Here is a 130,727-nt window from a genome sequence, read left to right as displayed (position 1 = left end):
TAAGGCACAATTCAGAACTGAGTTCTCTTGGAAGTTGCTGGATAAAATTTATGACAATAAAAAGCCAGTGGGAGTCAGTTCCTTGCTTATTTTTTTTTCTTTTGCAAATTAATCTTAATGCTTTAGTAACATCTGGATGATTGCTTGGTAATCTTTTTCTGGGAAGTGCTTTTGTGTGTGTGTGTACTTTGTTGTGGAGTGATAAATCACTGTAATTTACCAGCCTGGTTTTTAAAAATTTGGAAAGTCATACTGTGTGATGTGTTCCTTTGAGCTGTCATTCCTGGAGGCACCTGAATGAATCCATGACATTTCAGCTCCTGTTTACTGCTTCAAAGAGGTCTTTATGCTTGACATGGTTACCTGAGTGTACCTTTAAGTTTGGAGTTTATGAAGAGTTTTTTTAAAGGGAAATTGAAAGGAATGAGAGATTTTTGAGGAGGAACAAGATGCAGTCACTTATTTTAAGCCACCTGAAATTCATATAAGTGTCCAGACCTCCATAAAGGCTGGAGGGCCCATTGGGAAAATCCCTGGGAGCCCCTAGTCTTGAGCTGTCCATTCTCACCTGGCTCAGTCAGTGCCTGTGTCCTGAAATGTGCCCTCCAGCCTTGGTGCAGCAGGGGCTGAGGCAAGAGAAGGGCAGAGTTGCACATCCGTGTAGGTGCTCCAACAGCTGAGTCTGTATTTCCAAACCTCGTGAAGCAATGCAGGGAATAGGCAGTGACTATCTGGGGCCATGGGAAAATTGCAAAGCCCTTGGTCGGTGCTTCTGGGCACGTGCACAGAGAGAAGCCAAGGCTTTTTTGGGAGTGTGGCTTTGAGAGTAGATTCATCTGCAGGGTTTGGGCTGCTGGAGCTGCATCTTTGGGAAGAGGCGCTGGGTTGTTTGGAAATAGAGGCATTGCAGGGCAGGTGTGGTGGCAGCCTCGTGGGGCTTCACAGCTAAGGGAGAAACGTCATGTTTCCCAGTGCATTACAGCTGTCCTTGTTGGGAACTCTTTTCAGGCAGGGATTTGGTTAGGGAGCATGGTGAGGCTGGCACTGAACAGGGTAAAGATCTGGGCAGGATGGAGGTCAGATGGAGGGCCTGGTCTCTCTGAATGTGCTGCAGGGACTGGGATCTCAGCAGGTATGCATTGGTTAGTTCTGCTGGTGAACAGGAGGCTGACCCACTTAGTGCCTGCCTGAAACCTGGCTCCACTGTTGGGTGACACTGATCTCTGTACTGGTGGCCAATGACAGGACCCCAGTGAACAGCTGGAGCTGTGCCAGGGGAGGTTTAGGTCAGATATCAGGGAAAGGTTCTTCCCCCAGAGGGTGCTGGGCACCTCTCAGGCTCCCCAGGGAATGGGCACAGCCCCGAGGCTGCCAGAGCTCCAGGAGTGTTTGAACAGTGCTCTCAGGCACAGGGTGGGATTGTTGGCATGTCTAGTCAGGGGCAGGAACTGGACTGGATGATCCCTGTGAGTTCCTTCCAACTCAGGATATTCCATGGTTCTATGATTGTATTAATGCCATGGGAAATGGGAGCTGGGGCTGTTCTGCTGCCTGAGGCAGGACAGTAATTCCGCCACTAGCACCAGATAATTGCCAATCCCAAGTCTGTAAAGACAGAAAAACCAGCTCCAGCTTTGTGTGCACCCCTGGACCCAGGATCACATATCCTCAGTGTGACTGTGGAGCTCTGGTTTCAGCCCACGCTGGAGCTCTCCGGATAAATCCAGCAGGCCCCTGAGCAGCTCCCGAGGTGGTTGGGGTGGGTGGTGTCCCAAGAGGAAGACACTTGCAGACAACACAGCCCTCAAGTAAATACAGGTGCAAGGACTTAGACACCTGTGGGAAGGGTGTTAGTGGAGTGTGCTCTTCCTGCACGATTCAGCAACGCGGAGCATCGGTGAGATGTGTCTCGTGGAGTGCTGCAGTGAATGTTTGTCTGGTGCTGAGGAGAAATGCACAAGGTAAAAAAGGCTGAAGTCTTTGAAGGACCCCAGTAAGACTCTCAGCTCCTGGACAGCACATGGTTAAGCAGGCAAGTCAATATATTTAGAGGAAAAAATAACCCCTGCAGACCAAAACGTGCAGAGCTGTAGGGACAGCACGAGCAGTCTGGGATTCCAGGCTTTTCCTGTGGGTGCTTTTGGCTGGAGGTGAAGCTAGCTCCCTGCTTGTGTGGGGCACCAGCATGGGGAGGGCAGGAGTTTCCATGTTATCCCATGGGGCCTTTCCTCAGGATCAAAATCATGGATTCTCAGAATCACTGAGGCTGGAAAAGAACTCAGAGATCATCAGGTTGAAGCTGTTCCTAATGCCCACCTTGTCCCCAGGCCAGATCACTGTGTGGTGATGGCCATGTCCAGGCCATCCTTGGACACCTCCAGGGATGGGAATTCCAGACCTCCCTGAGCAGCCCCTGCCAGTGCTTAATCACTCTTTTCACGAAGGAATTCCTTCAGATGCCCAACCTGAGCGTCCCCTGAAGTCTGCGTGTTTCCAGTGCATTTTTGCCGAGAGCCATTGTCTACAAGGGGAACAAGAAGTCTGAGGGATTGCCTTTGGAGTCAGTTTGGGGTCCAGTCAGCCTCCTTTCTAGGACACAGACCTGCCATCCCTGTGACCACATTTTCCCTTGCACTGAGGTGGGGTTCTAGTCTGAGCTCCAGGGTTTCCTGGGTGGAGGAGCTTGTCCTGCTGGTCCCCAGAACCTGCTCAAGCTGTGCTGTGCTTATCCCAAGGTTTGATCATCGTGTGTGTGAAATGGCTGCCCAGCCCATGTTTCCTCAGTGGGTTTAGGAGGAGTACAGCTCACCTGGCATTCACACAAGATTGCAGATATTTAGCTCTTTGAGAGCAATCTTGATCCTGCTCATCAGAGTGTGCATCTCACTTGAAGCCACTCCAGCTGTGCAAAGCTATTTTTGTACAGGAATCTTTTGAAATTTTAATGCTCTTTTTGCTCGTTGAACCCCAAAATGAGTCACTTAAGGGAGCAGCAGCACTTTTTCAAAACCTCTGCCTACCTGTTGCTTCCACTGACTTTTCTGTAACCTGCTTTGGGCCTTGATTCTTCATGGAAAAAGTAAAACACATCCAAGAGAAGCCAGGTGTTTCTCAGGAGGGTGATGGGATTGTTGGGATGTCCAGTGCAACGTCAGGAGTTGGACTCCATCCTCGTGGGTTCCTTCCAGTTCAGGATATTCCGTGCATCTGTGGTTTGAGGATTTGGCAGGATGTAGAAGGAATCAAGGACCAGAACATTTTCAGCAGGTATATAAAATTACCCTTCTATCAAATTCTTAAAAGTAAAACCTGGTTTTGAATACAGGAAGATAAAACCTCACTGGGGTCGTATGGCTTGCAGAGCTCCTGATTCATTGTCTAAATGGCAATGAAATGTCTTGGCTGGCTCAGTCTGCAGGGAGCTGTGAGTCATGTCCCCACGTTGCTCAGAGTTGGGCACAGAAGGGACAGACTTCACGCCTCCCTGGCAGCTCCTGCTTCTCACAGCCCCGCTCGCACAGACGGCACCGCAACGTGTTGCCGTGAGGTTCGGAGCAAAATGCTCCTGAGGCCTCAGAAATTTCATCCATTTGTGTGGAAGCCTCTTTCTCAGCTCCCCATTCAAAGGGTTTCGAAAGTTCAGAGTTCTCAAACGCCTGGAGCTTGGTGAGGCTCCCAGCCGGAGCTCTTGGGAGTCTGGAAATGAAAATCACTTTTTATTGCTCAAGCTGGACTAAATTTCACATTTAGAGTCTCTGCTGGTAAAATTGACAGAGCAATAAGAGGATTATCTTTGTCCAACCTCTCTTTTTAAACCTAGTAGAGGAATGCCAGAGGCCAGGGATTCATATTCCACTATGCCTGACCTACAATTTATGGCAACATTATCCCGAAGTAATTGAGCGGGTCCCACAAGTCTGTGGAGCAGCCAAATTCTGGAGGTGCGTGTGTCTCCTTTCACTTGGTGTCAGAGGCCTTTTCAGTGGAGCAAAGTGAGTTTGAGTTCTGTGGTACTCTGAAGTTGCTCTGTGCTGAGCGCAGCCCCTGCTGTCTGAGGAGATATTTGTCACCACCATGTCCCCTGCACGGGCGCCTCACCTGGATGAAGGGATGATCTCGAAGGTCCCTTCCAGCCCAAACCATCCTGTGATTTATTCTGGCTTTATTTCAATGGTACAGCAGAGGAACTTCTCTTGTACAAGGGGCTTTGAGGCACAGGGAGATTTCAGGTCCTTGCCTGTGAATCCCTAGAATTAGGTTGAAAGTGGAGCCCATATCTAGCACCTTCTCTCTCAGACACAGCTTTTGCTTAAGCTTCACCACCGAATAACCCACTAAAGCTGTCAGGCAGCCGGGGTGCTGCATGCCGAAATTGTTGGCTTGCAATTGAACTGAATCCTCTAAAATTTAACAACTCCGTGGAAGGGAAAAAAAAAAAAAAGGACCCTCAGCATTAAATACCTCAGGCCTTCTGTGATAAACATCCCCGCACATCTGAGCTGAGCGTTCTCTGGAAACGTTGAATGCGTGGAAACGAGCAGCGGCACGGAGGGCAGGAAACCACCGGGGGCATGAGCCCACCCCATGTGAGTGCTGCGTGTTATTCCATAGGGATAATGCCAGAAAATGGGCTTCCCCAGGGACAGCTCTGTGTGAGCCTGGGCTCGTTCAGCAGGGCAGAACGGGTCTGAAATGCCACCTGTTGGCACCAGGAGCTGTTCCGCTGGGGACTGGGGATGGCAGCGCTGGGGCTTGCTGGTTCCTTCCTGGGCTGGCTGTGATTATCTCAATAGCTGCACTTGAAAGCTGTTATTTAATTTCCATTGTGACACTGTAATAGCGCTCAGAGGATTACGTGGAAATGGATGTGAGGAGCTTGATCCCTGAGAGCGGGAGGCTTTCAAACTGTGTGCCTGGGCCGGGTTATGGGGCTTTCTTACAGAAATTGAGCGGGGGTTTGCGCTGAATGACCATTTGTGCCTCAGCTTCTCACAGCCTGGTGCAGATAACCGTGTGCTGTGGCTCCCTCTGGTATCAGGGAGGCGGGTGCTGTTTTTAGTAAGAAAACGTTGAAAATATTCTGAATACAACTCTTTGTTAGTCCAATGCAAGACCATTTTAATTTTAAATCAGCACGTATTTCAGCTGGGCTTCCATAATGGGTATTAGTTTTTAATTATTTCTGGCATTTTCCCTGATTAAAAATAGAATTTATTATTCTTCTAGTTCTAATTTTGTTTACTGACTTGGCAGATAGCTCCTGGTTTCTTTCATGAAAGTCACTGTAATCTTGAAAAAGCTGGATGGCTCTTGCGTTGATGTTTTTTTCACCTGAATGGATTGGGAAAATATTGGCAGAATTATGACTTTTTAAGGTTGATGGAGCCAACAGTTTACTAATTGTTGTTATTTAAGCATCAGGTTAGCTTTGTGTGACATCAGTCAAAACTTCATGGTCAGTCTAGTCCAGGATGTCAATATTTGGTCTCCCTTCCAATATATTAAAACTTATCGTCAGCTGTCATGATAGTAAATGGGATTTATTTTGATTTATTTTGATTTATTCTTCTCTGTGTGCAAATTCCAACCCACTGTGGTGCATGTAACCTGTTGTGCATCATCGTCTGCTGAGTACATCCTAAAAATTGTCCCAGCAGAGGCATGCAAGGTCCTTATGAGTGATGTCCTTTCTGTGGGAATTTATCAACCTGTTACAACTGCACAGCAAAGGAACCAACAAAATTACACAGCGTTTGGGTTTTTTAATTTTCTGTTGCTGTTAAGAACTGTGTTCAGTGCTGTTATTTATTACTTGCCTTAAATACAGGCTAAGTTAGGAAACACGTAGAGTTGGACATGTTATTTATCTGCTCCCAGCATGTGGCTTTCTCCAGAATATTCCCCCCAAACTCCTTAATGAATTAATTGGGCAAAATCACCCTCGACAGATAAATAATTCTTTTCTGTTTCATATGGATGGATCGTGTTTATGCAGAGAAAAGTTCCAAACAGTGTTCCTGTGGGATTCCCAGCTCCTAATTCATTAGACTGAAGTCACTGGCTCGCAGGTTGGACTGGGAGCTGTCCTTCTGTCTTCATTAATGTCCATCTGAAAGTTCTCTGGAAAAAGCCTGAGCAGGGAGATCTTCACTGGGAATAGGTGATCTAACAACCCTTGCTTCACATCCATCCCTGCTCTAGGCTGGAGCCAGGGGGTGATTCTGCTGGAATTCTGCAGGGCTTTGGCTCTTGGTTAGTTCAGTGAAGGTGTGGGCAGCAGTGAGCTCAGCCCGGCACTATGGGACAGTGCAGAACTCCATCACAGGAGTGCTGAGATGGACACATCCCCAGAGTGTGCTGGGAGCCACTTCCCACTCCAGCAGTGCTCAGCTCTGCCCAGCTCTCACATGGTGACACTTCGATGCCTTCCTTCTGGCTCTACAGCACGTTTCTGGGGAAGGGAAGAAGATGGATTCTGGAAATCTTGCATAAACAAATTACTCTTGGCAGGCAGGCTGTTGCCGTGCTCTTCCTGGCTTGTTAAGAGTTCCAGTAAAACGGGCTCCCTGATACAGAAATATCCCAGAAAAGAGGCTGGGTCAGGAGGAACTGGAGCCAAAGCAGGGCTGCACTATCTCCCTTTGAAGCACCATCCTGCCTGTGTTTGCATTTTCTGCAGTTTTCCTGATGTATTGGCAAAGAAATGTCAGGCTAAGTTTCCTGAGAACAAAGGAGTGAATGAATGAAGTCTTTTTCTCTCTTATTCCTGAAGCTGGTTATGGGCTTTCCTTTTTTTTTCCCTAAGCCAGTTAGGTTGGGCTTTAAAGAACAAACCTCAAACCCCAGACAATGCAGTAAAGCCAAAAGCTTGGAGCAGGTGTTGCCCACTTGTTCAAACAAGTCCAGGACTTGTTTCCTTTTCAGAACGCAGTTGGAAGTCAGGCCTTAAGGAGGAAAACTAAAATGGAATTATTGAGCATGAAGTCACAGCAGCAGCCCTGTGCCCCAAAATTGTGTATTTACATGTGGAGCTGTGAGAGGAGCAGGTTATTAACCCCTGCTGAGCCCTGGGAGCAGAGACACATCCTCACAGTAAACCTTCCCAGAGTTCTCCAGCCTTTTTGTTTGTTGGGAAGATTAACTGCAATCCCTTTGCCCTGCTTGTGGCTGCCCTAGGATTGCTGGAAGGGCCCAAGGCCAGGCTGGACAGGGCTTGGAGCTGCCTGGGACAGTGGAAAGTGTCCCTGTGCTTGTTAGGGGGTGGCACTGGGTGAGCTTTAAGGTCCCTTCCAACCCAAACCATTCCATGATTCTGTGATTCCCGTATTCCAGGTCTTGTTGCTGCCTCAGAGGTTGGGCTTTTCGCAATGTTTCGTGCCTCAAATGAAGCTGCAGTTTTTGCGAGCAGCTCTGCGATTGTTTGAGTCGGCACTGTTGGCACAGCTTTCTGCCTGCCCACAGCTGGACTGTTCCTGGGAAGGCTTTTCCCCCTGGCATCTGCCCCCCTGTGCTGCAGGGCTGGGCACTGCCACCCAGGTGGGGTTTTGTGGTGCTGGAAGGATTCCTCCAGAGCCTGGGATGCCGTTTGGCTCCTCCATGAACAAACACTTGTTCCTCTGAATTTCACCTCCATGTCCAGATCCCATTGGGGCATATTTCCTTGTTAGGATCCCTCAGTGGGGCTGTCAGTGGGGCTGGGAAGTTGTTTCCCTTGTAAAGTTCGAGGTGCCCATTGTGAAAAATGTTTCACAAGTCACGCTGGCGGGGAAAAGAACATGGTGGGGCAAAACCTGCGAGCTGGAGCAGAAAGGTGCCTTGCCAGGTGATTATACATTCCTTTTCATGGCTTGTTTGGGTTTTTTTAAGAGGCAGAGAATAAGTTGAGGCATGTTAAAGCTTGTGTGAGGAGCGATAATGGAGTGCTTCTCTCCTTTCCCACAGCTGGGCGTAGGGAGGACGTGCCAAACCTTAATGCCTGGTTCCTCATGCTCTCTGCCCTGTCCTGTGGGTGCTGGTGGGAGATGGAGAGGGCTGGGGTCTTCCAGGGGCTCTTCTCTTCACCCTGGTGCTTGCTGTTGACCCCTCTCCCATTCCACCACCCCATCCAGGGAATGAGGTCTGCCCCGTCTTTCCGCTGTCCTGCTGCCCAGTGAGGTCATTCTGACCCCTCAGGTAAAGCAGAGCTCACGGGGGATGGGGGTGCTGGAAATGGGCCTCAAACCACGTTTCCAGCCGTCACTGAAGTTGTTTATTTGTCTCAATTCAAAGCCATTCCACGGCTGGTTTGAATTACTCCTCCCCCGTGACCTGCTGTGCTGGTAAATGGTCAGGCTAAACAATATCCTGATATTAATTGGTGCAGTGGGATTTCGGGTGATGCTTCGCTCCGCTTCTGAACATTCGGTTACTCTGCAAATGTTTTTATTGTCTTTAAATGAGGTTTACTGCCTGTTTACATAATTATTAATCTAATAATTATAGTGGAATTGAACCCTGAAAGTTGGTGGATCTTTGTGAAACACTGAACAAAGGGAGCCCATCGAGTTTTTGTATCTTTTATAAATAGAAGCCTCTAGAACAACCAAACCAACAGAAATTGCACAAAAATGTCCCAGTTACTGGATTTTCTGTTTGCTACACTATATAGAGTTACAGAAATACTGGTAGCTAATTGCAGCCTTACAGATGGCACCAGGAGGGATGGATTTCTCCAGCCTGTGCTGCCTTCCTTTGGCTCCCTGCAGTTCAGAGCAGTGAACACTCTTTACAGAGGGAGGAGACTATCTGGCTGTGTTTTGGGTGCTTTGCTGGGACAATTTCAGGTATTTTTAAAAAAACTATACGTAAGTTGTTAACATGGGTGTTTTCAGAACTTATTGTGAGTTTCTTTTGAAGGACACTTCTTTGTTTTAATGGGAAAATGAGATGGGGATTGGCACCTGGGATGGTGCTGGGAGATGGCACAGAACGGCCTTTGCTTCATTGTCACCCCTGTCATTGCCTCCTCCCTGGCACTACTGGGGCTCCTGGGGCAGAGCAGGGAAGGGAAGGAGGAGGAAGAAGAGAAGGAGTCTTCCCTGCAGCCAGGGACAACCCCTGAGAGGGGCGAGTGGAGCTGGCCCAGCTGCTGTGGGGGCTGTGAGCCAAAGAAAAGGTCCTAAAAATGACCCCTGAGGAAATGGTTTGTGGATAAGCCAGAGAAATGATATCTTGTTTCTCTGAGATTTTCTGCCTCTGTTCATTGCTCCCTTTGGCCTTTTCCTTCTCGGTGTGAAAGTTTTGTGCACGAGGCAAAGCAAGATTTCCTACTGCCATTCAGGGATGTCAGAAGCTGGGCTGAGCTTTTTGCTTCCGTGTGCCACTCTTCACACCTCATCCCTTCTTTAGTGGCCTGACCCAGAGCCCTGGAGTGAATTTCCCCTGATTTCAGGGTGTTGGAGTGGGTGGAAGCTGGCTGGGCTGCTCGTGTGGTGGCTTGTTCCCAGCTGCCCCATGTGCAGAGCCTTGGCAGCTCCTTTGGGAAGAAAAGGCTGCAGTCAGCACTCTCCAGGGAGGGAGCCACTTCTCCTTCCCCTGCCAGAGCTGAGGGCTCTGCCCAGCCCTGGTGCAGCCCTGGGAAGCCATCGGGAAAGCTGGGAGCGTTTCTGTGTCACGCCAGCAAAGCGGTGCTGCTGCTGCTGGAGGAGCTTATCTGGAGCTTGGTTCTCTTTGGGACTTAAAAAAAGATGTGTTAGTGTAAGTCACATCGTAATTTTGCTCCTGTAACTGTATTGCAGTGGCCTCTGCAGGCACAGTCAGAGGTCATATCCCATCACAGCTGTGCTGGCAAATATTTGTAATGTAGATCTGGCTCAGTGTCGAGGCTGTGCTTTGATTCTTGTGCTGTATAAAGCTGTCCTTCCTCCTTTAATGTACAGGGAATAACACATTGAGAAAGGTTTTGTAGGAGTTGATTGAAAACTGTCAGTAATAAAGTGCAAAATATGGATGTTTTTTACCTCTTCTCCCTCTTTTCATGTAGGTATGTCAGCTCTGAAAAGTGGTGGAAAAAAAACCTAGAAAACAAGTTAAGAAGGGAATTGCACTTGAAATATTTTGATATTGCTCATGGGTGACTTGAAAAGATGTACAGCCCATCAGTGATGTGTGATTAGGAGATCTTTTCAGACCAAGACTGTCTTTGATGGCAAAACATCCAGAGGTCTTCAGAGCACCTGTAGGGCAGACTCTGCAGAATGGAAAAGTTCAAGGTAAAACCACCTGAACTGGCTCAAAGGTTATTGCCTCCCAAACAGAGAAGCAAGGGCTGATGCAGAACTACAGAGTCTGTGTTTAGCTCTGTTGTAAAGGTGTCCTTTGCTTCTCTCTTTTGTCCCTTCTTTAAAGGGCTTCCCTTGAAAATGACAGCAGTCACTTTGTGTCTGGGGTGCATCCTCACTGCAAAAATAGTTGCTGCTTCTGGCCTGAATCTGTAGGATCGGTGTGGAGACGTGGCTGTGGCTGTTGGTGGAGTGGAAGGCACGGGAGAGTCACCTCTCCTGGTGGCTTTGACTCAGGAGGAGAGAAAGCCTCTTTCAAGAGGAATTTCCTGGTCCCTGATGTTATTTTTAACACCCCTTTGAGTAAAAGTTGCTTTAAGCAGTAGCGCAGTGGGGGCTGTGTGCATGCAGACAAAACCCCTGCTGGGAAGTTACTAGGAAAGGCTGGATGTCCCTGCAGCTTGGAGGTGGCTCTGTTGAGGGACAGAAGCCATTCAGATGAATTCAAGAGCTGTTGTGAGCTCAGGTGGGCTGAGAAATTGCCTTGTAGCACAGGCAAGGTGGCTCTGGTCAGTGTGTCCACAGATACACCAAATCTGTATCTACTGCAGGGTTTGTTTTCATTTGGCCTGGGAATGATGCCACAGAAAATACCAGTGGCTTTCACAGCCACTAAAATCATCAACTGCTCTTTAAATGTGAAGAGGAAACAGGTTATTTTCTTGCAGGCAATTTGAGCCAATGTGAAGCACTGAAATGATGGAATGGCACTTGCTGCTGCTGAAAATATCAATCACAGGATCACTGAGGTTGGAAAAGACCTCTAAGGTCTTTTGTGCCTGATGCCCACCATGTCACTGGCCCTGAGCACCGGGTGCCATGACCAGTCATTAAAGTGCTGAGGAGATTTACTGTGGTTTTGTTTGATGGTGTGGCTGATACCTCACCAACCTGGCATTTGGAGGAGGCATGGCTGTTGTTTCATGAGGAGTTTGCGTTTCTGACACATATTTTAGAAGGCCTAAGGAAAAATCCCACTTCTTTGTGCTTTAGCTCAGTGTTTTGTTTCTGTGACTATATCTGGGAGGAACTGCACGAAAAGGCAGCAAGAGCCTGGTGCTGAAATATTCCTGCTAGGATTTGGAACATCTCTCCCTGCTCCTTCTCTGGCACTACTTTTTGAGTCCTTTTCAAGAGAGAAATAAACTGAAGCTGGTTTTGGCAGTGTGCTGTGCAGGATGTCAGGAGCTCACAGGTACCAGCCCTGCAGCTGGTCACTTGGCACCACTCACAGGCCGCTCCTGTGTGCCAGCAACAACATTCTCCTCTTATTGACCACAGCTTGCAAAGCCAGAGGAGGACCAGGACCAACTGTGGTGCTGCCAAACTGCAGAGGATTTGTTGTTTTCTTCCTATTGCTCAGGAACAGCTTGAATTTGGGAAGGATGAGCTGTGTCCCTCTGTGCAGCTGTGATCCATGGGTCTCACTGAGGCTGCTCAGGAGTCCCAGGCAGTGTTCAGCCCCTGGACCCTCCAGCTGAATGCACTGGGGCTGCTCAGCTGCCTTTCTGCTTGTGCTCCATTTGGCAGCAGCTTTGTTGTCCTGAGCACCTCTCAGAGTGCAGCTTCACTTTGGCCTTGCTTTTGCTGAAGGTGTCTGGTGTGTGTTAACCTTGGCCACGATGAGGACTGCACGTGGTGTTCCGGATGAGGTCAGTGTCTTCTGCAGCATCAGTCACTGCTGCTTCTGCCAGGCAAGTCCTGCTTGGTGCATCCTTTGATTTACATTTGCTTTTCTTGGCATTTCTGTCACACTGGGAGCTCCTGGCCCTCTGGGATCAGTATGAGACAAAAGGTCTGTTCTGTGCTGTGACTTTTCCCAGCTTTGTGTCCTCAGCACAAGTCACAGGCACATTTCATTTTTATGTGTCGGCACTGAAAACATGAAAAAACTTGAATGAGGTAATTCTCTCCTCAGGATGACCTCCGTGCAAAGTTTCTTATGCAGATCGTGATTCCTGTGCCAGTTTTTGTCATCTTCAACTCCACTGGTAGTTTCCTGGAAAGGTATCTTCTGCCTTTCCTCCTCTGGAAAATGGGTCATCTTCTTGCAGGGAGTGATCGAGAGTAGCAGGCAGGAATTAATTCAGTTTCCCATTTCTTCCCGTGTCATTCCTGGTTCCATCTCTCAGCTGTGCTCTCCAGCCTTGCATTCCATTGACAGACAGATGGATACATCACTGCTGGGATCACTTGTTCTGCAGTCGCAGGCAGGATCCTGATCCACAGGTTTTAATATAAAAATTCTTGCCCATATCCCTGTGGTTGCTTCTCTCATAGTTTTGGGATGCAGATTGAAAGCTGCTGCTGACTGGCACATTTTAAACTCTAGATTTTGCTCCTGATAACCTCAGATGTGGTGATTCACATGCCTCTCTGCCCATGCACTCCCTGGAAAAGGAGGCAAAGCCTTCATTTTAGTTGGAGGCCACACTCAGAGCTGATGGGTATCGGCTTTCCACCCTGAGCCACCTTAGCCTGGCTTTGGTAGTTCTGACTTTTCCTCTCCAGAGCATGTGCTGATCCATCCTTTTTCTGGCTGTGCTCCCTTCCCACCTCTTCCCAGGGTGGGGGCTCACTCCCTGAGCCCCGAGGGTGTGTTCTCCTGGGATTTCCATCCCTCGTGGGTCTTGTCCCCTCTTAATTAAAGAAGCAACACCCAAACATGTGGCCCTGGGGTTGTGTGTTCCTCCCTTGGGGCAGAGCTGTGTCAGGAGATGTGATGGACGAGTCGTGACTGAAACCGGTCAGCCCAGATCAGCTGAAGCCATCAGGTTCTGTCAGGACGTGCAAGATAAACCCTGAATGCTTAATTTACTTGCTGCAGTGCCAAGCTGGTAGCCACCAGCCCAGCTTTGCATTGGTGCTTTCTCCATCTGTCTGCTGGAGGAGCGGGGCTGTGGATGGTGGTGCCTTTAGGGAGACCTGCCCTGCTGGGGCTGACGGCAGGAGCTGAACACACAGCCACTGGGACACTGCTGCCTGCCTCCTCCAGGCTCTGATCAAACAGGAGCCATCATTTCCAGTTGGAGTCGTGGGAAGCCTGGGCTCCTTTTGGTTGCTCCCATCCTCTCTGGTAGAGTTCAGAGTGGGCGGAGGATGGAAGTCCTGGCTTTGGCCGTGGCCAGTGGCTGTCTCAGCATCTTCACTTGTCTCTGCCCCACCGGGAGCCATGTCCGTACTGCCACTGGCATGTCAGGCCATGAATTCCTGGCTGGAGGAAGTTTGAGATGTTCAGTGCATGCTTTCTGCTGGTTGGACACAGCTCTCCTCCTTAGTCACCCTTTCCCATTGGGATGTGGCTGTGGTGGGTGTTTGTGCAGCTGATGAGAATGATGTTCACAGAGAGAAGGGAGCTCTGGGGAGCCTGGCAGCAGGAATCCTGCCCTGCCCTGCAGTGCTGCAGTTTCAGCCTCTCCATCCCTCCCAGTGCAGTTTCAGTGAAGGACAAGCAGTGCTGGTTTAAAAGTGTAAGCTCACAGAGAGATCTTGGTGCCAAAACTTGTGTAAGGCATGCTGTCATCTGCAAAGGGCATCCTTTGCTTCAATCCTTTTTCTTACTGTGATTCCTTTGTGGCCTCGGTGTGGAAGTTATGGTGCTGTCCTTTCTCCTGACTCTAAAGCAGTGATTGAGGAACCTTACACAGCTTTGGTGCTCAGCAAGGTTCCTCACACTCCCTCAGAGAGAGAGGGACCAGAAGGGGAAAGCTCTGCAGATGCTGCCTTCGCCTGAGTTGTATTTCACACCGGTTTTTCCGCAGACCTCTGGAATCCCTCCCTAGTACTTAAGTCAGGGTATCTAAAATTAGATACTTCATATCTCAGGCACCATCTTAATGATCTGTGTGAGGTCTTTGGCATTGCTTGAAAATCAGATTACTTACCTCAGTGCTTAAATGAGGAGATACACTAAGCACTTCCTCTCCAATTCCCCTTCCCACAATTATTGCCCTTAATTTTTTTCCACAACGTTGTAATCCTTTACCTCCTGTCTCGTGGGTCACTCTAGCCAAGGGTTTCAATTTTTATGGCTGGAGCCTGTGGTGCTGGGTGGTTCTTCTGTGCAGGCAATGTCCAAGTCCTTGGCTGTACAATGAGAGCTCCCACAGATCCATTTGGAGCTCTGTCTCCTGGCCTGAACATTTTCTTGTTACTTGTCCATTTTTTTAGTGCATTTGGCACGTCTCACCCTTGCTGCGTATCAGCAGCTCTCTGCTCATTTGGCACAAGCAGGAAGCCCTTTTTAAGCAAAGTGTAATAACAATAACATAGAACCTCAAGGTAAATAAACAAGCCACACCTTATTTTTTCATTTCAGCTGCATTTTGGGAATTTTTTTAGTTTTTCAAGTATGATGTAAATGTACATGCAGTCCTTGCAGCCTCCATGGAGGCCAAGTGGGCTCCTCCTTCTCTGCAGCCCTCGTGGCTGGGCTTAGTCTGCCCCACAGGCTCCAGGGAGTTGCCCTCGTGGCTTCCCATAGATTTGCTTATGTCTGATGAGCTGAAATTAGAATCCTTCCCCTGCTCTGCCCTTTGCTGGAAACGTGTAAAACCTTGCAGATTCCCCCCAGGGCAGAGAGGGGGATTTTCCCACCATTAAAAATAAAAGGGAAGGGAAGGAGAAAGAGTTAAGACATGCTCCCAGGTAGTTGTAAAAACGATTGAAAAACAAACAAACCCACAACCGTGTCAATTATTCACATCCCCTCTATAAATAGAGAACCCCTGGAGAGGGGGCTTTCCCTTGGGCTACCTGCTCTGCTCTTTCATTAATTTGTTGCCAGGCCCCCACAATGCTTTCTCAGTGCTGTGCTCCTGGTTTTGTTTCCTTTAGCTGGGATTCGGGCATGGCTGACAGTTGGCTCTGGGGAGGTTTAAGGCCTCTTGACAAACCTTTCCTCCCTCGCTCTCCTTTTTGCTTTTCCTTCCCTCCCTTGGCAATTGTCATTGGGGTGGTGCTGCAGCTGGAGGAGCAGGGCTTCCCACACCTTCCCCTTTAGGAGTTCTTCTCAAAGGGAATGTGGGTTTATTTTTCTTTGCCCTCCTCTTCATCTGGAGGATCACCAGCATTGTTCTCCCAGCCGTGACAGACACGGAGGTTGCGTGTTAGCGAGACGCTTGCGGAGAGGTTTTGCAATTGAGGCTCTACCAGCCCGTGCTTGGGGACTGATGGATGGATTCCTGACCTTTCTACATGGTCATTGTCATCAGACCCCTGTTTCAGGAGCAGCCACTCTCCTCAACAGCTAGTATAAGCCATGGTTGGTTTGAAATTAATTTTTCTCACAAACAAAAGACTTCTATGACATTTTAAGTGTCATAGAAGGAAAACACAGAGAGGAGGACGTTTGTCATTTATTTCTGCTGCTTCAAAAGTCAACCAGTTTCTGCAATCGTCTGAAGTTGGTCTTGGGGCTCAGTGTCAGATTGGGAGTGGGGAAGCTCAGAGCATTTCTGAATTGCATTTCTGAACAAAGGCCTGGGCACAGAGCAGTCTCTTCTCCATCCATCCATCCTTCCATGGATCCATCACTGGTGCAGCCTCACCTCGAGGTGTGAGGGCAGCTTTTGGCACCACAGTTTAAGAAGGATTTGAAGCTACTGAAGAGCATCCAAAGGAGGGAAAGGAGGATGATGAGGAGTCTGGAGGCTTGTTGGGGTGTCTGTGCAGGGCCAGGAGCTAGACTCTGATCCCTGAGGATCCCTTCCAGCTCAGGATATTTTATGCTCCCTGGCCCGTGGTTTTTATGTTGCGAAGGACAGCCCAGGGATATGGGATGGGGAGAGCCAGAACCCTGGAGCACAGGAGGGCATTTACCTCACACTCAGGGCAGGGCATTGGCTGGACTGATTTCAGCAGAAGTTCATATTAGCTAACTAGCTATTAACTAACAAAATGTGGCCTCCAGTCACAAATCAAGGACCTGATTGTCCATTTCAGGAGATGGGATCGAACATTGGAGTTACAATGGTGTGGAACTGGGATGGTGGGTGGGGAACACAGCCCAGAGCTGCTGATGAATATTGAATGGTTTCTGGATGGAGTGCCTACTGCTTCCTGTCTCTGTATGTGCATCCTGCTTGATGGTGGTGTTACTGAGGGCTTCTCCAAACTGGATGAAGATTTACCTAACAACCAAGTGATTGCATTTGAAGTCTGACAAAAATAATGCCTCATAAAATGAAAAAGTAAAAAGAGAATTGAAAGAGAGCTGTCGTCCTTCTCGCCAACTTTTCCTGTTCACTGGACAAGGGGATATACTTGCATACCGATTTTTTTCACTCTGGAAAGGAAGGGTTGTGCTTTGAAAAGGAGGCTTTTAGAAAGCTACAGCTTCCATATTTTTCATCCATTAGTGTTCCTGTCAAGCGTCCGCAAGCCAAAACAAAACAGCTGTGCTGGATTTTTCTCCAGACTCTTGTCATTGCAAACTACTCCGGCATGTGGAAGTCAGAGCTCTTTGCCGTACCTGGAATCTCAGGTAGCAGATGTGAGGAATAACGAGGTGCTCCTTTAATCTGTTCTGCTTCCTTGCTCTGTTGAATCCATCCGTGGAGGTTTCCTGCGCTCCCGTGGCCGGGATTGGCAGCGCGGTGAGCCCTGTGGGAACTCCTTGGCCTGGTTTTTGGAGGCGCTGTGTTGTGGCTGTGCAATAAATACAGCTGTGCTGCTGCTCTGTGCTGCTTGCAGACCTTCAAAGGACGCGGGGAGCTGCTCTGACGTGTGCAGGCGCTGGCTCGCACACACCAGGGATGGGTCTGAGTGTGTCGGGAGCAGTCCGTGCTGACGGGATATTCTGTCTCAAGTGTGGAAGTTTGAAAAACTTTATTTGTTTTTTTTGTTTTTTTTTTTTTTAAGATATCAGATCAATTGTTCAATGTGTCTATGTTTTCAACTGTCCCTCTCCCCTGAGAACAGACTGATGGGTCACTGCTCAGCTTCCTCCTTGGCCAGTCTCCACAGGAGCATCCAAGGGAGCAAACGTATCCAAAAAGGGCTCTGTGCTGGAAAGGAGGTGATGGGCCTGTGCTCGTGTTTGCTTCAGCTCTTCCTCCTGAGCGAGGAGCACGGGTATCACTTTTTGCCCTGTTGGACCTCCCAAGACCTTGCTGGAACGTGGAAGGCAGGCTTTGCTGGAGGCTGCTTCAGAATTCCAGAAATTCTGCTGGGGCAGAGCCTGGGGCTGTTGGAATGAACCAGGATGCTGAGGACTGTTCCAGTGCATATTGATGTCAAACAAATTATGAAAACCTGATATTTTTATTGAAACGTATGAACTGGTTTAATTTAGGAAAGGCTGTCCAAGTCATAAAAATTAAAGGGAGCAAAACTTTTCAGGGAAGAGTCGCTGGGTAAGGATAAATCCTTGTCTTCTGGAGAACTGTGCGTGCCCAGTACTCATCTGTTGTGGCACAGAATGTTGCCAGCCCCTCAGATGCACTGGAGCAGTGAGAGGATTTGGATAATGCAGGATCCAGGTGTAAACTTCCCCTTTTTAACAAAAGACTGCCAGGAGAGAAGGGGTTTTGCTGGAGCAGCACAGGTAGTGTGTGGAATGGGCTGCTTTGAAGCTGGTTTCTCAGGTGAGTGACTAGAGTTTGTGTCACTCTGGAGCAGATTTTACAGAGTCACCAAACTTCTCAAAAGCCATGTCAAGGTGGAAAGTCTGATAAAATGCTGGGCTGTGTTTGTTTTGTTCTTCTTTTGGTCAGATTTTCTTGGGGCAGTAGCAGGCAGATCTGAGCAGAGATGGTCACAATTCCCTTTCCTGGGAGGTGAGGAATGCTCGTGGCAGGGTTGCTCCCTGTGCAGTGGGTGCAGGTGGGGAGCCTCTTGCCTGTAGGACCTTTTGTGTCAGCAAGATTCCCCTCTTGGAGATTATTGGCAGCTGGCACGATAATGAGTCCATTTCAATATAAATGAGCTTCATTTTATTAATTTCTGCCAGCTCCTGAGCAATTCATGAACTGCTTTTCAGATCTCAACCAACAGCTTGGGGGAAGAGGGGGAGGTGGGGAGCAAAGAAGGAACGTGAAAGAAGAGAAAGAAAATGAGAATATTTTTAATTTTACAAAGAGCCAGTGACTCTCATCTCTTTTGAGAATCCAGCCAAGAGTGGATTCCCCACCAAGCAGCTCTTAAGAACATAAAGGGCAGCAGTAATCCCACCTCAGGTTTTTTTCCTTGAGACCATTGGGGAAGTTTATAACTCCGCCAAGTTTGTGTGCAGTGTTGAGGTGATGTTTTAGTGCTGGTGCTTGGCTGGGAGAAGGGGGAGTTGGGTGAGATCTGGATTGGGAATGCATTCAGCCTCTCCCAGGCCTGGACTAGAGCTGGGCACCTTGCAAGGGAGCTCACCAGCGGTGCCAGGGCTGGGATTTGGTACCCACAGGAGCTCAGTGTCTGACTTGAGGACTGTCCTAAGGGCTTGTCTCAGGTCTAGGTAAGCACAGACTGGTCTCTTGTCTCTGTGCCTTTGTGAGCACAATTAACCTGAGAATCCTTTCCTTACTCACAAAACCAGATGTGAATGCTCTGCCCCAATGTCTGATTCGCCCTTGGAAAATGGTAATGAAATTCCTGCCTGGAAAACCGCCCTTTCCATAAATGAGACAGTCTGCAGAGAAATCTCCTCTGAGGCCTCCCAGCTTCTCCTGGGCGGTTGGGTTCCCCTGGCTGCCAGAAATTCAGCCCTGCTTGTTGGAAGGTGCCTCTCTTGGTGGTCGTCTTCAGCTGCAGGTGTGGTTTTGGCCCCGAGCTCAGACAGAGAGGTCTCAGCAAGGGAATGGTAAAGTCTGGGGGGATTTTGGTTGTGTAGAGATGTGGGAAGAGGAACTCTCCACGTCCTGTGGTTGGAGCTGGCAGTGCTTGACTGGATTTTTCATTTATTCTGCCGCCATCAGCTTCCATCATCTGAATTTGAGCACAGCATTCCGTGCTGTAGTGCCCAGTGCTCCTTAGGTAAGTGCTGATGACAGGCCCCGGCAGAAGATGCTCCTGTAGAGCCCTCCCTGCTAACCCTTTGTCTGATTTGTTTTTCTCCCCTTTCTCCCCAGGTTTTTGGCATGTAGTCATAGACTCTGACGCGGGAGTAATGGAGTCGCTGAGTGGCAGGTGCTGACAGCTTCTGCAGTCCCAGTAACTGCTCACTTTGGGGTCATTTGCAATTCTGTGCCTCTAAATGCCACAGCTCTCTGGGGGAAGGTTGCGCTGGATACCGGGACTGCCTCGGAAGGTACATGTGCGTCTCTGTGTGTTTCTGTAGGGTTTTGCTGTGCGCGGGGATGCTCGGGGATGGGAAGGGCGTGAGCTGCATGTTCTGGGCACCCGGGTTTGGCAGCGCTGGGGCTTTTCAGCGGCTGTCGAGCAGCTCCTGGTGACATCCCTCCTCCTCTTGCTCCAGTTGCCTGCAGGGCCTTTCTGGAGTCCATCCCGTGCTTTAACACATGTGAGAGCGGCTCACAAAAAAGAAGTGGCTGGTTAAGAGGTTCTGATGTGAAAACAATGAAATACACCGCTGGAGTTTCTGAGAAACTCAAAGGCTTTCTGTGGAATTTTAGCCTCTCTATTGCCCTTTTGAAAAAGCGCATTTTAATGACAATAAAATGTGTGTGTTCACACTTGGTTATTAGTCTTGTACATTTTTCTATGTGGTTCTGGTGAGTTCAGTAAAAATCTTTGTTGTTGGCTGGCAGATTTTAGTAGAAGTTTATTTCTGTAGGCTCACTGCCCGCTGTGGATTTGATCATTGTTCTGGTTCTCACAGCCTTTGAGCTACGCTCCAGGAGAAAAATACAGATTTGTCACCAGGGCCTCCCACTAGAATCTAATTTTAAATTTGCAATCTGTTGTCTTGTGAGGTGCTTCAAATTTGGTTGAAAATTTAGTGTTTTTCAGATATGCTTCTGGAATCTAGTGGTCCTACCTTTTGCAGGTTTAAGAGTTAGTAACATAGGTTTAATTGAAATGAGTTTTCTGGTTTTGTAATTATTTTAAGAAATAATTTAATATCAGAGTAGGGGAAAAGGAAGGAAAATTACTGTTTCTAAAGGAAATTATGTTCTCTGAGTGGGCGGTCATCAGTGGTCATCTGAAATGTGATATAATTTATGTGTAACCATTTCATGGAAGAGTCATCCAGCAAAACCTCAGCAGTTCAGCCGGAGGTCAGTCTGCCTTTCCAGTGAACCCAGTGTAGGGAACACTGCTTTTCCAAATCTTTCCTGCAAAACTCATGTTCTCCCTGCTGGCACCCTAACCTTGATGTCAATCTGAAGTTAGAGCTTTCAAAAACACATCTCATCCCTCTTTCCTGTCTCTTGATGTGTAAGGTGGCTTAAAGGTGACTTCCTTGAAGTCACCACAGCTCTGGCATTTTCCCTGCGCTGAACCGGGAAGGAGCAGGTTTTCTGGGAGGGAGAGCCCTTTGCCAGCATGGAGGGTCAGGCCACCTCTGTGACAATGTGGGGGCAGAAGTTGCCACCCCTCGTTTGCTTGGCTTGGGCTGCAGATCCAAATCTGGATCTTCTGTGTCCTCGGCGAGCGCCTGAGTCAGGGCGCTGGTGCCTCTTCCAGGAGACATGCCTGTCTCCCTGCTTTGCTTCTCAAACCTCTCCCTCCCAGAGAGAGGGGGATGTCGTCAGAGGCCCTCTATTCCCACAAAAAGTTTGGGTTCTGATGAATCGACATTTTCTGCTGAAAGACGTCTAGGCAGTGCTGATCTCTGCGAGGTTCAGGGTAATTCACAGCAGATGCCCCACACCACCACAGACCTGTCCAAAGCATGGAGATGTGTCACACTTGATCCGTGTCATATCCTGATGCTACCTTGATGGGTCTTTAATGATGGCCTTTGCATTTGACGGCCCGAGCTAACAAGGAGAGCCTTTGTCCTACCAGCACTTGCATGCAGCTCCCATTAACATTACTCATTTTCTTAATTTGATACAGATTTTTTTCATTGAGTGTGCTAAATGCAGTTAAGCCACAGACAGGCAGCATCTGGCAGTCGTGGCTGAGCAGTTTGAGACGCTGTTGCCCCAGGGTGTCTGCTGTGGCCCGTGAGAGGCTGGGGCTCCCCTCCCCTGCCCAGCTCCGCTCGCTCGGGATGCCGGCGTCTGTAGCAGTGCCAGTTCCCCTCTCAGGCTGCTTTTCCACATCTGCCTGAACTCACCTCACGGCTCCCTGCTGCCAAAAACCCAGGAGGTGTCACTCGCTGTACCTCCTCCTGGCTGCTGCATCACCCTCCAAAGGCATTGTCTGGTCCTGTCCCCACTGTGTCCCCTTTGTGCTGCCCCGCCACGTGCGAGGCAAACTCGCTAGCTCAGCAAAAACTAACTAATAAGCTCTTCTTTTTGTTGGGGTTTTCCCCCCCCTCTGGATTTATTCTCTGCTATTTTAGTGGACTCTGCTGCACGAGTGCCTGATTTGGTTCAGGGTAGCTGGTGGAAAGGCTCAGCCAGCAATGGAGACGAGAGGCAGAAGTGGGGGTGAGAAGGTAGGATGGGGGTCCCTTTCAGAGGACACCCCTCAGCTTGACCTGGTGGGGTCGACTGTCCCACCCAAGCTGTGTCCTGAATCCCCCAGGGGAGATGGGCTCTGCCAGGACATGGTGACAAACTCGGGGGATGGCTCTGTCCTGCACAGCTGCAGCTGGGTCGGCTACACTGCCTTCAGCCCTCTTGCACCCACTGGACAGCGTTCCTGCAGCCTTGCAGCCGGGAATTCGGTGGGATTAGGTAGGGCCTTTCCAGGGTGCAGGAGTGAGGTGTGGGCTCACTGATGGCCGTTTGTGGATTTGCAAATGTCTTCACCCAAAGCGCCAATCCACGGAGTTAAAAAAGGTCGGCTCTTTGCTTTGAAGTCTGACACTTCTTGCCGGTCTCTAGCAGCTACTTCACTGTGTGAAATCACTCCCTGAACATTCCTTCTGTGGAGAGAAGACTTCCCTCCTTCCAGGAGACTGTTACTTCCTCACGGGATGCAGCCTGAGCTGCTGCTCCTTTCCTCACCAAGCCCATTTATGGTCCTGTTGCTCTTCTGGCTGGGGGGAATCTTGCCTGGTGCGGTTGGAAGGTAAAGAAGCATTCTAGGTTTCAAGAGGACTTTTAAAACTACTCGTTTTCCTTGGGGTGAGAAGGCATGGCTGGAGAGGGGATAGATGGCTGGAGACTGGGGATAAGTGGTGCAGGCTCTGCTGGGCTGTGCAGCCAGTGGAAATCCTGTTGGATGGAAGTGTGGTCAGCAAGAGCCAAAGCAGCAAAAGCTTTGCCCCGAGAGGGTTTCTTCTGCAGGACAAAAGCATTGAGATCTGGTTTTAGGTGTCTGCAGAAGAAAAGATGCAGGGTTTGTGCTTTAAAATGTTCTGTAGGTAAAAGCTGACTGTTTTTCAATCTGTATCAAGGAGCTGTAACTCTTAGGAGGTAATAAACCTTTGTCTAGGGATTGATAAAGCTGTCTTTTTCTTTTTTTGTTTTAAGATTTAAATCTGCCCTTTCTTCAGTGCATTTATTCTTCTAAGCAAGTCATGGCAGCAAAAGGGAGTTCTGCTATTCATTTCAGTAGATGTAGGGCATTTCTGCTGTAGTTTACTTCACGTGCAATTACATTTATGTTCAATACAGAAATGCCTAGATATTTATGGTGTTGTCTGTTGCTCCAGCACTGAACAGCAGTGAACTGATGTTTCTGTGCATGGAGATAGTGAGGGAAAATACATGGTTGCATTCATTCTGCCAGCATCTGGTTCAGTGCCAGTCAGCATCCTGGCAAAGGAGAGGAAATTGCCCCACAAAATTAAAAACTCCAGATCATTTTCCTATCAGGGCAGCTCTTTTATTCTCAACCAAAACTAATGGAAATACCTCAAAACAATGAAGTTTGTCTCGGAATTTATTTTCAAGATTGATGGACTATTTTTCTCTATATAATTGTCTTGTGTGTAATTCAGGGTCTCCTGTTTAATTTTGAACTTTGGCATTTACTTTTCTTATTCTTCTTCTTGCCGTTAGGCCAGGAGGAAGGACCCAGTGCTACTGATAAAATATTTCTGACATTTGTTGAGTGAGATCACAGACCTCAAGGTGTTTTCCAAGGTTGAATCAGATCATCACTCCCACCACCTGGATGGGAAACCTGTTCCATGGCGGGACGTGCACAGCTGAATAATGCAGGAGGCTGGGACTGGGGCTGGGGACACAAACCCCGTCCCTGTGTTCCAGCTCAGATCAAAGAGCTCAGATCTGCTTATCTGCTTCAGAGGGAGTGGGAAGGAGAGGTTATTTTTGTATAGTCTGAGTCACTCATGCTAATTTATTTTTCATAATATGGCTTTCTTGTGTGGGGCTCTCTGTACCTGCTTAATGTTGCACAGGTTTTTTTGTTCCAGAAATCAAACCTGTCATTTAGCTTGCTGCCAAATGGGTGGATTTGTGCTTTGCTATTTGATGCTTCACTTTGCAGTTCCTAGCCAAAAAAAGGTGAAATCTCAGCTAAAGGTGCATGTCCCTCTACTTTTCAGCAGCTGTTACCTGGAGATAAACAAGAGCTGTTGATTTTTTGAGTTAGTTGGCCGGGATGACGACGCTGATGCTGAGAGTCAGGTGAATGTGCACAGAGCTGGGGTGGCACTGCGGCGCCAAACTGGTTCCAGTTCTCACCGAGCTCCGGGGTTCACTCCTTCCTTCTTCAGCTGTCTGGCCATTTGCTCCATTCTGATGTAACTGTATTTCTAAGTTCCTCAGTGCAGCCCTGACTCCCGTAATTAATTCTGTGGGATTACTGCTGCAGTCACGGCAGTGCCTGCGAGAATCTGCGGTTTGGGACAGGTTTAGTAATTCATTAAATGAAAAAGCAGCTGTTGGCGTTTCGGGGTGTCCTTGTGTCTCGCTCCCCTAACGGTGCCCTCCGTGTCCCCCGCAGACCGTGACGCCATGGGGAACGCGGAGAGCCAGAGCGTGGAGCACGCCTTCTACGGGGACAAGCAGCCGGGGCTGGGCCGCAAGCACACGTCGCGCTCGCTGCGCCTGTCCGGCAAGGCCTCGCGCCGCGCCCGCCACGCCTCCTCGGGCAAGATCATCCACCGCAACTCCGAGGTGAGCACGCGCTCCAGCAGCACCCCCAGCATCCCGCAGTCGCTGGCCGAGAACGGCCTGGAGCCCTTCGCCCCCGAGGCCGCCCTGGAGGACTTCGGCAGCGCCATGTGGGTGGAGCGCATGGACATGGGGCTGCGGCCCGTGTCCTACCACACGGACTCGTCGGTGACGCCCAGCGTGGACAGCAGCACGGCGCTGACGGCCGCCTCGGTGCACAGCATGCCCGGCTCGGAGGAGAGCCGGCTCTACGGGGACGAGCCGCCCTTCCTGGCCGAGGGCGACGGGCGGGCGCTGCGCTACGCCGCCAATGGCGCTGCCTTCGCCGATGCGGCCGCCTTCAAGAAGAAGCGCTCCAAGTCGGCCGACATCTGGCGCGAGGACAGCCTGGAGTTCTCGCTGTCCGACCTCAGCCAGGAGCACCTGACCAGCAACGAGGAGATCCTGGGGCTGGCCGAGGAGAAGGACGCCGAGGCCGCGCAGGACCCACAGGCTGGCGGCAGCCCCCAGCCCCTGGTCGCCTGCCAGCGGGCCAACTCCATGAGTGACTTGTATTCCCCCAAAAGCCCCAGCGCCGCCATCAACGGGGGCCCCCGAAGCGCCTTCGGGGGCTACTGCCGGAACCTGGTGTCCGACATCCCCGAGCTCGGGAGCCATAAGATGGCCTCGGTCACCGCCGAGGACGCGCCAGCCTCCTACAGTAACTACAACACGCTCCCCTGCAGGAAGTCCCACTGCCTTTCCGAAGGGGCCACCAACCCCCAGATGAGCCATAGCAGCAGCATGCAAGGCAGGAGGGCCAAAACCACCCAGGTAAGACACTTTTTCTTCTGTGGTTTGGCATTTTCTGGGTCCTCCCAGGCTGTGTTTTCCTTTGACACCCCCTTCCCAAGCAGAGAGCTGTTTCCAGGAGAGAGCTGAACTAGCCAGTCTCTAGAGCAGGCTCAGTTCCATCACTGTCCCTTATCTGCAGCTCTCCTTGGACTTTTTCCACTCTTCACTGCCTCTGAGAAAGGGAAATCTGCATCTGCCAGCAGAAGATTTCCCTGTGTGTTTTGCAGTGCTGACGGCTCCTTTTTTTCCAGGGTAGCTGCCAAAACCTATCGCTCCTCTGCAGAGTTGTGTCCCCTCTTCTGCCCTCTCTGCCTTCTCACTGTCCCTGCCTGCACTCATGGCTGGAGGCAAAAAAACCCCTGTCAGTGTTTCCCCTCCGTGCTAGACACTCATTGGGCTGAAATTTCACTCTTCCAATTAGCTGATGTTTGTGTCTGTGCTAAACATCTCCCCAAAACAGCCCTGGCACTGCCAGGCCTGCTGTAAACTGGGAAATGATGGTGCATGGAGATGTGTGGAGGAGATGCTGCTCCTCTGAGCCAGGGATAGCACAGAGTCAAGAGCAGCTTGGCTATCAGGTGCCCCTCCTGCACTCCAGACACCAGGCCTGTGATCTTGGGCCTTTCCTACATGTTTTCCTGCTTTTCACTGTCCTGTCTGATGCCGTTCCTGCCTCAGGCTGCAGGCAGTGGTTCTGCTGGCAGTTCAGTGGCAGATGTCCTGTAGAGAGGGGCAGAAGGGAGTTCCAAACCCTGCCATGCCTGGCACACACTTTTGTGGGCAGATTGTGCTCTGTTTGAGTTTATTGGGATCTTTTGAGAGCAGAGGTCCAGCTGCCTGGTGGAAGAGCTGGCAGTGGTGTGTTTTACGTGCACCATTCTCTAGAAATGGCTCAGAAACGTGGCCTGGGGACACAGAGACAGGATGGGGCAGGACTGCTTCTCTAATGCCATTGCCCAGCTCATCCTGTGGGCTGTGCAATGCCTGACCCAGAAAAAGGGGAGAGGTGCACATTGGTGATTGCCAGAGGCTGGCCAGCACACATCCTGCTGCTCTCTGAGCTTCTGGCAAGACAGCGGGAAGAGATCCCAGAGATCCCAGCCTGGGTAGCAAACAGCAGGAGCCTGTGTGCCCCCATCTGCTGGCACTGACTCGTGGGAGCTGCTGGGATGGGGCTGCTCAGGGACCCCCTGCTTGTGCTTGATCTGTGGAGATGGGCTGCTGCTAAATGTAAAACCGACATGTTGGAACAGATGCTGCAGCATCCCACCACAGCAGCTTTGTTCTTCAGAATCAGCTCTTCGTGCTTGGAGGTGAAAAGCCTTTGGTGCACCAGTGCAGGCTAAAACCTAGAGAACAACAAGAAGAAAAAAAAACAAACCCATAAATGGGTTTTGGCAGCTTTGGACCTAACAGCTTTCCTGAAGATTGTTGGGTGCAACTGCTGCCTGCAGCCTGCTTTCAAGTGTATTTAAGGAAAAAGAGAATAGAGTGAGTGATGAACAGCCAAGCATTTGTTTTTCTTCTTGGTGCCTATCCTGGCATTCAGAAGATTCCTCTGAGGCATGTAGTGAAAGTCTGGAATTTAAGTAGTATTTTGTGAAGCCTCAGCCATACCCAGGGAAATTATTTAGTGGGGCTGGTTTCACTAGATGTGTCTCCCAAGACTGGAGATGATGGCTGTAAGGAGTCTTAGCAGTGATTATTACCATGGATAAATTCAACAAAATTAAAGCTTTGCAAAGGTCAAAATTCCTCCTCCCAAGTCTTTAATCCCAGCAGCATCCTGTAAGTATAAGATAGTTGTCAGAAATGAAGTCTTGTCAACCCTAGCCTAGCCTGAGCAAGCTTAGGGAAATGACTGTCATTATGTGTTTAAAAAGGCAGAAATGAAGTCCAAATTTGCACACAAAGTGAAAGGAGTTCCTTGGTGAGCCTGATGAGGTGGCTTTGGATGGGGTGAGGGGAGGGAAGTGACCAGACTGTGTCTGCAGCAGGTCCCCAGTCAGCAGTGTCTCACACTTTGCTCCTCTTTCCTTGACACTGCTGATGTGGAGTGTGCTGGGAGCTGGGGTTGTGTGGCTGTCCTGCTCCTCCTGTGCCCTTTGGCACTGTGCTGGCCTGTGCCAGCTGGCACTTGGGCACCTTTTGGGCAATTTTGTTTCCCTGTGCCCTCCCATTTTTTCAGCACTTTTGTCTTCATACTCTTGATGTCCCTTCTGTCCTGGAGGCTGCCATGTGTGTCCTCATGCTGGAAAACACTTCCCGCTCTAAATTTGTGTTTTGGCCAGCCTTTTAAACTGCTTCCCCCATTCCAATCCCACAGAATAATTGCTACATCTTAGGGCCATGAGGGCAGCACACAGAGGTGACCCAGGGCCAAGTGTGATGGGGCACTGGACAGTTTTCCCTTTTGGCCTCTGGGCCAGTGAGGTGTTACTGCTCTGTGGAGTCACCTAATGGATTCTCCTAGCCAGGAGTGAAGGTTCTGCCCAGATCCCTGTTGTCAGTCCTCACAAGACTTTGGGGTTGTGTTTGGTTTGGGGTTTTTTTCACCTTTTGGAAAGCTGTAGCTGGGGTATCTGCCTATTTCTTTAGTCTCAGCTGTCCTGGAAGAGCCTGATGATTACTGGTGGTGACTTTTGACTAGTTTAGTTCCTAAAGAGGTCACTGCCAGAAGGGTGAGCCTGAGACCACAGCAACGGCTCTTGTGCCCTGGTGTTTGGTTCCCAAATCCAGCCATCATTCCAGTGCATGCTCAGCTGCATTCATGAACAACACTGTCACTGTTTCTGGAAGTTAAATTTACTGCAGATTGTCACTAGCTGTACTTCCTGGGCTGTGCTAACCAGTGCTCCTGGACAAATCCATCCCACAAAGAAAGTGCCAGAATCATGGCTGCACATGTTTTGTTGCAATGCCTTATCCATGGGTTCTTTGCAAATACGGGGTCTCCATTTAAGGGAAAACCACCAATACACCAAAAACAGGGAAGAAAATCTCTCTCTGTCCAAATTTAAACCCTAAATTGAATGGTGGGAGTCACTCTCCACTTGAAGGGAGCTTTTTCCCATGGAGAGACAATTGCATTCAGTATGCACAAGTGATTAGTGCTCCCAGGGTGGCTCTGGGGCACCCACGCAGCAGTTCTGCTTTCCCCAACATTGTGCCATTCAGGGTTCAGCTCTGCCGAGCGAGACTTCCCGGGGAGCTCTGCTGGGATTGTGTTTGGCTTTTGGAGCTGATGTGGTGTAGGTGGGAAGGGCTCAATTGGCTGACATTTGCACCCATTTTTTCTGCAAGGGAAGAAAGCACTGCTTGGATACAGCTTGTTCTGACTGTGGGTTGTGAGATCCCCAGGATCCTGCAGCCTGTTTTGTGGGATCCAGATTTTGTTCAGAGGCCCTGTTGTGTCCTGTGGCAGCTAAACATCTGCCTGCAGGAGACTCCCTCCTCCTGGTAGACATTCAGGGAAAAATGTACCCTATGCTCACCTGCTGTTATGAGCCCTAATTGACATTTCAAGGAGGGAATTTGTCAGAGACGCTCTGGCTGCCCCTGGAAATTCCTGGAAATATCCAAGGCCAGGTTGGACGGGGCTTGGAGCAGCCTGGGATAGTGAAAGTGTCCCTGCCCATGGCAGGGGGTGGGATGAGATGGGATTGAACCTCTCTCCCAACCCAACCTTTCTGTCTCCCTCCCAACCCAACCCAACCCTTCTGTGATTCTATAAATTAAGGGATGAAAGCCTTGAGATGTGGTTTTGTGCCCCTTCCAATCCTGTCTTGCCACCTCCTTATTCCATATTCCTTGTGTAGCTGAGTGGGGGGAAAGGAACAAACTTCCTGCCTGACTCACTTGGAAGCTGTGCTGGCTTCAGCACCAGCCCCAGGCCATGTCCTTGGTGTGTTAAATCCTCTTTTGTCCAATTTTCAAATTAATTACTATTTTTAGGCCTCTCTAGGTAGCCTGCAGGAATTTGGGATCTCAAACCTTTAAAAAAAAATCCTACATAAAAATTTTTGCAGAATATGCAGGAGATGAAACCAAAGGGTTTTGTGGGAATTAGATCAGGATGTACAGAGAAACCAGTCTAAAATTAGACAATCTTTCCAGTTGATTTTATTTCTTTACTATCTCAGGGAAGTTTGTAACTGGTTATAGTGTTCCATCACGTTCTGTGGGATGGCTGAACTCCAGAGAGCTGATACTTGGTTTTAAGTTTTATAAAACTTTTTCACAAAATCGTTTTGTGGCTTAGAGGACGTAACCCCAAAATGGAAAAGGACTCCACTGGGTCAGTCCCATGGAAGCACCATCCAGCCCAGTACCTTGTTCCCCAGATACCAACTGCTCAGGAAAAGAAAGAGAGAGTATGGGCTGGGGGAATTTTCCTTCAGGGCATTTTCCCCTGAGCCACCAGGTTAGAGATTGGAGTGTTCTTGGGCAAGGAATGCTTCCAAGGCTCTCAGGTTGACCTGTTCCCCATGGATTCTCTTTTCTGAAATCCTTTTCTGCTTCTGCCTTCTACTGCATCCTGTTCACTCTCTGCAGAGCACCTGTGGCCTTCCAGGCTGCTCTTTCAGCCCTCCACAGGCATGGCTCTTCCAGGCAGAGCTGAAGCTCTGCTCCTCTAAAGGAATTCTGCCTGTCATCTGGAAAACATGGCTATTTCCAGCCTAGGTGTGATTCCTAATCAGATGGACACAGACCTTTAATCCGAGCTGTTTGACTCCACGTGGAATCAAGGAAGGAAATAAAGAGTTGCCAACATTCAGTGACAATTCCTGGCACAGGTTAGTGAGTGGCTAAAAGCAGGGTGTTACTGGTTGGCAGCTGCACCGTGGGCTCACTGATTCCAGCCCCTGTTCACCTAGTCCCTTTCAGACAGAGCTTGTTCCCAAGGTCTCAGATGTAGCCTGAGCCACATTCCCAATCCCCTGGAAACTCTGGGAATAGGATCCTCCTGAGGCTGGATCGCACTGAGGGGCATTGGTCAGCTGTCACCCTGCTCAGCCTCTAGGCAAACCATCCCCAAAAATCTGTGCCTTCAGCCCCAGGCCACAGGGCAGGGGTTGGGCAAGAAGGGGTGGGAAGGGGCTGGGGGAAACAGGAACTGCTCGTTTTTGTGGCAGCCCAGGCTTGCAGCAGGGCAAACTGCTTGGGAATCCACATCTTGGGTCTTGGTGTGGCAACTCAGAATGACCAGAGCCCTTGAATGTCTGGCCCAAATGAGCTGTTTATAGCCTGGCTGACTGGAAGTGGATTCAGTGAGGAAGGCTGGAATAGAGAGCTTCAGTTCCAGACTCAGAGGTCTGTCCTGCCCTGTCACCCAGATGGAGGAGATTAGATCAGGTATTTCCTCCTAGTCGGGATAGTTCAAAGCAAACAGCAGTCACTCCCTTCAGAGCACACAGCTCTGCCCCGATGTTGTCAGGGAAAGGAGCATGTGAAAATTGGTGTTTTGCTCTTTGCTGGCAAATATTTTGATATCCTTTCAAAGATCTTAATTTGTTTTTCTTTCTTAGCTCTCGGCCAGAGGCCAAGGGAAAGCAAATCACCAGTCCTGATATTTGATCTAACTCCACTCAGGGATGTTTTTTTAAACAGTAGGATTTTGTCATTTATACATCTGAAGTGTATGTAACAACATTGGCAATAGCTGTATTCTCTGTAAAGCTGCACACACTGCCTGGTCCTAGTTCCAAGTATTTTGCACTTAAAAAAAATCACAGACAGGTTGTCCCAGCTGTTTGTTTGCTGGGCTGTGCTTACTTACATGGACGCAGTTTGCAACAGTGCTCCTTCCCAGTGAAGTGCTCCATTGAAATGTCCCTTTTCAGAGAGCTTCAGCGTGTGGTGCTGTGCCTGGTTCTCATCCCTGATGACAGGCATTTCCCTGCTTCCTTGGGTGGGTGGTTGTTCAGGCAAACTCCTCCCAGATGGTGTGTTTGGATTTCAAGCTGCTGTTCTAGCAGCTGTCCCCCATTTCTACCCTCTCAGGAAGAATTGCCTCTTCTTGGCTTCAGCAAACAAAAAGTAACCCAACCCTGTATTTTAATTTAACTGGGAGGATTTTGATGGCACGTTGCCCTTGGTTAACTTGAGCACAGTTTGGCTGCTTTTATTAGTTTATGGTTAACTCAGCTCGTCTAGAAACTTCCTTCAGCTGGGTGGTCCACTGGGATGAAAGCAGGGTAAATTTGGGGGCTCCTCGGTGTATCCTTTGGGAGCAGAGGCATTAAACACTGCAGCACCCGAGAACTGAGGGGATGGAAAGTGGGAACTGGCCCTGGATCTGTGCAGGTGTCGGGAGCTGCAGGCAGGGACCACACTGTGAAAGGCTTTACTGGATTAGGGCTGGATTCTCCCTCATGGAATTATGGACTTTAGCACCCCTCGAAAGTCAGTGTGGGAGCCAGGGAGGAGCTGGTGGGGGCAATTCCATTTTCAGCATTTTATGTCTCACAGCTCCAGGGCTGTACTTTCCTGGCTGCTGCAGGACACACAGTCCCTGTGTGTGCATGATTTGCCTTTAGGGTATCTAAGGTAAGGAAGCCAGGTTCCCAGGGGAAGCACAGGGATGATCTTTCTGCAAGGGCCCACACATTGGCTGGAAAACATCTGGGGAATCAGTGAACCAAAAATGTTGGCCAGCCTCTGTGCCTAGAGCTGAGGTGACAGTTTAGTGACAGTGAAGGAGCCGAGGGCAATGCTGAGGTAACAGCCTGGGCTGCCTGCAGGTCTGGGGCATTCAGACCCCTGGCACAGGAGCTCAATGTATTTCACAGCTCCTTCCCTCATCCCAGGGTCTCCTGGGTGCCTTGTCTGTCCTTCCAGGGTGCCAAATTACACAAGGGTTCACCTCGATGAGCTCACAAAGGAATCCTGAGTCCACATCCACTGAAATCCGTGCCCTAAGACCTTCCCAGGGCTTGTTGCCCAGACACCTGTGACTGTGATTCATCCTTTCATAAAAAGACTGGATTATTTTGCCAGGAGAAGTATCTGGAGGTCTGGCCTAATCACTTTTTGGCAGGGGCAAATTTGCTTTCAGAGAACCATGACCCAAACCTGCTTGCCTATTATACTACCCTGAGCAGCTTTAATGACACGTGCAAGGGTTTGTTTATTTTGTTTTTTTTTTCCTAAATTTAATTTCTTAAAAATGTTGACTCTTTCAGGCATCTCAAGAGCTGCTACCCCAGTGCTGTGAGTGCACAGAAGTAGGAATCAAACCATTTCTCCCACTCAGGTTCCAGCTGCAGTTTATGATTTATCTTTGCTTCTTGACGTGACTGTGCAGGAAGGATTCAATTTGGATTTGCAGCAAGCCATGCCTTGACCGTCAAATGATGGCAGAGTCAGTCCTGAAAAGAAAGGAAAAACACTTATCAGGCCAATCTTTTTCCACACAGGAGCTTCAAAGTGACACCAGTCAGATAAAAGCATGCAAACCATCAGGCTGCTGGCCCATTTGAAATGTATTCTGTGGTGCTTGCCTCAGGAGCAGCCAGACAGGTTGTGTGAAATCACTCTTGCTGAGTGTGAGCATCTGATTGCTCTGTTGCTCAACAGGACAGGGAACAAAGAATATGCATTGGCTTGGAGAGAGCCCCTTCCAAGGAAAGCCCCCACTCAGCTGTACTTTTAATTTAATGGTTCGTTTAGAAAGGAGTTGTAACCATGAGGAATTGTTTATATTTATGGAAGTAAGACTTTTGCTACTAAACCAGCCCCCAAGTGCCCATGAATCAGTGCTCTTGGTGGAGCAGGAGAAGCTGATTCACCAAGGCCTGTCTCAGTGTCTGTGGCAGGGCTGGTGCTGGGAAGTGCAGCTCTTGCAGGCACTCAGAGTGTGCCCAGTCATGAGCCAGAGCTGGGCAAGGCTCGTCCCATCCTGTGGTTTCTTCCAGCAGAGACCAGTACCAGGTATGTTCAACATGAGGACACTTGGAACCTGCCCCAAAACTCCTCCCCTGATTTCGGCTAGCTGAATGTAGATGTTGTTCCTAAAGCAAGGGGTTTTTTTCTGTTTATCTTTTAAATTTAGCAAAAATGATTTAACAGCTGTGGCAGCTGCAGCAGGCATACAGAGGTATGAGTACCATGTGAGCATATGCAAAAGTTGCAGCACCAGGTACATTAGCCTGATGGAGCTTTTGCATTACAGTTTTATTCCCCGCTGCCTTGTTTTGCTTGTTTTGCCTGAAACCCAGTGTTCATGTGAAGAAAAAACCCTATATTTAAGTGGGTTACTAATGCTTCCAGTAGCACTTTACCCAGTTGGTCCAGCAGTTCAATTGCTCTCTGCACTTGATGGGGCTGTGATAACTCATTGCACTTCATTGCACTGGGATGCTGGTAGGGCTGCCCTGGCACGTGGCCTTGTGGGTGACAATGGCACCATTCAGCCCCTCTGTGGCACTGGGCATTCCACCTCTCCCTCCTCCTTCCCTGCAGGGCTGTCTGCTGAGCCTCCTTTCATCACCCCAGGGACACGGTAGCGCTGCCAGTGTAAGGAATGGTGCTGCTCCTCCAAGCCTCTCAGCAGTGCCAGGGATCCCAGATCCTGGGGGAAGCTCTGCTGCTGCTTCCCACATCTCCCCATGCCAGCACAGTCCCAGAGCCCATTCACTTCCCTACCTCAGCCCATGATCTCCACGTGCCTTTCTCCCTGCTTACCACAGAATGATCTTCAGCTGAGCAATGGGACCCCTGTGTTCACCAAGCCCTGCTGTGGTTTGTTCCTGGCCTGGGACTGTTTCCCCCTCAGCTCCTGCAGATTTGTGGGATCACAGCACTAAACCTCTGTCCTCTGTGCAGAACCCTCAGCTGAGCGTGTCCAGGGCAGCACTGCCAGGCTCCCGGAGCAGATGGCAGCAGCTGCCTGGGAGCTTTCCCTCTGCTGGGATGGGAAAGAGCTGACACTGCAGCAGCAGCTCAGGGCAGGGAGCTGTGCAGTGGATGCCCTGAACCCTCCTAACCCCAGTTAGGATTCCTCCCCGGGGCAGGCTTGGGGCACACCAGACTCTCTCAATGAGAGTTGGGTAACTCGGGAGCGGAGCAATCCTGGCTGTGAACTGCTCACACCCTGCTCCTGCCAGAGGCCTTGAATGAATGGGCTGCCCAGAAGTCCCTGATAAGGGGTGTTCAGGAGTGGAAAAGGGAGTGCAGGGAGCAGAGGGAGATTAGGAGCAGGGCTGTAGCATTACTCTGAAAAGATCTTTTGAGCAGGCCAGCCTGTCACTTGCATTGTGGTCAAGATTGTACAGATCTTTGCAAAATGTGCAACAATTTAACCTTGTGAGCAGGTGTAACAAATATATTTCCTCTGAGTTCTCCATCCTAGAGTTTTTTTATAATTTTTTTTAATAAGCTGATTTGCTCATATATTAGTTACAGAGTATAAGCCTCATTTATTGACAGAGAAACTGAGGGAATTAAAACAATGTCTCAACAAGGTCATCTGAAAAGGCTGTAACCTTACAAATCCTATCTCCCTCAAGCTGGTTGTCTGTTCTAGTAGTTCTTTGTTTTTTTAAATAATTTCATTTTAACTAGATCATGAGATATACTTCCTAAAAGTTACATCAGCTAAGATTTTGGAACTAACTGTGTACTTTTTGCATAGAGCAAAGAATCATGGAATCAAGAGCAAAGAATCATGGAATCACAGAATTGTTTGAGAGGAAGGGACCTTTAAATTCATCCATTGATGGGCAGAAACACCTTCCACTGCAGTAAGGCTGGAAGGGCTTGGACACTTCCAGGGATCCAGGGCAGCCACAGTTTCTCTGGGCACCCTGTGCCAGGACCTCACCTCCCTCACAGGGAGACTTCCTTCCCAATATCCCAGCTAAACCTGTTGTCTGTCAGTGTGAAGTTAGGGGTGAAGTCGGGCCCAGGAAACAGTGGTTCCATGGGAATGATGATGCCAGTGCTGGCAGGGGCTGGTTCAGCCCCACTTGCAGGTGTCTGTGGCTGTGCTGGCAGAGGGGCAGTGCCCTGGCACACGGGGCTCAGGGGGAGGCAGTGCTGGCACAGGAAGCTGAACCATCCAGCCTTTCACGGCACAGTGCAAAACCCTGCTTGTGGCAGTGTTTTGTAAACACGGGTCTCTGAGCAGCACCGCCTCTCTTGCCAGACATTCCTCCTTTGCACAGAATAAGGAAGTAATTGGCTTCCCAAAACCAGGAATATTGGAACAGCAGGATCCATGTGCGGCTGTGAAAGCTGCTCTGGGTGGGGACAAGGCTGTACTTCCAGGAAACCCGGCTCAGCAGCTCATTCACACGTGGAGGAGCAGAGCAGGATTGGCCTGGCCAGAGCAGCCTGTCTGTCACTGTGTGCTGCATGAAATAACCAGATGGACCAGCAGAACTGTGCTCATTGAGCGGGGAAGGAAGTGCTTATTCTTCCAGCTGGACTCCAAGAGTCCCTTGGGAAGCAGTGTTTATAAAGAACGGGCCCATCCATTGCAAATTAATGCCTTGAAAGTTAGTCAGCCCTTCCCCTGCCCCTAAGCTCTTGAGTCCAGCCCTTGCTCCACAGGAGGATGGTTTCACACAGAGCTGATGGAGGGTTTCTTTGTTTCCACAGAGCTGCTCTTGGATACAAAGAAAACTGGTGCTTGAACCAACATCTGGAAGCTTGTTTTCTCTCAAAACAAATACCCCATTCTGCTACCCCTTCTCAGAGACTCTTTTTAAACTTGTGAATCAAGACTGCCTACTCTTGCAGGAGAGGTAGAGGTTGAAATTCCTGTTGGTTTTGGCCATATTTCTCACTTCTTTGCATCCTCTTCACTCAAGTACCTAAAATGTTTGTTTCCATTTACAGGGTTTGGCCTTTTTTGTTTGTCCTCCAAAATCTGCCACAGATGTGCCTGTAGATACCGAGGTGGTGGTGGGCATCCCCCTGGGGGGGATTAGCCTTGTAGCAGGGGGCAGGCTGAGTCACAGCCTTCAAAAGCCCAATTCAGTAGGGTTTTCTCCTGTCTTGCTCAAACTGGCTGTATTCCTGTCTCTTTGGATCCTTGCACAACAAGTTCTAGGGGACCAGGAAGGGTCTGTGGGATTTGGTGGGGAATATCACATGGCCCATCATTACAGTTTGTGATGAGAACAGAAAAATAATCTCAACCACATTAACTTGTCAGGAAGGAAAAACACCCAAGAACCTTTGTGGTTACGTAATTTTCAAAGGTCTGCCTTGGGATGTCTGAAATGTGTCTTCAGCTGTAGGTGTGAATGCACAATATCAATGTTTTCTCCTCAAAATGCGTAGGTTGGGCGCTGCTTTTCCCGACACTGCCAGTTTTTGCTACCATATGTTCTCCTTTTGCAAAACCTTTAGCACTGTTAACTTGGCTTAATGTAAACAGATGATGCTGCATCTTATCCTCCAAATTGCCAAGGAGGCACCACCTGGAGCAGAGCACATGTTGGAGGCTCTGCCTTGACCCCACCTTTTCCTCCAGTTGTTTGTCTCCAGAAAGAAGGAATCTTGTCTTAGGTGCCCCAGAGGCAAAGGATGGACCCACAGGGACTCCTGCGGCAGTCGGGAAAGTAGAGCCCTGGAGCTGTGAGATGTTAAATGTTGAAAATGCAACTGTCCCCATGAAGCTGCAGGGAAGTGCCTGGGACAACTTCACCCTTCTCTCCAAGGTGGAGAGCTCTTCCCTGCCTCAGGACAGCCCGTTTGTCACCACCCCACCTTCTCCTCCAGTTTTGTCTTAGTGAGGAGAAGAGACGCGGGGTTCCCATTGCCAGAAGAACCAGAGGCGTGAAGAACCGCGGTGCCCACGCCTCTCGGCCAAGCTCTCCCCTGACCCCGTGTCTCTCTCCCAAGCAGGACGTGAACGCGGGCGAGGGTAGCGAGTTCACAGACAGCGGCATCGAGGCTGCGGCCACGGACACGGAGCTGCTGTCGCGGCGCTCCAACGCCACCACGGCCAGCTACTCGCCGCCGGCCGGCCGCGCCTTCATCGGCAGCGACAGCGGCAGCAGCTCGGCGGGCGACGGCCTGCGCCAGGGCGTCTACGAGAACTTCCGCCGCGAGCTGGAGATGAGCACGGCCAACAGCGAGCACCTGGAGGAGGCGGGCTCGGCCCTGAGCGACGAGCAGAGCAGCGGCACCCTCAGCTCCCCTGGCCAGTCCGACATCCTGCTGAGTGCCGCGCAGGGCACCGTGCGCAAGGCCGGCGCCCTGGCCGTCAAAAACTTCCTGGTGCACAAGAAGAACAAGAAGGTGGAGTCAGCCACACGCAGGAAGTGGAAGCACTACTGGGTGTCCCTGAAAGGTACGGAGAAATTGGGTAGGGCTGTGTCCAGATGGGCACACTGGGTGTCCCTGAAGGGACGGGGAAAGTGGGCAGGGGTGTGCCCAGATGGGTGCACTGGGTGTCCCTGAAGGGACGGGGAAAGCAGGCAGGGGTATGCCCAGGTGGGTGCCTGGGGTATGTCCTGTGAGGTGGCCAAACGAGGGGCCTGGACTTGTAGCAGAAGGTGCTGAGAACTTCAGTGTCATTCACGTGAAGTGTGGGTAAGTGGCCCTGCTGTTTTCTGGAGGTTTTACCTGGTGGTTGCTGATGTGCTCAGTGATGGCACGGGTGTAGTCCAAGGTGCAGCAGTGGGGTTCATGCCTTGCTTGGAGCCCTGCTGGCACCACCCAGGGAGGCTTCTCTGGGCACTGGGTGTTCCCTTGGAGAAGCTGATGGTTGATGACAGTGGCTGGCCTCTGCCGTGCTCTGCATCTCTCCTGTACCTCTCCTTCCCCAAGAGGCACTTCATGAGTATAAATACTCAGGGTTTGCAGCACATCTGCAGGGTGGATAGGAAGCTGACATGTGGCTCTGGCTGTGTCACCCTGTGGTGGGCACCCCGGGCCACAGACCCTCTTCTCCCCAGATTGTTGCAGTTGCTGCTAGGCACATGCTCATAAACTCATCCTCACGTGCTTCATCAGCAGGGAAACGGGAAGCCACAGTTTTGGGACAGGCCTCCCTCTCCTCTGTGGTGGCTGGAGCCAGCAGAGGCAGAGCCATGTCTCCTAGAGCATTTGGGGTCACCCAAAATGCTCAGCGTGGTCAAACCCTGCCGTCCCCACAGAGAGCTCTTCCTAGAGCATTTGTTTATTTTTAATTTGCAGCACTATTTTATAACCAACAGCAAAGCTCGGAGCCAGCTCTGTCTTGGGGTGGCTGGAGAGCTGGGGAAGTGGGGGAAGAGGGAGGTGAGGAGCAGCCCTGACCTCCTGGGAGGGGGCAGGAAGGTCTTGCCATGAGGAGCTGGCAAACAAAGGGCCATCTGAGAGAAGAAAGGGGAAGGATGAGCAGGGGAATGATGTTATTTTGAAGTGCTTTGGCTCAAGTGGAGTGTTAACTCCTTGGATTGCTGTGCCTTGATGCTGGCGGTGTTTAACGGAGGCTTTGAAGTGAACAGCTGCCATTGTTTGGCTGCAAATTGTTTTCTGAGAGGCTGGGTACCAGAGCGTCCCTTTGCAGTGACACAGCAACAATGTGCCAGCCTGTAAACAACTGGAGATAGTGTGGGAAGGTGGGAGAGGAGGAGACCCTTTTCTTTTTGGACTCTCCCAGATTGCACCCTTGCTCTATACTTTGTTTTCCTTCCCCGGGAGGATTGTACAGATTATTTTCTAACACCGAGCAGGTTGTTTGCTGTCCCCAGCTAAGTTTTTTTGTCCATCAGTCTTTCAGCAAGCACAGCTCATCCCAGCCCATTTTAATTCCAGTTACTGTCTGCATCCAGTAATTAAATGGCTTGATCTTTGCCTTGCAGGGTTGTAGCAGCAGCTGCAGAGGCTGAGGCTGGGCTGTGCCCAGGGGCCTGTCTGCTCCCAGGGCTGGTTGTCACCCTCAGGGGACCAGGACCTCATGCCTACATCTTCTCTGCGATGGGGTGACCATGGATGACCCCAGATTTCCGATTTCTTATGATGTTTCTTATCTGGGAGTGTATTTTACTGCCCATGACATTCAGTTTTGGCAATCTTAGGGAGAGCAAAACTCAGGGTGAAAAAGCAGCCCTGGGTCAGGGCTCACATGGCGTGCCCTGCAGCTCGTGGTGTGCCTGCCTGGCACTCAAACCAGCAGGACATTTTCATGTATTGCTTGCTGTCTCCTGCAGGCTGCACATTGTTCTTCTATGAGACGGATGGCAGGTCTGGCATTGACCACAACAGCATCCCCAAGCACGCAGTCTGGGTGGAGAACAGCATTGTGCAGGCCGTGCCGGAGCACCCCAAGAAGGACTTTGTCTTCTGCCTCAGCAACTCCCTCGGGGATGCTTTCCTCTTCCAGGTGGGTTTTTGCAAAGGTTTTTTCTGTCTTCCAGCACGGAGGGTGTCCTAGCTCTGGGTGAGATCAGTGGAGAGTCCTGCTGACTCCAGTAGGTTTGGGGTTTTCCTTTGGCAGCACTAGAGGAAGGACCTGGTCTGAGCATCATCAGTGTCAGATTTGCTTTGCTCCTCTGTCCTTCACGTCTTCCCTAGGAAAGGGATGTGTATTTTGGCACCTGGAGACCTTCCTTCAGTTGAGAGGGAATCACAGAGCCACAGAATGGTCTGGGTTGGAGAGGATCTTAAAGATCCTCTTGTTCCAACCCCTGCCATAGGCAGGGGCACCTTCCACTATCCTAAACTGCTCCAAGTCCCATTCATCCTGGCCTTGGGCACTTCCAGGGATGCAGGGGCGGCCACAGCTTCTCTGGTCACCCTGTGCCAGGGCCTTCCCACCCTCCCAGCCAGGAATTCCTTCCTACTTTCCCATCCATCCCTGCCCTCTGGCAGTGGGAAACCATTCCCTGTGTCCTGTCCCTCCATGTCCTTACAAAGAATCCCTCTCTATCTTTCTTGTGGGCTCCCAGACTGGAAAGTCCCAATGAGACCACCCCAAAGCTTCTCTTCCCTAAGAGCCCAGTTTCATTATGCCACAGGTAGGTTTTTGTGCGGGGGAGAAGCAAAACTGAGCCTTTTCAAGCAAAACCCAGTCATTTCTACTGGCAGAAATGTTCTGTGATGTGTCCCTCCCTTCTGCCATGGAAGCAGAGGAGAAGGAGGGGATGCCCTCAGAGCAGTGGCCCTTGGCTGCCTGTGCCCCACAGCCAGCACAGAGTTGCAGTAGCAGGTTTGGCAGGCAGGGACCCAGCCCTGCAGGCGGCTGTTTCTGTGCTGTAGGAGAGAAAGCAGGGCTGGTTGTGATCCCACACATCCTGGACTGCCCACTCCACTACAGCCAGAGCCATCCCATCCCTCCCACGAGGCTCAGGCTGTGCCCATACACACCCAGCCCTGGCACATGGCACATGTCACATGTGTGTGCCAGGAGCTCACAGCAATTTGTGACACCACGGGTGTGTGTCAGCTGTGTGCAGCTTGTTTGTGTGATCCTTTCCCTGAGAAGGGCAGTGATTCCCATCGCCTGCTCATCTGCCAGCTCCTAAAATCCACTCTTTTTTCCCTCCCTCTCCCCAAGAAACCAGAAAGAAAAATTAATCTAATGGTATACAGATAATACTTTGAAATTCAGTAAGATAACAAACACTGTTAGGATTTTGCTAGGAATTAACAAACCCATGATCTCATTCTAAGTCCAGTGCTGATCTCTTCTCTGCTGGGGATGAGGTTTCACCACCTGACTGTGGGGAAAGTGTCTCCTGTTCTGGCAGATCATTCCTGTATTTCCAGTGGACATTCTTTAGCAAGGGGGACTCACAACGTCTTCAGCAGAGGAATGAGAGCTTGCTAGTGGTACTGCCTGACAGAGAGCCTGACCAGTTTCAGCCATGCCCTGTGTCCAGTGCCAGCTGAAGGCAAGGGAATTGGGAAGAAGGAGGTCAGATCCTGTTTTTGCTTAGGGCTTTCAGAGTGAGGAAAGTGATGCCATTCTGGGACACGTGTGTCCCACTTGCTTCATACCACCAAAGTTTCGGGTGCATCAGTCTGAAGCCCAGCTGAGCTTCTCTGGGAAGCTCTCCTTAGCTTCAGCCTTGGCTGGTGGTTGTGACCTCAGCAAGGATGACCTTCCTCATCTTCTCTAGCACATGGAGAAGTCATGTTGGGCTGTCTATTAATAGATCAGGCATCATCCGAAAGTTTAATTAGAACAAGGTGGTTTGGCACCTTGCTACTTCTCCAGGCAGGAGCCAAATACCAGTGTGATTATTGCCACAGGCTGACATTCACAGAAAGTCCTCTGCAACCCTGAGCTGGCTGGAAAGTTTTATGATCTACTGTAAAAAGGAATAGAGTTTAGTAAATGGCCTAAAAAGACTGACTTTTTATTTTGAAAATCTGGATAGAAGAATCTGGAAGGATTCTTCTTTGTGTGTCAAAAGCCTCTAATCAGAATAGTTCTCTTCTGGAAAAAAGTTCTGGTGTCCCATGCTCCAGCCTGGTCTCACGGAGTGGTTTGGATGGGAAGGACATTAAAGATTATCCAGTTCCACGCCCTGCCATGGGCAAGGACACTTCCACTATTCCAGGTTGCACCGAGGTCTGTCCATCCTGCCCTTGGACACTTCCAGCAAGGAGAAATGTTCCCTTCTCCCAGACTGTCATATCCATGCTTGGGAAGGGACAATGCCAGAGCTGTGAAAATGAGGATGAGCCTGTCTTTAACAATGGTAACAGGGATGTCTTCAGAGTGTTTTGGGACCTTCAGAAACAGAAAGCTTGTTTGTCTGTGCTCCATCATAAAGCTACTCATATTTACCATGGTCACATTTTATGCCATTAATTTATTATTAACTGCTCCATGCCTGGGAAGAGCACAGCAGTGGGGCATTCCCTGCCTTAAGGAACTGGAGTTTAGAAATCATCATTAAATGCTAAGCTAAAAATGATGATAGCAGTGCACTGAGCCAGGGTGGTAATTCCTGAGGCCTTGCTGGGAAGCCCCCACAGCTGCAGAGCACAGATAGAGGTGTAATTCCAAGTGCTGAGTGCCTGGTGCTGAGTTAAAAATGGCCTGCTTAGGGATGATGGGGGGGTTATTACTTCGGCAGGAGTAAGTGGATTTAAGGCTTTGAATCTCAAGATCAAAGGGAGAGGAAACTCCCTGGAATTGCATTTGTTAATCTGCAATCAGTTTCAAAGAGGATCCTGGCTTCTCCCCTGTGTGCAGACGAGCAGCCAGACGGAGCTGGAGAACTGGATCACGGCGATCCACTCGGCCTGTGCCACCGCCGTGGCGCGGCAGCACCACAAGGAGGACACGGTCAAGCTGCTCAAAACTGAGATCAAAAAACTGGAGCAGAAGATCGACATGGATGAGAAGATGAAGAAAATGGGGGAAATGCAGCTGTCCTCTGTAACAGACTCCAAGAAGAAGAAGACCATACTGGATCAGGTAAACTCTTGCTCGTGTGAAGTAAGTCCCTAGCGAGTGTTTGACGCCTTTTAGAGGTTGGTTGGGAGCAGGAAAGCTGTGCTGGCTGCCTCAGCTGCACCATTTCTCCACTAAGGTCCAGCATGGGCTGTCTTCTGCTGGCCTCCAGGAGATGTGGAGAGCAGGAGGTTGGCTGAGGAGGCTGCCAGGCCATGGCTGGAGGATGCCTTGGGGAACAGCTGCTCACACACCAACAAACACTGCTGCTGCTGCTGCTGCTTTAAGCATGCCAGAGGCTGTTGCTTCTGCTGGCAGCTGGGCTGGAAGAGCCATGCCTGGTTTCTGCCTGTCACAAGGGCTTGCCTTGACCTTGTGGTGCATCCCTGGCTCCCCCTGGGCCCGCTCCTCCTGCATTCAAGTGGACAGCGTGGCTGGGTTTCAGCAGCAGAGAGCCTCGAGCAGATGTCTGTCCCGCTGCTGCAGCAGCACCTTATTTTGGGAAGCTTAACATATGGCTCCTGCTTCCCTCATTTGGAGCTCCCGTACCACGGCTGCCAAGTGTGCCTGTCATGCAAAGCATGGGAAGTAGCTGGGGCTGAGCTAAAGGGATTTGTACCCCCTGGAAGCCCATGAGAAGGGGAGAAAGGGGAGGGAGATGCTGAAGAGCTCCACTCAAGGCTGTCAGTCACAGTGAGAGGGCAGAGCAGTCTCCCTCTTTATGTAACTGAGTTTGGATGCTTTGAAACTGTTTCCTGTAAGCTATTTGAATTATTTAAATAAGTCCTTCCATAGGCTGATTACAGCACTCTTCCACTGATCAGATTAATTATCCCAGTGTATGGCACTTTTTCAAGCTTTGTTGTTGCTCGCAGTAAAGCTGCTGCTGCGGCTGCTGATTTGGGATGCCCTGTGCCTGGAGTTTGGTGTGGTTTGCTCTTCTGGTTCCGCAGATGCTCTTGATGCATGAAAGAAGCCTCTTAAGGGACTGCTGAGCAGAGAATCCTGGAAATACAAAGAAAATTAAAAATGAAATTTTAATCCTGTTAATTAGCATTGTATCAAAGGAGCAGTTGTCCCAGGAGGAGACTTCTGCCATGAATTTAGAAAAAGTTGTTTTCCATCTAATGAAAACTCTTTTGCTATTTGCATCCTTTGGGAGGGCAGGGGAATGTGGGAAAACCAGGAATCAGGGTTTGTTGGGTGAGATCAGCATCGGTGAGAAGGCTGTGTTACTGCAAATCTTTTCAAGGCATTTATTGACCTCTTCTCGCCTTCTCTCCCCTCACTCCTGAACCTTGTCTGCTGCAGATCTTCGTGTGGGAGCAGAACCTGGAGCAGTTCCAGATGGATCTGTTCCGGTACCGCTGTTACCTGGCCAGCCTGCAGGGCGGGGAGCTGCCCAACCCCAAGCGCCTGCTGGCCTTCGCCAGCCGCCCCACCAAGGTGGCCATGGGCCGCCTGGGCATCTTCTCCGTGTCCTCCTTCCATGCTCTGGTGAGTGCAGGGGCAGGGCTGGGCCTGCAGGAGAGCCTGCTCACACTGGGTGTGGCTGAGGTGCCTGCTGCCACGGCCTTGGCAAGAGCCATCTTTGTCCTACAGGTGTCATTTTGAATTTCCACCACAAACAGGTTCTCTTACAAGAGCAGGGTCACCTCAAAGTGTCCACGACCTTGGGCTTGATGCACACGTGCCGTGGAGTCAGTGGGTGCCGTTCTGAGGCCTTCAGTATGTGCTGGCTGAGACCTTCTTGGCCATATCTGACTTCATTCCACATGGCTGAAAATACTGACCAGTCATTCCAACTGGTCATCGACACCTGATGCTCCATGAGGGAGCAGAAATGTTCTTCTCTGCTACCCATGGTGTGGCAAATAATGGTTGTTTAAATTTAAGTACTGTAACAACCCAGCTCTTAAAAGTACAGGGAAATCTTTTTCAAAGTGGTGGGGTTTTAATGAATTTAAATCAAGCTCTTGTAGGTTCGGCTTGGACTCCTGGAGGTTCACAGAAATAGCTGAGCTCCACTGTTGTCTTGTAGATGTCAGCTGTACCCTTCAGTTGAATGCAGAGCTGTAATTCAGTTAGGGGCGTTTTTATTCTTTCCTATATGAAAAGATTAGCGTCATCATCCTGCTAATTGCTGGTAGATTTATTATATTTTTTAAGTGGCGGGATGTAATTTGCATTTATGCTGCCTTTTTTTTTTTTTTTTTTTTTGCATCAAGCAAAGCACTGAGCGTTAGCCGGAAAAACAGTCTGCCTCTTCATGCTGGTGTCTCTGGAGAGCCAAGGGAAAAAATATGTTTTGAAAATGTTGTGTTGGAAGAGACACGTGTTCTCTTCTCCTCTCAGCAAACTCTCATGTCCTCCTTTGCCCCCAGGAACATGGGGAAATGCAGCCTCATGTTAGGAGCCCAAACTCAATTTTCAGGAAGGGAATTTATCCAGAGCAGCTGTGGCTGCCCCTGGATCCCTGGCAGTGTCTGAGGCCAGGTTGGACAGGGCTTGGAGTAACCTGGGACAGTGGTAGGTGTCCCTGCCCATGGCAGGGGTGGCACTGGATGGGCTTTAAGGTCCCCTCCATCCCAAATCATTCTCTGATTCCATGGCCCAAGTCTCCTGAAGATACTCCTCAGTTCACTGATCCAAGCATGTGCTAAGTTATCCCGGGTGGCTCTGCATAAATGTCCCAGATCCAACTATGGAACCTCCCACAGTCCAGGCTGTGGAAATGGAGATGTTGCTGTGGTGGTCAAGTTCTCCTTTTCCTTGATATCCCCATGTTTCCCAAGGAGAGCCTCCATTGCTCACAGAGTTCCCTGTGTGCAGCAGCCAGCCTTCTATCCATCCCAGCTGTGGTTTTGGATGTGCTGCATCCAAGCAGGCAGTTCCTCAGCTGGGTAGCTGGGGGCATCACTCAGGGATGTGGCTGATCCCACATGTGTGGCAGTGTCATTCTGCTGGCCTGGGCTGTGGGAACACAGCACTGAGGTGTTGCAGGAAGTGCAGGGTGGGTCTGTCTGTCTGTCTGGCTGGCTGTGCCTTGCCTCCCTTTCATACCTGCTGTTCCCTACCACTCCCTTTTTAGCAGGAGAGGAGCTCCTCTCCTTAGGCCACCTCCACGTGGGAAATCTCCTTCGACTCTGGCCTGGACGCTTCAGCTCTGAGTAATGTCCCACTGATGTCCTCCAGAGCTTCCTGGCCTGGGAAATGCTGCCCACATAGCTGGGCTCAGGAAAAGCAAATGTCTCTCGTTGCCATGGGGCATTTTGCACAGTAGTTGACACTGCTCTGATGGAAAGGGTCATTTTAGCTCACTTTTTCCCTTCCTCTGCCTTGCTCAGTCCTTCAGATGTCACTTATCTTTGAAGAAGTGAGGTTTAAGTGCCATGAGCTCCCTGCCGTGAGTCAGCAGCAGGATGGCCAGGGTGTTTCCACAGGGAAGAACAAAGAGGAAGACAGAGTTTTTGGAAAGCAACAGATGAGTCTGGATATCTCAGGTTTTACATGTCCAGCTTTGAGACCTTGCTAGGAAAAGAAAAATAAAAGAAAAAACCCAAACCCTTAACTGGTGCTGGTTTTGCTCTCTGATGATTAGGCTCCTTTAAAATATCTCACATCCAATGTCCAAAAGCGATGTTGGTGATGTGTCCTGTCCATTCCAATGTTTGATCTTCGATGGTGAGACAAGTGAGTTAATTTGCAGCAAGAAGGCAGCGGCCTGGCAGCATCCCCACTGTCCCAGCAGTGAGAAAGAACCCTTTGTTGCCATAGGATTTGCCTTTTCCCTTCCCCCAGACACTGTTTGGTGTGGGATGTGCTGGGGCTGCTGCAGCTCCGGTGCTGAAGCCGTGTGGCATTGACAGGTGGCGGCTCGCACGGGGGAGTCGGGAGTGAGGAGAAGGACCCAGGCCATGTCCAGGTCTGCCAGCAAGCGCAGGAGCAGGTTCTCTTCTCTCTGGGGGCTGGACACTACCTCGAAGAAAAAGCAGGGGAGGCCGAGCATCAACCAGGTAAGCAGGTGGAAGTTTGGGGTGGTGGTGTTTGCGAGGTGGGTTTGCTAGAGGGCACAAAGAGCCACTGGCACAGAGTCATCACATTCCTCATCCCCTTCAGAAATCTGGGACTGGAGCTGCACATCAGGGCACAGCAGCTCCCAGCAAAGGTGTGGGATTTGCCCTTTCTTTAGCTTTTCTTTCTCTTGTTGCATTTCTGCAGCTTCTGCTTTTTCTGCAGGTGCCTTCCCCAATGTCAGGAGCAGTATAAAACAGGATACAACTTTGAAGAGAAAAAAAGCCCCAAACTATCCAGACTTGTTTGGTTATTTTTAATTTAAAATGATGAGTTTGTACAATGCTTTAAATGTAGCTGAGTTTGGGGAAAACTTCCTAAAGTGACAAGAAGCTTTGCATTTAGTTGGGACACTCTCTGTTTTGCTTCTGATTTATAAAAAACCAGAAGTTGTGCTGTTCCCACCCAGTCACTGCACAGATCTTTCTCTAGAAAATGTGTTCCACTGTGGTAGGAAGGTGCTTCTCTGTTGTTTTTTCCAAACAACACTAATTACAGCTTTCACTTTTTGAGAGGCATACCTCATCTAATTGCAGGAAATGTAGACTCTGCTTTTCTTTCTCTTCTCTCACTTCTTGTGGGGAGAAAAGCTGGGGACACGTGTTGTTCTGTGCCCTGTGATTTCTTGTGCTGTCTGTTGAAGCAGCACTGGGTGATTGTTTTGTTAGCAGAGGATGAATGCTGTGGAATTGTTCAGCTTGTTTGTAGCGAGACACTAAAAGTTCACCTGATATTTAGAGGCTGAGCAAAAGCCCAGGGCTTGGCTGGATTGCAGCTCCATGAGCACATTCCCAATTCCTTGTGCCCATGCTGCAGCATTGCTGTTGCTTCATATTTACTTGACCCAAATCCCTTGTCCTGAGTTGGGATCCTGCCTATGCTGTGTTTTCAAACCTGGTTATTTTCCCCCTGAGCTCCCCCTTTTGTTTTTCCTTTCAGTGGAGATAATTGCATTCTTCACGCTGCCTCCCCTGCTTCTGCCCCTCTCACTCCTCCACAGCACAGGCATGGAGAGGGGTTCTGTTCCAGGTTAAAGGAAAATCATTGTGGAGAGAGTTGTAGAAAGTGTGAAGTTTTGAGAAAGTAGCACGGTGTCTAAATGCAGTGCCTGAACACATTTCCCTCACTTGTGCAAAGTGGTGCCTGTTGGAAACAACCCAACTGTAAATCCCTGAAAGGCAGAGACCTTTTCCCATCCTGCCTGGTCCCTGCTTCATTTTAGCCAGGGAATAATTAACCAGCCCAGCAACGATCCTACAGCTGTGCTGATGTGGAGCTATAAAGCTGAACAACTTTTCAGTTTTCATGATTGGATTCTGCAGCAGCACAGACCATGCCTGCCCATCTGATGCAGTCCTGTGCTGATTTGGGGTGGGTGCTGCAAATATTCCTGTTGGGTCATTCCTCCTGCACAGGATCCTGTTGATTATGGCTCTCTGGCCAAAAGCTGGGTTACCAGCTCCTGTTTTATTGAAGAAGGGTTACACTGACTTGTGCTTGAATGTTTGCTGAGTACATTTTGGCAGCTGGGTCATTATAAAGCCAGCCAGAAGCAGATCCCTCCTGAGCTGTCAGTGTTGGCAGAGGTGGGGAAGTGTTCATTTCCCACTTTTACTGGTGTGGAAACCCAGCACAAAGAGAGATAAAATTAGTCCAGCTCTGCCCAGGAAGTCAGGACAGACCTCCAAGCAGAAGTGACCTCTAATCTTCCTGTACCACCCCATCACCAGCTTGTTTTTCACCTCACGTTCTCTTCCATCAAGCTGCTATTTTCCTTTTCTCCAGTGCATCTGCAGCAGAGAGGCAGGGAATGTTGGAGAGGTCCCCTAGTTCACTGCCCTGCAAACCTCGGTGGAGGGCCCAGGTCTGCACAGAGACTGCTGCAAAGGTGTGCCTGTGTCAGTAAAGCCACACCTGTGCTCAGGAGGAGTGGTCCTAGCAAGGAGCTGGGGTTGGGGGACACAGGACAGCACTTCCCTGTATTTATGGAATGGCACTTGGAGTGAGCTGACCTGATGTTTGGGATCCCCTCTCTGCTGAAAACACCTCTTTGTTCTTGTGTTGTTTCTTTTTGGATGACAGGCTCAAGCAGAAAGAGGTTAGAGGGGCTGCTGGATGTGACTTACTCACCCTGAAGAAGGTTTCCTCCATCCCAAATTTCTATAACAGTGAAAAATTTCTGCAGGCAGTGTGTTTGGAGATGGATGTTTGCATTTCTCAGTTTGAATTCCATGCTGGATGTTAGACTGTTCTGCCCGTGGCACGTGCTGCACACACATTCGTGTTTTAAAGTAGATTCCCTCTGTTGTTCCTCAGGTGTTTGGAGAAGGAGTTGATTCAGTGAAGAAATCTCTTGAAGGGATCTTTGATGACACAGTCCCGGATGGCAAGGTAAAACCCCAGCTCTCCAGCTGCCTCCTTCCCCCATGTTTGCAGCCAGTAAATTCAGAATAAGTACTAAGAATTGCTATTTTGCCATTTCTGAGCTTTGGAACAAGAGTTCTGTTTGCATTGATTTGCCCAGAAACACTGCACATTTCAGTCTTAAATTTAAATCTGCTTTCATCCCTACTATTTTTGTATTGCATTCCTAACATTCCCAGTAGCCATAGGGTGAAATCCCAGGAGAAGCACACTGCAGCAGTGCAGCTGTGTGGGTGGCACACTCTATCCTGCTCAGGGAAAACTGGTTCCTGTCCAGACAAGCCTTCACCCTAGGCTTAGGAGCAAAATAACTTCTTTTTCAGAGGGCTCTGAAATGCACTGGTGGATTACCAGCACATAATGCACTGGTTTTGATGGGAGAGGGAGCTGTGTTGGGCTGGGATGGTCATGATGGGTTTTGTCTCTTTAGAGGGAGAAAGAAGTGGCCCTGAGCAGTGTCCACCAGCACAACCCCGACTGTGATATTTGGGTCCACGAGTACTTCTCGCCCTCATGGTTCTGCCTGCCCAACAACCAGCCTGCCCTGACAGTCATCCAGCCTGGGGACACCTCCCGGGATGTGCTGGAAATGATCTGCAAGGTAAACGTGCCCTGGGGCAGCTGGGACAGCAGTGCAGCCTCCTGAGCCAGTGCCTGGGCTGCTCTGCGCTGGGACACCAGTTCTGTGTCAGGTGGAGAACACAAACTGCACTGCAGTGCTGAGGCCAGGAGCGCAGCAGAACATTCTCTGCAGCTGCTGTGGGTGCAGGGCCAGGCAACAGGCTTGGGTTTGCCTTCCCCACTCTGGCCTCTGTGCATGAGCCTGGAAGTGCCTTCACAGGCTGGTTGTGCCTCTGCTGCTGCCTTTCACAGAGCCACCATCCTCTGTCCCTCCAGTGGGACACCCTCCCAGCCCCTGGGTGCCCCACGTCGTGGTGATGCAGCCACCCTGGTGCCCCCAGCTCTGCGTCCCTCCTACAGCCCCTTCTCCCCTCTGCCAGGCAGGTGAGGTGATCCCAGGAGCCAAGGGGCTGTTTCTTTGTGCCATCCCTCCTTCCTTCCCCTCAGGTGGCACTGGGAGAACAGCAGCACCAGGAATGGGACAAGGTGCCTGTGTTTGCTGCCTGCACTGCAGAATCAGACCCAACCTCGTGTAGGTGGCAGGAGGGGACAGGGGAAAGCTTTTTTATCTACACTGGAGTTGGAGGGGAAGAAAAACCACCTGGATTTCTTTGCCAGATGAAGTATCAGAGGCACTGGGCCATGAAAAAGAGTTACATCTCTAAAGAGTTGGAAACTTTGACAAATTAAACACTGGCTTTCAGATCTGGCAGCTCCATAATGTGTGTTTTGTGAGCCAGCGAGATCCAACTCCTGTCACGTGCTGCTCTGAAAAGTGAGTCTGCTTTGTACAACAACAGCAGGAGAAAAGAAAACATTTATTACTATTGAGAGCTTAACTTTGGGGACTTTCAGAGCATGTTGCGTGTGCTTCTAAAGAGAGGGAAGGTGAGAGAAAGGCGTTTGTTTCCAGTAATTGTACGGTGTGCTCGTCTCTCTGCCAGGTGCACTGCAGCTTGTGAAAAGCTCTGCTTTGTGTTCAGCAGAAGATGACATTTTTGGAGAGAGACATAACAGGGAAGCTAGATGACACATTATTAGTAATGTTTTATTTTCAGGATTTATGTTTTCTTTTGGGGGAGGATGGTTACTCGTGGACTGAATCCTTGGCTGGAGTGAGCTGGTGTAGCTCTGTGGTTTCAGCAGGTGCCTGCTGAGGGTCTGGTCTCTCACTGTGCTTTTGCTGTGGAGGGTGGGCATGTTTAAGGAGAAGGGGAGGTTGCTGAGTGTTTTTTCAAGAGCTATTATTTGTTTCTTTCCTTTCTGTAAGAGTTTTCAGCCTGAAAAACACTTTTTTTCTGTATGCCTTTTTTTTCTGTAGCATTTAATAATCAATCTCTTTCTTCTGTCTCTTGCATTCAGCTCATTTTTCCCCCTTTAATATCTGATCCACATCATTTCACATCAGTTTGCCATCTGCCATCTGAGAACCAGTCAAGTTCTGGTACAGTAAACATTTCAAGCTCTACATTTCATATAAACCTCCTCATGTTTGTAGATGTGGTTAAATATGTGCTGCTAAACTGAGCTTCTGATTCTGCTGTTGAAGAACATTAAATGCACTAAAGTCATTGTGGAAAATGTGTTCTTATGCTAACACTGCTGCTTGTTATTGTACAGGGAGTTAGGCTTTGGAGGATGCTTTGTGACATTTTTATGATTCAAGATTGGTAGGAGGAGTGTTTAAAGCATTTTTAAAGTGGTTTCTCAAAGATTTCTCCTAAGATGTAACTAGCAACATCACTTGGAAGGCAGGAAAACTCAGTGAATATGCATTAAATTGCTTTCTATGGCTGATAGGAAATAGTTGGTCCCTTCCAATCTTAACCATCCTGTGATTCTGTGATGGCACTGCTCAGTGTGAACGAATGTATATGCATTACTGACATTTGCATAATGGTATGTCTTAAAATGGAGGAGAAAATCACACTGTGTATGGATTTAGGCAGAGCCAGTGTGGAAATAATAACACCAAAACTCAATATGGAGATAACAGCAGTAAAAAACAAGCCTAGATGACTACATGGCATTTTGTCTTTTGTCTGCATAAGAAGTGAGGTAAGAAAAGTTTGGGGTTTTTTTATCCCCTCAAAATTTACATTTTTCAAAGAGGCCTGCATGGGGGGCAAGAAGCTGATACCCCGAGGTCTCTGGCCTTGTGCTCAAAGCCTCAGAGAGAAGTTACTGAAGCCTGATGCTCTGGGGGCTTCCTTTGCTCTTTTGGGCTGGTGTTTTCCTGCTGGGAGAGCTGGGGCCACACAGGAACGCTGCCCTGGGCTGGTGACTGTGTTCCTGTGGTGGCGCTGCCACAGAGGTCCCCCCACCCAGCTGGGGAGATGTCCCAGGTCCTCTCCTTGGCCAGGAAGGAGCCAGGCTGGATGAAGAGCTGGCCTTGTGTGCCAGCCCACTGTGGCACCTGGAGCCTCTTGAATGGGAGCCCAGCCCGGCTGTGAATTCTTCTTCCTGAGCACCTTGGTGAAGCTGTTGGGTTGTGCTTTAAACGGGGCTAGCTGCTTAATTTAGTCCAGACACAGCCAGAGTTATTAGGAGAGAAGTAAATAAACCAAGAAGCTGCTTTGGACAGCTGAAAGGTATTTTGGGTGGTCTTGAAAGGATATTCGTATCATTAAAGCTGCCCTGCTTCTGCTCCCACCTTCCCACATATGGATGCAGCTCCCAGCAACAAAAAGTGGGTTAATGGTTTGGCTTTTAGGGCAGCCTGGCTGTGTCCACATTCAAGAGACCTTTTCCTTTCACTTCAGTAGAACATCATGGCCCCATTTGAAACACTTTAACCAGTGTCAGATTTGGAGGTAGACACAGCCTTGGGGCAATTGTAGGAAGTTAATTAACTAAATGGGGTGTCTGATGGGCTGCACCATGGCTGGGATTCTTCTTCCTGACCTGGATGGGATTGCAGTGTGCTGGATTGATGGCATCCACCTGGGCTGATGGGCTTTGTCGGTAGAATGTGTTTGTTGGGAGAAATCCTCTCCCGCTATTCCCTGGAGCAGAGCCTGACCACCCCAGCTGTCCCCTCCTGTCAGGGAGTCTTGCAGAGCTACAAAGCCCCCCCTGAGCTTCCTTTTCTCCAGGCTGAGCCCCTTTCCCAGCTCCCCCAGCCTCTCCTGGGGCTCCAACCCCTTCCACAGCTCTGTTCCCTGCCCTGGATACCCCCAGATGTGGGTGATGCACTCAATGGGTTTAGGTCTCCTCTCTGAGTTTTTGTTTAAGACACTTCTGTGCTAGGGACAGTAAACTAAGCTGACCAGAAAGTAACCCAGGACTCTTCTAAACCTTTAATGTCAATTCTGCTTCCCTTTATTTTCTGAGGTGTTTGTATGTGTGTGTCAGTAAAGAGAAAACTGAAAACAGCAGTAATCAGTGAGAAAAGCAAGCAAGAAGCTTTCCAAAAAAGAAAAAAATGAGGGGGCAAGGATCTCCTACATTCAGCTGTTTTTCTTTTGGCCCTTGATAGATTTCAGTCATTATTTAATTAACTAGGAATTTGCCTGGATTGTGGAGCTTATTCCATTTCAGGTACTTCATTTCATCCAATGATAATTTGATCTTTGGGTTGGGCATATTTGAAGAGAGCACTGTGCAGAGTGCACCAATAGATCTGGTTTGGTTTTCCTTCTCATTATTGGTAGTTTTTTTTCACTCCTGGGCTAATCCAGGCTTTCCAAAGCATTCCCTGTTCTCTGTGTGTTTGCTGGAGGGTCGGGGTAGGATGTTTTCCGCAGCTCCCTCAGTGTACATTGCTCATCACCTCGGTGTGCTGCTGTACCACGGCTGGAACTGGAAAAGCCAGGCTTTAAAAACCAGGACAAGCAGGCAGTAAAGATGCTCTTACATGAATTTTCAGATAAGCCATTGTTTTCAGCATAGCCTGAGAAGCCTGGGTAATTTGCTAGTGTAAAATGAAAAGGCTGAGGTATAAAAGCCTTTAATAGTGGGATTTTGGAAGTGAGAATTTACCTCCTGTATCTGTGAATCACTTTGGGGTTTCTCATTAGGTTTAGTTCAGGAACTTGGAAAGTAACTTCTGGATAATATCCTTTGTGTTTATCATACTTGTAATGTGTTTTGATTACACACTGCATTAACCTCTGCTTAAATCAACCTTATTTATCATGCTGAGAAAAGGTCATTAACATCTCCCAGACCAAATGCTGTATCTTCAGCTAATTATAACTAATTCATTAAAATGGTGTGACCTGTTTCCACTGGGATGCAATCCAGGATGCAACTCTTGGCTTCTTCTAGCCTCATAAAGCCAGTGTATCCTGAGCTGCTTTTTATTTAGAAGATAGACAGATTTTTTTTGTTTATTAACCTTGCTTGAAATCTGCTACATCATATTTACGTGCTAAGTGATGGAGATACTAAAAAAAACCCCAAACCAAACAGAAATCACTTCTCCTGCTACATTTTGCTCTGTTAGCAGAACATTTAGTTAAATATCCTTTTATATTTAATGCTGTGAGGTTTCTGTTCCAGCATGAGCTTATTTCTGGGATGGCTTGGGAGGGACAGAATGCCGGGGCAGCAGAGCCGAGGAGGCTGCTCCCAGGTAGGTACATGGATCCTTTTCCTGGGGGGGCAGCAGGAAGGGCAGGTTTTGGTCAGGTTCCAGGGCAGGAGATGGTGCTGGAAGTTGGTGCTGGGTTCCTGTGAGGATCAGAGATGAGGAAGAGGCTGCCTGTCTGTCTAAAGGCTCTCTGTCTCTTACAGACACACCAGCTGGACTACTCTGCTCACTACCTGCGCCTGAAGTTCCTCATTGAGAACCAGCTCCAGTTCTATGTACCAAAGCCAGATGAGGAGATCTATGAACTGGTAATGCTGCCCACTGGGCAAATGAAATGACTCTGGGCAGGACGCTGTTAATTAGTGTTTATCTGACATTCTGTAGCACAGAGTTGTGCTTTTTAGTTTGCAATTATGGTGCTTTGCAGACCATAGCAAATTGGCCTTCAGCAAAGGGATCTCTCCAAACATTTAATCCTGTGTTGGTGTTTAGCTCATGTTTGTGTGTGGATGTGTCTGGGGAGAGAGGAGGGACAGCCACAGGTAATGTGTGAAAATCACTCTAAGGTACATTTAAGCTTCACTTCCCTCCAAGTTGTCTTTTCCTGTTGTTCATGTTGTTCATGGAGGTTTTAAAGACATGGTGTGGAGGCCTGGGCACTTCTTGTTACGGGTCCCTTTAAAGTGGGGGGAAATACACAAGTTGGTGGGTGGTTTTTTAGTGTTTTTTTCCTAATGGTATGGTAAAGATGGAGGTCAAGAAGGTCTGGAGTTATGTGTGAGAATATATTTCCTTAATTGCCTCAGCTGGCTGTTTTCATCTCATTCATCTCCAAAACAGACTTCAAAGGAATTTTGCCATGAGAGATTAAAAAAAAAGACCAAACAGGATTAGTGTCATGCTTTAACTCTGTGATTTTACACAGGCATGCTGTAAACCTTATTAAAGCCCTTTTCATTGGTGACTGGCTTACTTATAAAAAGTAAAACTTTGCTAGTTATGGAGGTTTTTGCCCATTTAGCAAAGGACATCTGGGATTTTCCATTAATGCTGTCAACAACAACAACAGACATTGGTGAGAAAGTGCTAGAGGAGTGCTAGGACTGGGAAGTGTGATATAGCTGGGGAAAATTAACACTCAGAGGAGACAGCTTTTAGCTGTCGTTGTCTGGAAGGACTTTGGGACTTGTCTTGTGTTGAGAGGGTGTAGGATTGACAGAGTCATCACTCATTGTTTATTCTGAAAAGCTGTAATTACCCAAAAGCTCTGTCAGTGGGACTGTGCAGATGCTGGAAGGGAATGGGAGAGACTGGTGCTGCAGGATGATGTCTGATGTGTACATATTAAACCAACACACTTGGTGTGTTTGCTGCTCTGTGTGGGCTGTTTATTTGGGGAGAACACTGCAGTTACTTCCATGGGGCTGTAACTATTCTGATTTTTGATTACTGAAATACTGATTTTTGCAATCTGAACGCTGATTTTTGCAGTGCTGATAGAAGCAGGAGAGAAAATTATATTTTTATTAGGGAAACCTTTTGCAAATGAGTTCCTCTTCTTTTCTAAAGGAATAGTTCACATACTGCAGTCCAAACACTGAGTTTCAAAATGTTAATTATTGTGAATCGCATTTTTACACGCTCCCAGCAGCGTGTAAAGAGAATTAATACTCACCTGTGGGCTATGTTCACCTGGGGCTGTGATTTTTGCCGAAGACAAAGGGCTGGTTTATTATTCAGTGCTGAAAGGCAGGGGGACTTGCAGCTGGATGGAGGGACTTCTGGGCTATTGCCTAGGTGTGAATTTGTGCTGATCTCCAAGGAAGCATGTTAATGACCATTTCAAAGGCTTGGGGGCTTTCCTTGGCACAAATAAACATCAAGGTGTTAAAGGTGAAATGTCATGCTGAGGTACAGCAAATCTGACAGTCCGATAATGAAGAAATGTATTTAAGAAACAAAGCCACTCCTTGTGATTTTAATGCTGTTGAATAATTGAATTCCTGCAATGTGTTCATTAAAATAATATAAAAACGTGAAGCTATTACTACCTGTAAATGAGGAAAACAGGAAGAGAAGCTCTGTTTCTCGTGCACTCAAAATGGTGTTGACTGAGTGGAATAGATGCATGCTCTGTTTTGTGATGGGGGTGGGAAAACACAGTGTTTTCCCTGTCCTCTCTAACTGTGTTCTAACAGCAGAGCTGAGTGACAGTGCTAATGCCTCTCACACAGGTGGAGAGAAACTGTTTGATAAATAATGACCACAGTCCCTTTCTTCTGCCTGTAATTAAACCCCAAAAATCTGTTCCAAACGATTACAATTTGTGTGTCCTCCCACAGTAACATATTTCTGTGTTTGTTTTTTTCCCCTCTATTCAGCTGTACAAGGAAATAGAAATCTGTCAGAAAATTACCCAGCACATTGAGATGGAGAAGTCTGATGCATCCTCTGATATTTATGGTGAGTTTCTCCCTGACTTGTTTTGCTGTTTCTCCCCAGCCAGTTCTAGCAGGAGCAGGTTCTTGCGTGCTGTTTACTGAGGTACCTGAAAGGTCTCTTGAGCACAGTGAGAAAAGCAAAGCACTTCAGATTCCTGAGCCACCCACAGCAACATTCACCTGCCCCGGAGGAGGACAGCTTTGTTTGGAGTGCTCTGAACGTGGCTTTCCTGGAGCTGGAGGATGTGCAGGGAGGACAAATGTTTGCTTGTTGCTGTGCTTCCACCTACAGAGGCTGTGGGTGGGAGCAGCATCCTCTGCCAGCTGTCACATCTCACACAGAACCTTCACAGGCCCTGCTGGGGGCTGTGCTGGGGCTGCCACACTGCCCACAGCCTGCAGGGCTCTGCAGCTCCACTCCTTCCTCCTGTCCACTCTTTCCTCCTTGTCCCCCTCCTCACTCCTTCCTCCTTGTCCCCCTCCTCAGGAGCATCGCTGTGCCTATGAGGCGTCTCAAGTTGTGTGCCCAGGCAGCTCCAGAGGGGCTGTTTGGCTGGTTCTCACCTGCCAGGGGTCCCCAGGCTGGGTTCCTGCCTGGCCCCAACATTCCTGAGGCTGGGCATGCCCAGCTCCAGGACTCCAGGGTGTCCCAGGGATGCTCCAGCCCTCGAGGATGTCCCACCGACACCTGGAGCCAGGATGTGACACATGGCAGATCTGTGTGAAACATAAATCAGGGGAAGGCCTCCCTGTGTAATTTCAGCAGAATCTCTCATCTCTGTGTAGTTCCTACTTCTGAGCTTTCAGGTATTTCAGGTTACAGCCCTCCAACCTGGTGAGTTTGCTCCTTTGGCCTGGAAATTGCAGTTCTGGGGTGTATTTTAGAGTTATCTGTGCAACCTCCTGCACTGAAAGCCAATCTGCATCTTTTTGCTGTTCATCTAAATATTCTGTTTTAATGACTAGAATAATTCTGAATCCACAAACTGCTTATTATACAGCTGCAGGCCATTGCAATGTTGAGCTTTGCTACAAATCAGTGGGACTGACTGGGGCTTGAATATTGAAGGCCTAAGAAAGAAATATTCACCAGCCCAATGATGGTTCAGGGATCGTATTTATGCAGTGCCTAAAAGCACTGCAAGAGTTGGGGCTGTCATAGCATTTCCTGTTTATTTCTTTTCCTTCTTTTTTTCTAAGTGATAAATGGAAAAAGATGTTGAAATGCACAGTGGTGTCCTATGAGGTGAGATCAGCTGTGTGAGCTGTGGGATGCAGCAGGGAGGGAATGCTAAAAGCACCCCAAAAAAGCTGATTTTTCTCTCATTAAGGGAAAATAGCCAAATGTGGTTTGCCTCTAATTGGCAGAAGGATTTCAGTGGTCTGTATATGTGTCCTTGTGTGTTCACCCAGTGACAAGGGTGTGCTGGGATCACACAATCCTGGAGCAGTTTGGGCTGGACAGGGCCTTAAAGATCACCTCATTCCAACCCACATCTCAGGGAGAGCTCACCTGGGAGCACTCTGTGGTGGTTCTGCTCCCACCAGTGGGTCTGTGGGAGTGAGAGGCACTCTGGGAGGGTCTAGCTGGTGTTGGATCTCTCAGTGGGATGCTTTGCTGATGCCTGAGCACAGATGTTCTCACTTCTTTGGCTGGTACTCTTTCCCTCTTTGGCAGGGCTGTGAGGGCAGAAGTCAGTCAGAATCCTTGGATTCCAGCTCATGGATGTATCAGGAGGGTGCTGGCATGTTCACCAGCAGCTGGTTGTGCCAGGGGGCTGAGGGGATGATCTGGAGGTGGATTTGTTCAGCTATTGAGCTGGTTTGGTGAGGCCGTGTGCACTCAGAGATGCAGATTTTTATTCTCCTGTCATCAGAACTTTGCAGTGAAGAGAAGCTTTGCCTGGGTCAGCACCCATCTCTTCCCACCTGTGTTTCAGAGTCCGTGCACAGTTTGATGATAATGTTTTTGGCAGCAATGCCAGCTTATGCAATCACTGTGGCTTCCACCCACTGCTGCCCTTCCTCTCCTGCAATATTTGTGTGGAGCCCCTGTGGCACCCAGCCACATGGGAGCTGTGCATTCCTGCTGTCCTGTGTGTGGACAGGCTGCACACACTCTGGGATGAGGTGTTCTCACCTGAGTGCATGGCAGGGAAAGCAGTGGCACTGTTGCTGCAGGCGGTGTGAAGTGCAGCCACTGTCACAGCCGTGCAAATGAAACAGGGCAGGGTCACATTCTCTGTCTGTGGAGGGGTTAACTGTGTGTGTGAGATGACCATTCCCAAGCTGTTGCCAGCTGCTCATCTGTCATCTCTTGAAGCTGATGACAACCTGTGTAATTGCTCCTTATGCCCTTTCTGCCAGGAATAACTGCAGGATTTATGGGTATGGCTGAAAGATGAATTAAGAAGCAGCTACGTGTGCATTTATGCCTGATGGATTGAAGGAAGCAGAGGTCTTCTCATGGAGGAATCACAGAATCCCAGAATTCTAGGGTTGGAAGGGACCTTAAAGCTCATCCCACTCCACCCCCTGCCATGGGCAGGGACACCTTTCACTATCCCAGGCTGCTCCAAGCCCTGTCCAGCCCGGCCTTGGACGCTTCCAGGGATTCAGGGGCAGCCACAGCTTCTCTGGGCAACTTGTGCCAGGGCCCCACGACCCTCACAGAGAACAATTCCTGCCCAATATCCCATCTAAATCTACTCTCTTTCAATTTGAAGCCGTTCCCCTGTGTCCTGTCACTCCAGGCCCTTGTAATGAGTCTCTCTCCATCCTTCCTGTGGGCTCCCTTCAGGAAAGCTGCAGTGCGGTCATCCCAAAGCTTCTCTTCCCCAGACTGAGCAATCCCAGTTCTCTCAGCCTTTTCTTGTAGGAGAGGTGGAGCTTGGGGCTGCTTGGACACGCTGATCTGCTCTCAGTGGAGCCTGAGCTGCCCCTCAGCCTGGTTTGAACATGTGCTGTTTGGCCCGGAGCAGCACTGCAGCTGGAAAGGGCAATGCTCTCGGGAGCTGATGCTTCGTGCTGACTCAAACTGCAGCCTTGGGCACACTCTGCTGTTTTTCTGGGTGAGGGTTTTCCAGGTAGGCTTTGTGGTGGTGACAGCCAATAACTACTATATTTTACAGCTGCTCTTTTAGTCGAGGGTTCCTCTCTCTGCCAAAGCTGGTGTGTTGAGTGAGCTTCACAAATTTCCTTTGATTCAGCCCGAGGAGCTCGCATGCAGGTTCCAAGTAGCTCAGTAAGTCGTGAAAGGCCATATGCTTCTCACTTCTGAGCTGCCATATTCTTCCCCCTCTTTTCTTCTTCTTTTTTTTTTTTTATTTTATTTTTAAATCATGGATGAAAAAATAACTCTCAGCCATAAGGATCAGCTTGAAGAGAGTCCTGAAGTCAGGATAGACTCCCAGCACATCTGCACCAGCTTGGCTGGTGGCTGATTCCATGTCAAAACAAACGACTCCCCCCAGAGGTTTGTAAATGTTTTTCTAGTCTCCAGAAAATGAGAGAGCAAATGGTTGCCTGCACTCATTTAGGGAGTAATGAAGTTTCAGAAAGGCAAATGTTCTGCTTTAGATAACTCTTCACAGTAAATAAACAACCTGCATTTAACTTGGCAGCTTGTATTTCCTTTACATGTTATTATCTGACTGTGTCACCCACAAATGGCAGGAAAATCCCCCAGCCCAGAGCTCCCAGTCCCGTTTGCACTGTTTAAAGTGAGACTGTGTCAGCACTTCCACTCCAGGACTGTTCTGGAGGTGTCTGGTGAGCGTGAAATGTGCACTGAGCTGAGGCTTGGCCAATGGCAGGTTGTGCCAGAAGCAGCAAAAAGGGAAAGGGACATTTTACAGACATGCCCAGCCCAGGAATGTTAAAAAGCAGAGGTCAGCACTCTGTTCTAGCAGGAGGTGTTGTGCCTTGCCTGAGTTTGGGGTGGCACATCAACTGTGGCTCTGGGATTCCCGGCTTTTGTCCCAAACCACGGCTCTGTGCAGCTTTGGTCTGCAAACAGCAAAACCTTCTGGAGCGACCTTTGATGGCACCAGAACTGAGAGTCTGTTCCAAGGCTTTGCAGCTGTGGTATCCTCAAATCTGTCTGTAGATAATCAGTGTATGTACTCAGAAATTCATTGCAGCTTTTTGTTAGAGCCGCTTTTATTGTTGAACGTCCCCGTTGTGTTTGTAAAAGTTTGAGGGAAGGGACAGGGGAGGGATTCCCACGTGCTCATGGCAGGGACAGCACAGCCTTGGCTGCAGGGCTTGGTGGCTGGGACACCCTGGGAGGGGCTGGCCCTCTGACCATCTCCCTGGTGTCTCTCCAGGTTTTTCTCTGTCCTCCGTGGAAGAGGACGGGATTCGCCGGCTCTACGTGAACGCCGTCAAGGAGACAGGCCTGGCTTTCAAGAAAGGTAAACCACTCCCCAGAGCCCTCCCAAGTCACTCACTGTGACATAAATACAGTAAAAACATCTCAGTGCTCCCTGTGGCTGTGATTACTGCCCCTGGTTCCGCTTGCAGCGCTTGGAGCAGAAGGCAGCAGGGATACCCAGGCTGCCAGCTCGTCCCAAGGCAGAGCAGGGTCTGGTTTAATGTAGCTTAGCCAAGCTGAGGCCAACCACGCTGCTGTATTTTGCATTCACTGCCTCCCCTGCTGCACAGGCAGGCTGCTCAGGAGCTGGGCAGCTGAAACCCACCCACATTTTGAACCAGAACGTGGCACCATGAGGGGTGAGAAGATTCTCATCTCTTCCTAACGCACTGGTGTATGCAAAGTCCTCAGAAACACCTTCAGAGTTCTCTTGGTGAGGGTTTGTGTGGCCTTGCAGAGCTTATTCAGCAGCTGGCCCTTGCCAAAAGCTGTTCCAAAGGCTGCTCTCCCAGGCTGCTGCATCCCTTGGCCTGGTGCTGACTGGCATTCTGCTGAGCCAGTCCAGCTGATGGGAAACTGCCCTGGCAGTTTCTGTGACCCCAGGCTGCTGGAGCTGGTGAGTGTGGTTGGAATGGGGGGCCAAAGGGGCACAGTGGAGGCACAGACAGGAAGGAACAGTGGTCAGGGAATGGGGACAGCCTGGAGTTGCACCCCAACTTCAGAAACCCATGTAGGTGTGTGTTAAACATGGAAAGACCATCTTGCTCTTCCCTGTCCCTCAGCCCCGCAGCATTCCCTGGTTAACAGGAGGGATATCCTGCCAAAAGCCCTGAGCAGAGCCAGGGGGGGCTCCCTGCCAGGCTGCCACAGGGAACTGAAACCCTGTGGGTTCCTGTGTGGAGCAGAGCGAGTGTTAGGAGAGGGTTGGTGGGGGTTTGTTTCATCAGGGCTTCCCTGGTCTGCTTTTAGTTACTGCTGGAGGAATGGTTTGAATGGATGTGTGAGCACAGAGTGCCTCCTGTAGGGCTGCAGTGCAAGGACAGGCAGGAGAAACTCCCGGATTTGCAGCTGCTCAGAACTGACCCAAAAGGGCACTTCTGTATGAACAGCAGCCAGCAAGATATTGGGACAAGATTCCCTGAGGTACAGCGGGAAGGGAGGAAAACTCTCGGTGCCTACCATTATTTACATGCATTGTCTGCATTTGACTGAGATACTGCATGCATTTCATCCTCAGTCTTTCCTCCAATTAGAAGCCTTTCATTTTCTCCTGGTAATTTTTATGATTTATCTTTTTGTTTATTCTGTTGGTCTGCCTTAGCAAGGCAGGCATTCCTTACTGGAATGGGAGCTCCTTGATTGCACTGAGATAGACGTGATGCTTTATCCCAAACAATCCAAAACAAAGACTACAAAGAGTAAATGAAGCCCCAGATCTAATGTTTATGGTTGCAGGCCTATTAGTGTGCTACTATAATGCCACAGAATCACTAAGTAGAATAAATTAAATAATGCGAAATGCTTGACTTGCCTTGTTTTGTCCTTCTTTCAGATATAATTTTACAGTCCATTTACTTTGTAGCTACTCTATCTAGTTCATTTTATTCTCCCTGAAACTGCACACCACACTGGAGTTTTTGGGCACAATTACGTGCATTTAGGGAGATCTCCATTTTCCTAAGCAAGCTCTTTAGCCTTCTCCCTTCCATATTTCTTCCTGGAAAGTGGGTCAGTGCTCAGTCTCCTGGAGGGTTCATCCAGGCTCTCAGGGTGCCAGGCCTCCTCCTTTGCATGGCAGGGATGGTCACCCCATTCTTTGGCTGCTGTAAATTCCAGCTTCATCCCTGGAAATGCAAGGATGGAGCTGAGGGTGGTCCAGCAGCCAGGGCTCTCAGCACTGCAGTTCCCTAGAGTGTTGCTGCCTGCCTGGCCCCAGGGATTCTTTGGGATTTAACCCCTCTGCAGCTCAGGGAGGGCTGGCTGGCCGTGGGGAAGGTCAGGGGTCCCATGTCACTTTGCAGAGCTGTCCCTCAGCATCCCAGGGAGCAGGAGTCAGCTGCTTCTCTGCACATCCCCTGCTCCCTGGGGCACTGCTGCTATAAATAACTCCTGGAAATCAGGCTGGGGAAAAAGCCATGATGAACTCAGCAAGGGCTCAGATCTGCCTTTTGAGGATCCCTGTGCTGCCATGGCATTTGGGAAGGGTGGCAGGAGAGGCCTGGGTTGTGTAGGGTGCAGCAGGCACAGCAGCTGTGCTGTGGGGCTTTCCTGGGCACTCTGCTCTGAGGGTGGCGCTGGAGGAGCAGCCAGACAGCAGATCTCATAAAGTCCATCCAATCTCAGTGTCGTTTGCAGTTATTAATCATGTTTGACACAGACACCCGTCAGAAGCTCCTTTGATGTGTGTGGGGAACAGTAGGCCGTGCAAGTGTGACCTGTTCTCTGTGTCACAGGCCTGAAAGCCGGGGATGAAGTGGTGGAGATCAACCAGAGAGCTGCAGAGGAGCTGGACTCGGTGCTGCTGAAGGACGCCCTGGTGCAGCCCTCGCTGTGCCTCACCGTGCGCACGCACCCCGAGGAGGAGGAGGGCCAGAGGCTGAGCCAGCCGCCTCCACGGCGCCCAGAGAACCCCCCAGAGCCCGGGGATGGTGCCCTGGCCTTCGCTGGGGGCAGCCAAGGTACGGGCTCAGGGCTGAGATCATTCTGTGGGCACACTGTGGGGAGGGAGGGGGATCACAGCCTGAACCGGGCACAGAGTCCCGCGAGCTCTGCCAGCTGTGGGCTGTCCCAGGGGTGCCCTGAAAGATGGCTGTGACACCTGTGTCATGGCCAAAGGCACCTCACGTCCTCGGGCTGTGCCCACACACAGTCACAGAACCAACTGCTCCCTTCTGGGCAGCTCAGGAGGTGCTTTCTCCTCTGGATTTCCCCATGGGATCTACGTGTGGCACAGGGAGGAAGAGTTAAAGCATCCTGTGTGCACTTTGGGGTGCCATTTCATAAAAAATATCTCGAGCTGTTGGAGAGGGTCCAAAGGAGGGACATGGTGAAGGGTCTGGAGGGGCCATACAAGGAGCAGCTGAGGACACTTGGAATGTTCAGCTGGAGGAGAGGAGACTGAGGGGAATCTCATTGGGGTCTGCAGCTTCCTGCAGAGGGGCAGCTCTGATCTCTGCTCTCTGTGACAGTGACAGGGAAAGGCTGGAGCTGTGCCAAGGAGGTTTCTGTTGGATATTAGAGGGTGCTGGGCACTGTCCAGGCTCCCCAGGGAATGGGCACAGCCCCAGAGCTCCAGGAGCCTTTGGACAGGGGTGCCCAGGGTGGGGTTGTTGGGGTGTCTATGCAGGGACAGGGGCTGGACTGGATGATCCCTGTGGGTCCCTTCCAGCTCAGGAGATTCTGTGGCTCTGTGATTAACCCTCTCTGGCGCCAGCCAGGAGCACAGGGACCCTGTGTGTTGGATGAAATGTATATGAATAACTCACAGGGATTTTTAAACCACCTATAGATAGGGATTGACATTACAGCCTGACATATCCAGGTGATGCCAGAGCACACTGTCATGGGCAGGGACATTCCTGCCCACTACACTGCCCTGCTCAGAGAACCCAGCTGGCAGAAGATTCATCTGTAGCAACTGGGAATTGTTTGCCACAAGTTTGGCTTCCTGAATTTCTATGTGCTCCTCTAGATTTGACAACAGAACGGGTCACTGGTCGGATCTCTTCCGTTTTTTACAATCATTTAAAATACAGTGGAATTGCCAGAATGAAGTAGTTTCTAGGTAATTAAAACTGTTCTGAGCCGAGACTGGCTTTGGGGGGTGTGATATTCATAGCAAGTGGAAAAGGGGGAGCAAGAAAAGCTTCCACACAGCTTATTGCAGATCCCTCTGAGGGGACTGCTAAAAGCAACCTCGTGTAAGATGTGGACTAAACTTACACAGGCAGTTAAAATTCAAGACTTTCGGGAAACTGTCCCCTTTTAATTTTTCATGGAAGTTTTCTTAGTTAGGCTTTTGTGCTGGAAAATTGAGGTAGGAAAATCTCGTACATTATCATAGCTGGCCACAAGATGCTGCTATACTCAACGCCATCTTTTCACAAGGCTCTTGTCTCTGCGATTTGTCACTGGAACCCTGAGTGCTGGGTTTCAGTAGCTCAGCTTTTCCCTGAGATGAGTGTCTGCTCTGGGAGCAGAGGCTTGGGAGCTGGGATTTCTGTGTTCACACAGAACCTGCAGCTCTCCCAACACTCACATTCCTTCTGAACACAGGGAATGCCAGGCTGGCATCCTCCTGTGTTCCCCCCCAAAAGGAGGGGGATATTTCTTCAGCCAGCAGGAGGAGCACAGCTTCCCTGGCAGCTTCTGGAAGCACTTGTAGGTGCCACATTAAGTGACTTGGGATGGCTTAGCCCGAGGTGGGAGAAATCAAGGCTCTGCACCCAAGAGGGTGACTGGTGATCTTCTCCACCCATTTCCCTTTGTGTTTGTAGAACGCAGTGTTTTATTGAAGCCTGCCTTTTTCTGCTCCTGTGCTTTGTCAGGGATCCGTTACTTGAAGTGGGATCCATGTGACATTTTTAAAAGGAGTCTGTGCTTGTATTTGGGATATTGTGGTGTTATCTTCGATTTTTTTTCTTGGCTCCACAGCTCCTTGCAAAAGAGCAGTCAAGTATGAAATACCCACTGACCTATTTATTTGTGTCCTTGTTGATTGCAGGCAGTTTGCTGGCCAGGCAGATCAGCTCCAGGGTTTCTGCTGGGTGCTTTATTTCTAGGACACAGATTGTGTGTGTGGCCCTGAGGCACTGCAGCCCCCGCTCAGCAGGGTCACAGTGCCAGGGGGCACACAGCACCTGTGGGCACATCCCTTCTCCAGGAATGCAGCATCTGCTTGTAGGATCATGCTGGTGTCCTCACCTTCTTCCCTAGCAATTCTTCATCAGCTGTCAAGGCAGCAAAGGGTAGATTTTAGTTTTTGTATCAGGCAAATGATATTGTGTATTTTCAGAATATGAAAGGTATGTCTTAGATTTTTTATTTTTAAGGAAGCTTTCCTGGTGCCTTGGTGCTCACTGGGAGGTCTAGAGGAGCAAAGCAGGGCTGTGTTTCTGGGAATTGACCTCCCTGGAGTGTCTGCCAGAGCTCCTGTTAAAGCTAAGGTCTCTCACAGCTCTTTCATCGTCTGGAACTCCCTTGCACATGCTGAGCTTGAGGCTGGAACTGCAAATCAGCTGTGTTACTCCACTGTGTTTGCTTAACAGGTTATTCTGGAAGTGACCTTGGGTTTTGTATCTGTGAGTGATGTGAGAGCTGCCATCCTGGAACTGGCTTTGCGGAGCCACAGCTTTGTTCCTTTCATCTCTTAGTGCTTTTCCTGACTCTGGGTTCTCTCCTGCTAACACAGCCTGCATAAATTGGGCTGAGGAGGATTAGCTGTGGTTCTGTCTGGGGCCCCACAGCAGGTTTTCCTTATTGCCTAAAGGGATCAGTGGGGTCTGTCTCCCCTCCCCATGAGGAGTTCTGCCTGCCCATTCTGCTCCCCTTAGTGTAGGGAATGAGAGCTGGGAGCACAGCCTTGGATCTGTCCCACATCATCAGGAAGGTATTCCGCTATTATAGAAGGGGATCTGGGTGTGGGAACGGTGCCCAGGTTTGTTTGAGGTTTCCCCACAATTCACTCCTTGCAGTGTGGGGCAGAGTCTGTGAGGTTTAGGCTTTGCCTGCCCCTGTGTTTTGGAGACTTTTAGCATGGGAGATAGTATGAAGCACATAAATGACCATGCAGAATGGAAAAAGACTGAAAAAGAAAGTGCTTCCCTGCTTGGAATGGGTGTGTCAGTCTCCTAGATAGGAAGCACATGAGTGTTTTGGGGAGTTGGTTATTTTGTTACTCAGAGAGCAGCCAGAGGCTGGAGTTATTAACACACAGGCTGAATCTGTGCTGTAAAACTGAAACAGACTTCTACTGCCCTGTAGGAACAGCCACTATTTTTCATTCCATCCTCGTCCATCACAGGCCCCCTTGGGCTGAGTGATTTGGATTTCAGAACCAGATGAGGTCGCCCTAATTCCTTCAGGGTTATTTTCACGAGGCTTACAGCTGATTTCAGATCTCCTGTAGCACCGTTCTCATGCTGTGCTTGATTTAACAATTTCGGGGCACTTCCTGCAGTGGCCACTGGAGGGGTTTGCGATATGGATTAATTTTTCATCCCGAATTCCCCAAATTGCTGCGGTGCTGCCTCGCCCTCTGGCGGCCGCGCCGGGGCTGGACCTGCAGGAGGCAAGGCTGGTTTCCCAATTCCCCATGGGAATACATCCCTCAGTCTTGGCGTCCCAGGGAATTTCCTTGGTCGATGTTCCAGAGCTAACCAAGATTCCTCTGCAAGGAAGAAAAAAAGTACACACTCGCCTGTTTTACTGTAGGTTTATCGGTGAAATATCATCTTAAATAAGAATTTAACTTGGGACACTGTTCTCTAATGACTTCTATCAAAAATGGTGCATTTAATGACATTGAGGTGCTCTGTTGTCATACCGGGGCCATTCCCTGGCAGCACGTGGATTAGGACAGCTGCTGTTAAACTGCCCAGATAGGTGATATTGGCATGTTTTTGAAGCTTAGGCACTCAAGAGCAGGATTCCTGGTTTGTATTTTGTGTTAGCAGAGTGCACACTTTGTGCTGCAGCTGACAGAGCTTGGCTCGGGATATTTATTCTCACAGCACTGAACGAAATATATAAATAGTAATAAATAAATACATAGCCTGGCAGCAAGAAGGAGGCTTTAGGAGAGGTATGACACGTTGTGGAAGTCTCATTAAAACCTTGAGTTACACCAGCCTTGCCAAACTGGAAGCAGCAGCCATGGAAAATTCTAACCAAGTGCTGGGCTAGTGCCAAAGCTTTCCATGATTCTCCAGGCCTTGAAGCCCCAGCACCTTTGCTCCAGTGGTGGAAAACTTCCTTCTATTGTGCTGGTTGTAGCCACAAGTGGGAGTTATTTAATGGGCTTTGGTCACACAGTCACAGGTATGACACTGCTGAGGCAGCCAAGGGCTCCTGTCACCTCCCTCTGTGCTGAGGCCACAGGGATTTGACCCCCTTTTCCTGCTGCTTTTCTTGGATTTCCCCTTCTCATTCGTTAATGTCCCGTGAAGGCAGCAAATGGCAGTGGGCAGGAAGCAGGAAAGCAGCACGTTCTCCTGGCAGAGCTAAATCAGGACTCGCAGGGCAGAAAGCAGGTGATGGAACGATCCTGACAGAAGTGGGACGGGAACTGGGAGGTATTAACGGGCAGGAACGTGCACCTTTATTGCTCTGATTGCCTTTAACCAGCAGCACACAAACCTGCTCAGGTCCCTGCTGGCCAAAGACAGCAGGAACAGCCTGAGCAGTGTGTCTGCTCTGGTGAAAGGTTCCTGTCTGCTGGCTAAAAGTGCAGGAAATGGGTTAAATGGGCCTTTGACATGCAGGAAAAGACAGGAGGGGTGGCTTAGAAGTAATATGAACAAATATCATTACCTTGGTTTGGGGTGAGAAACAGCTGCAAGGTGCATCTCATACAGCTGGAGAGGGGAATTGAACTGCAGTGGAAAAACACAGACTGCCCCACACAAATAAGGGACCCAGCACTTCTTTGCTCTGGTTTTTTAAATGGACACCTTGAGAATTCTGTTTCACACATTAATAGGGAGAGCAGAAAGCCGACAGTGAGATTTGATAAAATCTGGGCAAGGCTCAGAAAAACCGAACTTCTTACAGAAAAAGCACTTCTTCAAATAGATTCTGTGTTGCCAAACAGCCCCTCCAGACACATCTTTTTCCAAGGCAAGCCCTCTCTTTTCAGAAGAGGGGCCTGAGCTCGGAGCTACCTTTTTTATCCTTTTCATTTCATCAGTGCCCACTTTGGCTTCATCCCAGCGTGCAGAGTATGTTCTGAAGTTATTTCCGGATTTCTGAATTCTGGCTTTTCCAGGTTATCTCTGGACATAACAAAGTGGGAAGTCTTGCACAGTCGTACAAATTTTTTTTTAATAATGGGGTCTAAAAACCTGCAGGAATAGTAGCTGAACTTTGAGTCCTGACTCCTAAAAATGTCTAAAACTGGGTTTGTTTCCTGAGCAAAGTGAGTGTGTCAGGCCAGAAATGCAGGCAGTGCAATCACCATGTCCCATGTGAGCCAGGCTGGCTGGCCAGCACCAGCATACCACAGTTTCCACATGAAACCCCCGGGGTGGAAAGGTCCTTGGCCCTGCTCACCAGCCAGGCAGTGAATGCTGGATGTCAGAATTTCAATGTCAAACATTTCAGCTTTATCTCTGAATCTGCACTTGCCAGTGAAGTGATGTCTGCTCATGGCCTGTTTGTTTTTACACCTGTCCTTAAACCCTCCTCGGAGGTCGCTGGGTGCCTCTGGCACAAGCTCGTGTTGGAACGCGCTTGTGTTCCATGGGAGCTGCAGCAGGTTCTGTGGGTTTGGGGGGGATCCTGGCCGTGCTCTCACCCCCGTGTCACTCCCTGCAGGGCTCTCCGTCTGCAGTGACCCCGACAGCTCGGCCGAGGCCGCCCCGGAGGAGGCAGAGGCACAGGACCTGGAGTCGTCAGATGAGGCTGAGAAGATGAGCAAGGTGAGGAGGTTCAGTTTGCACCTGACAGGGAGGACAGCCAGACCGGAGCTCCTTTCCTGGGTTTGCTTTGTGTTTGTGGATGATCCTGGGTGGAACAAGCCAAGCTTTGGTTGTGGTACTCACCCACTGCCTCTCCAGCAAGATTTGTGCCCTTTTTCCAGGGTAGGTTCGCATCTTCGGTCCCTTGTGATGTTCCCCACACAGTTTGTGAATGGGCTGGTTTATCACCTCCATCCCCAGAGCAGCTCCACTAAACCGTGTGCGTTTTTAGGATATCTTCCACTTTCATGATCGCTGGTCTTAGGACTAATGTGTTAAACTGTATTTCCTTAAAGCAATAGCATCGCTCACATTCGGGTTTCTGACTGCAAACTAATCATAGCCAATCTGCCTCAAACTGAAGCAAACCTGTCCAGTTATAGCTAAGAGTTTGTGCAAATGGATTGCTAATTGCCGTCGATTGAGGGAGAGGGTTGGTGGTGACAGTGGGTGATGATTGGTGACTCCTGAGGCACAATCCAGCAAGATTATCTTGATTGCTTTTAGGTATTTGTGATAGAGGTGGATGCTGAGAGTTTACAGCTATTTTTCTTCACAGTTAAGGATCTAATGAGAATGAGATCTCAGTTTGTTGGGATTTTCTCTGCTGTGTTAACCAAGCTGTGTTGTAGTGAGCTCTGGGCTGGTCCCTTGCTGCTCTGCTGCAGAGAAAGGAAGGAAAAGACCTTGGCCTCTTGTTTCCTGATCCCTTGTGTCACTCTGGCCTGGATTTCTGTCCTTGATAGCCAGACAGTGGAAGTCAGATACGGGCAAACATGAAATGCTCACGGAGAGGGTGATTACTCATACAGTTTGTTTCCAGGTTTTATTGAGGAACTTCTTCTTGTAAGTATAAATAATTTCTTCAGTCAGTGGACGTATTTGTTGATACATTGGGATTTATAACTGGAACTTTCTCCAGTAAGTGGAGATGTTTGTTGATAGTTCGGGATTTTTAGCTGTAGATTTCTCCTTTAGTAAGTGGAGGTGTTTGTTGATATGTTGGGATTTCTGACCGTAAATATGTGGGATTTTCATATGCTCTGAGGAGAGTCTGATCTGTCAAAGGAAGCTGTGGCAGAGCAGCGAGCACAGCATGTGGCTGCTGGGGAATCAGTGCTCTCCATGGATTTTCCAGAGTTTTCTTTCGTTGAACTGTGCCCCAGGCTGGGGGATTTTGCCCCTTGTCTGGTGGATGCTCAGAGCTGTAATTGCCTGCAGAAGGCGTAAGGATTACCCGATTAGCTCTGCAGCTCAGCAGATTTAGTCAAACTGAGAAATGGGTGTTAGCAGCTTTAATGCTTAATATTCCATCCTGGAGGAGTAACTCCCGGCTCTAAGGAGCCCTGGTTTCCAACGGGAGGAGCTTCTGCCTGTCTGGCAGTGAAATGTTGACATCTCTGAGTGTTTCCTTTTGGGATACAGAAATACATGTCTATTTGTGTGGGGTGAAGGGGAGTGAGGCTTGCCCTTTTTTTTTTTTCTTTTTTCTTTTTTTTTTTTTTATTTTTTTTCTTTTTTTTTTCTTTTTTCTTTTTCATACTGCTTGAAATGTTCTCCCACAAATAAAGGACACAAGTATCTATGGAATATATCTACCCTACTCAGTTTGGCAATCCTAGGGGTGCTGCTGTCCCTGCTCTGTATTCAGTGCCTTCCTTGCTGACTGTAGAAACCCCCACATTGTTCTGCAATGCATGTAGGAAATTCCAGTATATCATAGTGGGGAAGAAAAAAAGCTCAGCTGAGGGTTTTCCTAATCCCTTGGTTTTTCTGTATGCTTGGGAAAGCTGATGTGCATGGGAAGGAAGGATTCTTGCAGTGTGTGTTTTCTCATGGGGAGTCACATGGAGAGGAGAAAAACAAGGGTGTTTTCCTGTCCATGCACTCCCACACCTTTCCTTGCTCCTGGGATTATGGCACAGCAGATTAAGGTGGTGTCCTCAGGGCTGTTTCACAGGGGTTAGTTATTTCTGTACAGGCAAGGGGAAGGCTCTGCCCTCCTGCCAGGTTCCCCTTTATCCCATCCATCCCCTTTATCCCATCCTCAGCTCCCAGCCGTGGATGGTGGGGCTCCGGAGAGACTTCCCTTATTTTTCTGCCCTTTTGGCTCTTCAGCAGGGGAATGTTCCCATTTTACCAGCATCACAGCTCCCCAGCTAAGTGCAGAGCTCCCCTCCTTCCAGCACAGAGGCAGCAGTTAGGGGCTGGATATTCCAAAACAGCCCCTGGGGTGTTTTGTGCCAGTCCTGGGGCAGGGCTCCACCCATGCCCAGGGAACACTGCAGACAGGGACAGTTCCCAGCCTCCCCAGAAAGCTCCCTGGCTCTGCAGCCAGCAAAGAGATCCCAGGGCAGCATTAATGATTCATGGCAAGAGGAGAGGAGCGAGGTGCTCGCAGCCCGTGTTCATCTGCTCTCGTAGCACAGGCTTTGTGTGAGGTAAGAGGGGGAAATCCCACCAAAAGCTGGGCTTGGTCCATTCTGCCTTTGCCAGGCAGGTGCAGGGGGCTGTGTGACACTGTGGGAGGCATTGGGATGTGTCCTCTCTCCTCCTCCTCCTCCTCTGTCCCTTCCCCCAGCCCAGCATGTGTGGGTGTGTGTTTCCTTAGGAGTGTTGCTTTTGCTTCTTAATCTGCAGAAGCCTCCAAGCCGTGGTGGTGCTGAAGGATTTGGAGGTGCAGCAGGAGCTCTGAGCATTCCTCCCTTTTCTCAGGAGCTTGTCTTCTGTGTATTTGAAAGGGCTGATAATGCAGAGCTTTCCTCTCCATCGCTGTTGTCAAGTAATGATTCCATTACACAGAATAAGGGAAGATGAGGTGTCTGTGGCTGTTCTGGTAAAATACTAGAAACCCTCCTCCGAGATGGGCTGAGGTGTCAGTGGTGTGGGATGGCTGCTGTTCTCTGGACTCACTCCCTATCTCATTTCACCCTCTTATCTCTTGGGATGACATCTGTGTGAAGGGTGGTGAGCAAGGCGCTTTCCAGGTGCAGCCCTTTTCCTTCAGCCGTGCAACTGGGCGTGGCCCGAGCTTTTCTACAAGGTGTTTTTGTTCTGGGGTGGACTTTTGGCTTTCCTTTCTGTCCCCATTTCATGGAGGAGCCAAGGGGAGGAGAGAGCTGGGAGGGAGAAGAGTGGGGGAAAGGAAAACCTGCTCTCTGCCACCTTTTCAGGCTTGTTTTCATCTAGCATCATATTTCAGGCTGTTTGTGGAATGGAGGCCATGTCCCTCTGTTAGCCTCTATTCACCAGAACATCAGAAACATTTCACACCAGTGTAATTCAGTGGTTACTTGCCCCTGTGGTGACCTGGTTATTTTGGCCTTTCCAACATTTAGGTTCCAAGGGGCCACCCAGAAAACTGAGTATGCGGGTTCCTGATGTTGCAGGTTGCCAAAGGCTAAAATAGGTGCTGTATTGAGTCTCAGAATCAATCTTTGTGTATTTTCTTTTTCTGTCGCGGTCCTTTAACTGGGGATGTGTTGGAAGCAGTGTCAGCAGTTCAGATTACTGCAGGGCGCCGGTTTCTCCCTGTTCCTAATTGCAGACATGTGCCCGTGGCGGTAAAGGCCAATTACCTGGCAGCATCGGTGCCTGGGGGAGCGTGGCTGATGGCTCTGTGTGTGCACGCCTGTGCCACTTAGAGGGATTTTTTTTCCAAGAAAAGTAGGTCGGCTGCTCTCTGCAGCATTACTCGAGACCAGCATAAGTCTGCAAACCTTCAGTGTGTTGCAGGAGACGTGAAAGGATTAAAAGGGGGATTTGCGGGGTCGGTTTCCCAGCGGCAGAACCGGCTCTTTTAAGTTCCTTTCATTCTGTGCCGTGTCACTTTTGCACCGTTTGCTATTCTCGGGCTCTGCTCAGCCACAGGCAGCGCACACCGAATATTCCCGATATTCCCCGGCTGCCCTCGCTCCGCTGCATTCCGGAGCTGCCTCCCACAGCTCGGGACCTCGCCCGGCTCGGGATCCCGCGGATGCGGTGAGCAGATGGCGAGGGAGGGGAGGTGTGCTGCAGGGAGGTGGGCACTGCCCTGCCCCGCTCACAGCGGCGGGGAGCAGCCCGGGGAGCCTGGGAGGATTAGGGGGATAGCCCGGGGTGCCTGGGAGGAGCGGGGGGACAGCCCAGGGTGCCTGGGAGGAGCGGGGGGATAGCTCGGGGTGCCTGGGAGGAGCAGGGGGACAGCCCGGGGTGCCTGGGAGGAGCAGAGAGAAGCTTGGGGTGCCTGGGAGGAGCAGTTCGGGGAGCCTGGGAGGAGCAGTTTGAGGTGCCTGGGAGGAGCGGAGGGATAGCCCAAGGTGCCTGGGAGGAGCGGGGAGCCGCCCGGAGCCCCGGGATGTGCAGCCCCGGGGCCGCTGCCCGCCCGGTGACAGCCCCGCAGCCTCTCTGGCCATGTCGGCGCTCTGGAGGGGGAACCGAAAGCTGCGGAGCGAGAGTGCGGGCAGGGACGGTGACTCCCTGTTCCGAATGCTGTACCTGGTGAGCAGATCCGGCTCGGGAGCCGGCACTCAGGGGATCGTGGTGCTGGTTAAGCGGCAGGTTCCCAGTTGCGGGCTGAGCTGGGCGGTGTGTGCCCTGCGGAGGCTCTTTGTTGCGCTGCTGGAAGGATACAGTTTGCCTTGCTTTGTTTGGGCGGGCGCTGCTGCTGGCAGTGCGCTGCCCAGAGCGCGCCGTGCCGCTCAGGGGCGAGCTGCCTGATGCCCAGGCACCTGCATGTCTTTGCATGGCAAACACGGCAGGAGATGGCTTTCTTTCAATCGCCAAAGCTCCTCGCTGTGGGCAGCAGCCCCGCGGTTGTGAATGTCCTTGATCCTCCTCCATGGGGGGGATGTGAGCTGAGCTCCTCTGCTGAGCCCCTTCCCGAGGAGGGGTTAATGCTGGTGGACTCCAGTTCCAGTTGTGGCAGCCCTCAGTCTCGTTTTCAGCTTGCTTGAAGGGATTGTGCCTCAAGCGTCGTGCCGTAATTCTCCTAGAGAAATCTTGGTTTAGTGCTGTCATTGTCACTGCTGGCAGAGCTGGTGCAGGGAGATAAAAGGATCTGTTTGCCTACTCTATCCACTTTCCCTGGGAAAATGGGGACAGAGAGGTTTTCTTGAAATCTGCTTGAGAGTTTTCACCAAAACAGCTGTGCCCTGAAGCCCCCCGTGTACAGTGTGTCTGCTTTGTGTCTGGAAATGGATTTTTTAAAGGGAATACTGGGTAGACAGGATTGTGGTGGGGATGAAACACAGCAGTTGTTGCAGGTGGAGTCGCACATTTCAGTTCTAGGAGAGAAACAATTTTTTATTGTTATGGACTGATAAGATAACCAGGTTTGCTGGTCAATATGATGGTGGTTTAACAAGGCTTGATGGTGAGGCTCACTTGGTTGTTTACTGCAACCTCCCATTGAGGGTCAGAAAGGACCCTCTGAACTGCCAAATTCAGAGGGGTTTGGGTGCAGCTGGATCTGCTCCAGTCCGGACTTGGTCAGTGGTTTATGTCTGAAGTATTATATTTAATAATAATTATAAACCCAATGCTTCATATCCCTTGGCTTATACTACATAGTTCAGCAAGGCCTAATCACGTACCAGGGCTCTGTGGTGGCCAGGAGCCCTGAGCCATGAGGAGACACCTTGGGACACCTTCCTGCTCAGGCGTGGTCACACAGCACAGCTGATCTGTGGGCAAGCACGAGAACAGACCTGTGAATGGGACTGTGTCCTGGGCCTGGGGGGTGTGTGACATGAGGAGATGTGGGGCAGGGCAGTGAGAAGGCAGCCTGGCCATGGCTGCAGCCCTGGAGTGGTTTATTGAGCATGCACCAGTGGACATAAGGCTTTGGGAAGTCCTCCACACTTCCTTCCTGCCATATGGGTGTAGCTGCTCCTGCAGGGGCACACCACATGCCTCCGGGAGTTATTTCAACCTCAGTGCTGAGCTGGTGTTTCACACCCAGAGCAGATTTTCTCTCTCTCTTTCTGGGTGACCCATCTTTCCCTGCAAGAGCGTGCACAGGATGGGAGCATCTGCAGGGTGCCAGCAGGAACTGCTTAAAACACTTGATTTATTTTGGGGTTTGATTCCAGATTGTGCTTTAGGCATTAGAACTGGGTTTATTTGTACATTTGGATCTTAAGGCAAAACACCACTGGACACATCTGCCTCAGGTAGTGCTGACAAAGCCAACCATTGCTGAGCAGCACTCTGCCTGTCCTGGGATTATTGTATCTGAGCTTCAGTTCTCTGGGCCTTCCCAGCAGAGCAGGGGGTTTGGGAAGGTGTTTTAACCTGAGCTGGAGCCAGGCTTTAACCCACAGCCAGCTGTTGGGATCGAGGTTACACCTGCTGAAATCTGATGGAGATCTAATCTATTCTAAAGGTTTGTGTATGCTTTAGACTTAAAAGCACAGCAAGTATAGGTGGAACCTTGCTGAGAAATAGCAGGAATTATTGAATAGTTAAGACTAATGAATCTCAAATCTCAGTGAACATGCCAGGAGCAGAGTGAGTTGGAGATGGACTGGTCCAACTCACTGCTTCCTCCTGCCCTCAACTTGCAATATTTTTCCTTTCTTCCACATATGAGTTAAACCTCAGGAATGGAAGGTGAATATTTTCCCTGTAATAAAGTGTGTCCAAAAGGCATTTTCGTACAGACAGCCAGTTACAATGAGTTCCTGGCTTCCACCTGCGTCCTGAAGTAAATGATCCTTTGTGTAATGAGTATCTTTGCTCATGTGCTGTGCAGTGGGACCTCAGGGGAGCATTTGCTACCCTAAGAGACCTCTAAGGGAAGGGGGTGGAAGTCCTTCCCTGTCCTAACATGGATTGTAGGTGCATGGAGAGGAAATAGCTCTGTGTGAGCAGGCTGCATGGTTTCGAAAACAGGGAGATCACAACTTCCAGTGGGTGGGAGTGAAGTGGTGTCCTGGGAGCAGAGCTTTGTCTCCAAACTGCAAGGCGGGGATGGGCTTTTTTTTTTTTTTTTTTTTTTTTCCCCTTCTCTGCTCTCTGTGAGTTTCTCTGGTTGAACAGACTGATTTTGGGTCAGTTGCTGCACAGAATTACCCACGTTGGAGAACACCTCTGAGACCATGGAGTCTAAGCTGTCCCCATTGCCCACCTTGTCCCCAGCCCAGAGCACTGAGTGCCACATCCAGGAATTCCTTGGACACCTCCAGGGATAGGGACTCCAAACCTCCATGGGCAGCCCCTGACAATGCTTAACAACCCCTTCCATGGAGAAATTCCCGAACTGGGGGGCTGTAGAGGCAGTGCTGGGAAATCCCTGAACCTGGGTTGAGATCCCCTGCCAGGATGATCAGGTGTGGTCACTGGAGCTGCTCTTTTCCCTCCAGGTCTCTGGGAGGGTTGGAGACAGCCCATGGCTGCCTTGGCAATCGTGGAAGCCTGGGGCTGTCATCACTGACACCAGAGACTATTCCTGCTCCAAACTCTTCAGGGTAACGAAAGATGTGAGGAAATGATCTAACACGAGGGGGTGAAGTGAGGATAACTGGCTTTTTATATAGGCAGCTGATGAAATATTAAAGCAAGCAGTGAGATGGAGCAGCCCTGGGAAGCGGCACTTACTGGGAAGAAGTTCACCCTGCCAGGCACATTTCCAGACACAGCTTGGGGATACAGCTGCTTTCCCAAAGGGCTTGTGCCTGGAGCCTGCAGGGCCTGTAGCTGGGCAGCTCTGCTTCCCCAAAGCCCAACGTGAGTGGTTTCTGCAGAGCTGTAAACAGTGCTGCTGCAGCCCTGCCTGGGGAACTGGCAGGGGGCTGGGCTGTGTGTTTTGTTTGCACAGGCATTTTTGGTTCCCAATTCTTGGGTCTCTCTGTGGGTTTGTCAATCTTAAGTGCTGGATGAGCCTGTTTTAATTAAAATTCACGTGTCTGAAACCAGGAATGGAGTTCAACAGCACTTCAATTAATTAGAGTTCTGCAACTTTTTTTTTTTCTTTTTTTTTTTTTTTTTTCTTTTTTTCTCCTTTATCCCCAGTCACAGAGAGACAGGATAGACACTTGTGGTGCCTGTTGAAAAGTCCCCAAACTGCTCAGCTGCAGCCGCTCCTCAGCCCCCTGCTTCCTCTGGCTCTGACTTCCAATATTACCACTGCTCTTTCCTCTCCCTTCTCTCCCAAGAGCACAGAGCAGGTCGCAGCTTTCTGTCGCAGCCTGCATGAAATGAACCCCTCTGACTGCAGTGCTCCCCCCCAGGACTGTGCAGGGCCCCAGCTGAGCACCATGAGGCAGCTCACGGACGCTGACAAGCTGAGGAAGGTCATCTGTGAGCTCCTGGAGACCGAGCGCACCTACGTCAAGGTGAGGGGCTGCGGCGTCACCTCTCCTGCTCTGCTCTCTTGCTTTCTCCTCTGCTGCCTCGTGTCCCTCTCTGCTGGTGGACTTGCATTCAGTTCTGCAGTCTGGGCCTGAAATATAAGTTAACCCACTGAAAGAAGGCATTTCCAAATGGCTGGTTTTGTTCTCAGATGGCTTAGCTGGTGTGCAGTCGCTGCTCGCTGAGATCTTGTTGATTTTGTAGCTAGAAACGTGTAAATGTTTCCTTTTCCTGTCTGAAATCGTGTGAGGTCCAGCTATTTCACGTTGTGTGTGAAAAGGAAAAATTCTCAGATTGTTTTTTGAGAATTATTAAATTAAAGTTCTTAAAAATTCTCAGATTATTGTGGATAGTTACTGTAAATATCCAGAGGCAGTCCGAGGGACCAACATGGGAATCTTTTCCTGAATTTTTAGGACTTAAATTGCCTGATGGAGAGATACCTGAAGCCTCTACAAAAAGAAACCTTCCTCACACCAGATGAGGTATGTTGACCTTTGCTTGTCGTTTTGCCAGAGAGCTTCTGCCTGCCCCTCCACTCTGCCCACCCAGCCAGGCTTATTTGGCTGAAATTAATTCCACTGAATTCCAGTTCTTTCAAATAATGGATTAAGTAGAGCATCGAGGTGCTGCTCAATAATGTCTGCAGCTTGTTTTTTCCTGACATCACAATGATTATACAACTGGACTGAGAATTGCTGCAGGTCTAGAAAACACAGTTTAGCCTCAAAGTGATATTTTCAGCATTCTGCTTTTTTTTTTTTTTTTCTTCCTTTTATTAGCTGGATGTTCTCTTTGGGAATCTGACTGAAATGGTAGCATTCCAGGTAGAGTTCTTGAAAACTCTGGAAGATGGAGTAAGGCTGGTTCCAGACCTGGAAAAGCTTGAAAAGGTTGAGCAATTTAAGGTAATAATTGTTTACTTTCATATATGAAAACCACATTATTTACATTGTCTCATTGTTTAAATTTTGAGACCTTTAACACTCTCCATTTTTCTGACCATTGCCACTGTTCATGTAAAAACCTGCATCTGCTTCCATTTAAGATGAATTTTCAACTGATGCTGGTGCTGCTGAAAAATTATCCTGCTGCAATTGTAGTTTATGCTACATTTAGCCATATAGAGCACTAGAAACCATGTGCTTTTTGGTTCTATTCTTGCCCTTCTGCCAGATTTCTTGCCTTGAGCTGTCAGGAAATGCTAGAAATGGAAAGTTACATAAAATCTTCGTCCTGACAAGTCTCATGTTCAGGAGCCCTCTGGGGCTACAGATCGGAACAATACACGGAATTTTGTGTTTCCAGTTTCAGTCCGTGGTGGCAAATACTTCTGCTTTTCAGCAGGTGTGCATCTTCACAGGTAGGAATGTAACCTGCAACTCTGTGAGCTTTATTTGAAACCCAGGGAAACATGGGAACAAATTCCATTTTGTTTAACACAGTGGTACTGGTGGTGGAGGCATGGCAAGGAGATGACAGAATGTTTTTCCATTGGGGAAATTTCACTCTGGCTTTGAGCACCACTCACCTTGGTAAAGGACAGGAGTAGTAGTAATTATGATAACGATAATAATAATAATAATAATAGTTCCTCTGACCCCTGTGTGCTCTGAGCTGTAAGGGAAGAGTGCCAATGAAGGCTCCTTCCAGAGAAAACTCCATCTCCTGAGTGCTGCTGCTTCCAGCTCTTGTCAGAAAAACTGCACCATGCTCCCTTTTAGTTCTGTCTCTGGGTCTTGTCTGAAAGCAGCTGAGTGTGAAATGTGGGACTCTGCGGTTTCAGTTCTGCACTTTGCTTCCCCCTCTCCCACTCAGTGTCCCCAGGCTGCCCACATATGGTCTCAGCCCCTCAGCAGGTGCTGTCTGGTTCCCAGGACATTTTGGGATTGTGGCTGACCCTAAACACCACATTTCCAAGCATGAGTGTTGCCTGCAGCTCCTCTGTGCCCTGATCACTGCAGGGTCAGACACATCCGGTCCTCTCTGTGGCCTCTGGCCAGTGCTGAGGTCAGTGAGGTTTTAAGCCCAGCTCTGGAGCTGGGAGCTCAGTTCCTGTGGCATTAGTGCTGCCTCCAGCACGGGACTGGGCTGATGATGCTGATTACAGAGGCTGAATCCACACACCATGGCTGGGCCTGTGTCGTGGGGGATGAATCAGGGAGTCACAGAAGGGTTTAGGTGGAAGGAACCTGCAGGATCCCCCAGTTCCACCCCTTCCACTATCCCAGGTTACTCCAAGCCCTGTCCAACCTGGCCTTGTACACTTCCAGGGATGCAGGGGCAGCCACAGCTTCTCTGGGCACCCTGTGCCAGGGCCTCCCCATCCTCACAGGGCAGAATTCATTTCTGATATCCCATTTAAACCTACTCTTGTTTCAGTTTGGAGACATTCCCCTTTGTCCTGTCACTCCAGCCCCTGTAAATAGTTTCTCTCCGTCTTCCTTGCAGGCTCCCTTCAGGCCACACTGAGGTCACCCCAAAGCTTCTCCTGTCCAGGCTGAACAATCCCAGCTGTGCCAGCCTTTCCTCCCAGCAGAGCTGCTCTATCCCTCTGCTCATCCTGGTGCCTCCTCTGGGCTCACTCCAGCAGTGATGTCCTGGTGTGCAAACACACTGAAACTGCGTCGTCCTGTCCTCCAAAAGCTGGGTGGAAGCTCCAGATGACCTGGCTGAAGGCGAAGTAACTAAATGTAACTTTTTACTGATGCTTTTTTCTCTTTGAATCACAGAAAGTGCTGTTCTCCCTGGGTGGATCCTTCCTGTACTACGCTGACAGGTTCAAGCTGTACAGTGCCTTCTGTGCCAGCCACACAAAAGTCCCCAAAGTCCTGGTCAAAGGTAAGCGCCCCTTCCAGAGCTCTCACAGCCACTTGTTGGTTGTGGTCAGTGCATCCCAAACCTCTCAGGGCAGGAATGGGGGCACACAGGTGCCTGGCTGCTCTCCAGGAGCCTTTGGAGCAGGGAGTTATGTCTGGAGAGGCTCTGTGCTGTGGGGGTTGTGGGACCACCCCTTGGTGACCCCTGAGCAGCTCATTACAGCACCTGGCTCATCCTGCTTGCAGTTGTTCTCTCCCCACATTTTGGTTATTCTCCCTTGCTGTGTTTAGTTTGTTTCCAGTCACGTGGGAAGTTTTCCTGAATGGAATCACATCGTGGCTCTGTGCTCTGTGCTGATGGCTCACTGTGTGCTCTGGAACCAGGAGTGCTGGCTCTGTAGTGACCTCTGCATCCTCCTGGAGTTTGTGCCAGCAATCTTTGCTGGTGGGAATCCCATGGAAGCCTCAGCCAGTATGGTGGAGCACTGGCAGCCACTAGGAGAGGATCAGCCTGGGAGAATGTTTTATGGGAGTTGGCGAATTATTTTAGCCCTCTCTCCTCTCTCTCCTTCCTCTTGCTTTCATTCCAATTTGTCTGAGAAGTTTCCATGTCAGAACTCCCAGCAGGGCTTGGCTTGCTGAGCCAGAGATAAAAGCCTGTGGTCTGGCTTCTGGGCCAGCTTCCTCCCAGGGATGTTTTCCCCTGTGGAAGTGTAAATCTCCCGGAGTCACCAGCGCTTCGTGCAATTCCTTTTTGGCCAAGACCTTAAACAAATGAATGGTTCCAGTTGTAGCAGCAATGCCTGTGAGGGAGGAACTCTTGTTTTTCAAACATCTCAATGTCTGACAGTCAGAAATTTTGATTTACGTTTTTTTTTTTTTTGTTTCTTGGTTGGTTTGGAGGTTGTGTGTTTTGGGGTTTTTTTGGTATTTTTTTCAGTGCACTTTTTCTTCTTTGCATTTCAGCTTGTAAACTTTTATTCCCTGTGCTGCAAAGAATACTTGGCAGCTCTATGGAATACATAAATAAATGATTTGTTGCCAGTCACATCCATGCTTTCTTTTGGAATGACTCTGTTGGACCCTGATGTTAAAGCTGTAGACTAGGAAGATCTGGTTATTTTGCTTTTCTTTCCACTGCTGACTGTATTTATAAATGAGAAAGTTTTATGCTTGAATTATGGCATAAACTGAACTTGAAATCCTATTCCAGAGATAAATCTCTTCAAAAGCCTGGGAGTGTATTTCAGGTGTCACTTGGTGTCCTCAGCTGAGGTGCAGGTGGCTTTTGCACTTGAAATTCTAGTTGCTTTATGGAAATCAGGTGACTGCCTGCAGAAAAACTCCAACCCCGGCAGGAGACATGACTCCAATAAAAGCATTTGTGTGGAATTGCTCCTGCACTGAATAATTTGTATGTCTATAAATACCACCTCCTCCTTCCCTCCCTCCTTATGCTCCAGTGGAGGGAGCAACAGAGAAAATGGCAATTCTATAAATTCATAGCAGTCAGGTAGAGAAGATGATGGCAATCAGGTGTCCAGTCTGCCTGTGCTCCCAAAATCTGGTGCATTAGTTTCAGTTTACTGCTCCTGCTTCTCTCCAGCTTTGGATGGTTCCGGTGACTCAGTGCTGCATTTTAAGGTTTAATGAGGTAACAAGGACCAGACTTGCCAATATTGTGGGTTGCACCATGGCTTAGAAGCAGCAACTTCTCACAAATGTCCAATTTGAGACTTTGCTTAGAGGGAGCAGATGATTAAAACAGTTTGTGCTGCTCTAAAATAGTTGTCAGGCCAGAAGTACTTACTGCTGTCTGCAGCTTCTCCCAAGAGGCAGCTCCAATCTCTGCTCCCTGGGACAGGGACAGCACCCAGGGAAGGGCTGGAGCTGGGCCAGGGGAGGGTTAGATTGGATTTAGGAAAAGTTTCTTCCCCTGGAAGGTGCTGGGCACTCCCCAGGGAAATGGGCATGGCCCCAGAGCTCCAGGAGCCTTTGGACAGCACTGCCAGGGATGCCCAGGGTGGGGTTGTTTCAGGGTTTGTGCCGGGACAGGAATTGGACTGGATGATCCTGGTGGGGCCCTTCCCACTCAGGAAATTCAATCATGGATAGTGAAAGTAAAAATTGCCCATGCTGGAGGTGGATGCCTGCTGTAAAATCCTAAATAGCACATCCAGGGAGAGTGTCAGTGACTCAAATCCTGGAGGGCGGAAATCTAATTCTGCAGGCCCAAGAAATCTGCACTTCCTTACAAAATGTCTCCAGATAAACCAATTTAAACCTGGAAAAGTTGCTTTCTCAGGGCAGCAGTGATGATTTTTCATTGATCCACTGCCTTCCTTTGAACCTTGCAGCCAAGACAGACACTGCTTTCAAGGCATTCCTGGATGCCCAGAACCCGCGGCGGCAGCACTCCTCCACCCTGGAGTCTTACCTCATCAAACCCATCCAGAGGATACTCAAATACCCCCTCCTGCTCAAGGAGCTCTTTGCTCTCACTGACGTGGACAGTGAGGAACATTATCACCTTGATGGTAAGGACTTAACCCCACTGGTCTCTGGTTCACCTCTGCTCTTGAACCTCCTCCCCTCCCTTCCTCTCAGAGGGTTAAAATCCCCTTTCACTCATTCCCTGTCTCTCTTCCAGTGGCCATCAAAACAATGAACAAAGTTGCCAGCCACATCAATGAAATGCAGAAAATCCATGAAGAATATGGGGCAGTGTTTGACCAACTCATAGCAGAACAAACGGGGGAGAAAAAAGAGGTAAAAATCAGGTTTAGAGAGGAAAGGGCTCTTATTGTGGTGCCAGTATTTACCTTTCCTGCTGTGCCATTGAAGTAGATCCTGGTGCGAACAGATAAATCCCAGCTCAGTTCAAGACCTGAACTGAATTACATTGATACTCCACTGTGGGAATGGTGGGATTACATGCCCCTGAACTGGGGATGATTCTCAGTTTGTCACTCTGGGGAACCATAAGGACAAAAGTCTGGTTGCTGCATCTCCCAGCAGTTTTGGGAGCTCCTTTCTTAGTCTGTTCCCAGCAGTGTAGTGTCCATAGAGGAGCCTCTGGGCAAAAGTCAAGAGCCACAGCACCTGTGGGGAGAGGATGCTTTGACCACTGCACCTGATGCAGTCTCTAAACTTTACCCTAAACTGAATATGTGCTTAAATATTCCAACAAAAGACAAATTGCTAGGGAGAAAAATGGACAAAGGGGAACAAAAGGCAAAGAAAACATCTGGTTTTGACCCAGATTTCCAAAAGCTGGACTCTTGAGTTTAATTTACCCTAATTTATGCTCATTAATCAGAGGGTTACATGCATCTGTTTGCAATCTGCTGATGAAATACTCCAGGAGTTTGCTGGGGGGAATTTTGTGCAGGACTAGACTTGATGCAAGTTTTCTTGAGCTGAAAACTCATCTCAGACTCCTTGAGCTCATTCAAAGCCTTGGTTGTTGGTTTTGGCAGGTTGCCGACCTTTCCATGGGGGACCTGCTCTTGCATAACACAGTGATCTGGCTGAACCCTCCTGCTTCCCTGGGCAAGTGGAAGAAGGAACCTGAGCTGGCAGCATTCGGTTTGTATCCAAGGACTTTTATTTCACATGCCTTAAAGCATATATTGAATGCCTAACATTGTGCCTGAGCAGATAGTGAGAGTAACTGAGCATGGCCTTCCCCAGGACTGGGACTTAAACATGGGCTTGTCTCTCTGCTGCAATGCTCAGTTCTGCTCTCTGGTAGTTTTCCTGCCTCAGGTGAAAGGTTTGTGTGCTTGAAAATAGAGGAGACCCATTTCAAGCCTTTTGGACTCTCTTGGGGAGAGGCTGTGGGAGCTGGGCCTAGTCAGTGTGGAAAAGGGAAGGCTGAGAGGGGATCCATCAACCCACACAAATATCCCCAAGGGCTGTCAGAGGATGGTGCCAGGCTCTGCCAGTGACAGGATGAGGAGCAGTGGCCATGAACTGAAACATAACAAGTTCCACCTCAACCTGAGGAAGAGCTTCTGTCCATGGAGGGGCCAGAGCCCTGGGGAAGTGTGGAGTCTCCATCTCTGGAGATATCCCAGAAATCCTGAATTCCTGTGTCACCTGCTCAGGTGACCCTGCCTTGGTAGGAGGGTTGGACTGGGTGATGTCCAGAGGTGCCTTCCAACCCCAGGTATCCCAGGATTCTGTGATTCTGTGACTCCATAGCTTTTGTCTCTGACTTCCTCCTCCAGTGTTCAAAACTGCCGTGGTCCTTGTGTACAAGGATGGTTCCAAACAGAAGAAGAAACTCGTAAGTGTGTGGGGACTGTTCGGGTGATGCTGTGGGCATTTCTGGGGCTGTGATGGAGTTTTGCTTTCCACAAAGCCCTGGAGCTGGGATGTGCTCTGGCATGTGTGTTCCCTGGTGTCTGAAGGGCTGGGTGGGCACAGCAGGCATTCCTTTATCCCTTGTTGCCATGCTTGCCACATCCATTCCCTACAGTGTGGTGGATTGCCCTGGATGAAGATGTCACTGGAGTGTGTCTCTTGGCTTAGGTTCTTTGCTCAGTGTGTGTGTCTGAGAGCTAATTAATGTCTGTCACTTCACACAGTTCCCTGGGTGCTGTGTGCCACCAAGCAAGTGCTGGCTGCTCTCAGCTACATCACAAATGGCTCAGGGATTCCACTAGAGTTTGGGATTCCAAGTTAAAGCTGAGCTTGGGAGTGCTCCAATGGGGGCACAGTCTATAGTGATATAGGGAAACCAGTGATCCCTACCCATGGCATAAACCAGAGAGGGATTTGAGGTGCCTCATGTGGAAAGGCAGCTGGCACAGGGTGACTTCAGAGTGAAATGCAAAACTCCAATGTGTGTGTGTGTGCCCTCAGGGCTGGGCTGGGTGACTTTGGAGGGCATTGCTAAAAGCTGATGGGCCCTAGTGCTGCCCTAGTGCAGATTTCAGCAAGCTCTCCACAGAGAGGCCCCTCAGGGAGGTGATGGGGTGGGAAAACCAGGATTGCAGCAGGTCTGTAGCTGGGAGCCCTCAGCACAGAGCTCAGGACTGTGCCTGCCCTGAGGTGTCCCGTTTCCTGACAGTGTTTGAAATTCTTCCAGGGAGGATCACACAGAGCCTCCATTTATGAGGACTGGGATCCGTTCCGGTTCCGCCACATGATCCCTCTGGAGGCGCTGCAGGTGCGGGCCCTGGCCAGCGCAGGTAATGTTACCTCAGCTGGGAAGCTGTGGCCTTCACTGGGCAGGGAGCAAAGGCTTTGGAGTTACATGTGAAGGTAGACATGACATTCTGCTTGGTTTTCCCTTCAGATGCAGAGACCAATTCTGTGTGCGAGATTGTCCATGTGAAATCTGAGTCTGAGGGCAGGCCAGAAAGGACATTTCACCTCTGCTGTAGGTAAGTGGGTTTCCCTGTTTTCCATGGCAGCTGCATCCCTGCTTACCCCTGCCTTTCCTTCGAGGCAATCTGGGAACAGCCAATTAGGGACAGTGAGGAGAGAGTGTTAAAACCTTACTTCTGGAAGGCAGAATTTTGTACAATCTCTGAAAATAAAGGCATGTAGCTTGATCAGCTTTGCACCTTTTTGGGAAAAGCCTTATTGCAATTTTCCAGCTAAACTGCAGCACTGGATCTTTATGGCAGGTGTTGTGTTCAGTTGGTTTCTTTCGTGGCACCAGGTCCCAACCTCTGCACTTGGGACCTTGAATGGGTCTGCCTTTCCTTTAATAAACATCCATTGTTGTGCTGGTGGTGGTTGCTCTGGTGTGTTTTTAGGGTTCAAGTAGAGATTTTGGAAGACAACTTCATCAGGATCCAACAGAGCTGATGCCAAGCCAGTTCCTAGTTGTAGTAAGAGTTGGGGGAGCTGTGCAGCTGTGGGGTGTGCTTGCAGGGACAGATTGAGCACCATAGGTCACTGGATGCCAGGTCACAGCCAGGTGTGGGTGGCACTGCAGGGAGAGGAAACCTCCAGAGGGCTGAAAGGCTGCATGTTTTATTAATGACCTGGGTATTGCTTTCCTTGGATGCCCACTGCAGTGACCGTGGATTTAGCTTTGCTTTGAAAATACTGAGTTCAGTGGAGTCTTTTCTGGGGAAGCACCTTCCAGTCAATGTGCACTGTCTTAAATCACAGAACTGGCCATTATTCACCTCATTTGCAGCCAGCTTTTTTAGCAGTTCCCAAGAGGTAACTCTGTCTTTTGTATTCCCACCTCTTTTTCAGCTCTCCAGAGCACAGGAAGGACTTCCTGAAGGCGGTGCACTCCATCCTGCGGGACAAACACAGAAGACAGCTCCTTAAAACCGAAAGTTTGCCCTCATCCCAGCAATATGTTCCTTTTGGTGGAAAAAGATTGTGTGCTCTAAAAGGTGCAAGGCCAGCCATGAACAGGGCAGGTACTGTAGGGCTACAGACTTTCAAGATCCCAGTAACCCCAGCACCGTTGTAGGACACGTGGTGGTGTGTGTCACTTGTATATTAGGATTAGTATTCTTTGCTGTGTATGTAAAAACTGCTGGATTTCCATGCTTCACTTCCTTGAGAGCCTTAAATTGCGTCTTATTTCCCTTGCTTTGCACTCGGGGCTCAACTTCAGAGCAGTGCTGCTGGCATGGAAGGGAAATGGGATTCCTGGCAGTACCTATTGGCTGTGCACTTTAACCTGAGCTGGGGTTCAGCTGAACAGAGCAGAAGCCATGTGATTCTTAAGTGTGTACAGAATTTTGAGGTGACCCAAGCACTTTGGAACTAAAATGCACAAGGAAAAACAGCTCCCCGAGCTTGGTTTGAAGGGCCAGCTGTGGGTGTCCTCTACCTGAGCCTTTTCAGCTCAATTGAGGAGCTCATGTTCCTCCTTCCCACATTTGGAGAAGCCTGCACTTGGTACTCTTATTTTTGTAATGGCCTGTCCCAAACCGTGGATTTTTCCTTTTTAGTTGACTTTAGGCAAAAGCAGTGAGAAAATCCCAGGGAAAAGCAGGTTTTCGTTTTCAGAACTCTAGGTGTTGGAGGGAAGAAACATTTGCTTCCGACTGCAAAGTACACGGCCCAAAATGCATGTTTTGTTCTGGTCTGTTGTTTATGGCTTATTGTGCTCATTAGATCCAGCGCTGTAGACAAGCAGGATTTCTGTTCCTCCTTTGGCCAGGGCAGGCCAGACCAACACCAGCTGAGCCCAGCTTCTCACTCGGGATGCTGCTGGCCCTGATTGCTGTAGGTGCCAGACCCCTTTTCAGTTTGGCTCTGTGGGGCATTTGCCTGATGAATTCTGCAGGGATTGAAATCCCACCTTGGAGTGCAGACCTCTCCCTGCACATACAATTTGGAACTGCTGAGCCCTTGTACTTAATGCACCTTGTGAGGCCCAGGGACATTAAAATGTCTGCCTCAAGGCAGAGCTGGGTAAATTCATCCTGCAGATGCTGAGGTGCTGTTGAGTGCAGGGGAGCAAACTCCAGCCTCAGAGCTCTGTGTGTGCCCCTGAAGCACTGTAGTACCTGCAGGGCTGCCAGCTGCAGGATTTGCTCTTGCTTGGGAAGATGTTCTGACACAGAAGATGGGAATTTGCTAATTGGGCCAGTGGCTGAGTAGATGCTGAGCAAGGAACTTGTGATAGCTCTTCTGGGTTGGGGGATTGTTTTTTCCCTCACCCAGCAGGGAGGAGGTGAGGAAGGGAGAAGCAGACCTTGGACAGGGCACGTAATTCCCTGTAAATAACGCAGCATCTTCAGCACTGAGGTGTAGCCACAGGGAAGGCTGTGGTTCTGCTCTGAGCCCAGACAGCTTTCCCTCTGCAAGGTGGAAACTGTTGGATTTTGTGGGGCTGCGAGCGAGGAGCTGAGCTGAGCAGGTGGCCGTGGTGCTGGCTGGCTGCCCGGGCTCAGGAGGAGCAGCAGCTGGGGGCCTTGTCCCTGGCACGGTGGATGTGAGCACAGCCGCAGGGAGGATGGCAGTGACCGGAGCAGGCTTAGCTTTGCCCGGGGTTGTGCCGTGTGTGTGTAAAACACCTGTGGGCTTTTATCTTTGTGTGTGCAGTGTCAGCCCCCAGCAAGTCTCTGGGGAGGAGGAGGCGGCGGCTGGCCCGAAACAGGTTTACCATTGACTCGGAGGCCGTCCACGGCAGCAGCCCCGAGAAAGAGCCCGCGCAGCCGGCGCAGGGAGGGGACACTGACCGCTGGGTCGAGGAGCAGTTCGACCTGGCGCAGTACGAGGAGCAGGACGACATCAAGGAGACCGACATCTTGAGCGACGACGACGACTTCTGCGAGGCGGCGCGCGGGACGCAGCGGGAGCTGCGGGAGCGGCTGCAGGCCACGTCCCTGGCGGGCGGCCGGCGGCCCTGCCAGGAGCGGCTCTGCCCGCCCGGGGACGCGCACGCCGCCAGGATGGCCCAGCTGAGGAAGCAGGCCGCCCTGCCCGCCATCAACGGCGCCGCCGAGGGCCACGGCGAGGAGGTCATCTGGGTGCGGCGGGAGGACTTTGTGCCCGGCAGGAAGCTCAACACGGAGCTCTGAGGCGGTGTCCCCCCCTGTCCCCCCCGTCCCCCCGATGATTGATTGCACACTTGCACACACCGTTGCGGCAGCTCCGATGTCCGAAGCCATGCGGCCACTCCTTCCTTAGGCAACTCCAACGCTCCGAAACCGGGAATGAAACAAGCTCGAGGTCCTGTCTTACGTTACACAAGGGCTTTCACTCTTTTATTTATTCTAAAACAATCAGGGGCTGGAATTGAGTACGGGGAGGACATAATCACTGGAAAACAAATCACTCTGGATGTCTTCACCCCTGGGCAGCGAACGGGCTCCGGCAGGAGCGCGGGGACAGAGGGGTTGGTGGCTCTGAAAGCCGTCGGTCGTAGGCTCATCTCCTTCACAAGGAAACTGCCTTTTTAACCTGTACAGTTGCAGTATTCTGACCCCCTTTCCCTCTCTAAATGTAAGAGAATATTCATGTATTTTAGGAATGCGTGAGGAAAGGTTTGGGGTTTTATGTTGTGTTCGGTCCTCTCGGTCTGTGGCTGGTCTAATTTAACGTTGATGTTGGAAGCTCTAGTTTTACATATTCTTGTAAAGATGCCAAACTCTCTTAAAAGAGATCCAAATTTAACACTTGAAGAAGTATTTTTTTGTATTTTACCTGAGATGCAGGGGCACAAAGGGGTAAGAGATTTAGGGTAGCTCCACGTCTAGGATACGAGGCTAGCTTTTTGCAGAGGGTTAGGAATGGTGGTTTTATATTAAAATATGAACTGGAAACTCTTATTTAGGTATAACTTTCTTCAGGAAGAGGTTTATTGTATATGTTTGAGACTGGAGTTTAGTTAGCTAATAAAAAGAATAATAAATAAAATGACATGACTGAATTGCAGTGGAGCAAAGGGATTTGTTGTGTGCCCTTGCTGGAGCCCCACAGATCCCTTTGCTCTACTCACTCTGGCAGAGTCTGGGCTTAGGGGACAGGGAATTTATGGCCAAAAAACTGACCTCACCCACTCTCCTTCCATGGGTGAAACTAGTGTATTTTAATTCCTTTATAAAAGCTTTTCCATTGCAATAGAGGGTGAAAAAAGTTCTACACAAGTAAACTTCTTGAACATTTTAAATCTTTTATTTAAACATCTAAAACAGGGTAAAATGTGACTAAAATCTCGTGGTTTTTAAGTAGACTTCCAAATATGAAACACAAAATAGCACTTTTTTTTTTTTTTAGGATTTATATAGCTTTCCCCATTGCAGTCTCACCTATAGGAAAAAAAAAAAAAGGAAGATTATATGAAATTTTGTTCTGTTTTGTTGGTATCTGTTGATGTTTGACACATCAGTAGGTACTTTGAGAACCTGAAATTTTATAATAGCCTTAGGATTATATTTTATAAAATCCACTCTGACTATATTTTAAAGCATAACGAAAATTATCCCCCTTCCCCCCAACCATCCATGAGTGTCTGTGTGTCCCAGCTGGCATCTTCCCCTCACCCCCTCCCTTCCTGGTTTCTGGTGCACTATACTCGACTTCTGAAAGCTTTCTCTAGTAACTTTTTGCTATCTCCTGGTTTCTTTTCATAAGAGCTTTAGAAGAGTTTCTACCCCCTTTGTATGATCACCTGGTTGTTTTTGTATCATCACCTGTCGGTCATGTCCCACGTGCTGGAGGGTTTGGCTGTCCTGGGCTGCTCCCAGAGGATGCAGTCAGCACTCAAATACTGGAAAGGCTGGTACTGGGAAGGTACCGTGGCTCTTGTACATAATGTCATGACATGTCTATGTCAAAGGTTCTTATATATTTCTTTTATAAGCTGAAAGAAGGTCTATTTTTATGTTTTTAGTTCTATGAATGGAACGTTGTAAATGCCTGTCAGAAATAAAATACTGGGAAAAAAACCAAATCAGTAGCTGCAGAGAGTGGTGTGTGGAGGCCACACGGTCACGTGGAGCCTGGCCCAGGAGGGCTGTGAGCTGGAAGGGGGATACCTGGGAGGAGGTCCCACATTCCCAGCTGGTGTAGCTCGGGAAGGAGCCCTCAAGTAAGGCTCTGCTCCTGCTTTGGTGAGAGGACAATTCCCATTTCCCTTATGGCATCCATAACCAGCATTCCTGGTGCTTTTCCAAGCTGGTCACAAGGAACCTTCAGGTGAGTATTTTAAAAAACGAAGTAAAAGCAGCGAATTCCAGAAGCTGCCCAGCCTCTCTGTGGCCTGTCCCTCTCCCTTTGGGGGGCTGGCTTTAGCCCAAACCCTGGGGGTCTGCTCTGGGTTGGTGTTTGTGCTTCCCTGGCCCCCGGAGAGCTTGACTCCCCCTGCGCTCCCGAGGAGCACGCCAGTGCTGAGGCAGGTGAGTGCTGCCAGGCCGTCCCTGCAAGGGCTGCTGCACACAGGGAGGAGTTTTGTGGGGAAATCAGGGACGGCTGGCACTGCCCCGGGGCTGGCATGGCACAGGGACAGCACAGGCACCCCACAGACACTCTCTGAGGGATGACAGAAACGACACAGGAGGGAAATGGCATTAAAATGGGGTGGGGATGTGTGCAGCCCTTCCTACAGCATCCCCTGCAGCAGTGCAGTGCTTGCTGCTTCAGGCAGGGTTATTTTCAACTGGAAAGGCTTCCAAGGCTCCTCAGGAAGTCGGAAAATGGTGAAAAGAAGACTGAGGGCCTCAAGAAGAACGCAGCACTTGAGTGGTGACAAGTGACTGCGTGTATGCCAGCTCCACAGCTGAAATCCTTGGGCTTTAAAGATCTCTGCTGCCACCAGCCAGAAACAGAGGACGACAGAGAGGAAATTCCTCCTGCAATTCCCAGTGCAGTTGTGAGAGGTGAGCATAAATACCTTGTTTTTGTGCCAGGACAGACTGTCCCCTGTGCCACATCCCCAGCTCACAGGGTGCCATTAATTGATTACCCCTCTGCAATCGCACCTTGGTCCAACAGCCGAGTGATCTGCTGCTGTGTAGAACACTGAAAGAAAACAGGTAACTCAAGGAAACAGTTAGAAATACCACGTTGACAAATACATGATTTGTCAACAAGAGGGCTTGAAATTAATTAGTGTTGCGGGAAACTGATCAAAGGCAGAAACTCATATCCATAAAGTTGCAGGGAGGTGTGGATAGAATATTAAATATGTTCTGAGCTGTGAATGGATGGAGGGCAGGCTCTGAACCGATGCCTGGAGTGCTCAGAGTGTGGCAGGAGAGAGCTTTTTGCCCGTGGCCACAATGCTGGGGAGATGGAGGGAACTCCAGAGAAAGACACGGGCTGTTCTGAATCAGCTGCTCCCAGGGCCAGAGGAGCCTCTGGATGCTGCCTTTTAAACCAAATTGCTCAGCCGTGGTTCCAGCAGCTTTTCCTTCACTTCCTGGGAAAATACCTGTTGCCTTCTGGGTTTGGTCCAGCAGGAATCCTGCTCCTTAAACTTCCTCTGTGGGAGCCTGGAGGCTGCTTTGGCTGCACGGAGTTGGGGTTGGAGTTAGGATAAGAGTTAGGGTTGGGGTCAGGCAGTCGTGTGGGTTTTCCCCAGACGTGCTGAAGCCTTTTCCCTGCTCATCAGAGCTGACGCCCGCAGCACAGCGCAGCACAGCGCAGCACAGCACTGCGGGATGCGGCTGTCCCTGCGCTGCGGAGTGCTCCCGGTGATTCCTGCTGGGCTGGCCCGCTCCGTGAGCGCAGTGAGCGATGCCCGGTGCCGATGCTCTGTCCCAGGTAAATCCGGCATTCTCCGCATCCCGCTGCTCCCGCTCGTTCCCGGCACGGCCGGCGGGCGTCCCCCTTCTCCCGCAAATCCCGGCCGGCTCCTCGCAAACCCGAGCGCTTCCCGCTCTTCACCAAAGCCATCAACAGCGAATGACTCCCGGGCAGGCGGCAGCAGCGTCCTCTGCTTTGCTGGCGCTGCAGAACCATCCTGTGCCGGTGGGCTTGTACGTCATTCCATTAGGGAAAGTAATTTCCAGGGATAGATTCGGCTTCGCTTCATCTCGGCAGAGATTAAACCCCTTTAATTAACTCCTCAAGGGGTATTAGAGAGCCGAGTAACTCTGCGGTGGTTTCAGAGGGGTGAGGCTGGGAATGATCTCGGGGCTGGAGCAGGCAGAGGGATGTGGAACAAAGCTCGGGCAGAAATGCACTTACAGAGGATCTACTCCATCCCCTGCCACAGGTGCTGGGAGAGCACTTTAAAAGCCCTTCAGATCTCCAATAGGAAATTGAAAGACTCAAGCAGAGTGAGAACATCAGCTTTCTTCGAGGTCACTGCAAAATCAGACTATTAGTTGAATTATACCATGGAATCCACCAGGAAAAGGAGATTAAAAGAAAGTCTTGATAATAAAAGAAAATCCAATCCTCTGCTCCCTCTAACCCTCATGAGACATGAGAAGATGAGCAGCTGGTAATGAAGAGGTTTTTAAATGACCCTCCTTTGCCTTTTCCTGTGTAAAAAAGCAGAGCAAGAACTCCCGTTAAAGGTAAAATAAAACTGACAGTGTGGGGATAAAAGTTGTAAAAAAAACCATTTTTGAAAGCAGTAGCTGCGTGTGGGAAGATTCCCCCCAGCGTGGCACAGAGGAGTTGGAGCTGTGGGCTCAGCTCTCTGCACTTCCCCAGGGAGCTCAGGACAGGATTTCCAGGCAGGGAAATAACAATTCCTGGCGTCACTTCTGCAGGTGGCCCAGAAAGATGCTGCTGCGTGTTAGGGCAGGGGAAGGTCAGGACCATCAGAGTGGAGACTCAAAACCAGGCTGGGAGGGTGGGCACAGAGAAAACGTGGCTGGGAAGAGAGGCATGAAAAGGAAGCAGCACAGAGCAGTTGTATTCAGTTGTGGGGGAGTTGGAGCTGTTTTATTTAGGATATTTAGGCTGAAAGGCTTAAACCTGTCAGACATCCTCCTGCTCCCAGTAACGGCAGCTACACGTGGAGTGTGGAACAGATCCTTTTTGGGGAAGCACAGTACATTGATTAAACTTTCTCTTGGATTTCTGGTCCTGAAGGCAAGGAAATGAAAAGGAGATGAGGAAGGGCTGTCCCCATATTTAACTCTGTTGCTTTTACAGGAGGGAAAAGGCTTTTCTCTGTCTCAGAGGGAACTGGGGTTGTCTGGAGGTAACAACAACAGTCCCACCAAGCTGAGGGCTGCATCACTCACCTGTGGTGTCTGGTTTGGATAGAGCATTTTCTTCCTAGGATTCCTCCATCACTGTCCAAGCAGCCAGAGCCAGCCTTGCCTGCAGGTTATTGACTGAACATCCTTGGCACATGGTGTGTGTTTCCACAGGGGCAAAGGGACGGCATCACTTTGTCACTTGTCTGGTACAATGAAATTCACTGAATTTGGGCCTGGGGGGACTGTCAGCACAGCACACAGCAGTGCTGAGAGAGGCAGGTACACAGCCCTGTGCTCAGACACAGCATGATAAAACCCAGCACATGCATTTCTGCTGCTGGCTGTCTTGTTTTGGTGACAGCAGAAGAGCCCTTCCAGGAGCTGCAATGGATGGAAGGGGATGAGGAGGTTTTGCATCAGCTCCTGTGAAAACTGCAGTCTGATCATCGAGACAGGAGTGGGCTACAACACAAAAGGCAGAAGGCTCAGTGAATCCTTGACAGCCTTGATTGGAACAGGAGGAAATCAAAATCAAAGGACTCTGGTAGCTCAGTTTGCCTGCCCATGGCTGGGGAAAGTTCTTCCTGCTCAGACTTCACAGCGAGCTCAATTTTTTCCTGCTGAAAGGAGAAGCTCCTCACCTGCCAGGGACTGGGATGTGCAGGTCTCTTCAGTGCAGAGGGCAAACAGCTTCATTTTCTCCTTTACAGACAAAACAGAGAAAGAGATGTAGTTTGTGTGGGATGCATATTAACAAATACACTTTTTCTTCAGCATGGCAGGGGAATTTGTCTGGCTTGGCACTTGGGGAAATGACTGATTTCACTGCTAGCAGTTTGTGAATCCCAGTCCTGAGGTTACCTTCCCTGTTTTTGCAGAGAAAAGCTAGAGGCCACAGAGGAACTGGGTCAGTGCAGCTCAGCCCAAAGGAACGGGTGTTTGTGTTTGTGCCCTGCAATCCCCAACTGAAGGGGCTGGATGCACCCAGCAGCTCTGCACCCTGTGGAATTCCATGCTCCTGGTGGACCCCTGGCTCTGGGAGCTGAGGATGCACAGGAGCAGAGGGGAGAATTCTGATCACTGTGTGGGAGGTGCTGACCCCACAGCTCGGGGCACATCCCACCACATCCCAGTGCCTCCCCTGGGCCAGCAGTGGGCTTGAGCCCTTCCCTCCCTTCCTTCCCTGTGCTGGGTCGGGATCAGCCTTGCTTTTATTCTGGTTTAAAGGAGGGATTGGTGACTGCTGGCTGCAGGGTGTGACAGTGGATTTCACAGCCAAATGCCACCTCTGAACAGTTGGCCTGCCAATGATAAACAGGAACAAGTTGTTTATAAAGAGGCCCTCCTCCCACTTTTATTTTTTCCGTGTTTTCCTCTGGGCTTTGATCCATCTCTGAGCAGCAGAATGAATTTCCCTGGGTGTGATCTGCTGCCAGCTCCTGGGCCACCTCTGCAGCCCTGACACCACAGGTGAGGTCTGAGCATGCTGGAAAGGAGAGAGCTTTAAAATAATTGTAGGAAATGGTTTTAGTTACCTTTCAAAATCTTTGTTTTAATTAATTGTAACCAACATACATATAAATTATAAATTGTGTGTTATTCTTAGGTGACTCTCAGCAAAGTGGTGATAAGCTACTTTTATGGGAACACAGGTGGGGAAAATGACTGAAAGTTTAACTTTTGATAAACTAACTCTGATGTGCCCCAATGAACAAAGCTTGGGAGAGGAAGATGGATCGGCGTGGTTGGACATCTGGAACGCAGAATTTATGGACCACAAGGACATTTGACAGAAAGCAGAAGGTAAAGAAGAACCTAAAAATGTCTTGGAAATTGGAGGAAAAATGTACTAAAAATAAGGGCTAATTAGCATGAGAAGTGAGAAATAATAACCAACAGAGGATAGAACACTAATTAACGAAAGAGAATGATGTCATTTAGAACCAATGAACATGAATTTCTTCTTTTTTGCTATGAACGTATAAATAAGTGGGGAAGTTCTGTATCAGCCAGGATTCTGTCAGCCACACACAGAAACCCTGGCCAGGAATAAAGCCATGCCTGACTTGCAAAGGGGGTGCTAGAAGAGGATTTGGTACCACGGGAGTGTTGAGAGAACCACTCAAAAGCTGTCACAGCGAATACATTTATAGGGACAGCAGCTCCTGAGAAATGAGGGAGCCTTGGCTGCGGAGTTAAAGCTGCCCCAGTCAAGAGGAGGGCAGAACTCACCCACGGGGAGCTGAGCTTTGGAGATGCTGAGCAGCAGAGAGTTAAAAACCACAGGAATTGATCCCGCAGGATGCCTGGGGAAAGCACAGGAGACACTGAGCCCCCAGCTGTGCTCACAGCCCCTCTGCTCTTTGTGTGGCCACAGCACAGCACAGACACCTCGTTCCCCAGCAGAGGACGGAGGGAAAAGATTAAGGAAGGTTTTGTAAAAAAAATGAAAGAAACAGCTGGATGTTTCTTAATCACTGCAGGCACAAACGGAGGAAAAATTGCTAATCAGGAGTCTATTGATGGCCACACAATTCACAATCATTCCATCTGCACTGCCTGGAGCTGCACTGCTGCCTTCAGTGCAGCGGGGAAAACCTGGCTGCTGGGAGGCTGGAAAGAAGCCTGCAGGAGACAGGACGAGGTAGAATTGGAGATTTTTTTCCTTGGGTGTTTACTGTAAGCACCTTTTTAATTTTCTTTTTTTCCTTTTTGAAATGAACCTCTTAGTTCTGCTACCAGATTTCTGCACTTCACAGGCCTCTCTCCCTCAGGAGAGCTGTTGATTTTCCACTGTGAGGAAAAGAAGTGCTGCTGTGGCTGTACCCAGAGGGGCACTGAAACCTGGCATAGATTGAGCTCAGGTTTGCAGAATCTCAGATCTGGTCAGTCTCAGCCAGAATTCTTCCCGTGACAAACTTTGCATTCAGCAAAAGGACAATTCTGACTCCCTGGTGTGCAGAGGGTGCTGCTGTGTCCCTCAGCAGAGCCCCGTCCAGCCTCTGTGTCCTGATCCTCACAAAATGCTGATAAAACGGGACGTCAGCAAAAAGGATTTTCCTTGGCATAAACCACGGCGACATCAAAGGCTCTGAACTAATTTGCTTTTTGTCAATTAGATAAAGATATTAAGTTAATGCCTTTTGTTCCTCGACAGAATGTTTTAGTCGCCGAACAGAATTAATTGTGTTGACACAATGGATTTATCGTCGCCACAAAATGCCTGTCTGTTCTCACACAGTGGATAAGGGACTTGACAAAACTAATGCTGGTACCAGGGGATTCTCATAAAGCGGAATTATCAGCCTGATCAAATGCCACTGGTGTAAAAGACAGCACGAAGGAAAACACGGAGATGGTGATGTGGAGGCTTACACGAACTTTGGGGTGGAGTTGTGTGTTCCCAGATTCCTGCTTGCCAAGGTGAGAATTCCCCTTCCTGAGCCCTGCCAGCCCTCCTGCAGCCAGGGGGGTTTGTTTTGGGCTGGCCAAGGATGAAGGGCTCTGCTACTCCCTGCTTCATTCACCATCCTGCACTTAGCTGAACTCCTGAGGCACTTCATTTGGTTTGTTTTTGCTTCCTCCCCTTCTCCTCAAACAAAAGATACTTTTCTTGTCAAGAGCTCTTAGTCCCCATGAGAGAGAGGGGAAATCATGTCTGCTGAGGTGACAGGACAGATTTATTTTCATTTACTGCAGCCAGAAATAGCCCGGGTGTGATAGAAGCCACCTATTCCATTTCCCATCCTGAGGGATTTGGAGCACACACACCCGGCTCAGTTCCCTCATCCCATCCACCCACAGGGACAGGGAGGGAGCTTCTGCCTGAGGGAGCACTGGTTTCAGCCCCTCACATGGGATCAGCAGCTGCACCAGCTCCAGGCACAGATCTCCCTTCATTTCCCAGCACTGGGGACTCTGCCTGAGCCACGGGAACCTCTGGACTGTCCTGGGCACAGAGGCAAGAATAAACCTGGGGACAGAGGCAGGGAGGGCATGGGATAAACCCAGGGACAGAGGCAAAGGTACCAATCCTGCTCACCCACACTGTCACACATGTTACCTCTCCACACTCCGTGTTACCTTTGTTCCACAATTTGCTGTCTTTATTTAATGTTTGACAATCAGGAGAGAGCAGCTGCCCTGGCAGTGACTGAGACCTCGGCAGGAGGAAGAGGAGACAAGTCTTTGCATTCTGCTTTTGTGCATTCTGCATGCTGGGGGTGAGAAATAGGATGCTAGAAAATGATGATAAAAACCCCTTAGAGATGATGTTTTGAGCCCACAGGGTGGAATGCTCTGTAAAGAAGGAGCAGGGATGTTGTAGGACGAAGGCTCAGGGAGTGAATTACCAGGGATGTGGTTTGTCACACATGAGGTTCTTTACCCAATGGGGTCTGTGACCCTGAATTTACAGCAGAAGGTTAAATTCTGCCTTCAGGATTACCTTGCTCTCAGTTGCATCCTGGTTAACCTCAGCACAGGCTGAGCACAGCCTGGGTCATAACTCCATTGATTCCTCAGCTCTGGAACACTGGGAAAGAGTCACAACTGCTCTGATTCTCAGCATTTCCCCCAAATGACTTCTGAGGCTCTGCATTGAGAAAAGCCACTCAAAGCTTCCCCTGTTCCCACAAACTCTGTAGGATCAGCACAACGTCACCTCCAAACCCTAAAGTACAACCAGAGAGGGAGACTTTGTGCCAACACCAACTGAAGCAAAGGGGAAAATTCCGGAATCTCACAGATTTTGGAGCAGACACTGTGGCTTGTGCAGATTTTAATTCACAATTTAAACTGCAAATTATCAGTTTTACATTGGGTGTGGCCTTTTCCCCGACAATGTGCTCTGGCTACAATCCACCTGCCACAAAAAGAACCATGGATCCTTGGGATGAGCTCGGAGAGGTTCTCTTTCCATTCCTGCTGCTTTAGAAACAAGTGTGGGTGACATGTCTAGGTCTCAACTCTCTTAAACTAAAACATTTTTTGAAAAAACTTTCAGAGCTCTTGAAATCCAGATAGGTTTCACTCTTGCTGCCAAGAGGTGACTCATTAAAAGCTATTTTCCCATCTGTGTGCAGGAACAATGTTGGGTCTTCTGAAAGGTGTAGGGTCGCTGGAATAATTGGTTTCTCTCTTAATAATGGCATCCTGATTGCAAATGATGGCCTCTTTTTTTAACCTTAATGAAGTTGCTCTGTGCATTTGGCAGGAATAAATGATTTGATGGAGGTCCTCACAATTTCCAAAGCCTGACTCTCCTGGCTCTTACTGCCACTGAATGTATGGACTGAAATTAATTTCCAGCATGATCTTTTATCCACTTAGAGGCAAAGTCCTGCTCAGACAGAGCACAATACAACTCACTGGGTCCACTTCAGTCCTCTTCAATCCCAGTTTTTGAGACAATTTTCCTCTGGAAACACCATTTACTGTGAATAGAATGCTCTTGCCTTCTGGGGAGAATTTGGCACGTCTCAGAAACCAACACTTACCTTCCCTGTTGGAGTGACACTTTTTGTAATTTTGTCTTGACTTTGTTTTGACTTAGGAAAATCAAACATTATGTAAAAAAATCTATTTTCATCGAGCTAAAGATTTCTAATTTTTTGAGGCTCATAGGGTGCTTTAGGAACAGAAGAGGAAGTAAGTGTTTAAGTGGGATTAAGGAATCTCATAACTCCAGGGGGGAGGGGGAGGGTGTCTTCTGTAAATGGGCCAGCTGTTCAAACCAGGTGAGGCAGTGTTATTTATCCCTTCCAGGACCCATCCCTCAGAACTCTGGGGGGATATCTGGTGTTAAACCGGGTGGGTCAATGTTCTGTTCTTTATCTCTTCCAGGACTCATCGTCCCCCCAGGGGATATCTGCTGTTCATGGGCCATCGAGGCTCACTGCAGGGCTGATACAATTCCATCATCCCACTGGGAGGTGCTCCACCCAGGGGGAGGAGCCCAGCATTCCTACCTGGATCAAACCTGAGATTCAGAACACCAACACAGCCTGTCTGCACTGGATTCCCAGAGGGAGACTGGACCTATCTCAGCATCTCTGGACCCTTCTACAGGATCATCTCTGCTCCAACAGAACCACATCTGTCACTCCAGGAGGACTGGATTGGGCTGCTCCCAACACGGGCTGTCAGGCTGTATTCTCTGTCAATGTTTTTCTTCTTTGTTCATTTGCTTTTTTGTACTACTACATTTTTAATATTCCTAGCAAAGGACTGTTATTGCTACTCCTATATCTTTGCCTGAAAGGCCCTTAATTGCAAAATTAGAATAACTCAGAGGGAGGGGGTTTACATTCTCCATTCCAAGGGAAGCTCCAGCTTTTCCCTGGCAGATGCCTGTCTTCCCAAACTCAAATTGTCACACTGCTGCTCCTGTCTCCACCAGCAAGGGCAGATCTGTGCTAAAACTCTCAAAGCTGGATACTGGGTACCCCTAGCACAGGGATCTGGGGAGCTGAGTCCCAGCCTGGCCCCAGGAGCTCAGAACCAGCAGCGCCCAAGGGCACGGGGCAAATTTGGGGAGGTTTTTGGGGTGCCACCCTGGAGCTCGGTGTGACCTTTAGTGAAACGCAGGTCCATAAACAAACACGCTCCTTTAAGGTTTCTCCCCTCTCCTTGAGTTTTGAAGCTCCTTTTAATTGCTTTATTAATTATTTGTTGAATGTATTGGAGTAAACAAGGCATGATTAGTAGTACAGTTAGTATGATAATTATAATGTATAAATTTATTTTTTAAAGGTTTTTTTTTTTTACCTATGATGTTTATTTAACAGATTATGTATTTAAATTTTATTATTAATTTAAATTTTTGATACACTTCTTTTTAAGTTGCTGTATGTTTTTATGAATAGATTTTGAGTGATTAGATAAGTTTATATAATTTATGGGCAGAGAGGGTTCTGAGCCATGGAGGAACTGTGGTTACCTCTGATGGTTGGCCTGGTGCTAAACAGGAGCTGGTTCCCCAGCTCAGAGGGAGAAAAGCAGGGGCTGCATCTGCAGGAGAACAGGAGGGAGGGCTGTGGGACAGGCAGCAGCCGCAGAGTCCCTCCAGAGGCACAGGAATGCTGCTGGGCTCAGGGGCTCTTTCCAGGGGGATGCACCCTGTGTCTGCTGCTGCTCCTCAGCACTCAGCAAGCAGGACAAATGTGTGCCTGCAAAAAGCTCTTTATGAATATGGATTGCGGGGCTGTAAATTCCTCTGGAGTGTCGTCCATGCCCACACCACGCTGATTAGGGGCTTTGTTTCCTGCTCTTTTTGGGGATCTTGCATCTCCCAAATCTAATTTAATCTCCTCAGAGTCAGGGATTTGTATTTCTGTGGAGCTGTGCAGCGTGAAGTGAGAAAGTGCAGGAGACTCTACGTACAGTGCCCCTAACAGAACAAAAAGACAGAACATAACACCCATTGTTAGTGGATTTCTCATCGAGAAAGCACCCCAAGTAAACCCCAGCCATCATTTTCTGGGGTTCAGAACCAGGAGGGAATGCCACTGAGGCAATATCTGGGAGAGGTAAAACTGCTGGGTTCTGCACCCCAGGATGCCAGGCAGGTTTGGGGCAGGCAGCAGCTCTGTGCAGGTATACTGACATTTATTCAGGGCATCTTTTGTATTTTTGCTGTGTCCTTTGCCTGAACCTAACCTGCAGCACACAGCTGGCACCATCCCCAACCTGCTCTGCCTCCATGCCTTTAATGAACAGCTCTATTAAATTTGTTTCCTAGCAAGCAAAACAAACCCCACCAGCTCCCTCTGACCCAGCAAAAACACAAATTCTGTTTCTTGTGAGCACATGATGACCAACGTAACAGCAGGGCCCTGCTTTGAATGCACTCAGTGAAAAGGGTGTTCCAAACCCTCACTGAAGGCACAAACCAAAGGAATCATGAGCACAAATTAACAGGGGCAGCACCTCCACTCTTTGAGCTGTGTAATTCGAGTGTCTTTGTCCCACTGACACAGCCTCTGTTCAGAGCCAGCACAAACACGTGTTTTGGGGAAATGCTTGCAGGTACAGGGGGCAGCAGGAACCCACCAAGAACCCCTACACAGATTGGTGCCTTGGGGAGATAAAAGGGGAGCAAGAAGTGGAACCATTTCAGAATCAGGATCACAGAACCACTGATTTTGGAAAAGCCTTCCAGCTCGTGGAGCCCATCCTGTGCCCGATGCCCACTTTCTCCCACTGAGTGCCACCTCCAGGAATTCCTTGGATGCCTCCAAACCTCTCTGGGCAGCCCTTGCTACTGTTTAACAACCCTGTCCATGGGGAAATTCCTGCTGCTGTCCAGCCTGTCCCTGCCCTGGCCCAGCCTGAGGCTTTGCCACAAGCTGAGCTCGTGTGGCGTCCACGGTTTGAGAGGAGGTTTTGGACACGGGGCCAAACTTTGGGACCTGGCTTAGGAAACATCTCCCAGACACCCTTCCTAAAATACTGCTGGGAGCAGTGTGGTGCAGACAGGAAGGAGGCAGGGAGGGATTCCCAGAGGGAGGGAGATCTCCTGGCTGTGCTCTGAGCACTGGATGAGCTGGCGGGAACAGAGCAGCCTGTTTGATCCCTGCCCTGGTGTTTGGGGTCAGCCTGGGGGAAGACTGCCCAGACAGGATGGTTCTGCCTTTGGGGGAAGCAGAGGGAATCTCCCTGAGCTGCAATCCCACGGAGAACTGCTCTGGGGTTTGTAGGTGCTTTTAAAATACCCCATTGCTGTTCTTCGCCAAAAATGTCAGTCTCTGTAGCAAAGACATTCCCGAAATCCTTCTGGTCCAGCAGGTTAAAATATCCCATAAAAAGTAAGACCTGAAGAGTCAGCAGGGGTGAAAATCCTTTGTGGGAGCCCACAGGCAACATCCTTCTCTGGTCATCGGTGTTGCTACTTCTTCTTTTAGAAGAAACTCTTTGAAAGAACAACAGCAGCAACAACAAAAGGTGGAGAATCCTTTTTGGGGAGGTTGGAAACAGCAAAAAATGTAACCATTGGCAGTGACAGAACTGTGAGGTTAAAATCTCCAGGATCTGGTGGAACTGGGGCATGCCAGCATTGAGTAGATCATGAAGAATTATGCTTTATAATGTTCTTGTACACCCTCTAAGCGTGGGGAAAAGCGGATTTTGGTGCAGTAAATTCCCTCAAACCTGGGAACGTTCGAGTCTTGAAAAGCCAAAGTAGATTTGCCTGCATCGCATAAAAACTCTTAAATTAATCCTTAGCCAAAATCTAAGCCTGTCTGTGGCTGGCTAATGTGGGTTTGCCATAGGATGCCATGTAATCAATACAGCAAATGGTGCAGGAGGGCAGTGCTGGGCTGTTCCATGGGGATGGGAGCTGTTCCTGGGATTCCACAAGGCCCACATTTGGGCTGCAGGGCTGCTGCCAGTCACTGGTGTAGGTGCAGGTGTATTCTGAGCAAACAGACATGTGGGTTCGATAGAAACGTCAATTTAAACCAATATAACCAGCAGTTGGCTCCTTGGCTCTTTCCTCATGAAGCCCTGCCAGTGATCTGTTGGGAGCCTTGCCCTGGAGTGTAATTCCCAAAAAAGGGGGGGAGAAAGGGCAAATTTCCTTACCTTTGCCATTTAAGGTAGGGGAAGACTTTTATCCCTACAACAGGAACTCAAACTGACTCTGCATGTCTGAACCTCGTATTTTTAATCTTTTTTTTTTTTTTTTTTTTTTAAATCCCTTTCCAGAATCCATTATGACAAAATCACAAACTTTCTTCTAAAAGAAAAAAAAAATCCCTTTGTCATTCTAATTAAGACTTTGCACCTTGCTGGAACTGCTGGAGTATAATAAAACCTAATCCTTTTTCATTCAGGCTGATGGGATGTAAGCTCAAGAGAATAATTTTTAAAAATATTATTATTATTATTATTATTGTTGTTGTTGTTATTATTGTCATTATTATTACGGTGCTTGAGAGAGTGTGGTTTTTTTTTCTCCCACCTCTCCACATTTATGGTTTTATTTGTTTGTTAGTTCCCTCTGGGCCAGGCCCGTCCTATTAAGGGAGCATTATCCTGGCCCATGCTTACTTTGGGATTTATCTGAAGGCAAACTGTGTTAAATTATGGTGCTGCATTATTAACAGGCCATATGGGCATCAGGCTTGAGAGAGAGAAGCTTAACAAGGGCACAGGAAAACAATCTTCCAGATCCTTCCTTCTCCTAATACATAATCCTGAGTGTAGGAAGGAGATAAAATATTTAAATACTGTGCAGGGCTGGGAGGGACAGGGTGTTGTGGAACCGCTCTGACAGGGCTCCATGGCAGGCCATCACCTCTGCTGCTCCTGCCCAGCACTTGGTTCAAGCCAGAATAGTTTTTAAGTGTTCTTTAGCCCGAGATAAGCACTGGAATGATTTTCCCCCTGTGTTTTCTGTCACGTTTATTCACTTGTCTGCAGTTTCCTGCTGCAAAACCTGGGCGCAGTTTTGAGCAGCACAGTATAAGAAGAATTAAAAGGGCTGTTAGACAGCATTCAAAGGAGGGAATGGGTGAAAGCTCAGCCTCAGCATTTGTGAGCTCTTGGGTTGAAAACTCTCAAAATCCTGGGGCTAAAAATCCCCAGCTCCTTCTCCACCTTTTCCCGCAGGAACCCTGGCATGGAGCTGCAGTGGAAGTCAGTGCTCAGCTCTGAAGTTCCCTACCCACTGTTCTTGTGTGTGAAGCAGCTGGTGGAAATCAACTCAGCTCCCAGTGAGAGCCGCGAGGTATTAAAGGAGCCCTGGGGAACTGCAGGGAAATATTTGGATGGAAGTGCGAGTTCCGCTGGTGCCCACAGCCCAGCTGCCAGCAGGGAAAGGGGACGGCAGTGGTGTCCATGTGCAGCTGAGGGATGGCTCCTCATTGCCCTTTCCCAGCCTGAAATAGCCCCATGTCACCCACCGTGGTGTGCCATTCCCCTGGTGTGCCATTCATGCCCATATCCTGGCCTCCCCTCTCTCACTGCCACTTCTTCTCTGCTTGCCTTGGAAATTCCTGCATTTCTGGGTTTTCTCCAGCAGTAAATATTTCCTTTTTTCTTTCTTTGTGGGGGTTTCTTGTTTGTTTTGTTTTGCTCCTTTCCTTTGGGTTTGGGTTTAGTTTGTTTTGGACAGGGTTTTTAGGGGTTGGTTGGTTTGTTTTTAATGTTGCAGGTGTAGTGGCTGCACGGTGTGTGCCTCCCCCAGGAAGAGTGGGAATTTTGGGGTAACCCTGTCCCTCTTCTGAAGGACCTGAGGCCTCCCTGTGTGTCCACCCAGCACATGGATGTTTCTGTGTGTTTGCCCTGCCCAGGTGAGTGCAATGCCCAGTTCTGTGCTGGTGGCACCCAGCAGTCTGGGGCAGCACAGTGACTAACTCCCCAGCTGTATTTTGGCTCCTGGTTGGAATTTTAATGCCTGTTTTATATTCCACTGCCCCGCCTGGGGCTGCCCCTGACCCCTGCACCCTGGGGCTGATTCAATTGCTCTCTGTGCATCCTCCCTGGTTCTGAACCCCCATTAACTTCTGCAGCCAGGCCTCCCTGGAAATCCCTCTTTGTGCTGAAAGAGGCTCCATTTCCATCCTCTGATGATGATTCTATTGGAGCTGGAGGTCTCCATGCTGTCCAACTTCTGTGGGAGCAGTGGTGATTCCTCCCACCTCTGCTGCCCCTCTTTCCCTCTCTTTGCACAGGGAACTAAGCAGCTTGGGAACAGCCTGTAGCTCTGCTTTGTCTGCTTCACCCCCAGGCTGGCTAGCCACGGAAAAGCAAAATTCGGGATAAAAAAAAGGACTGGAAAGAGATTGTGCTTCCCTGGGGAGACGTGAGGCTTCCACTTGGCTTTGCCTCTTTGTACTAATGGATTTGTGGCGGGGAACAGCTCTGAGAACTGCTTTTGGTGCAAGAGGGGAGAGCAGCAAATGCCTTGTACCTTTTGTCTCACGTCCCTGGGACGTGTTCACAACAAGCGCTGGAGCCATTTGCTGGGCTGGGCTGGTCCTTGTCATCCCAGCAGGGTTTGGCAGGCTTTGCTGGGTGATAATCAGGCAGTGTGCACATCCAGCATGCCTCTTCTGCTTCCCTGGGGGCTCAGAGCACCAGGAACACAGTCCTTGGGCTGGGAGGTGCTTGGAGATCCCAGAGAACACCCCGTGCCATCCCAGTAAACAGACACCCCTGAGATCCCAGAGAACTGCCCCAGCCCGCAGCCTCTCCTGGCATTTGCTGGGCACGGTTGGCACACGATGCTCCTCGGCCCCTGGGGCTGCAGAGGGAGGAATTTTCCTGCCTTCAGCTGTCCAGGGGAACAGGGAGGGAGCCCCAGCAGTGCCCAGTGTCCCTGGTCCCGCTGGTGTGGGAAGGATGAGGCTGGAGAAGGGCTGCCCCTGTCCCCAGGGCTGTGTGAGCTCAGCCTGGGCTGTGGGGGAGCAGACAGGGAGAGGATTGCAGAGTTCCCTGCCAGCACTGCAGGCTTCAGAGTGCAAGAGGTCAGGGTTGGATGGATTTTGGGAAGGAATTCCTGGCTGGGAGGGTGGTGGGGCCCTGGCACAGGGTGCCCAGAGAAGTTGTGGCTGCCCCTGGATCCCTGGCAGTGTCCAAGGTCAGGCTGGATGGGCTTGGAGCAGCCTGGGATAGTGGAAGGTGTCCCTGCCATGGCAGGGGTGGCACTGGGTGATCCTTAACGTCCCTTCCCACCCAAGGAATCTTGCCATGATTCTCTGGCTCCATGATCCCCCTGTCCAGCTGGCTTTCCTGCAGAGTGGCTGTGAAATGACAACAGGACAGGGCTGACATGGAGCTGGCATGGGGAGCTGGGAGTGCTCACAGTGCAAAGCACTGTAAGATAAATCCTGGCAAAGGGAGGGGTTTACTGCCAGCATCAGGTAATCAAAACAGATTTAAAAAAAATAATCACAGCATTGACCAAGGCGTCAGTGATCATGTACCTGATTTCCCATCACGTTGTGCTAACGCTGCATCAATAAAAATACAGTGATTCCCCTAAAGCAAATCCAGCAATTCCTGGTGTGCTGCAGTGCCAGAACCATGCACCAACCTCCCACGAGGTTCTGTGTGAGAATTTGTGACATGCACAGATGGGAATTCCCTCAGACTCTGGAGCTGCCTTTCACTTAAACATCAGTTAAGTTAAACATCAGTTACACCCCAGGGGAGAAAACCGAGGAGTTTGTGAGGGAGACTTTCCTGCCTTTGGCTGGAAAAGCTTTTCTCAGTGTAAGGCTGTATAGAACACGAGGCAGAACTGACTAAAATATGAATGCAGCAAGTGCACCGAGTGCTAGAGTGACAATGCCAGCATGAGGTGACAATTTGGGTGCTGGGGACAAGAGATCCTGGGGCAGGTCTTTCATGGCCTAGGTGGGAATTCCTTTTCCCATGTGCTGAAGCTCTGTGCCAAACAGAGCAGGCAGAGGATGCTGTTGTCCAGGGGTGCTGCTGGATGGCTTCCAGAGAGAATTCCCAAAGAGCAGCCTCTAAAGGATGAATTCTAGAGAGAATTCCCAAAGAGCAGCCTCTAAAGGATGGCTTCCAGAGAGAATTCCCAAAGAGCAGCCTCTAAAGGATGAATTCTAGAGAGAATTCCCAAAGAGCAGCCTTCACACCCATGGCTGCATTCATCCACCTCTTCCTGAGGCTTTCATGTTCCTTTCTCATTCAGAAAAGACAAACCAAAGGCAGCTGCTAACAGGATGTGCCAAGATGTCCCACGTGTCCCCAGAAGCCGTGGGGATGTGGCACAGCAGCTCAGCTCCAGAGTGTCTGAGGTGTTTGGTGTCCCTGCTGCTCCTCACTCCGGCAGTTCCCAGAGCCCTGGGACAGCAGGGACAGTTTTCATCACACTCTAAAAGGAAATTCCACGTTCTCATCTGAGCTCAGGTTTTCAGCATCTCCCTTTGATGCAGGACACACTGAGATACCCGAGGGCCATTCCTGCCTGATTCCCAGCCTGGCTCTGCCTGCAGCCCTGCTCAGCCTGGGGAGCTCTGGGCTGATCAACCCCCTGAGCTGCCTGGAACACCCTGAGTGGCTTTGTTTGGGTGCTGTACCACAGGGAATGAGGGAACAGCAGGCAGGATTCATCAGAGCAGGTTTTCTCTGTCTCTCCCGGCTGTGCCTGACCCCGGTGCCCTCCTCTGGGAAGAGCTGAGGCAATCTGGAGTGAGGCTGCCTGAGTGGGAGGAGGTCCCTGCAAAGTGATGAAGCCGGCACAGCGAGGCCAAATTCCTGGAAATCAAAACCCGAGGACTCATCGTTCACGGGGAATATTTAGCACAGCTTTTGCAGGTATTTCAGAACAAGAATTGCTGCCTTTGCTCCAACAGAAATGTGGTTTGGGCTGGAAGGGACCTTGGAGCTCATCCCATTGCAGCCCCTGCCATGGGCAGGGACACCTTCCACTGTCCCAGGCTGCTCCAAACCAGCCTTGGACATTGCCAGGGATCCAGGGGCAGCCACAACTTCTCCAGCACCCTGTCCCAGGGCCTCAGCACCCTCACAGGGAACAATTCCTTCCCAATATCCCATCTAAAACCTTTTCTCTTTCCTTTTGCAGCCATTCCCTGCATCCTGCTACTCTAAGCCCTTGTAAACAGTCTCTCTCCATTTTTCTTGTAGGTCCTGGAAGGCTGCAGATATGAAGTCCTGATTATCTTTATGAGGAATTCATGATTGACTGCACGTTCTGGTGGTGTTTTGGGATAATGAGAATTAATATTCATCAACAGTCTTAGATGGGAATTCGTAACAACAACCAAAAAAAAAGGAGCTTGCTTGAGATCTGTAATGATAATGTTCTTTCACAGCTGCTTTTGTGAGGGGGGAATAATTTGGCAGCACTAGAGCTGCTGTTGACTCTCCAGTTTGTGGTGAAATGATGAAGTGAATGTTCCCTCCCGAGGACTCCAGAGCTGTTGATGGGAGCTGGAGGCACGCTCTGGAGAGAGCCTGGAGCCTGCTGTGCTGCAGGGTTGTAAATTGGTGTCATTCCACTGCACTGCCTCCATCCTGCCTGCATCCCACGGAAAACAGCAGCAAGCAAAAAAGGAATGATGTCATTTTTCTTTACGCTTTAGGAAAATGAATTCACACTAAAATGGCCTTATCTTTTATCCTTCCCCCCCACACATATAATGTTGGGTCCTATGTGATAATTTATCCACAGAAACACTTTTTTTTTTTTTTCCTCCATTACTCCTAATGGGAAATTTCTGCAGACAGAAAATCCTTCAATGTGAAGAGGCCAGAGGCTGGTACCAGCTAAACAGAGGAAGATTAAGATCAAATACAAGATAAGAGGCAACGCAGCCTCAGAAGAAAATATTGAGATAAGGATTATTTGGGACACTGCAGGGGAGGGAAGACAAGGGGTTGGAAGTGAAGGGCTGGGCTTTTCCTCGCCGTGTTCCTCATCCCCCTCTCCAGCACATCCCTTGGTTTGTTGTCCTTACAAAAAAGGACAAAAATCTGTCCCTGAGCAAGGACAGTGCTGCAGGAGCCACCATGGGAAGGAACCTGGCCTGGCTGCTTTTCCATAGGAACAATTCCCTGCCTCTGCTTTCCTGCAGAGGGTGAGTTGTGTGTTAACGACACCTGGGTCACAAAGGGATTTATTTACAGACATGTTTTATAGGAAATGTAAGTATAGAAATCGTTTTCTTATATAGATGTAGAGATGAAAAAAAACCAACAGACGAGAGTTGCCATGGGTGTGAACAGGTTTCCCAGCCATTGCCCATTTATTCTTTAATTTCATGATAGAATCCAACACTATGGATTTTGCCTGATGCATTTGACCAAAAGGGATTTTTTTTTTATTTAAATCTGCCGAGGAAAGTGATTTTAGGGGAAGCAGCTTCTCACCTGAGCACCTCCATCCATTCTCTGCCCTGCCTGGATTTTCCTGCCTGGATTTTCCCTGCTGAGATCTCCGTGCAGGCTCTGGGCAAGCAGGCAAATTTGAAATTCTGCTCTAATTCCCACCTGTGAAACCTTGCTGCAGTCATTGAGGCACTTGGACTGGAACAGGAGCCTTGCCCAGTTGTTTTTATCTTTAATGAAGTGTCATGTCATACTTGTGGGAGTGCTGGGAGCCACGATGGGCAATCCTGCACAGCAGGAATGTCAGGAATGCTGAATACAAAAGCCTGGGGACCTGTTAGAAAAGAAAATGAAATGTAATGTGGTGTTGTAACCTGCAGCAGAAGGGCCACAAATGATGGATTTTGTCCAGAGATGTGAAACTTTAAACCACATCAGCTTGGGCAATATTTGTATCCATCTGAGCTTTCAGGCCCATGATTTTAGGACATTTTAGGTCCAAATACACGGAATAAAAGTACCTGCAGCTCTCATCTGCTCTGGAGAGGAGAAAGAGGAGGAGAGCAGAGCTGGGAGAACCAAGGAGGAAAACACACAGGTTGTACAGAAAAGTTGGAAACTGACTTCAGGGGTATTAATGCCTTATTGTGGTGGGAAAGGGCTGGGGGAAACAAGGAGGAAAGGAAAAATTAAATTCTGCCTGCACATATTTGTTTTCTAACACACTAATAGGATCCTGTGGCTGACAGGGAGCTATGATTAGCCACTCACAGGCATTTTTGATATTTCCCCACGATGAAATGACATGTTTGAATAGAGAAGAACAAATAATGAGATTCCAAGACTTGCCCCTTCCCTGTGTTTTAATTATAAACAAGCAGATGCAATTCATAACGTTAAATAAGATTTCCTCACATTTCCTTCCAAAAATGGTTTTGAGCAAGATAAGGCACTTAAATTTAATCCTTCCAAGAATGCACAAATACTGAATCCTTGTTGCAGACACAATCTTACCATGAGTTTATATGGAAGCTTAATGGTTCTGTAAATTAATCAATAATGTGCTTAAATTATATTTGCTCAGCTAATTATTTTCCATGTCCTGTAAATTAGAACTCCAGCAGCCTCTGAGAGAAATCAGCCCTGCTGTCTGTCCCCACTCTGTGTTTACCTTCTGATGCATTATTGAAGGGCTTGTTTATTTGTTCTGCTTTCCCTTTGCTCTTTGTGTGGTAACCAAGGGGCTGCAGAGCCCTTGGTTGCCACTCAAATTATCAGCCCACTGATAATTCCACTTCTTCTGTGTGGACTCTTGTCAAATCCATTCCAGCAGGGAAATGCTGAGCATTTCTGGGCTCTCCTCAAAGCCCTCCTCGAGGGAGCAGGATTTAACCCCCCTCTTCCCCCTAAGGAAAACTTGAGGGCATTTTTGGTGGTGGAAATGCTCCTTGATGGGGTTCTTAGCCTCGGGATTTTGAAGGGCACAGCTTCAAGCATGAGATGCTGTCCAGGGGCTCCTTCTGACTCAAGGTGTTCTGTGGTTGCAGGAATCTGGCTATCCAAGGAATTTTGCCCACTTGCTTTTCCTGCAGTCCTGTGCCCACCAGTGATTGCAGCAGGCAAAGCAAAGCAGCAAACAAAACCAGAAGGACAAATCAGGGCTCAGAGGGCCAGAGGCAGAAGGAGAGGTTGCCTTGCCTTCCCATTTTCCCACCTTTTTCTGGGCGGCAGCAGCTGCAGAGGCTGGGTAAGTCAGTGGGTATGAAAGACAAACTGGATATGGAAAGATTTGCAGAATGCTTCTTGCTTTGCCTCCTCTCCTAACCGTGGTTTTCCACACTTGGGGAGCACAAAACATTCCCAGTCAATGGGACTTTTGTCCCTTCTCTGCCTCTGATGTGCCATGAGCTGGCACCTGCAGCACTTCAGCACTTGCTTTCTACTTTTGAAGAGATATAAATGGCAAGAGCAAAACTAGAGGCAGGAAAGTTCAGATGCATAGCAGCAGGCTTGTATTTCAATATCTAGGTAGTGATATCCTAAATTGTTCTTTTACTGTGTAACAAATTAGGTTTTCTCTTAACATATGGAGTTCAATTTTGCCACAAAGGATTCCTGGTTTCTGCCTGGGTTTTTATTTCCCATGCTAGGGCACTTTCAGAGATTAGGCTCAACATTTCATGCATACATTCATAGCTATAAGAATTTGTAAAAAGGATCCACTGCTCCCTGTCTGTTTGGGTTTTTTTTCTTAGATTTTTACCTATGGTTCCCGTTGGTCTGGTTTTCACAAATATCTCGTGAAAATACCACCTGGCATTTTCCAGGAAGGAAGGAAGGAAAGAAGGATGACATCACACAAGAACTCTTCAATGAGCAGTTCTCCTTCTTGCCATAAATCCTAAAGGGTTTGGGGGTTGTTTTTTAGACAGCAGTGGTGTTTTTCTAAAGTATTTGTGCAGGTACAGCTCTCGCAGGTCTTGGGGCACAGATGTTCCCCATTGCTCTTCCATCACGGGCAAATTGCTGACTTCTGCAGGGGAAAACCATTTGTTACATGGCTGCAATCCCATCCTGAGGAGCTGAATGTGCAGTCCTTGGAGCACAGGGATATCTCTGGGATCCTGTCTATTCCCTGGCTCTGCTTTCCCCTGCAACTTTGGCACTGAGATGAGGTGGAATATTCCTGATTTCAGAATAACCCAGGGACTGCAGCAGGATTTCCCTGGTGGGGCTGGTCCATCTCTCAGCATGAGTACAGCCACAGCAAAGGGCAGGGCTTGGGGAGGGTTTATTATTATCTTTTAAACAGAATTACTCCAATGCAGAGCATTTGCCTGAGAAGGCACATTTATCCCAAGGGGCTCTGGCTGCTCCCAGTTCTTCCAGAGGGATTCAGGGGCTGGCACAAAAAGCAGGGATGAGAGCCTGCCTTGGCCTCTTGCTGCTCTCTGCTGTGGCTGGGGGCTCAGCCACCCCAGTGGCCTCTGGGCAATGTCACTGTGGTAGTATCTTGGCTTGTTTTGATATTTCTTGGGTTATTTTCATAGTACCTTGGGTTATTTTGGTGGTAAATGGGCGTATTTTGATAGTACTTTGGGGTTTTTTTTACCTACCTCAGGTTATTTTGGTAGTATCTTGGGTTATTTTGGTAAGTTTTTGGAATAGCTTTTAGGTTGTGTATCTCTGCCTTTGCTTTGGGGTGCATTTTGTAGGAGAAAGAGTAACAAAGGTCTAAACATTACAGCACGGTATGAAACTCTGCCCTGTTGCAATGAAGAGCAGAGTTAAGCAGCTGAGGGTTTTTTTTTTCTGCTTGGGAAAGGAGGGATAACAGTGAATAAAGACAAGATAATAATGGTTTAAAAGAAAAGCATTCACCGAGGGATTGATTTACTGTAGGCTTAATGGAGGGTTGCATGGAGAGTTTAGCCAGCAGAGGAAGGTAAGCTGAAATACATGAAAAAATATCCCTTCTTTCAGAGAATAAACACAGCTCTCTGTGTACATCCTAATTATCCTCCTTCCAGGGAAAGTTAATATTTCCTTTGTAGCCCATTTAGGTCACACTCATTCACAACCTGCTTTTAGAGGCAGCAAACTCGTGGCTTACAGCATTCCAGCTTGGCACAGAGCACAAACACTGTGCTGGTTGCTTGCGAGGTAAATATAAGTATAAATATAATTATAAATAGAAACATAAGTGCAAATAGAAACACAATATAAATACGGTAAGTATAAATACTATAAACCTAAATATAGATATAAATATGTGGGTTTTAGACAGGGGTCTTTAGTGCAATCAGGCCAAGAGTTTTTGCTGAGACCCACTCACAGCAGCATAGTTTCTAGGCATAAGGAACATAACCAACCACAAGGTTTGCTCACAGTTCCCATTAAAACAGGCTAAATTTTATTGTTCCCATTAAGGTCATGTCGCCATGATAAGCAGCAATGTAAAGAAACAAAGCCCAGTAAAAAATAAGTAATTCCACAAAAATTGGTTCAATGAATGACCCAAACCAATCAATAGCAGCAATATTTTAATAGAATTTTGCAACCAGTTCATGACGTGTAACTCCACACCCACGGAAATCAATGGAATATTGCCTTTGACTGAACTGGGGACATAATTCAATTTATGGTGTTTAATGGAGAACAACATTCACGTTCTGGAGTTTGACTGACTCTTTTAAATATCTCATTGGAAGTTTATGGTGTGAAACCCTTTTTTCCTCCACTCAGGGACAAGAGAAATTAATTTTTTGGGGAATAAGCAGAATTGCTTCCAGGGATGAAACCAAGGGGCTCTGTCCTTTGCACACATTCCATGGGAGTGGAGCTTTTCCAGGTGCCCTCTGGAAATGGATGCACACCCTGCAGGGCAGAGGAGAGAAATGCTGCTTTGGCTCAGATGTGTGAAGTTCCCTCAGGAAAAGCTCTGAGCTGCTCCCTCACTCTTCTGGGTGATAAATCCACAACAATTGTTCCTGAGAGTTGTTCCTGCACTGAAACCTCCAGAGCTGGCTGTGTTGTGGCGTCCTTAGAAATCTGTCCCAGCCTTTAATGATCATTTTCACTAGAAAGGATTTCCAGGAAGCCTGAACTCCACCTCCTCACTGCAGACTAAGGCTGCTCTGAGATTCCCTTCCCACAGTCTGCAGCTTTCCTTTAGATCAGAAAGCTTTTCCTATTCCCATCTGACTCCCTGAGCCTCTCTAAGCTCAGCTTCATCACCCCCGGGCCTTTCCTCTCTGTCCCTCTCCTCACACTCAGCCCCATACTCATTTACCCCATCAGGTGGTTTAGGGCTGCTTCTCCTCTCCCTGTTGGGGTCTGTTGCCCCAAACCCATGGAGAGCATCCCAGGGGAGGTGCACAGAGAATTGGATTCCTGAGGGGAGTAAGAGGAGATCCCAGAGAAGTCCTTGGCTCCAGCAGCAGCAGAAATCAGTGTCTGGAAATAAGAATATGAGAGTTCTTCTCCCAGCACAGCTTTTTGTTGCTTCACTGACTCGTGGATTCTGCCTCCACTTTACATTCTTGTTACTCTTTGCCATCCCTCCAGTGTCTCTGGGACTTCCCCACTGCTGGGCCAGTTGCTTTAATGAGGTCCAAATGGATTCGATTTTATCAACTAGAAAATGCCACCAAACAAAACCTGAGCGGGTTTTTTGTTTCGTTTTTGGGGGTTGTGGTTTTTTTTTTTGTTCCATCCATGCTGCATTTTATTTTACATTCCAATTACTTCCTGAGGAATTGTTAAGTCTCATGCATCCCTGAGGTGTCCAGTGTAATTAAGGAAGAATAAGCGCTCAGGATCAGAGGAGCTGCTCTCCCTGGCTGCTCCAGGCACTCTCCCCTCCTTGGCAATGGCTTTGTGCAGAGATGCAGCTCCTCTCATCCTAATGATCCTTCAATTCCATCTTCTGCCTCTCCAACATAACAGCACCAGGTTTCCTGAGACCTCCTCCTTCTTTTCCATTTTCCCCTTGTTTTCCAGTCAGTCTGCAGACATCAGACTGCTTCCCATCCTTTTTCCTTCCCCTTCCCTAACTTCCAGCCCCCTAACTCCCAGCACGTCGTTGAGATAAATATTTATGAGACATTCCTCCTGAAGTGCTGTCCTCTACGCATTTCAGAGCTGGAAGGAAAGCAGCCTCTGCTGGACCACAGACAGAGGAATTCCCGTTTTGCCTGGCCAGGAACAACTCTGCCTTGTCCTTGAGGAGGAGCCCTGTGCCCTCAGGAATGTGGCACCACGTGTCTGTGCCCTGGCAGCCCGTGGGCAGTCCCTGTGCAGGGACACAGGTACAGAGTGACAGGAAGGTGGCCTTGGAGCTGCTCCTGACCCTGGGGAGGGGTTCTGAGAGCAAGGCACAAAAATTCCTTTTACCTCCTGCAAAACCCTCCTGCTTTGGTCTCTGAGCTGGGCTTTGGGGTGGCACTGCCCCCATCCTGTGCCCGGCTGGGCTTTGGGGTGGCACTGTCCCTGCCCTGTGCCCGGCTGGGCTTTGGGGTGGCACTGCCCCTGTCCTGTGCCCGGCTGGGCTTTGGGGTGGCACTGGGTGCACAGGGCTGGGGTAGCAGTGCTGGAGCTCCCTTTATGGGGTTTATTTTGGAGGTGGAAATTAATCGTGAGCTTGGGAGAGGCCCAAACACAAGGGAGACCAGACTGGACAGGGAAGTGTCCAAATCATGACTAGGAAAGATGAAAAAACCCTTTTCTTCATGGTTTGAGACCTACTGGGTGTAGTTCCCAGCACTGCTTGGCTCTAGTTCAGGGATGTATCACAATGATGAGCACAAAAACAATCTCAAAAGTCTGAGCCTAAGACTTTGCTTCTGAAAGCATCAGGCAATCTAACAATCCTTCTACCGCCCTTGCCTCTCCCCTATCTTTAGGCCATCAGCTGCCACAATCTGCCTCCTCTTCCTCTTTTACTCCACCCATCCATTCCCACCAACACAATTCCCTTGTGCTCCACCCAGCCACACCTGACTGCCGGCACTCCGTGAACATCCAGGGCCGCCCTGGGAATCTGCTGTGTTTCCAAGAGCTGGGTGCCATCAGAAGCCCCCAGACACCCTTGGAAGTGCTGTGTGTAAGCAGCAGATGATGGCAGCAGTTTTCTGGCAGCTCCTCTTCCTGCCAGCTTGTCCTGCTCCCTGTGCGCAGGCAGGGAGGTGACAGATTCCTTGTAAAAGCCTGGAGCGCTTTAGTGGATGAAATCCTCGCAGGAGCGATTAATGTTTGATTACTGGAGGGTTTCATTCCTCTGCAAGCAGGTTCCTCAGTGTCCAGGAGCCAGGCTCCATCAGGCATGGAGAGCCTGGCAGTTCTGCCAGCCTGGGGATTTCGGGTGTGCTGCGGGAGGTGACAGAAAAGAAATGTGAGTTCTTTACGATTCCAGCGTCAGTCAGGGGCTGCCTCAAAGCTGGAGCTGGAGATGACCAGGGGAAATCCCTCTCTGAGCAGAGCAGGTGCTCCTCTCAACCCAAAAGGTGCCACCCTTTCATCTTTTAACATTTAAAACATAGCAGGGGCACGGGCAGCAATATTAAAGGTAGCACAAATTAAAAAAGCCTCTGTTGGCTTCGGGCCATTTTCTCCCGAAGAAAAACCAGATCCGAGATCACCTTTTGCCTCAGCAGCAGGCTCGAGAGGCAGCAGTCAATCAAAGTACCACGGGAAGGCACAGAACCATCAGAGTGGAGTGTGCTCTCCCTGAGCAGCCCTTTCAGCAGCTGAAAACAGAGTGGTTAACCCGGCAGGTAATGAGGGAGGTGCGAAAGGCACCAGCAGCAAGGAGCTGATCACTCACTCCTGTTTGCAAAACAAACGATCCCAGCCCGCCCTGAGCCTGCTTTCACAAAACCCAGCAGAATTTTCTGGCAGAGGAGGGGGCAGCTGCAGCCCCCTGCCCACGGAGGGATGCAGGGGTGATGCAGGGGTGATGCAGGGATGATGCAGGGAGCCCCAGCCTGCTGGGAGCTGCGGATCACTGGGACTCCAGCAGTCCCTGAGTTGAAGTGTGCCTTTGCTAAATCTCTGTTTCTGCCTGCTCCAGGAGTGTTCCTGAGCCTCCAGCTCGGCTCATTAGGCTGCAGCACAGCCACCTCCCTGCTGCTGAGAGCGCATCATGAGCTCTGGACGTTGTGGCTGCAGGTTTGTACAGGATTAGAGACTCCTGCTCTCTCTATAGGTGTATAAGCACTGTGAAATGAAAGGTGAGAGAGGTTATTCAAAGAGGAGTTAACCCTGCTTTAGGGGAGGCCTATAACTAATTAAACACTGAGGCTCATTCACAGTGTTAATCCTGTGGGCTGGGGATGCTCCCCTTCTCCCTTTCCAAGGCCAGCAGCACTTCAAGAGCCAGAGAGGGAGCAGAAGGTGGTGCCCCAGGGAGAGATTCAGATGAACACCCTGATTGGAAGGGAAGAGCAGATGGAAATCTGAGCGGGACCCCGGGAGAGATGAGGTGTGAAGGCTACGTGCTCCCTCTTGGAAGGCAAATGTTGGGGTGGACGTGTTTGCATAAGAGCTGGTCTTGTCCTCCTGAGGCAGGGGAGCATCCAAAGAGCACGGCGAGGAGTGCACAAAGTCTGGCCAGGTGTAAGCAGTGATTTCCTTTTGTTACCTCCCAGCTGAGCCCAAATCTGTGCTCTGCCCACCCTGGGAAGCCTGTGTGTGGTTCCTGCTCTGAGAGAGAGGTTCAGGGAGGGAGCTTTGGGAAAGGGAGCTTTGGGAATGCCTCAATTCCTCTTTGGGAATTCCCAAAGGGGCCAAGCGTCTCTTTCTGAGCACCTTTAAATGGAGCTGCAGTTCTCTGGGGGCACAGGGCTGGAAGAGCTCAGAGCTCCCTCCAGGCTGAGCCAAACACGGGATTTACCTGCAAAAGATGTTCTTTTTTTCCACAGGTCAGCAAAGTCAGGGACTCATTGGCATCTAGGAGGTTTTCCATGTCCAAGATATTAATGGTGGTTTGGGGGTTTTATCCCAGCCTGTCTCCTGTAAAGCTTCTTTAAGCTTCTGAGATTTGCCTTCAGATTCTATTTGGTGGTTTCCCTCTGCTGCCTCATTCCCCTCAGGTTCTGACAAAAGGAACCAGCCTGCCACTGGGCCTGGACAGTGTCACCTAGGTGTCCCCTGGGTGTCCCCCTCTCCTGCTGACACATGCAGAGGATCTCACCCCCCAAATTCCCACTAACAATGAACCCCACTGGGCCGTTTGGTTCTCCCTGGCTGAATTGCTGCATTTTAATCCTATTTTACTGAGCAGTTTTCATCTCTGCAGCCATGTCCTGGTGATTTCCCGCATGGCCTCTCCTGCTGACCCTCCTGGAGCATCCAAGGGAGAATTGTTTCCAGCAGCCCTGATGGATGAGGCAGCAGAAGAATGGATCCAGGGCATTAGGCATGGTCTGTGCTCCAGCTCTGTGCTCACCTTCAGGAGCTGCCTGCCTGGAAATGCTGCACAAAGGGGTTTTCTGTTAAAAAAAAATAACAAATGCTGGTTTTAAGAGGGATTTTCCATCATAAATTGATTTCTGGTTCTGGAGTTCAAATAAGAAATCAAAAAACCACAGTTTGGGGAATTGGGAGGTAAAGGGGGTGCAGCAGGATGGATGGAGCCTGTGCTCAGTCCAATAACACAGCTCTGGTGTGCAGGGTTCCTCCAAGGGAGCTGTGTCCTACCTTCTTTTAGACCATCTCTGACTCCTGATTTCATCTCCTTCTCCGTGGCACGGAGCAAATTTCTGCCTGGCAGGATTCTTCTTTGCTCTCTGTGGGAGAGTGGTGTAAAACTCCTCTCCCTGTAAGTACAGACCTGATGATGGATTCATTTCTGTGTTTCACACCTCAGCTGAAGATATTTTTTTTCCTTTCCAGATTCTTGGTTGCAGACTCGAAGCTGAATTGCCCGGATTTGTTTGGAATGTTCTCCACATGGAAATGTAACATTATAGGGAATAAATTGCATTATCTGGCACTTCCTTCCTTCCTTCCAGGGAGTAACTGGGCTGTGGGTAGTTTGGGTGGACAATTCCCTTTCCCTGGGTTCAGCTTTGGCTTTGATAGTGTTGTGTGGCTACCTAAAGCTGTAATTAAATTCAATTAAATTGCCATCAAAGGCAATGTCTGATATTTCCAAACACATGGCTTCCACAAGCAAAAAAAACCCAGAATGTGTCTGTCTTCAACAGCACTTCTAGGGGCCTTTACTGTCTTTGGTTGGTGGGCCAATTTTTTATACTTTTATTTTTAATGAACTGGTTCAAAGAGCTGGAGTGAGCAGCAGCACATGACCTTCACCACCAGCTGGGAGTTGCCATCATCCAGCACTGGGTAGGAGAAGGAAGCAGCCAAAACCACGATGCAGCAGCAATCCCTGGGCTGCCCCAGGCACCTCAGCCTCTGGAATGTGTGTTTGCCCAGGCTTGCAGGGATCTGTGCAGGCTGGGCTGCGGCTCTGTGGGAGGGACTCTGCAGTTGTGTGTTGTACACCCTGCACATCCTTCCCACATCCCAGCACTGCCCTCAGCCCCCCAGGGCCACCGGGCTGAGATTATTGGTGTGGAACACATACAATGACAACACTTTCCTGCTCCTGGAGGATCACTTCCCAACTGTGCCTTTGCTCCTTGATTCCAAAGCAGGAGTGTGAGGCTCAGCCGCTTCTTGGCTTTGTTGCCCTTGTGAATTTTGGAGCTGGTTTGATGAGAGTGAAGCTTTGATGTTGGCTGGAACACTTGACTTTCCTGTACCTGTCTAATATCATGAATAGGCTTTTGTATTTGATCAAAATGAGAAATCTACATTAAAGGGCTACACCAAGTACCTCTTGGCTTGATTTAAAGGAAAATAACAATCAGATGTTTTCCCAGGCACTTCAAAAATGAGCCCCACTCAAGCCTCAAGTTTAGCTTTTGTTGTAAGAACAACTGTAATGAGCCATTTTAAACAATATTTAAGCAGACGGAAGTTCAGCCTTTCTGGATTTCAACAGAGCTGCAATCTTGCAGTTAAGGAATTGTTACCCCTGCAATCAGGCACCTTTAATTTAATCCCTGTCGCTTGCTTAATTATAGCAGCCCTTCAGTCAGGCTGTGAGCAGCAGTAGAATCAGCGCTGCCACTCCTCTCCAGAGCTGCCATTGGCTGCAAACTTGTCGGGCTTGATGGGCTGCAGTCAGAGGGGATTTCAAAGCAAATAAATAGCAGGGCCTTGGAGCAGCCAGGAATGGATTTCCACCTGTTTGAACTCCAGACTGGAGACTCCAGACAAAAACCCAACCTGCTGCTGGAGGAGGCTGCTGGAGAAGAGTTCCCTCTCCTGCTGTGAGTAGGTGACTCTGGGAGCCCCGGGCAGCAGCTCTGGCAGCAGTCCTGGGCGCAGCATGGGCTGCTGCGTGCTCCAGATCACCGGGCTGATCCTGGGCGGCGTGGGCATGGTGGGCGCCTTGGCGGCCACGGCCATGCCCCAGTGGAGGGTCTCTGCCTACGTGGACGGCAACATCGTGGTGTTTGAGACCATCTGGGAGGGGCTGTGGATGGACTGCATCAGCCAGCTGGGCATCAGGCTGCAGTGCAAGTTCTACGACTCGGTGCTGGCGCTGCCGCCGCCGCTCGAGGCCTTCCGTGCCCTCATGTGCGCGGCCGTGGCTCTGTCTGTCCTCTCCTTCCTCGCCGCCATCGTGGGCGTCAAGTACAGCCAGCGTGGCGAGCAGGAGCCCCAGGCCATCAGCATCTTCATCCTGGTGGCCGGGGTGGCCTTCCTGCTCACAGGCACCCTGGTGCTGATCCCGGTGTCCTGGACCGGGGCCGCCGTCGTCCGGGATTTCTACGACCCCGCGGTGCCCGTGCCGCTGAAGCGGGAGCTGGGGGCTGCCCTGTACGTGGGCTGGGGCAGCAGCGCCCTGCTGCTGGCTGCAGGAGCCATGTACTGCCACTGCTGGTGCGGGGCCGCCCCGGCCGCTGGCCCCACGTACCCCTGGCTGGCGCGGGCAGCGCTGCCCCGGGCGGGACGGCCGGCCCCCGGTGTCCATGCCTACGTGTAGGGGCTGCCCGTGGCCACGGAGCTGGCACTGCTCTGGGCTGCACGGGACCTCAGGGATCACCTCATCCACCCCCGCCATGGCAGGGACACCTTCCACCACCCCAGGGAGCTCCGAGCCCCGTCCAGCCTGGCTTTGGACACTGCCAGGGATCCAGGGGCATCCTGTGATCTTCCTACTGCACGTGTGCTGATTGACTTCTGAATTTACCTCTGGGTGTGTAACAGAGGAGTGATTTTGGTGCTTTGCTGTTCCCTGTTGATGTGGCTATCTGCTCTCTAACAGCCTGGCACGAACAGTTCTCACTCAGGTGTTAGGTTAGAGCACAGTCACCGTTTCTCTGGGAATGAGGAATGGCGTGGGGACAACAGCAGGCAGGAGGCTCTCAGGGAAGATGAGCAGCCTGTGCTGGGCTGGAGGGAAGAAGCTGCTGTCCCCAGACCCTGAGGTGCAGAGGGAACAGAGCATTTCCCTCTGGAGTGGAGAGACTCTGTAAGGAGCGCTCTGGGAGGAGCGTGCAGTTGGCTCAGTGAACAGAGAAGTTTCCAGTCCTGGCACGGAGGTGTTTGTGCTGCCCCAGCAGAGGCATCTGGGATTGTCCATGGATTTCTCTGACGCTTGTGGAGCTGGTTGTATCCTCCTCATCTCCTCTGCAGGGCATGGAACATGGCTCATGGAACAGATTTTTAATCTCTTCCCCACAATTTGTGGGAGAGTTGGCTGCCCTACTGTTTATCAGCACTCCTCCTCTGTGGCTGCTCCTGCTCTGCAGGTAGCACCTCCTCCTCCGCTGTGAAAGTCCGGACAGCCCATCAGCCTCCGTGCCCGGGAAGTCTGTGCTAATTGACGGTGTAATTAACCAGGCCAGGGAATGCACAGGCAATCCCCACCTGCCCGTCAGGCAGAGAGAGCTCCTGCCCACGGCTCCCAGCACACCCCAAAAGCCAAGCCCTGCGTTGCTCCAGCTGGTTTGTGCTTGTCAGGCTGATTTGGGAATGCAGCCTCACCCTGCCTGCCCGTCCTGCAGGATCCAGCGGCATTTGCAGGTGGGCATTTTATTATTCCCAGCTGAAAACCTCGGGGTCTGCACCGGACAGTGCCCACGTCGTTGTCAGGTGCCCAAAGAAGGTGCAGTTTCTGGTCCTTTACCCTGCGGTGATGGATGGCAGCGTTTGAGGGGTAATTTCATGGCACAGGGCTCAGCCTGAGCCTTTTCTGTGCCTGTGCTGAGAAAAGGCTGTGACGACTGTTTGGGCTGGGGAGAGCAATGTCTCTGTGTATTCATTTGACTGCTCAGTTGGAAAGAGAACATGGAAAGCTGCGTTTAATTAAAGAAGCCTTTTATTAACGTGGCTTCAGCTGAACTTAGAGCAGACAGAAATTCATTACATGTATTAACTCCAGAGCATTTGCATTGAAGGCAACCAGCTCAGATCTTGCAGTGGGAATTTTCGAGGCACCACAAAACAGGTTTAATGTCTCCAGCTCATCACTTGAGCAGTCAAATCAGCATTTACTAATTCTAGATGGAAATTTAAGAAAACAGTGGTAAATAGGTTTTCTAGCACTAAACCATGTATTTTTTTCTGTTGTCTTATGAAGTCTGTCACAGCAGCTGTCACTGACAGCTGATTTCAGTGGAGACATTCTGTTGGCTTTGGTAATAATTTCCACCACTCCGAGAAACTCTACCTCCCATTTTATTGTAGTCTTGTCCTATAATATGTATTTTGTTTAATATGGAAATACTTGGTGAGTAAACCAGAACTGCACATTTTGGAGTATTTAGATGTGAATATTTGTGATTGCCAAAGCAGAGGATGAAGACATTTGCAATGCAAGTCTGATACATATTTATGTGTAGGTAATGGATTTAAATGATGATGTGTTCGGTGTAATGCAACTTTATGCAGATGTAAGTGCTTAAGAAGTAATTAAGTACAGTTTTCTCTAACGTTAATTAGAGGATCCTGAATGCTCCCACTATCAGTGGGCTCATCTAGGAATCAAATTGGAGCTGGGTGTGCCATTTGCACCGGTAACTTTATTTGGAAAGAGTAGAAAGATAAAGCTGTTTTATTTGAGCATTTAACATAGATTTCAAAGCAAACCTGAGCTTTTTATATCTGGCATTAGCACCTGATGGTTGCTTATTGCCTCTTTTACCAGCTGATCAAAAGAGGAGCTCAGACGAAGCCCCTGAGGCTGTGTGGGCTCGGAACCCAGCCCTGATGCCAAGGGTGGTGCCAGCCTGGGCTGCTGGTGGCATGTCCCGGGCTTGAGTGGCACAAGCGGCAATTTCTGCTGATGTGGTGGAGCGTTTGAGGCTCGCAGGAAGAGGTTTAAGAGTCTGTGGCATTAACGTTTCTGAGTTTGGAGCAGGAGCAACTATGTCAGGTGGAGCTCATCCGCGGGAGAGGTAAGGGCGGGATTGTCTCCAATTCCCACTCCGGGGATTCTGCTGGGGAAAACCCGACTTAGAGGGTTGGCAGGTGTTTTATCTGTGTATGCAAGGAAGGCGTTTGGCACTGCGTGGGTGCATTTGTGCCTGCTGAGGGACACAGAGTTTCTCTTCCCTTACGCTGTTCAGATGCTCTGAACTGACTCAGGAGCTGCAGTCTGCGAGCAGGAAAAAGAAGCTGGAAGACCCCCCGCAGTCTCAGTTTGAGACTGAATTGCTGCTGTTGGTGTTTTCTGAGGGTAACAGGAAGAGTTTGGCTTGAAGGGATTGATGGAGGAGCTGGAACACATCACCATGTCCAAGCTGCACCTGATCCAGAAAACCTCTGGCTCCTGCTGGGTTATATCCAGGCAGAGCCTGTGTCCAGTAACCCTGAGTGTCCAAGGGCATTCCTGGAGCTTGTTTGGGTGGCTCAACTGTCCTTCCAGGAGCCAGGTGAGGAGAGGACGCTCAGGAACAACAGAGCAGCCAAGACTCTTGGGGAAGGAGCCTCCTCTGTGCTCTGGGAGAGGAACAGGACTCGGTCACCGTGGTGGAGGGAGAAGGTGGGAATTATCACTCCTGATTGCTCCTTGCTCTGGCAAGGACGAGCTGGGCCTGTGGTTTGCTGTGGGTGGGCCAGGGCTGGCTCAAACCTTGTGTGGCTGAGGTTCCCTTGTGCTCACAGCCCCCGGGCAGAGCCTTCAGCCTCCCTGGACTGCCTGGAAAGAGCTGATTAAACACCGTGGTTAAACCTCTGCTGTAATGTCTTGTTATTGTGTGCTTCAGTGTCTGGTGATTGCAGGGCAAAGTGACTTCGGGAACGAATGTGTCTGGCTGAGATCTTGCTGTGAATTTGAAATAAACACATGGATTTGGGAATATCCAGCAAGTGCCAGAGATTTTTGTCCTAACAGGTGACAGAAGTCTCCTTGAGTATCTCAGGAGCTGCCCAAAGTCAGCAGGGACATCAGGAACCATTTCACACCCACAGCTTCACCCATCACACTTTGTAAAGACACCGGCACACATCTTTCCTCTCAATCCCTCCTCTTAGCACTTCCTTTGTCTTTACAAACACGGAGCATTTGGAACAGCCCCTCCCAGTTTCTCGGTGTGGCAGGTCAGTGCAGAGGATAAAGCAGGGCCCAGGTCTCCCAACCTTTTCTTCCAGTTGAGGAATCCCAAATCTGCAGGGCTGTAGAGACCTTGACCCGAGTGTTCCCCGTGTCCCTGCGTGTCCAGCTGTCCTGGCTGCAGGTCCTGCAGTCCTGCCTGGAGGTTTTGGACACCAAAGTCCAATGGCAGCATCTCTACTGACTGGGCTTCCTGTTCAAGTAATCCCCAATGAACTCAAGTACCTACAGATCAATTTAAAAAACCCTCAAATGACCTCAAGTAACTCAGATCATAGCCTCAAATGACCCCTGTGACCTCAAGTAACTCAGATCATAGCCTCAAATGACCCCTGTGACCTAGAGTAACCCAGATCATGGCCTCAAATGACCCCTATGACCTAGAGTAACCCAGAGCATGGCCTCAAATGACCCCTATGACCTAGAGTAACCCAGAGCATGGCCTCAAATGACCCCTGTGACCTAGAATAACCCTGAAATGACCTCCAGTGACCCCAGATTGGGGTTTCAAATGACCTAAAGTAACCCCTGGAAAAATCGAAAAATGTTCGAATGACCTAAAGTAACCCCGTGACCTCAAATGACCCCTACGACCTAGAGTAACCCCATCATGACCTTGATTGACCCCTATGACCTAGAGTGACCTCGAGAATGACCTCAAACGACCCCTGTGACCTGAAGTTACCCCGATGAGGCCCTCAGATGACCCAGAGTAACCTGTAGTAGTTTGGAAATGCTCCCTGCTGTGTGGCAGAGCAGCCCTCGGGGTGGCCTGGCCTCACTCAGGCCTCAGCAGTCCCTGCTCTGTCTCTGCTCTCCACTGGGCTCGGGCACTGGCCCTGTGGGGCTGTTCAAGGGTGAACGAGCCTTGCTGAGCACCCCTTGGCTCCCCAGTCCCCAAATCAGCTCCTGTGACTCTCACAGACACAAGCTGAGACAAGACTTATTTAGGTTTCTATTTTATTTCAATTAAAGGAAAAAAAATAAAACAAACAAACAACAAAAAAAAAAGCAGCAGCACTTTGCCCTTGTTGAGATGTTGTGCAGCAAATTCATATCCTGATGAAGAGTTGCTGCTGGTGCACTGTCACTGGCCCCTGCTGCTCTTCAGCTCTCAGCAGTCCCACGGCAGAGGGGCCATCGGAGAGAGCAGGCAGGGGGTTCAGTTCTCTGGTGCCTTCTGGCCCTACAGCAGCTGTCCCCAAAGCCCAGCCATGTCCTTTGGGGTCTTTGAAATGCCCATTTCTGGGATATCCTGTGCCGAGGATGCTTGGGGCCTCTGGGCAGTTTGTGCCACTGGTTCCAGTTCAGTCCCTTCAGCTGCTGGGCTCCTCCTGTCACCCCAGGAACAGAAATGAATCCCACTCCCACACACCTGGATGGCCTCAGGGTCCCCTGAGTGTGGTGCCCACCAAAGCTGTCTGTCTGTGTGGGTCAGACGTGCCAGGCCACGGATCCACACAGTCCAAAGGATCTGACTGTCCCTTTCCCCCACCTGGCTACAGGCAGGGCCCCTTGAATCCTGCTCGTGTTGCTCTCCTGCTGTAAAGGTGTTCCTGAGGTCCCTTCGGAGAATCAGTCCTATATCATCACTCTGACACCATCCAGAGTTCTGTCCACGAGAGACCAGAGCAGCCTTGACTCCACATGAGTTCCTCAGTGGATCTTGCTCTTTTCAGTTCACCTACCCGGGCTGCTGAGGAGGAGGTGGGGTTTCCATCCCCTGCTCCTGAAGGAAAAACCAGGGCTTACCTTGTGGACTGTATCCTCACTCCCTGGCTGGGGGACATCTGCTCCTGTTGGCAGAAACTCCTCTTGGTTCTGGTGAGATGTGGGAAATTCCTTCCTCAAGCTCCTTTCCCAGTTTCTGGTGGGAAGTATCTTCTTCAGTCCAGCTCCAGACCTGCTCATCCAGCTTTGTCTCCATGGATGGGACTGGGTGCACAACAGGGCAGTAACAGTGGCCCTGTAAATTCCTGTTTGCTCTGGGATTTCTTCTTCTGAAGAGGGGCAGCTGCTGCTGGCCTGGGCTGTCCTGGCTCAGGGATGGTTTGTGCAGAGTTGCTGAGTGCTCCCGTGGTTCCTCTTCTCTGTGACAGTGCACTACTCATGGTGCTTGAGACCAAGAGCAGAGCAACAGGCCCCATCAGGACACAACCTGGCACCTGCTGGTCAGGGTGGTGGCACAGCCCAGGTCAGTGGTGGCTGCAGTCCTCCTGGAGTGGTGGACGGGGTTCTGCTGAAGGGGTGATCCTGCAGAAGGGTCTGGTCTTCCTCTGAAGGTCCCGTGGTGGTCATGGAGCTCCTCTGCCCTGGGAATCCAGCAGGCAAGGTGCTCCTGGTGTTGCAAGGCTCAGCTTATTTCCAGGCAGGACTGCTTGGCTCCTCCCCCTGGATGATGCCATTGATGGGTCATGCAGAGAGATTTGATGGCCATTGGCACAGAGATTAATGGAGTTATCAGAGATGAGTCCTGGAAGAGAGGAAGAACACTGCTCACCTCTTTGAACAGCTTGTGGAGCTGGGGACAGAGCTCACACGTTGGGTTCATCTTTTATTGTAACCTAAGACATAAACCTGCCCAGGGGGCCCCTCAAGGAACCCCTTACAGGGCTCCAGGGACCTCGGGAATCCCTAAATCCCCTCAAGTAACCCCTGTGAGCTCAAGCAGCCCCTGGGGTTCTGCACCCTCAGCTCCCAGGGAGCAGCAGCACCCCCCAGAGCAGCCCACCAGAACCAGGCTGGCAGGGGCAGGGATGCAAATCAGACTCTCCCAGAGCTTCTCTCCCAGCCTGGTCCCTCCATTCATCTCCTCTCCTCAGCAGCAGGATCTGACCAAGCCAGAGAATTCACCTGGCTCGTGGTGGCCCCTCACTTTTGCTGCACACAGTCAGTACAGAGTCTTAAACTGGGTTAAAAACCCCAAAAGTGATGAATATTGTTCCACAGAAAAAGTACAAACAAGTCAGTGGACACAGGACTGTTCCTGTCTCATTCCTCCTGGCCTCTCCCAGTCCTGTACAAGAAGTTTGAAGGGAATGGGCAGAGGCAGCTCTGGATAGAACACACACGGTGTAATTCCCATCCACAATCACCAAGAGTGCCTGAATCAAATGCACCTGCTCATCTTCCCCTGAGCAAACGAACATCTGAACATTTGCCCCCCCTTTGGCATAAAATTCAAATCAGGCAGAGAAGTTCCTGTGACTACCAGGAAACACTTCCTGGTCCAGAGAGGGCTCCAGTGTGGTGAGCTCCTGGTAAAACAGCAGATCCTGACACCATAACGATCCATTGTAATGTTCTTCCTTACAAATGGCACATGGATTCCTTCCCAGTTGCCCCTGCCCTTTGGTCCTGAGGCTCCCTGCACTTTTCCCCATCAGGGGTTGTACAAACTGTGCCATTATCCTTGCCTGTTCCTTTACCTTCTCCTCATCCCTTCCTTCACAACCATCACACGCCTGAGGTGCCTTTGTGACCAATTCCTGCCACCTCTCCATCCCCTGCTCCCACTGCCTGGGCACTCTCAGCCCCCACAGCCACCAAAGTCTCTGCAGAATCATTCACTCTCCCTGTGACACAAACAAAATCCCTTCGTGTACCAGGCCAGCTTTGGTGACACATTGTCTCTTACAGGGCACCCCAAAGCCAGTCCCTGTGCCTTACAGGGCACCCCAAAACCGGTCCCTGTGCCTTACAGGGCACCCCAAAGCTGCTCCCTGTGCCTTACAGGGCACCCCAAAACCGGTCCCTCTCTCTCTCCCTCTCTCCTGCTTTTGTCTCTCTTTCTCTTTCTCTCTCTCCCTCTCCCTTTCTCCTGCTTTTTTCTCCCTCCATCCATCCCCTGGTTTTTTTTCTCCTCTCTCTTTCCCTCCCTCTCTCCCTCTCTCTCTCTCTCCCTCTAGCCCAGACTCGATCCTGGCTGCACAGCCCAAGGTACAGGGCAGGTTCAGCCTCCCCGAGCTGCCCCCCACACATCCCCCGGTGAAACTCCAATTTCACCCCAAAGTTCAGGAGCTCAGCCTGTGCAGAGCCACTTGTCTGGGCCAGGAGCCAAACTGGGCCCTGCCTCAAAGCTGCTGCCCCAAGGCAGGAGAGACACCAAGACCCATTTCAGGGACATTCAAACCCATGGAACTGTTTGTAAAGACAGGAGCTTCTCTCTCAGACCCTTGGTTTTATTTCTTCATCATTGTATCATTTTTTTTTCATACTAAAGTGGAGGAATGTATTTCCCCATTGCCAGGCAAAGACAGCTTCGGTATTTTTATAATGCTCCTTTCTGATTCAGTCTTGGTTTTTACATTCTGCTTGGGGTTCTGCTTGATAATAAACAAAGTGGGTCTGATTCCTTGGGAAATAAAATATACAAAAGTGATTTAGTGCTGGTTTCCCCAGACTTGCTCAGAAGAAGTTTCCTGAAGCAAACTGATATTTCAAAACCTGGTCCTGAAATGTATATTCATCTCTGAGATGAAAAGAAAAGATTCTGGAGCAAATAATCCAGCACAAAGATGCAGCCAAGGGAATATACTTACGGTAAAAACAATGGCTTAGAGAACACTTCATTGTAGCAGAGAGAGGACTCAGACAGGCTTTGAGACAAATAAATACCCGCAGTCCTCAGTCCTGAGGGGTGAGGGGCATTAAGACCAAATGAGTTTATGTTCAAAAATGTCCCAGCTCTTCTGGCAATCAGTGTGAGCCCCCACACTCCTGAGTGACTGTGAGCAGCCTCCAGAAGAGGCACCAGAGCTTTCCAGGGGAGCCCTACATCATCCTGGGAAATTGGGCCAGGGCTGCCCCACCGAATCAGCAGCTCCCTCCTCTGCCCCTGCCATGGAAATGTTCTCTGACTTCCACACTCTGCTCTCCTCGTTCCAATCTCAGAGCCTGAGCAAGACCAACCTGACATTTCCTGCCTGCTTTTACAAGCAAAGACAAGAGGAAAGGAGAAACGTACTGGGAAGGGAAGGACATTTTCAGCTGGAGATTCCTGTCAGTGCTCCTTGTTTTGGGTTGCCACTTGCAGAAAATGTTCCAGCTGTCAGTGAGGACAAACAAAACCCATCTGAAGGCACAAATATTCTGTTTTTAGCGACGTGGGGGAGCAGAAGTGGCTGGGGAAAGGCTGTGACAGGAGGCTTTACAAGCCCTGTACAGCCAGGGTTTGTTCCATCCCAGAGATCAGAAGGGACGGAAGGCAGTGTGCTCTCAGTAAACACAGTAAATACAACCAATTGCCTTGTTCTAAAAACAGTAAAGGGGGAAAGAGAAAATGCTC

The 130,727-nt window shown here is 49.7% G+C and overlaps 2 protein-coding genes across 3 annotated transcripts; both read left to right on the top strand.

The window, feature by feature from the left end:
* The first annotated feature begins 19,383 nt into the window (after nucleotides 1-19,383).
* TIAM1 (TIAM Rac1 associated GEF 1) lies at nucleotides 19,384-91,274 on the top strand. Of its 2 annotated transcripts, XM_066340746.1 has the most exons (26): nucleotides 19,384-19,557; nucleotides 24,243-25,225; nucleotides 37,103-37,550; nucleotides 39,397-39,569; nucleotides 42,393-42,617; nucleotides 43,905-44,090; nucleotides 46,463-46,609; nucleotides 48,984-49,058; nucleotides 49,522-49,692; nucleotides 54,450-54,554; nucleotides 56,628-56,709; nucleotides 61,016-61,102; nucleotides 63,516-63,740; nucleotides 69,595-69,698; nucleotides 77,873-78,052; nucleotides 78,485-78,553; nucleotides 78,851-78,976; nucleotides 80,801-80,909; nucleotides 83,245-83,424; nucleotides 83,538-83,656; nucleotides 84,367-84,475; nucleotides 85,120-85,178; nucleotides 85,983-86,085; nucleotides 86,193-86,280; nucleotides 87,110-87,282; nucleotides 88,922-91,274. In XM_066340746.1, exons 2-26 carry the CDS (start codon nucleotides 24,254-24,256, stop codon nucleotides 89,398-89,400), a joined length of 4,794 nt encoding a protein of 1,597 aa, XP_066196843.1. In that variant the 5' UTR covers nucleotides 19,384-19,557; nucleotides 24,243-24,253; the 3' UTR covers nucleotides 89,401-91,274. The 2 variants fall into 2 exon arrangements, with proteins under 2 accessions (XP_066196843.1, XP_066196844.1); XM_066340747.1 differs by lacking the exons at nucleotides 19,384-19,557; nucleotides 24,243-25,225; nucleotides 37,103-37,550; ... (9 more) ...; nucleotides 63,516-63,740; nucleotides 69,595-69,698 and adding an exon at nucleotides 74,029-74,216.
* A 29,933-nt stretch (nucleotides 91,275-121,207) lies between these two features.
* Nucleotides 121,208-121,867, top strand: LOC136373721 (claudin-17-like). Its single transcript, XM_066338690.1, has one exon. The coding sequence runs from the start codon at nucleotides 121,208-121,210 to the stop codon at nucleotides 121,865-121,867; it is 660 nt and encodes a 219-aa protein (XP_066194787.1).
* Nucleotides 121,868-130,727: the final 8,860 nt, after the last annotated feature.

Source organism: Sylvia atricapilla, chromosome 2 (assembly GCF_009819655.1).
Source record: "Sylvia atricapilla isolate bSylAtr1 chromosome 2, bSylAtr1.pri, whole genome shotgun sequence".
Taxonomy (NCBI): domain Eukaryota; kingdom Metazoa; phylum Chordata; class Aves; order Passeriformes; family Sylviidae; genus Sylvia; species Sylvia atricapilla.
This window is presented reverse-complemented; position numbering and strand designations above follow the sequence as displayed.

Excerpts from the sequence above, each read along its gene's own strand:
- TIAM1 (XM_066340746.1), top strand. The coding sequence starts at position 24,254 with ATGGGGAACGCGGAGAGCCAGAGCGTGGAGCACGCCTTCTACGGGGAC. Across the intron at positions 69,699-77,872 it reads AGGCTGAGAAGATGAGCAAG|AGCACAGAGCAGGTCGCAGC; the intron begins GTGAGGAGGTTC and ends TTCTCTCCCAAG. Across the intron at positions 84,476-85,119 it reads ACCTGAGCTGGCAGCATTCG|TGTTCAAAACTGCCGTGGTC; the intron begins GTTTGTATCCAA and ends TTCCTCCTCCAG.
- LOC136373721 (XM_066338690.1), top strand. The coding sequence starts at position 121,208 with ATGGGCTGCTGCGTGCTCCAGATCACCGGGCTGATCCTGGGCGGCGTG.